The sequence below is a fragment of the Delphinus delphis genome, chromosome 12, assembly GCF_949987515.2.
Source record: "Delphinus delphis chromosome 12, mDelDel1.2, whole genome shotgun sequence".
Taxonomy (NCBI): Eukaryota; Metazoa; Chordata; class Mammalia; order Artiodactyla; family Delphinidae; genus Delphinus; species Delphinus delphis.
In genome coordinates, this window is record NC_082694.2 from 13,453,494 (window position 1) to 13,593,653 (window position 140,160).

Genomic DNA, 140,160 nt, shown 5'->3' on the forward strand with positions numbered 1-140,160 from the left:
ATGGGAATTTGACCTCACCATTCAGACCGCCAACTTTGGGTATAAGATGGTCCCAGTGATGTGGGAACCTCAGAGTCTGAAACAAAGATAACAGATTGAGACCCCCCCAAAGACTTCAGATTTATCAGATTCAGAATTTTAAATAACTACTTGTAAAATATTTAACATAAAAATTGAATCAAGGGGCTTCCCTGGTGGCACAGTGGTTAAGAATCTGCCTGCCGGGCTTCCCTGGTGGCGTAGTGGTTGAGTGTCCGCCTGCCGATGCAGGGGACACGGGTTCATGCCCCGGTCTGGGAGGATCCCACATATTGCAGAGCGGCTGGGCCCGTGGGGCCATGGCCGCTGGGCCTGCGCGTCTGGAGCCTATGCTCCGCAACGGGAGAGGCCACAGCAGTGAGAGGCCCGCGTACCGCAAAAAAAAAAAAAAAAAAATTGAATCAAAAAGTGAGCAAGAGACAAATATAACAAATGATCTGGCAGTTTGGGGAAATAAATTGAGCTTTTAGAAATAGTAAATATAGTTTTTAAAATAAAAACTCAGTGAGTGGGTTTAAACAGCAGAATGAATGACTAATTAAAGAAGAATTATTACACTGAAAAGTCCAGTCCAAAAAAATCACACAGAATGCAAAACAAGGAAACAGGGCAATTCAATGTATGACAGACATGTTAAGACACTGTAAGCAAAGCATGAGAAAGTGTAACATACATCTAATTACAGCCCCTTAAGGTGGAAATAGAGAGCAGGGAGAAAAACAATACTCAAAACGTTAATATCTTAGAATATTCCAGAACTGATAAATAAGTGAATCCACAGATCCGGGAAACAAAGCTCATAAAAAGACATGTAAATAAAGATACACACATAGATACATTGCAATGAATCTGTAAAACACCAAAATTAGAGATTATTTTTCCAGTAGACTGACAGCTGACTTCTCCATATCTATGGAAGCAGGAAGACAGTTGAATGCCATCTTCAACGTGCTGAGAGAAAATTAACTATTAATATAGAATTGTGTACCTACTGAAACTATCTCTCAAGAAAAAGGACACAATAAAGATATTTCCAGATAAATAATAAACGAGTTTACCACCAATTAGCCCTCATTAAAAGAATAGCTAGGGACTTCCCTGGTGGCACAGTGGCTAAGAATCCACCTGCCAATGCAGGGGACACAGATTTGAGCCCTGATCCGGGAAGATCCCACATGCCGCGGAGCAACTAAGCCCGTGTGCCACAAGTACTGAGCCTGTGCCCTAGAGCCTGTGAGACACAGCTACTGAGTTCACGTGTCACAACTACTAAAGCCCGTGCACCTAGAGCCCGTGCTTCGCAACAAAAGAAGCCACCGCAATGAGAAGCCCACACACCGCAACAAAGAGTAGCCCCCGTTCGTCACGACTAGAGAAAGCCCGCGCGCAGCAACGAAGATCCAACACAGACAAAAGTAAATAAATACAATAAATGTGGGTTAGAGAAAGGACAGAACTAAAATGCCACTCTGCAATAGGCTGAGGGGGAGATAGCTGAACTTAAAAGTGCTCGTAAATCCACGTATTTTGGGGGAAGGAAGCTTAGATATTTATTACCTCTGGACTCTGGAAAGTAAAATATTCATGGTTAAATTTCAATGGTAACTACTGAAAGAGCAGAAACAGAGTATGTGGCTTCTAAACCAATAGGGGAGGGGGAACTCGAATAAAAACAACAATACCTCCCTACCAAAAAACGGCAAAAGAGGAGACATAAGAAGCATTGAAAAAGGGCTAAAATAGAAATTTAAAAAATTAAGGTAGTAAAGCAAGTCCAAATATATTAAAGATGACAACTAAATGAACACGAACCAAACTTCCTAGTTGAAAGATTGTCAGATTGGATTCTAAACTGGCTTAATGCTATTTACAAGAGACATGGCAAATATTAAACAGAAAAGTTAAAAGGGAAAGGATGAAAAAACACAGCCAAGCACGGACCGGAAGAGAGCTGGGGCCACTCTGAATATCAGAGCAGAACTTCATTGAGAAAGCACGAACAGGAAGGGGAGGGCCACAACCTAGTGACCAAGTATTTAATTCACCACAAATATATGACACTTCTGAACTTGTATGACTGCAAAATAAACAAACAAACAAACAAATAAATAACCTTGCCATACATAACATTTTGAAAGAGCCACAGCTGTCAGCTGACAGGTACATACTATGTCTGCATTGCTCTACTAAAGCTTTGCTAGTATTATTAAAGTGCTATCATCGTTCCCATTTCACAGATGGGGAAACAGTCCCCATATAGGAAGAGGTTATACCTCAGCTATGCCTTGGCATCTCCTGGGCTCCGCTCCCTCCTCATTGAGCCCACACCTCACCTGGCGAACTTCTTTTCATCATCTGTTAGGATGAGTATGCCGTGCTTTACCCAAGGACCGAAGTCACTCTCAAAACAGATCTGGATGGACTCTGGTTTCAAATGAATCAAGAGGCCCCGTGGTACATCTGACCCCAGGTCAACCACTGTACACACACACACACACACACACACACACACACAGCCTTCTCTTGGACTAGCAGTGGTGCTAACACTCAGATCCCAGGTCCCACTCTGGAGCTCTTTGAGGAAACTGCTATCATTCTGGGCTACGGGAAGGCCTCTTTTCTGTGCCCCTTTTTCCTTATCCTGGGGTTTCTTTCTGTGCTGAGGGCTGGAAATCCTGCCTTCCACAGCCTGCAACTTTCTCTGATCAACCGTATCAGGTCCCCTAGCTCATGAACCCCAGAAAGGGCCTCAGACCAATCCCCAAATTAAAGAAACAGATCTTGCTGCAAGAGACAAAGGCTTTCACTCCCTTCCACCATTTGAGCTTCTGGGTAGAAACAGGTTCAGGTGCTGGCCAACCTGTGAAGCTCCCAGCATCCCCTCCACAATGACTCCCGTGGCTTTGGAGCAAGTTCCTCACCGGGCAGGAGGCTGATCCCTTAGACCCCGTATCCTGCATGTGTAGTAAGAACGCCATCTTCTATTTGTATAGGACTTAGCAGTTCCCAAAGCACACCCACAGATCCAGTCTTGTTTTTAATTGGTCTTGGCAACAATGCAATGAGGGAAGTAAAAAGTAGGTCAAGTGTTATGATCCCCATTTTAGAGCTGGGAAAATCGAATCCTAGAAAGGAATAAAGGCTTGTCTGGGAACAGTCCGTGGGTGAATGAGAAGTTAAGGTTTTTGGAACTGAGGTTTCCTGACTAGATGTTCTGGTCAAGCACATCTAGTGCTTGATTCGTGAAGGAGGTGTTCGGATTGTTAAGCAACCTCCGAGTCAAACAGCTCCATCCCTCAGTTTCCTCATCTGTAAAATAAAGAGAATAGTGATACATTCTAAAGACTGTTGAGAAAATTCAATGGCAGGGTTCATATGATAGCACGACAGCTGTCATTAGTCACTGCCACTGTAGTAGGTGCTGGGGGGCGCTACCCAGATCACCACCCTCACCAGCCCCATTGAGAATGGGCCACAGCCGTAGGGGTCACCTCTCCCTTCCAAGGGAAATGACCAGTAAATGTGGGGACATAGAGGCTTGACTCCCTTCCCAGGGCCACCCTAGCTCCAGATTTCTACGGGGTGGGCGGAGGCCTGTGCGACTGCACTGCAGTTCAGCTTTTCTTTCGGCTTAGTTCCTTCTTTCCTCACACCATACAGGTGTGGATTCTGAGTTAACTCCCCAGTAAATGCCTGCATGCTCATCTCCATTGCCTGCTAGATTCTGTACACATATATAAAGACCACCCCCTGTCAGTCAGGCAGGAACCACAAAGAGGAGTGTGCATTTGCAGTAGAACCTTTCTGGAGTAGCAGAGAGGCTCGTCTGGCTTAGGTGTGCACCCTGTGTTCCAGGCAGGCCCTCCTGACATCCAAGTCCATGACCCTGGCCCCCAGCACTGGGATCCGGTCAGCCGGCGTAGAGCCTCTAGGTCTGGGACAAGCCCAGACTCTGGGCCGTTCTGTTCTTGGGCATAGGCTTCTTTCCCCAGTGATGCAATACTTTGTAACAGACCACAGGTCAATTGCACCTTCCTGTTACCCACCAAGGAGTGGCTTGTAGCTCAGTCTCTCCAGGAATTCTGATGCACTGCAAGACTCTGTGGTTGCAGTGCTTCTACTTTCCCCGTGAAAGCCCCTGGTCTCAGAAAAGGAAGCGTGCTCAGGTGACTAACGTGTGGGTCAGGGCTTCCCAGGGTCCAGCCACCCTGAGACATGAAACAAACAACAGAGATACACTTTAGCTCGGGTTGTTTTTCTTTGGGAGGGTCAGGTGGGGTAAGATAACTACCACCAGCTCCCCAACTCTTCCCCCTGCAGATAAGCCTACAATGTAAGAGGGAAAATGCGAATTAAAGATTGCTAGCCTTGCCCCCAGTTCCAACCTGACTGCTACCCCGAGTCTCCCCTGTTGGAAGTTCTGTAGCCCCCAGTTCGACCAAAGTCCAGAGCCCTTGATGGGGTAGATGGACAAGGGGCTGGATGCCAGGTCCCCCATCACCCTCCTCCTATTGCTTTTCCCCTTGAACTCTACATTTTGGCTCTGATGACTTATAATTAATTCCCCAAAGCCCCCAGCAGTGCTTTCTCTCCCCTTGGGGCCTCTGTCCCATCCTCCCCCCTTACCTGTCCCATCTCCCTCCTGCGACCCCATCCCCAAGCCTGATTGGGGTGCCCCTGTTTGGAGGGAGCCACCAAACCCTGGGCTTCCTTTATCCATGCACACATCATCCCGTGATGTCCTTTTTCTGGAGGTGTGAACACTGAGTCCCGCGAGGATGAGGACAAGCCCACCTTACTCAACTCTGTGCCCTCAGGGTCCAACGTAGCACCTGGTGGGGGTGGGTGGGGAGTGAATCTTCTCGGAGCAAATGTGCTGTAGGTTTTGATTGTTGGTTGGTGTTGCAGGGACCAGCCCACCTTGAAGTAGCTGGCAGCTCTACCCCTTAGCTCCTGGGAAAGCACCAGGAACTACTCCTCTTCTTTCAGACACGGCTTGGACACCGCCAGGAGGATGCCGCTGGCTCTGACTCCTGTCCTGTCCCCGATGCAGTGCGGCCAAAGACGGGGTGAGACGGCTGGAGTGAGAAAAGGCGGAGCAGCTCGCCGACATGAGGCAGCGCGGCCGGCAGACAAACTGGACGCAACGTACGGTTGCAGGAAATGATTCTTCCCATCGTCAACCTGTGCCTTACAGGACTGTCCCTTCTGGAATTTCATGTTGATTGACTGCTCCGTTTCCTTATGTGCTGTTCGTTGGCTTTTATGGGATTATTTAATTGAAGGCTTCGGTTGCAGGAGACAGGACACGCTTGACCTAGCTTCGGCTGTGATGGGGAATTTGTGAGACAGCAGCAGGAAGTACAGGATCTCATGAGAGATCCTGAATGGGAACGCGAAGGTTATGAGACATGGAGGCATCATCATCTATCAGCTGAAGGCCACTGCCTCCTCACCTCTGCGTCTCTCTGTCTGTCTGCTCCGTTCTTCTCTCCCATAGAATCTGCTTCTCTCTCTGTACATCTGCCGAGAGGGGCCCCTTCTAGAGCTGATGGATTTAAGTCTTGGGTTTGAGAGCAGCTACACGTGGCCTGGCCTCTCTGCTTTTTACTTCCTTATTCCTGGCCGTGGGTTAGTTGGAAGCAGTTGGCTTCACAGGTCCAATCAGCTATGGCCTGGGGACAGAGTCGGGACGTTGAAGGCGACTGGCCCTGTGTGTTGGGATGCAGATGATGGGGGTAGTTCCCAGAAGAGGGGATCGTGGGTTAAGCAGAGGTGGCATGTCTTGACCTTGACAGATGTGTTGGGATGCAGATGACGGGGGTAGTTCCCAGAAGAGCGGATCGTGGGTTAAGCAGAGTTGGCATGTCTTGACCTTGACGGACGCGAACTTGTGTGTTTCAGGGTGTGATCACTTATGAATGTTATGCTCGGGAGGCTCGTTTATCTGCAGCGATGTGCGTGTGTGTGTGTCAGAGAGAGAGAGGCACCGTGTCCACGCGTGGTGGCTTCCTATCCATTCTTTGTTTCCTTTCTCCACGTGGCAGATCCTGTGCTATGGGTCAGGGACACAGCGGAGAACAAAGCAGACACTGTCCTTGCGGTGACCTGCCAGGGAGGCGGGTGTTGCACGGAGTATCACACAAATGAGTGTCTGAGCTGAGGTCTTCAGGGAGAGGCTGGTGGACTAGTCAGCAGAGCAGGGGAGGGGAGGCCGTTCCATGCAGGGCACAAGCAATGCCAAGGTCCTGAGGTCGGGGGAAGAGGGGAATTTGAGGAATCAAAAGCAGGCCTGTGTGGCTGCAGTTCAGAGGACAAGGGGGTTGTTTGGCAAGCTCAGCCCAGACCTGGTGGCGTAGACTCTTAGGGACGCTGTAAGGGCTTTAGGGTTTGTCTAAGACCATGGGAAACTCCTCGAGGGTTTACAGTCTTCAGAATTGTAAAACCAATGCCATCTCTTTTCACAACTCAAGTTCAGTGTCGTGGCCTCATGTCCCTAGAATGGCAGGAACCAGGTCGCCCCCTGGGTGTTGCTCTCCTGGCTGCAGTGGAGGGATCCCCCCCCCCCCCGACTTCTTAGTCTTCCCACGGCACCAGGGGCCCTGCCTTGGGCCCAGCTAGTGGCCCAGACTTCTGTTTCCACAGTATGACTTCCCTTTAGGACCTTGGGGTCTCTCCTGCCAGGAGACCTCACCTGCGACCATCTGAATCCAAGATAGGGGTTCTAATGACATCCAGCCTCAATATCTCATTCCCCCCATCCCACCCCACTGCCCTTCTTCCTTGTGCAGGGGGCTGGCCCAAGGCAGGTCAGTCACTGCCACTGGGGTTCTTCAGAAGCACCCCAACCTCCATGGCCAAGGGGCACCAGCCACCAGGAATCCCCAAATTCCCAAATGCCAGCTCTCCCCGCAGCTGCCGGTCTCCCACCTCTGGGACATTCGGCTCCAGGCTTCCAAGGGCTCTGGGTGCTCAAGGCCAGGCTCTGATCCCTCAGAGCTTTGCAGATTTGCAGGAGTGTCGGCAGAAGAGGAGACTTCTGCAGTTGGGCCGGGCCCTGGGGGGTTAGAGGTGCTCACAAGTGGTCCTCCCACCCTGGATGTGCCCCGTGTCAGGGAAGCCCCAGCCTCTGCTCTGATCCACATGCCACCCCCAGGCCCTGATCGGTAGCCCAGTTTACCATCTCCTTACTGACCCCGGGCCCCGCCAGGCCCCTGGTTCCCCAGGGGAGACATCAGACCCATAGCCTGTGAGACTATAGCTCATACTTAAATGATGCTTCCTGTGTCCTGAGCACGTTTATTAGCTCAGTCCTCCCAACCCCTCTACAAGGGGGGCCACAGTCTTACTCTCATTTTCCAGATGTTCCCAGAATCCCACAGATATAGTTCATGAGGGCAGGGATCTGAACCTCCAGGCACCAGAGCCTGTCTCCCAGAGCGGCCCTCCTGATGTAATAACAGGCACGCACCACTCCAGGCTGCCCCAAGGCCCAACTTTCCAGGTTTACAAAATTGAGTTCCTGATTCTTTAGCAAGAAAACATTTCTCTACAAAAGCTGCTTCAAAAATTCCCAGCCCCAGCTCAGAGGCCCTGGCATTCTAGGTGGTGAGGCCGGGCTGCAGAGAGCAGGAAGTGAGGCCCTTCCTGGGAAGTCCCTGCGGTTAGGGCACCAGGATGGGGCCCTGCCCCGCTCCAGCACCCTGCACCTCCCGACCTGGCTTCAGACCCCATGGGCTGAGTCAGGGAATGAGCCTGGGCTGCAGAGACTGTGTGAGGGGACAGTGAACTGCTCCTCCCAGACCCCTCTGGAGAGGGTCCTGAATGATGGACACTTCGTCAAGCGACTGGCCTGTCCTTCCCTGACAGAGGCTCGAAGGTGGCAGGATCAGGGTGGAGGCAGCCACTAGGCTGGCCTCCCCTTCACCTGCGCCCTGCGGCATTGCCTACAGCAAGGCCCTGCTTCAATGCGCACAACTTATAAAGCATTCTAGAGTCTGCCCATCATTCCTTCTTCTAGCCAGCCCCTCCGCTATGGCAGGGCAGGAAGTGATTGCTCCCTCTGCAGTTATCAGAATGAGGGCCTGGAGAACGAAAGGGACGCATCCAGAGTCATGCAGCTGCAGACCTGGGGATGAGACCCGGGACTTGGAGCCTGGCGGGAAGACCCTGCCACTGTTCCCATGCATCGACCTGGGTGGTTTTAAAGATTCCTGAGTTGTCTGTTCCCTGCTGGCAGGGTCCAGGGCATGAAGCTAACGAGCAGGTCAGTTCTGAATGGCAAAGAGGAAGAGAGGGTTGAGAACACAGAATCTTTCAGAGAAGGTGGGGAGAGAGTATCTGACCTCGAAGACAGCATCATGCCAGGGTTGGGCATGGGGCCTGAGGGTAACTGGAGGAGGGGACGCATACCCTCTGCTCCCCAAGCCAAGCCCCAACCACATGGGCCACAATCCAACCATGATGATCCCACCCAAGGGCCTTTGTGCTTGCTGTTCTTCCACCTGGAACACTCCTCCCCCTTCTTAATCATTCAGGTCTCAGCTCAAATATCACCTCAGAGAGACTTCCCCTGGCCACTTTCCCTAAAATCGCACCCACCCCACGTCCCTTGAAAACCTCACGTTTCTTCTCTCCCCTCTAGCACTTCCTGCCATGTGAAGTTAGTTCGTTTGTTTCTCGTCTGCCTTCCCCATTAGAACATCAGGGAGCTTCTGTGGCTTTCCCCCGAGGCCCAGAAAAGAACCTGGCACACAGGGTTAAGTCCACCCACGTTGTCTGGATGAAGGCGTGTATGCAGGCGCCAGCTGACGGTCGTTGGGTTTGGGTGGGCACGAAGGTCCAGTCCCACTAAGCCTGCTCAACCCCTCCCACGTGACCTCCAGTTTTATGCAGGTAAGAACCAGTTTGACTTCTGTTCGCCTGAGTCACCTTTCCGGAAGCTGGGCTTGCCCATCTCCTTGCGGTGGCCAGCCCTGCGTGGGTATATGGGAAGGCAGGCTGGGGCTTCTCCTCTCATCCTTTTCAGGGAATCAAGAAGGAGGGAGCAGCTCTGCCCTGGGAGGCGTTGGTGGCACAGGTAGTGCCTGGCTGCTCTTCCTTCCTGTGCCAGCGCTCAGTCTGGAGCCAGAGGCTGGAAAACCTTGGAACACCTCGTCTTCTACCAGGCCCTCCCCATGGAAACCCATGGTAAGCTCCTTCCACTCCTATTTTTCCATCTGAAACATGGGACTGAAAAGTATTTGCTAAATACTCTCAGACTCTGAAGAGTGAGCTTCAAGGGGAATGTCAAGGGCGTGGAGCTCCAGGCTTGTCTGGGAGACCTGGCCGCTGTACAGACAACAGCCTCCATGGAGAGACCACGCAGATACTCACTCTGAGGCAGGGGCTGAGAGCCCCGTGCGTGCTGGGTGAGCAGGTGAACTGAGGAAGCATGCCTGCTGTGCAAAAAATCTGGAAGCCCTTGGAGTCACTTGGGCATTTCCCACTGTTGATAGAGATGTGGAAATTTGCAGAACTGTTTCTGTAAAAAGAGAGAAAGGGCTTCCCTGGTGGCGCAGTGGTTGGGAGTCCGCCTGCCGATGCAGGGGACACGGGTTCGTGCCCCGGTCCGGGAAGATCCCACATGCCGTGGAGCGGCTGGTCCCGTGAGCCATGGCTGCTGAGCCTGCGCGTCCGGAGCCTGTGCTCCACAACAGGAGAGGCCACGACAGTGAGAGGCCCGTGTACCACAAAAAAAAAAAAAAAAGAGAGAGAGAAAGAACAGTGTAAGCTAAATGAGAAATACTAATAGAACCTGGTCCTCAACCATAGATCTGAGGGGTAATAGGGAAGGGTAGGGACGCTAGAGAATTAGGGGTTGTCACTAGTCAGTTCCACAGGTGGGTTTTTCCATGAGAATGCAGGCCCAAGTGACCAGAATTTCTCATTTTTCTTCTTTTTTTTTTCCCGCATTATGTGGCATGTGGGACCTTAGTTCCCCAACCAGAGATGGGACCTGCGCCCCCTGCAGTGGAAGCGCAGAGTCTTAACCACTGGACCCCAGGGAAGTCCCCAAACTTCTCATTTTTCAAAAAGAATCAGATATTCTGATTTTGTGATGTGTAGCATTCTGATTAAATAAAACAATAAAGTGAGAAAATAAAATATTTAATCTATGAGCTACTGGCTTGCAACCTCTGGTTAAGTAAGATACATGAGGGGCAGAGAAAAGATCTTAAGGTTGGTGGTCTGAAGGTCCAGTTTTTAATTCTAAGTTGGCCTCTAATGGGTAAATTATTACTCCCACCTGGGTCTCACTTTCCTCAATGCTGAGAGGAGGCTGGCAAACTCGGGGTTTCAAGGACACAGTAATAACTAATACTTCCACAGTGCTTACTACAAGCTGGGCATTCTGCTGAACTATTTACGTGGTTTACTTCATTTAATTCTCACAATAACCATATGAGGAAGGACTATTATGGTTCACATTTTCAGAAGAGGAAACTGGGGCATAGAAGGTTAAATAATTTGCCAAAGGCCAGACAGCCAGTATAAGTGGAAGAGCTGGGCTTGACAACAGACAGTCTGTCTCCAAACCACTGGATACGCTCTAGGGGTATGGAGACCAAATGAGATCAGGAAGCGAGAAGTGCATTGTAAACCACAGCAGTGATTCCAGGAGCAGCAAACCTTCACCCTTCCCCCAGTGGGTGTAACAGTCTCCAGTGGGGTGTGTTAAACTGTTAACCCACGGTCTTCTGTAGTTTTCAAATGTGTAAGGGAAGATGTAACTCTCAGAACCAGACAGTGATATGCTGTGAAGGAATCACTATACTTATAAAAGGTTCACTCCAAAATATTTTAAGCTGGCACATAGTAGGTGCTAAATAAAGTGTATAACTTGAACTGGATTGAATTCAGGAGACAATTGCATGTAAGTCCAGTGAAGACACCATGTCTCCTGGGAGGAGGAGCCACATTCTCCATTTAACATCAGGAATGTGGGTGGTACCACTGACATCAACCAGAGAACGGGGATCTGAGAAGAGAGAACTCAGTGAGATTCATGGTTTGACAGAAGAGCCGGGAAAGTGAGGACAGAGACAGGATGAAGATGGAACCACCCTGTGTGTATTCTGCATTACCCTGGACAAGCCATTTACCTCACTGGACCTCTGTTTCCTCTCTACACTGCTGACTTTATAGCTAATGTGTGTGAAGGAGGGGGAGGAGGTGAAGAAGTGACAATGAAAAGGTAAATCCTTTCTACAACCTAAGTTTTTGTGTGTGTGTGTGTGTGTGTGTGTGGTACGTGGGCCTCTCACTGTTGTGGCCTCTTCCGTTGCGGAGCACAGGCTCCGGACGCGCAGGCTCAGCAGCCATGGCTCACGGGCCCAGCCGCTCTGTGGCATGTGGGATCCTCCCGGACTGGGGCACGAACCCGTGTCCCCTGCATTGGCAGGTGGACTCTCAACCACTGTGCCACCAGGGAAGCCCACGACCTAAGTTTGAAAACAGTTTTAAGCTACTGAATGTTGACCATATCTTGATTACATAGTTGGGGGAAATTAAATATGAATGACTTAATTAAAAATTAACTTGATTAGAATGAGAGTGATTGATCAATATTATATCTGCTATAGTCTCTGTCCTTGAGTGGAAGACTTACTAAGGCTTTGGGGTCCTCTGGTGTGCTTTGCCTATATGTCTATTCATCTAATAAAATGGACAACATCTCTGCTACTGGGCTAATTGGCAAGGTACAATGATTGATAGTTAATTGTGCCTGCAATTTGCAGCACTAGCCATGAGATGGTGCCAGTACCTTCTAAGGGTTTGTATGATAAGGCAATCATCTGTTTTCCAGGGACTGAGGGGTTTCCTATGATGCAGGGCTTTCAGTATTAAAACCAAGAAAATCCTGGAAAAACTAGGGCAATTGGCCACCCTAGTCCATAACAAGGTAAAGAGGTTTCTTTTTAACCTATGTAAGGTCTTAGAATCATCTTTTCTTTACTAGCAAAATACCTCCTAAAATTTCCAAACAGTTATAGAATAAATCATTGCTCTATAAGATGTGAGTTCAAACCCAAAGGAACAGCATAAGAACAAATACAATTCTTGTTCCTGTGCTATCAAGCAGAGAAGAAAAAATGTCACCTGCCTCTCTGGCAGGACTGCAGTGTAGGAAGAACCGGCTTCAAATCCTGGCTCAGCCAGGATCTGGGGCAAGTGATTTAATCTTCCTGAGCCTCGATTTCTTATTCTACAAAGTGAGTATAAGTATATCCCCGTCTTGAGACTGGGGGTACATATACCTGCCTTGCACAGCTATATGAGGACTAAATAAGATCTGTATGAAAGCGTACGACACAGAGGCCGAAATACTGCAGGCAAGAAACAGGGTAGTCCCCTCCCCCAAGTTCCTGTCCTTCCCCTTCTTCTCCTGCCTGCGCAGAAGCTACCTTACAAAGCGAATCAGTCATCAAAGCCCAGAAGACAAGAGTAAACATGTACCTTGGAAAAGCATAAGATAAGTAGGTAAATAATGGCTTTCAGCACAGATCCCTATCAAAGCCAGAAACTGCTGGAACAAAGATCATCTTGGAAAACTCTGAACCTCAGAAAGGATTCACAGTGAGTTTACCATTTGTATCTGGGAGGAGAGCAAGCGTCTTGTAAAGCAGCAATCAATCACAGTCGGCTTTATACACAGTCTCCTGACGTTTACCAGCCGGGACAGGCAACTCGGTCATTCCGATGGCTGCAGCTTGGTGAGCAGAGACGCCGAGGAGAACACCTGTCTCCAAGCCTGACCTGCCGCTATCGGGAGCTTCTAATAAACTAACGGATTTGGTTAAAATTGACTCGGCTGCCTGGAAGGGCAGGGTAGCTGGAGACTGACAAAGGGAGGACAACAGATTATACTACGGGGGCCTGTATTGATCACCCTTTTTCCTCCTCTTTGTATTAATATATTTACTCATCTCTTGGAGAGAGTAACGGGAGCCTTTGTGCCATTATCTTAGTAAACATTTACAACGTTTGGACAACAGCACTGCCTGTATTGTGTGGTATGTGCTGTAACACTCAGGCATTCAAGAACTGGCTGAAGATTCTGAATATGGGATTTAGCCATTACAATGTAAGGTACACACCTGTCCACCCAAGCCTGTTGCTTAAGTGTTTCCCAGGGACACTTGGATGACGACAAATGCAGCTCCAGGAGGCACAGCTGGAAATGCACCAAGATGCATCGATGTTTCCCGATAAATGGGATTTATTGGTAGGGATTGTTTCCCGGGAGGGCGATGGGACCTGTGGGGTGAGCCATTTGGGCTGAGGAGGAGGAAATTTGGAGTTGGGAAAAGTGGGGACAATTTCTGTCTAGAAAGACGAAAGAGCGCTCAAATCTCCCTGTCCCCTCAGGGTGCTGGAGCCAGGAAGAGCCCGTCTCTTCCCAACTTCACACTCAGTGATGTGGGTGGCTTGAAATCATCTGTGGTGGGCGTATCTACACCAGAGAAATTGGCAAATGCTACAAGTCAGAACTCCTTTTGGAGATCCCGCTGTCAACATGCACTGCCGAGATCAGGGTTACACCACTGCCCTGCTTTCAGGTTCAATCACCCCAAAACTTCTTCCAAGTCTAATCCACCTGGCCGCTGTTCCCCAGATGGTCTTAATAAAACAAATATGACAGTGTCACCCTCTGATTCAATTTTCTTTTAGATAAATTCCCTGCTCCTTGAAGGGGAACTAAAGGCCCCTCCTTCCCTGGTTCCTGCTCAACTTGTCAATCACGTCTTTGGGCAGACTCATGGGACTCGGGGGCGGGGGAAGATGCAGTTTATATTTTATCTCCCACTGAGTAGGAAGGGCCCCCCCACCACGACAACCCAGGTTTGGGCTGGGACCCTGGAGCGTGAAAAGTGAATGGAAATGAAGAAGTGAACAGAAATGGACTCTGGAGCATGAGAAGTGAACAGAAATGGATTTCCCAAAGCCCATTTCTGACTCATCTCAAGCCCTGTTTGGGTGAAGTCACCTGGGGCTGCCGTGCTCCTGGCCTCAGTGCCCAGAGAAAGCAAAAGTGAATTTTCTCTGGGTACATACAACATCATCCAGGGCCTCAGATCATTCCTACAGTTTTTGCTACACAGTGTCCAGCAGTTAATAACAAGTAGTCAGGCATACGCAAGACAACATGTGTACCAGAGAAAACCAGACAGGAGAAGGAGACCCAGTGGGGATTCAAATAATGGAGTCAACAGGGGCAGCCTTTGTAAGAACCCTGAATGAAGAATAGGATCAAGGGTGTAAAGGACAAGATTGCAACTTCTGGCAGAGAACTAGAAATTCTACAAAAAAGGAAGCACATGGAAATCCTAGAACTGAAAGATGCCATTAACTGAAATTGAGAAAGAGCTCGCATGTATTGAACACTTCCTATGTGGGCAGACTGCACTGAACACTTTACTGGCAACAACAATGAAGATTCACCCACGTGGTCTCCATGGAGCCTGTCTCGTGTCACTCCTAGGACCCGGACTTAGCCTGGCTGTCCTGTTTCCCTTCAAGTGGGCCTTAGTCATTTCTGCTGTCACCGGTGTCTAGCAGGGCAGGGCTCGGCACGTAGCAGGTACCAGTATAGCTGTGATGCCTGGTGCCCGGGGAAAGCACAGGGTGCTCACTGGGAAGCAGAGTTCACTCCATGGCGTGGTCATTAAGCTTAATTCAGAAAGCAGAGTGACGAGTGAGCACTAGAAGGGAGAATACGTTTAGTTAGAGATGTCCCGTGGGTGGGCAGACATCACAGGGACACCAACTGATTTGATGGGACAGAGCAAAGAGTGGAATTGTGGCCAGAAGCGTGAGGAAAGGGAGGAGATTCTCCTCCCCACTTACTTCCTCCCCTGCCCACTCTCGTTTCCCCCTCACCCCGCCACAGGAGTGAATCCCTCCCCTCTGGAGTCAAGCGGGCTTGTTGGGCATGTGGACGGGGATCAGGGCATTGTGACTGTCCCCTCCCACTCTACCTGGGGTGATGAATCAGACATCATACCTCCCTATTGTTTAAGTAGTTCCTACGTGCCAAGGACGGGGCTAAATACATCGTGTGCAAAATGTCTCCATCCTCAAAGCAACCCGTGACAAGGCTTCCTTCTATTATTAGCCCCATCTAATGGATAACGAAACTGAGACTTGGAGAGTTCCGGCATGTTGTCTGGGTGGCCCAGCTCATAACTGACACAGGAGAATGCAGCCCGGAATCGGCCTGGCCCCAGGGACTCCCGCCCCCATGTCCAGAAAGACTCGTCAGGCCACAGAAGGAAAAAGATACAGATCTAGGAGATGGGGTTGGGTGGGTGGGGAACCCAGGGCCTCTGCTCTCAGGGAGAAACCTGTCTCTTTGAATTTGGGCTGGGAACGGAGGAACATTTACCCAGGCACTGCAGTGTGGGCAGGACCTTGACCCCTTGGTCTCACCGTGGCAAGTCACTGCTTTTCTTCAGTATGTAAGGATAATTTTTTTTTTTTTTTTTGCCGTGCCGCATGGCATACGGGATCTTAGTTTCCTGACCAGGGATCGGACCCGTGCCCCCTGGAGTGGAAGCACAGAGCCCTAACCACTGGACTGACAAGGAATTCCCTTTAAGGACAATTTTTGAGTGATGCTGGTTTAACAGTCAAGGAGTACTTCATAAGTAGCCTAAGAAAGACAAGTAGGAGAGAACTTATCCTGGGAGGTGGCAAGCTGCCTTGTTCCCTTACAGCAGGTGTGATGACCAAGGTATGCACCCGGTGATTCATAAGTGTTCCAGAAATTATAAACCCCAATTCAGCAAATACTGGAAGTGACGAATAACCAAGCAGGTTCATACACATCGCCTCCTTCAGCCAGCCCCCCCAAAACAAACAAAAACAATCGACCCCCCAATACAGCCCTCGAAGGTAGACATTATTTCTTACATGTGTTTCAAAGGTGAGTAGGAGCCCTCAAGGTCGCACAGCTTGTGAGAACAGAGCAGGAGATGTGCCTACGTGCCGTTTTGTCCTACTCAGGGAGGTGACAATTTTTGCAGAAATGTTTCACTTACTCTGGAAGAGGAGCTCATTAACGATCTGAGAAATTCATTCGCAAACTTCCTCTTTAAAAAATTTTTTTATCGAGGTATAATTGACATATTACATTACGTGAGTTTCAGATGTACAACATAGTTATACAATTATATTTTTTGCTTGTGATGAGAACTTTTAAGATCCACTCTCTTAGTAACTTTCAAATATGCAGTGGACCCTACCTCTCTGACAGATTTTACCCTCATTTGGACACAGCCTCTGATTGGTTGGTTGAAAATAAAGTCAGACTCCTGCTGTAATAGGAGACCCCTGGGTGGGAGTCAGGAGACCTGGATTTCTGGCTACACCTTTGCCATGGAAGAGCTGTGTGACCTTGGGCAGGTGCCCTCCCCTCTCTGGGTCTTTCTGGGTCTTCTTCAGAAACAGTGCTGGGGTGAGGTAGAATGATGCTGAGTGCCCATCCGGTCCTCAAAGGCTACAGTCTGTGCTTCTGCACTAGCGTTACATTCTCCTACCATTTAGATCATGTAGGACCCGCTTCACCTCTTTTCTGTCCATTGATAGGAATATACTTTCTTTTTTCCTAACTGTCTAGAATGTAGTAAGAAAGGAAGTGAATGTTTCTTAGTGCTCACTATGAACCAGAACTTTTGCCTTCCAACCAACCTTCCTTCCTCCCTTCCTTCCGTCCTCCCGTCCTCGTACCTATGAGAATGACATAATCAACCTCCTTCTGAGCGTGAGGAGAGAGAAGCAGAGACCCAGATAAGTGACTTGTTCCAGGTCACACAGGTGGCAAACGGCGAGTGCTAGAGGTAGATTTTTGGATTCATTTCCGTCCCACGCTGAGTTCACCCCATTTTCCCGAGACCATAACTTCAAAGACGTCGATAACAGGAATAGGGTTGGTTTCAAAGCCCCTCTCAGGAAGTTGACTCTAAAGCAGGAGGCAGCAAACTTCAGGCCAAATCCAGCCACCACCTGTTTTTTGTAAATAAAGTTGTATTGGAGCACAATTAAATTAGCTTGCTGGTGTACAGATCGTCCAAGGCTGCTTTTCAGCTACGAGAGCCGAGTTGGGTAATGATGACGTGCGGCCCTGCAAATTCTAAAATGTTTGCTATTTGGTCCTTAACAGAATGTTTGCCAGCGCCTGGTCCAGAGTCCAGCAAGGCCGTCCCGCCTTCAAAGAACACAAAGTGACCTGAGTCTGTCACGGGTCCTGGGAGCCCTGCCACCCGACTTCTTAGGAAAGGGGGATGTTTCTACTCAAACCTGTTTTTGCAACGTCTCAGGATACCTGTCGGGCAGACGAAGGGCTTTGGTTTTCAGTGTGCTCTTATTCCCAGGAACTCCGTGAAGGGGAAATAAAAATCTCAATTTTGGGGAAATTGCACAGAGGAAAAGGGGAGGGAATGGGTTACAACATCCCATTGCGACACTCAGCAGGGCTGAAAGTGACAACAGCAAGGTTTCTCGTTTTGAAAATGTGAGGGCGTTTCCGTTTCTCACAGTGGGACAGAGTGGCCGCAGCCTGGTCTTGGTGAGGGACTATTTTCTTTATAAGCAGCTCCTCTGGGTCTGAAATGGCAGTCTCCCATTGCCTTGTGGTCACAGGATGGAAGTCTGCAGGTGTCACCACGGTTACCTAATCTCTCTCCTCCTTTTCCTGTTCCATTCAGAGACAGCCTGCTATCCCCTGGGAAAGAGACCCTGCGAGATGCAAGCCTTCAGGTAAGGCCGACCCAGAGGAGGTGGGGCTGGACGGGTAGAAAATGGAGAAAGAACAGAGAGCCATCTGTGGCTGCCAGGTTGCATGAGGTTTGGGCTGGAAAGGGATGCTCGTTATTCAAGTAAGAGGTTGCCACATCCGCGGTCTTCGGGACTTGTATTTCAAAATATCCCAGATGTGTGAAGCTTGGCTGGAGGCCTGGCGGACTCTCCCAGAGACCCTGGCAACTTGGTGACAGACACGTGCCCAGGAGCCACGCTGGGGTTTGGGCCCAGCAGAACATGCTAGGCAAAGAGGCAGAGAGGGGCGCTGTGGGCAGGGCACAGCCCAGAGTTCCAGACTGACTGTTAACAGTGCCTGTCTGTGTTGATATATCAGAGGGTCCCGCTCCCCTGGGACCTCAGTTTCCCCATCTGTGACATGGGGTTAATGCTAACCCTGCCTGCATTACAGGGTCGATGTGAAGGTCAAATGCACGGATAACAGCATGACGATGTTTTGTGAGCAGTAAAGCGCCTGGCAACGATTACGCTTATTAAAAATTAGGTCAGGGACTTTGTGAGATGTCATCATTCCTGGCTGTAAAAATAGCAGGCTGTGATGCTGATAAAAACAGAACACTGTCCGAGTGCGGCCTCTGGGCCAGGATGTCCCAGGACGTGTCAGGGTGATCTCACCCTCCAGCTCTGAGTTTCTCTTGCCTGAGGCTACGGGACGCTGCGCGCCTGTGTGTGTTCCAGAGAAGTCCCTCCCCCAGGGGTCTGCCTCTGTCTCCTCCCATAGGCTGGGAGCTCTAGGAGATGCTCCAGGGATGTTTAATCCCTTCAGATGGGATTCAGCTCATCCAGGAGCTAAGCATAATCACAAAAGGTCAAATGCTCACTCGTGCCAGGAATTTTACAGTTTGCCTGACCCCCTCTCATTGGGCTCAGGGGCTCGTCACAGCCACCTGCTGAGGTGGGTGCTGCTAGCCCCCTCTCACAGGTGAGGAGATGAAGCACAGGTCCAAGGTCAGGCTGGTGGGCGGCAGGGAGTAGAGGGTCCGCGTCGCGGCTGGGGCTCTGTTTACTGCATCTCACCGCTGCAAGCCCTGCTCTCAGCCGGAGGGGTCCTTCACCAAGAAGAAAAAACTGGAAGCCAGAAACAGGCCATGGGGTGAGCTGGAGGGGAAGCTGACTTGTCCCTGGGGACAGCGGCCCCTGACAGACCCAGAACAGGCCACTGGCCAATAGAGGACAGGCTCTGGGGACAGACCTCCACGGTCTAAGGCTCGGAGGGAGTTAGCTGCAAGGGACTCTGACCCTCGAAACTTCTCACCCTGTGCCGTGTGGGCCACTAGTCTTGGATGAATCTTAAAATTTACATTTAAATTCATAAAAAGAGAAGAAAGGAAAAAATCCAGACCCTTGGTCGCATTACGTTTCAAGAGCTCAGTAGCTGCATGTGGCTGGTGGCTGCCATATTGGATGGTGCAGACAGAACATTTCTGCACCCACGAAGTTCTGTTGATGGTGTTACCCTAGAGCCTGCTTTGCTGAAGTAGAAGGTGGCTGCCCTGAGAACTTGAGCATAAGGAGCAAGGTAAAGAAAGGGGTAGGAGCTTCCCTGGTGGCGCAGTGGTTGGGAGTCCGCCTGCTGATGCAGGGGACGAGGGTTCGTGCCCCGGTCCGGGAAGATCCCACATGCCGCGGAGCGGCTGGGCCCGTGGGCCATGGCCTCTGAGCCTGCCTGTCCGGAGCCTGTGCTCCGCAACAGGAGAGGCCACAACAGTGAGAGGCCTGCATACTGCAAAAAAAAAAAAAAAAAAAAAAGAGAGGGGGTAGAATGCAGGCCCACAGCTCACCAGCTGTGGGGGTTGGGCCTCTTTTGGTTTTTTTCATATTCAAAATATATTTCTTATTTAAAATATTTTTAAGTTGTTACTTATTTTATTTTTTGTTGACTATTTTATTTTACTTTTTAAATTTTTATTGGAGTATAGTTGGTTTACAATGTTGTGTTAGTTTCAGGTGTACAGCAGAGTGAATCAGTTATACATATACACATATCCACTCTTTTTTTTTTTGCGGTACGAGGGCCTCTCACTGTTGTGGCCTCTCCCGTTGCGGAGCACAGGTTCTGGACGCGCAGGCTCAGCGGCCGTGGCTCACGGGCCCAGCCGCTCTGCGGCACGTGGGATCCTCCCGGACCGGGGCACGAACCCGTGTCCCCTGCATCGGCAGGCAGACCCTCAACAACTGCACCACCAGGGAAACCCTATATCCACTCTTTTAACCAGGGTTGAGCTCAGTCTCCACATCCATGATACGGGTGTGCTGAATTCCACACCCCAGGCAGAAGGTTGGACACAGATTCCGCCAAGTCTGGGGAACACAGGAAGGGGCTGGGCACATAGAAACTGTCCACTACAGCTAGGTTCTTCTGCTTTTCAGAATCTGGGATGTCAACCAGAAGACCTTCTACCTGAGAAATAACCAGCTAGTTGCTGGATACTTGCAAGGACCAAATACTAAATTGGAAGGTGAGTGGTTACAAAGAAGGCCAATGTGATGTGGGCACTGGTCACATTGCCTGGGGTCTGCAGCCTTGTGGCCCAACCTTGGGAACTTTAGGTGTGATGTCCTAAACGCTGCTGGCTCTTTGTGGCCGAGTCTGAAGCTGGAGAGGCCTGGCCACTGAAGGACACGTACAAGCACAGCCTCAAGAAGGCAGAGATGGGTGGAGTCTTGGTTGGGAGCTACCATCTACAGGCACCGTGGTCCCAGGGGGGGAGGTATGGCCCAGGAGGCAAGCTCAGCCCTTTCCTTCCTCTGGTGCCTAGAAAGCCCCGTGTTCCTGTGTGATCAGACTCTCACTCCCACCCAAAAGTCATACACCATCAACACGGCTGGGTTATGTCCCTTAATCACGGACACCACATTTAGTCATGTTCCAGATCCATGTCAAACTGGATGAACTTGAACAAGTTTCACCCACTCTGTTCCTCAGTTTTCCCTTTAGTGAAAGAAGAGCAGTTGGATGATGGGACGTGGGATTCTTTCAGCACCGGCCCTCTAGGCTGTTTTCACGTCCCCGATGGCTGGCTTGGCGTCGTAGGATGGCGTTATCCCCATGCCCTTGTCCTCTGTCCCCGTCTCACTCTTAAAGGGTGTGAGACCCACCTTTCCTGTCCTTTTGGTAATTCTCCTAATGAGGACACAGAGAGGCTGAGATGTTCACTCCCTCACGAGGGCATGGAGACCACTGAGGGGAAGAGGCGGGTTCAGAGTCACCCAGGCTCTTGTGGACCAAGCCCTGGCGCCCCACTCATGACCTCGTGTGCTGTTTTCCCTGCCCATGGGCAGCACACCTGTTGACCTAGAGCGCAGGGGTCCTGGGGAAGGGAGGGAAGGATAGAAATCACCCGGAGCAGATTCTAGGTGCCTTGGACCTTGAGGGGTAGCTAGCTAGTGTGCTTGGTTTGATCTTCTGTTGGGATGCAGACCAGGAAGGGGGGCCCTTGCTGTCCTTCTGACCTTGGGGTTTTACTTAAGGGGCTGGAAGAATCCCCGGGGAGAGTCCAGCCTGCCGTGTCTTCGTCATCTGTGCCTCCTCTTCTTTACAACCCAAACTTCCCCTTTGTCCTTCCCCAGAGAAGATAGACGTGGTGCCCATCGAGCCCCATGCTATGTTCCTGGGAATCCACGGGGGGAAGCTGTGCCTGGCCTGTGTCAAGTCTGGTGATGAGATCAAGCTCGGGTTGGAGGTAAGGACCGTCTCAGATTAGCGAACACCTCAAACTCGGTGGCTTAAAACAAGCACAATGGGTTCTTTCTCGTGATTCTGTGGGTTGACTAGGATCAGCTGGGCAGTTCTGTGCCACGTGGTATAGCTGGGGTCCGTGCTCCAGGCTCTCTTCCCACGGGGTCTCTCTGAGTTCAGCTGCCCTCTTGAACTTCCTTATGACACGAGTGCTGGCTTCCAAGAGGGATTACTCCAAAAAGACAAGCCTCAATGTGCAAACGCTTATTAAACTTTTGCTTGTATCATACCACTAATGTCGCATTAACCAAAGCCAGTCAGGTGGCCAAGCCTAGCCTCAACGAGGGAGGGGACTACCAGGGTGTGGACACCAGGAGGCATGGCTCCTTTAGGGACCTCAATCTCGGTATGCTGCTGTCTTGCCCAAGGGTCCCCAGCCCACTTGGACTTGCCCTCTTTCGGTACAGCCAACCTTTGGGACCATTCTCTTCCAACCCTTATCTACTCAAACCCATGAGCTGGCATCCCATCCAAGACCCTGTACTCCCGTGAAATATTTCTTATTTTTGCGGTGGGGTGGGGGGTGAAGCATGCCGTGTGGCTTGCAGGATCTCAGTTCCCGGACCTGGGATTGAACCCGAGCCATGGCAGTGAAAGCTTGGAATCCTAACCATTAGGGCACCAGGGAAATCCCCTGTGCAAATCAATGGGCTACTCAGCCCTGGGAAAAGAGGGCTTTGTATCAGGGGATTGTTGGATAAAATCTCAACTCAGATTGTGAGTGGCCGTAACTATGGCACTGTCCCTTCTGCCCGCTAGTGGACAGACACTTTATTGGAGCGGGGCTGCCTGCTCTGTGTGGCGCTGGAGTGACCACGATAATGCGGTAACGTCTCGCATGGACTGCGATACCCGGCCCACCTTGTCCACTGCTCCCTCTCTTGGAGGTGCAGACACAACAGACCGCCAGCCTCCACAGGCCTTGGCCTCTGCTGATGGTACCATGTGTTCCCCAAACATATTGGCCGAGGGCTGGAGTGACCAGATTTCCCCGAATCAAGGTGTAACCGTGGGACAGCCTCCTTGTGTCACAAGACCCAGGACGCTGGGTGTCCTGTCATGGTCTTTGGGCCAGCATTTCTCCGTGGGCAGTCACGGGGCCAGGTCCTGGGGTCTGGGGTACAAGGACCTCCCTGCTCTTTCCTTGGCCCCCAGCCGGTAAACATCACTGACCTGAACAGCAGCAAGGAGGAGGACAAGCGCTTCGCCTTCATCCGCTCCGACAGCGGGCCCACCACCAGCTTTGAGTCGGCCGCCTGCCCCGGCTGGTTCCTCTGTACCGCGCTGGAGACCGACCAGCCTGTGGGCCTCACCAATACGCCTCAAGATGCTGTCCAGGTCACCAAGTTCTACTTCCAGCAGGACCAGTAGCGGTGCTGTTCAGCATCCCTTGCCCCCCACTCCCAGCACATCTATGACTCCAGAGATGTCTCTCCCTCCCACCCGGGGGCTCGCCATGGTTGCAGTGAGCGCTCAGCGGGGCAGCCTTGGCCGGGGGCGGGGGCAGCCCTCGGAAGGAGGTACGAGAGCCCTGGGAACAGCCTCCTCTACTTACCCAGCCTCTACGAGGCCTCCGCCAGGTCTTTCTAAAGTGCACATGGGATCACGGCCCCGATCAAAGCCCTCAGGGTCGCCTGTACCTTCAGGGTAAAGTCCAGGCGCCCTGGCCAGCCCCAGCCCCTCCCTCACTTCCCTTCCAGGCCCCAGAGCCCGCAGGCCACTCGCTGACCTGCCCCCAAGGGGCTCCCATTCCGCTCTTTGCAAACTGGTACTTTTCCAGGGGCAAGAGTTTCAGGCTCTGTGGCAAAATGGAAAACAAGCGTTTCCTGTTTTTTTTTGTTTTTTTTTTTCATTAAGCCAGCTTTGAGAGAGAGTCCTTTATTTGGAGATGATGTCCTTTCTGGAAGGGGGTGGAAGATTAAAATATCCCCTTGTTTAGGAAATGATGGTGAAAGGAGGTGATAGCTTTTCCTCTTTGTCTTTCTTGTTTTTGTGATGCCCTGACCTGTAAAAATGAAAAGTTAGTGGACTAGGTTGGTCCCCTAGTGTTTTTCTTTCTGGAACATTCCTATAAGTCTAGACCGCCCCCCGGCCCAGGCCCCGAGCGCCGTGTCCACTGCAGACCTCCTGCAGCTGCCTGCAGTGCTGTCCCCTTCCCTGCCCTCCCGTCAGAATCCCCCAGCTCCCAAGACACAGCACAAATGTGGCTTCTCCGGACCTCCCGGGAGGAATGAATTGCTCCTTGACCATTTTAGCACTTCCGACACCCTGAGACTTGTTTGGAAGATGTTGTGCCTCTGTCTGTCTCCCCACCATCCTGTGAGCCCCTGAGAGCAGGGACCTTGACCCCCCCCCCCCCATGTCTTAGGTCTCTGCAGGGCCAAGCACATGGCCTGGCCCTCAGTAGGTGCCCTCAGTGAACGTGTGTTGTATGTGTTGAGTGGAAAGTTTCCTACTCCCTGTGACCTGAGCTTTGTTTTACAATAAAACCTTGAAAACTTGAAAACTCATCTACTTTGCTGGCTGTGTCCATGGCCTTGCCGGGCTTGGGGCAAAGAGAACTGGAAAACGGGGGCGGGGTGGAATGTCGAGCGACAGGCCTTTCAAACCCTGGGGCCGGGCCTGGGTGTCTCTCCTCTGAGTCCTTTCCTCCTTGGGCCTCGCTCTCCTCGAATAACAGGAGAGCAAAGCTCTCTGCCAGGAAGGTGTGCAGCACCATCGTGCACAACAGCCTCCAACTGGAAACAACCCAACCCCCCAGCCCAGAAGAATGCACACGTAAACCGTGTACGTTCGTACATACAAGGTAACGCTCGACAGCGAAGAGAATGGATAAACCACAGTTGGCTGCAGCCACAAGACGGATGAATCTTACAAACACCTTGTGGGCTTCAAGGATCCCCAAAGCATGCGTAGAGCACGATTCCAGTTACAGACAGTTTAAAACAGGCAGATGGAACCGTCGTGGGGAGGGATGCAGAGACACAGAGAACAGCAAGGACGCGCCCTGAAAGCAGGGCGGTGGCCCGAGGGGCCAGGCAGCATTCTGTTTCTTGGCACGGGCGTGGTTAGGCGATTTTCTGTATGGATGTTATATTCACAGTTTTGAAAGGTCTAAAAATAAAAAGCCTTGCCCCCTCCCCCCATCCTGGGATGTGAGGGAAGGGGGCACCTGGGAAATGGTGAAATTAACAGGTGGAATGTTGAATGTGGCCCCATGAGATGGGAATGCAGGACTGTAAGAAGGACCGTTTATCAAACACCCCTCGGCTAAATAGAGTCAGGCCAGCAAGGGGCGCTGTCCCTTCCTGGGATTCTGCCGACTTCTGGGCTGGGTCCCGGGAGTCCGAGAGTCAGGCCCCGCTGGGCCCACAGCCTGCTGTGTGATGTTGGCCAAGTCACCTCCCTTTCCTAAGCCAGGTCCCTCCTTCTCCCAGGAAGAGCGTTGACTTAGATTGGGGTTTTCCAAACAGAGCTCCCTGGATGCCTCTCTGAGGTCCCTGGAAACAAAGCCCATAAAAGGGGAATGGAGAGGCCAGGCTCCATGCCTAGAACTCAGCTCCCACCCAGCCCTCTGCTTCCCAAACTGGACTTCTCTGCAGGGCTTTATCTGAAGAGATGTCCTTGCTACAAACAAACAAAACTGAGCAGGTTAAAAGGCAACTGACTGGAATTCCCTGGCAGTCCAGTGGTTAGGACTCCGTGCTCTCACTGCCGAGGGCCCGGGTTCGATCCCTGGTCAGGGGACTAAAATCCCATAAGCCATGTGGCACGGCCAAAAAAAAAAGGGCAACCGACTGGAGAAAATCTTTAAGATCTCGCCGAGATCCCAGATCCTAAGACGACAATGAGGTCGCCCCACCGCTCAGCTTTCTCTTCCTCGTGTGTGAAACGGAAGAAGCCGCTTGCTCCACAGGGACAATACACGATGAAGTGAGACGATATGAGTGAAACGCCGTGTGTGGTAAGAGTGTGAGTGTGGCTGCTATATTTTCAATCTTGGTAAAAGGAGGACGTTCAAGGCAGAAAACCCTTCCAGGCTTCATGGTGACAATAGCAGCTAACATTTGCGAGGCTCCGTAGACATCCTCCCCTCGTGAAACAGGAGGTGAAGCCCAGGGCTCAGACACCATGCGATTTGGTTAAGCAGCCAACCGTAGGTTAGCAACAGGCGAGGCAGTCACATAGCCACGCACGCATGCGAGCCCGGGAACTCTCGAGCCACTTCCTGGCTCTCCTGTTTGCAACTGTGCTCATGGATGAGTTAGTTAAAGTGTTGGAGTCTCAGTTTTCCTACCTCTGATGCAGAAATCAGCCGATGCAAAGGGCTGAGTTATTTAATCTTTGCAACAACTTTCTGTGGTCCGTAGGAATGTTCTGATTACTAGTATTAGTCCTGCAGGAATCAGTGCTCAAAGGAATCTGTTTGAAAGCCCTGCTGCTCAAAAGGTGGTCCACGGCACAGCAGCAGCCTCACCTGGGAGTTAAAATGCAGAATCCCAGGCCTCACGCCAGACTTACTGACTTAGGGTCTTCCTCTCAACCAGATTTCCAGGTGACTGGATGCATCTTAAAGTCTGAGCAGCTCTGTTTTGAAGGGAAGCACTCATACCATGTATAAGCTCTGGCTTTTTTTTTTTTTTTTTTTTTTTTGCGGTACGCGGGGCTCTCACTGCTGTGGCCTCTCCCGTTGCGGAGCACAGGCTCCAGACGCGCAGGCTCAGCGGCCATGGCTCACGGGCCCAGCCGCTCCGCGGCATGTGGGATCTTCCCAGACCGGGGCATGAACCCGTGTCCCCTGCATCGGCAGGCGGACTCTCAACCACTGCGCCACCAGCGAAGCCTTCATGGGTTTTTTTTTTTTTTGTTATTTTGGGTTTTATTTTGGCATTTTTGTTAAACTGACTCTTGTAATTACAAACCCAAACATCCTTGCTATCCCTCCCAGTAGCTCCCTGATGGTACCGAAAACTCCCCTCTTACCATCTCCTCACTTTGGCTTGAAATGTTCTTTAAGAGAGGAAAAGCTTTAAGCCGCCCTCATGTTGCTAGAACATCAGCTCCACACACGCAGAGCTTTCATCGGTTTTGTTCCATGGTGTATGCCAAGTACCCAGCTTGGAAGATACTGGGTGCTCCATAAATATTTGGTGAATAAATAAATCGGCCACTGACCTCTCAGTAGGGATTAACCTATTTCATTGGTCAGAAAATTTAAGGAGAGAGAGGACTCGGACCGGGGAAGTTTTAAAAGAAACCTAGAGAAGGGGAAAGGCCTCCGAGTCTAGGAGGCTTGAGGTATCTGGAGGCTGATGGAGGAAGAAGATCTGACCACCAGGTGGCAGCAGCGCACAAAAACTTTACTGGATGATGTTTTTGGGGAGGTACATCACAGCAGGGGTCCGTCCAGAGGCTACACAGTAGCAGGTCCCTGCTTAGAAGGAGAGGAGGGCAAGGGGACTTGGGGGAGGGGAGCTCCTGTGTGTAGGCGATGTCACTCAGTAGCACAGCAGGAATCTCTGGGTCAGAGAGCTGCAAAGGTCAGCAGAGGACATGCGGGGGGCCAGGGTGGGTCTGTTCTGGGAAGGTCCCATAGGCTCCTGCTTGGTTACAATCCCTCTTTTCTTTGACACACCTCAATCTTGATGCGGGAGAAGTATGGGACAAGAAAGGAATAATACAGTTTTGGAGAGAGAGGTTAATCCTAAACTCGGCAGAGGAACTCCGTTTTACGGGGATTTGGTTTCAGGAGAAGAAGGTTTTCTATTTTCTTAGTCTTGTTAAGACACTTTGAGCTTAATTTTGGGGGGACATAGATTGTGCTATAACTGAAGGTGTTAAATCGGGGCAAAATCCTTGCAGATCTTGGGCAAACCAAATAATTTTGTCTTTTCTCTTCACATAACGATGAAATCCCTAAGTCATAATGGCAGATCTCAACATGCTTGGTATTAAATAGACCCAGCTCTCAGAAAAGTTTGGAGAGATAGTGAAATACCCTATTTCTGTGGGGGTTCTTAGCCAGAGAAAACTTAGAGAGATGTTCAACTTTCAAAAGAAAATTTTGCCTCTGGGTCTACTGCTGTTACCCAGACTTGGGGGGGCGGGAGCGGGGAGGGTGGGTGGGTTTGAAAACGCAGTTCAAGAAATGTCCACCAGGGGTCAGCATTTTCTTGAAGATAGTCCGATTATTCTCTTGTTTTGGGAAAAATCTTGGGAAGACGAATAACTATTTCAGTTTATGCTCTCAGGGGTGAAGATTTAGTCTTTCAAAGATTCCCTAAGAAAAACCTGGTTTTTCACTCCAGGGAAAGTTTATTCTCATTCACCTGTCAGTTGAGCTGTAGTTTAGTCCTGATATGGGCTATTTACACATAGGAGTCTGACCCCTGACAAGCACCCAGCAAATGTTGTCTTTTATCCATATCTATTCTCCAAAGTGTGTGACCTGAGAGATTCTAAGGGTCTTCTTACACCTGCTTGAAAGCCAACATACTGTAGTCCTGTTTCCAGCTAAGGACCACTTACCTGGATGATTGATTGACATGTGGAATTAACCCCACCCCCTACCCACATCCACACCTCCACCCAGGAAAGAACACACACCCACCTTGCCGGAACTCAACACAGGAACCCCTGCGGCATGTCTGCAAGGGAGATGTGCACTTTTTCATGTTGGAGGGTGGTGGCTGGAGCTCTCCATAACAGATAAACAAAAAAACCAAGACCCTCATTACCATAAGGACTAGATCCATAGAGTGAACAGCGGTGCCTGCACCCTCTCCCCAGGGAAAGTCCGCGCAGGGTCAGATGACTCGGAAAATTTGACTTGAAGTCAGAGTGGAGGAATGATCTTGGTGGCCAGTGAACTCAGACAGCTTCTCTTGTTACTCCACCTCCACTCTGCGGGTCTCCCTGCAAAGGGAGTGGAGGTCTATGTCCTCGAGTCAGGCATCCCCTTCCATGGGCCGTGATGGAGTCACTCTGCCACTTTCTTCTCTCTCCTTGGCAGCATTCCTTATGAGTCATGGATGTTTTCTTTCCTTGTGTCACAGGCCATGTGGTCGGAGCACGAGGACGGGGGAGAGGTAGGCAGGGGCTAGATCCTGCTGGGCTTGGCTAGTGATGGCTAGCATTATAGTCTGTCCTAAGGCAGGAACAGGCTTTGGAAACTCTGAATCCCTTACCCCTCCACCACCTTGTGCCCTAACTCGGAGTGTCCACTCTCTTTCTCTGCACCAACTAGTTTCTACTCAACTTTCAAATCCAGGCTCTTGGGCCACTTTTTCCATGAAGGCATTGAGGACCATCCATGCCAGCCCACATTAAGCCCACTTTCTTGAAACTTCCACTAGGACCTGTGGTTCAGAGCACTGATTTGCATAATACTGATGAGGTCTTTCCAGGTGGGCATGTTTCAGCCGTCCCCTGAATAACCTAAGGTAGGGACTAAGTGTTTTGCATTTTGCAACCCCCCAGAGCACCTAGCCACTTACCTGAAACTGATTTTAGGTTTCTCCCCTGTCCGGAAGTAGAGTGTTCCTGTGAAACCTTTCATAAACATGAATGGCATAAAGTGAAGAAGAAATTAGCTTAGGACACATCTTGCTAACAGATGCACAAAATAAATCGAGCTAAAGCACAGATGCTCACAGACACAGTTCAAAGCTATGGTGCCTTGATGCTGAGATGCTGAGTATAGCTCCCAGGGAAGGAGCTCAGGGGTGCTTAGGTGCTACTCCTGCTTCTGGAGTGTGTGCTGCCTCTGTAACGGTTGGCTGCAAAACAAACGCTGATGCTGTTTTTGCTTTTCTCCTTTTTTTGTAAAAGCGAAAATCCTCTTCGGATTCCATTGGTGAAAACGGGTACTAAGTAAGTCTTTTGTAAAAGAGAAGCGGCGTAATGCAAACTTTCGAAAAGCGGGGGATACCTGTAAAACTTGTTGCAAATACGTTCTGAAGTATATTAATTTCATGTGCATTTCCCTTTTACTCTTCCCTTTCCATTTTCTTCACTGAGACATCTGCACAAATGGCACCTTATCCGAGAGGTCTTTTTTGACTATCCTGCCTAAAATAGCATTCTTTCACCCAAAGCCACCTGTGACTCTTTCATTCGCTCTCTCTGTGGCCTGTTTATTTTTCTTCCTAGCAATGATTACTTCCTGACATGTTATATATTTGCTTGTTTGCTTATTTGTCTATTCCCCTGCTACATCTCAAGCTCCATTAGGGCAAGGACATTTCCCCACATCAGTGCCTGATTATTAATTCAACAACCTTCATGGAGCAAGGACTCCGCGTCAGTTCCAGGTGCTGGAGATGACACACAGAGCGCCCCCTAGCGAGCTTAGCCAGGAGTGGAAACCAGTTCAAATACCCACGCGTAATTGGTAGTATTTTCCCATAGTTAATTGGTATTTCCAGTTTTTGTCTTCTTTCTTGTGTGTTGTGGGGTGAATTGGGAAAATAACGGTTCCTTCTCCTGGGGTAGATATGGGGGTCTGCGGGGACAAATTGGGTGTCTCTGTGTCCCTGTTGTGAGACCCACAAAAATCTCGGTAGGGCTACTTAAGCTTCCTGAGGTTCATTTTATTCATTTGAAAAACCAAAATCATTATACTTCTCGGAGTCGTTTGGACGATTAAATAACATATGTGAAAGTACTCTGTATAAAAGCTCTCTATAAAAACCGTTTTAATAATGTTATAACCCAAGTGTCTCCAGCCTGTGGAAGCAAAGCAGATCACACCACCTGCGTGTCGTGGTCCTGATCCAGCTCCCCTTAAGCCCCTCACCATCCTCTGATAGGAAGCCTCTCTCCACCCAGTATTTCTGGATGACCCAGTGGGGGACCCTCACTCATGTCTGTCACAACCTTCATCCCCGATCTCCCTCCACTTCCCTCCTCTCCTTATCCGTCAATGTCTGTGCCAAAGGCAATCTCTCCAGGTAAGTCCAGAGTCTCCAGTTCTCCAGGTGTCCAAGAGGGTTCCAAGAAAGGAAAAGAACATCTATTTTCTCAGCTTTTGTGCCACCAGTGTAGCACTTGTGTCCCCAAATAGCACTCGATGCTGCCCTTAGGTCCCCAGGGAAAAATCTGGCCTGTCATCATGCGTTTCAATAATACACACATTCCCAAGAAGAAGCAACATTGTGTAGGCATAGTAAAGTCTGATCCCAGTTTAGAGAAGAAACACAGGAAGCTGTGTGCAGAGATGGGGCCCTTGGTCTCGCGTTCAGAGTGCTGCAATGAACATTGGGGTGCATGTATATATCTTTTCAAATTAGGGTTTTCATCTTTTCCGGACATATGCCCAGGAGTGGGATGGATGGATTATATGGTAGTTCTATTTTTAGTTTTTAATGGGAACACTCCATGCTGTTCCTTTTTTTTTTTTAATGGAGTATAATTGCTTTACAATGTTGTGTTAGTGTCTGCTGTACAACAAAGTGAATCAGCTATATGTACACATATATCCCCTCCCACCTGAGCCTCCCTCCCACGCCCACCCCCATCCCACCCCTCTCGACATCACAGAGCACCGAGCTCCCTGTGTATACAGCAGCTTCCCACTGGCTATCTACACGTGGTAATGTATATACATCCATGCTGTTCTTGATAGTGGCTGCCCCAATTTACATTCCCACCAACAGTGTAGGAGGGTTCCTTTTTCTCCACGCCCTCTCCAGCATTTGTTATTAGTAGACTTTTTGATGATGGCCATTCTGACCAGTGTGAAGAGATATCTCGTTGTAATTTTGATTTGCATTTCTCTAATAATTAGCAATGTGAGGATCTTTTCATGTTGGCCATTATTTTAATTGAGGTTTTTTTTAATTAATTGTAGAAGTTGAATATAATCTGAATATGACTCTTTTGTCAGATATATTTTTTTGTAAATATTTTCTCCCAACCTGGGGTTTGTCTATTCATTTTCCTAACAGGTTATTTTGATTAACAGAATTTAAAATTTTTTTTATAAAGTTCTGTTTATCTGGTCTTTTTATCCATTTGTAAGAAATCTTTGCCACCCACAAAGTTGCAAAGGTTTTCTCCTGTTTTCTTCCGGATATTTTGTTTTTTATATTTAGGTCTATAATCTATCTTGAGTTAATTTTTATGTGTGTTGTGAGGTAAGGGACAAGACTGTTTTGGATTTTTTTCTTTTCTAACAGTTTAATTGAGGGAATTCCCTGGTGGTCCAGTGGTTAGGACTCGGTGCTCTCACTGTCGGAGACCCGGGTTCAACCCCTGGTCGGGGAACTAAGATTCCCACAAGCCATGCGGCAAGGCCGAAAAAAAAAAAAAGTTTAATTAAGATATCATCATTCATACGTCATGCAATTTAAAGTGCACATTCCAGTGGTTATTAGTATTGTGATGGTTAATTTGATGTGTCAACTAGACTGAGCTAATGGATACTGTAAACCCAGACAGCTGTAAAACATTATTTTGGGACATGACTGTGAGGGGTTTCTGGAAGAGATTAGCATTTGAATGGGTAGACTGAGTAAAGGAGATGGCCCTCACTATTGCCAGTGGACATCATCCAATTTACTAAGGGTCTGAATAGAACAAAAAGGCAAAGGAAGGACAAATTTGCTCTCTTTTCTTGAGTTGAGAGATCCATCATCTCCTGCCCTTGGACATGGGCTCCCCTGGTTCTCAGGCCTTTGGACTCAGACTGGGACTTATACCAGTGGGTTCCTGGTCCTCCAGCTTGCAGATGCCAGATCAGGAGAGAATTCCTATAATGAATGAATGAATGAATGAATAAATAAATAAATCCTCTTTCTATTTCTCTAGAATAGAAATAGTTCTATTTCTCTGGAGAACCCTGGCTAATACAAGTGTTTTTATAGAGTTATGCAACCACCACCACAATTTCATCATTTTTATCACCCTAAAAAGAAATCTTATATTTTTTAGCAAAAACTCCCCACTTCCCCTTTCCCTCAGTCCTAGGCAACAATTAATCTACTTTCTGTCTCTATAGATTTGCCTATTCCAGACATTTTATATAAATGGAGTCATGCAATATGTGATCTTTTGTGCCTGAGTTCTTTAACTTAGCATAAAGTTTTGAAGTTAATCCATATTGTAGTATCATGGGCCAGTATGGCTGAATAATATTCCATTGTATGAATATATTACATTTTTTTTAGAAAAGGTGAGACATTTATTTTATTTTTTTAATATTTTTTTAGTTATTTATTTGGTCATGCCGGGTCATAGTTGTGGCTTGAGGGCTCCTTAGTTGTGGCATGCAAACTCTTAGTTGCTGCATGCATGTGGGATCTAGTTCCCTGACCAGGGATCGAACCCGGGCCCCCTGCACTGAGAGCGTGGAGTCTTAACCACTGCACCACCAGTGAAGTCCCACTACATTGTTTTAATTCATTCATCAGTTGATGGACATTTGGGTTGTTTCCCATTTGGGCTATCATGAATAATGCTGCTATGAACATTCAAGTACAAATTTTTATGTGGACGCGTATTTTTATTTCTCTTGGGGATATAGCAGAAAATGGGATTTAGGTCATATGGTACTTCTATGTTTAACCTTGAGGACCTGCTAAACTGTTTTCCAAAGCCGCTAGATCAGCAGCCCACCAGCAGCATATGAGGATTCCATTTTCCCTATATCCTCACAAACACTTATTATTATCTGTTATTACATCCAGCCTACTGGACGTGAAGTAGTATCTCATTGTCATTTTGATTTGTATTTCTCTGATGGCTAACGATGCCGAGCATCGTTTCATATGTTTATTGGTCATTTGTGTATCTTATTTGGAGAAATGTCTATTCAGATCCTTTGCCCATTTTTTACTGAGGTGAAAGTTTTCTTTATATATTCTAGATACAAGTCCCAAAGTCCATTTTCTTACCATACAGGTTTCTAGGTGTTCCAGAACCATTTGTAGAAAGACGTTCCTTTTTCCATTGAATTCGCTTCATACCTTTGCCAAAAGATGTCAATTGACCATACGTGTGTGAACCTATATTAGGACACTCTACTTCCATTACATTGATCTGTTTATCTATCTTTATGCCATTTCAGTTTGAAGTATTTCCTAATTTTCCCTGGGATTTCTTCTTTGACCCACGGGTTATTTAGAGGCGTATTGCTTGATTTCCAAATTTTGGGGTATTTTCTAGATAAAGTGCTGTTGTTGATTTCTAGTTTCATTTCATCGTGATCAAGAAGACATGATCTATACAATTTCAACCCACTGCAATTTAGAGATTGTTTTATAGTCTATATAGTTGGTGTTGGTTAATGTTCTATGCGCACTTGAAAAGAATATGTATCCTGCTGCTGATGTAATATTCTATAATGTCGATTTGGTCATGATGAATGATAATGTTTACATCTTCTGTACCATTATTGACTTTGTCTGTACTTGTTTTATTTATTACTGAGAGAGGTGTTAAAATATTCAACTGTGATTGTGAATTTTATATTTCTCTCTTTGGTTCTGTTAATTTCTGCTTGACATATTTGGAAGTTGTGTTGTTAGATTCATACATATTTAGGATTGTTATGTTTTCTTGATGAATTGATCCTTTTATCTTTATAAAATGACACTTTTTTTTCTGGGAATACTCTTTGTATTGAAGTCTGCTTTGTCCACACTTACTGTAACCACACCAAGCTCTCTCAGGCTTAATGTTTAAAAGTATATTTTATCCATCCACTTACTTCCAACCTGTCTATATCTTAGAGTATATCTTTTATACTTAAAGTGTGTCTTTTCTAAACATAGGGTTGGGTATTTTCTTAGACATTTTGACAAGTTCTGCCTTTTAACTGAAGTGTTTAATGTAGTTAATGATAACTTTTCAATCTTGCTATTTGTTTTATGTGTCCCCTCTTTTTTTTTGTTTATTTTTTCCTTACTTTCCTGACTTCTTTCTTTCAGTAGTTATTTTTATATCCTATACTGATATTACTCTGAATTAATATTATAAAGCTTCACATATAGGAACCTTACAACAATATGGTTTTATTTACCTTCCCCTTGTATGCTTTGTGCTTTTCTTGTCATATACCTTACTCTACGTGTGTTATAAATCCCCCAATATTATTGTTTTTTATCTAAGTTGTCAGTTGACTTTTAAATCATTTAATACAAGAAAGAAAATTGTCTTTTATATTTACCCATAAATTTATCATTTCCAGTTCTCTTTGTTCCTTTCTGTAGATTCTAATTTTTATCTTATATCATTCCTATCTTCCTGAAGAATTTCTTCACTTTTTTTTTTTTTTGTAGTGTGAATCTGCTGGAGGCAAAAACTCTCAGGTTTTATTTAGTTGACAATATCTTTATTTGGCTTTCTATTTAAAACATGTTTTTAACTACTACAAATAGAACTACCATATGACCCAGCAATCCCACTACTGGGTACATACCCTGAGAAAACCATAATTCAAAAAGAGTCATGTACCAAAATGTTCATTGCAGCTCTATTTACAATAGCCAGGAGATGGAAATAACCTAAGTGTCCATCATCGGATGAATGGATAAAGAAGATGTGGCACATATATACAATGGAATATTACTCAGCCATAAAAAGAAACGAATTGAACTATTTGTAATGAGGTGGATGGACCTAGAGTCTGTCATACAGAGTGAAGTAAGTCAGAAAGAGAAAGACAAATACCATATGCTAACACATATATATGGAATTTAAGAAAAAAAATGTCATGAAGAACCTAGGGGTAAGACAGGAAAAAAGACACAGACCTACTAGAGAATGGACTTGAGGATATGGGGAGGGGGAAAGATAAGCTGTGACAAAGTGGGAGAGTGGCATGGACATATATACACTACCAAACGTAAAATAGATAGCTAGTGGGAAGCAGCCGCATAGCACAGGGAGATCAGCTCGGTGTTTTGTGACCACCTAGAGGGGTGGGATAGGGAGGGTGAGAGGGAGGGAGACACAAGAGGGAAGAGATATGGGAACATACGTATAACTGATTCACTTTGTTATAAAGCAGAAACTAACACACCATTGTAAAGCAATTATACTCCAATAAAGTTGTAAAAAAAAAAGCAAAACATGTTTTTAACTGGATACAGAGCTATAAGTTAATAGATTTTTTTCTTTCAGCCCTTAAAATCAATGTCCCATTGTCTTTTGGCCTACATTGTTTCTGATGAGAAGTTAGCCGTTATTCCTATCATTGGGTCACTGTATGCAATGTGTATTTTCTCCCCTGGGTCCTTATAAGATTTTTCTCTTTATCTCTGTTAAGTCAGGAACTGTGAAAAAATCCAAGATTTGATTTTACTCTGCTTGTAAGCCAGCAAGTTACCATGTCACAGTTTTCGTAGACACTGGCAGAAGATAAGAGATAATTTATGACTCATAGCAATAGGAGAGGAGCATTGTTGCTTAGGTCTCCCTACCCCAATTCCCACAGGGAGATACGATGAGGTCCAGATGTTGCCTGCACAGACAGTGGGCCATGCTATAGTAGAGGAAGCCCAATGTTGGGAGGCTCTGATCTTATGCAGAAAGTGACAAACTTGCCTATCTCCCCTCTGGCAGGGAAAGATTGAGGTATCTCTTCATTCCAGGTTAATACAGATAGAGATGTTTCCCTCCCTGGAGGAGATATATTTATATTCCTTTTGGTTGTTTATTTTAAAAGTAATGGGGATCGTATTTCTGCTGAAATTCCCTCTCTCTTCACCTTTATATCTACCTTTTGCTGTAGGTTCTCTAACATTTTTATCATAATTTTTATTTTTAATTCTTTATTTTTATTATTATCTAATTTTTAATTTTTGATTCCAACATCTTATTTGTCTGTACGTGTGATATTGTGATATAATAAAAAATACATATTTGGTCTCTGACGCAGAACTCCTAAAACCTCTTGTAATTTCCTGAGTGAGAAGGTGATAGGAACATCTTTTGTTGTAATACTTGGGGTTTTTTGGTTTGTTTGTCTGTTTGTTTTGTCCCCAGTTTTTGAAATAGCTCTGCAGTGACAAAGGTGAGAGTTTTTTGTTATTCATAACAGGCAACAACACCTGAGCTTATGCTAATGAGATGACTTTTGGAAAGGTCCTACAGATGGGGGCTGGTTGCCAGGGGAACCAGTCATGTGATTAGACGTTTGGAACTTTCAGTCCTACCCCTTGACCTCCAGGGAGTGGAGAAGTGCTAGAGACTGAATTCAGTCACCAGTGGTCAATGATTTAATCAATCATATGCCTACGTAATGGAACCTCCATAAAAACCCTAAACAACTGGTTTTGAAGAGTTTCTGGGTTGGTGAATACGTCCATGTGCCAGGAGGGTGGTGTGGCTGGAGATGGTATAGAAACTCTGCACTCTCTTTTTGTCCTATGTATTCATTGCATTTGGTTGCTCCTGAGTTATATCCTTTATAATAAGCTGGTAATAGTAAGTAATGTGATTCCTGAGTTCTGTGGGCCATTCTAGCAATTAACAAACCTGAGGAGGGGATCCTGGGAGTCCTCAATTTATAGCCAGTGGGTCAGAAGTACAGGTGACAACCTGGGACTTGCAATGGGGGGCAATCTTGTGAGACTGAGGCTTTAACCTGTGGGGTCTGCACTAACTCTGGGTAGTGTCATAATTAAATTGTAGGACACTCTGTTGGTCTGAAGAGTTGGAGAACTGATTAATGTGAGGGGAAAACCCACATGTTTGATGTCAGAAGTACTGAGAGTGTAGAGGAAAACAGTTTTCCTTTAGTGGGTATATTTTAATTGACTGGGTTTTTTTCCCCCTTTTGACCACAGTTCACATTTTCTGTTCACAATGTCTGCTATTTTGTTGTTATTGTATGGTAGACATTGTGAATGATGCATTGTAGATGCCCTGGATTCTTTTATTTTCCTCTGAAGAGTGTCAACTTTTGTTCTAGCAGGAAGTTAAATTATTGGAAATGCAGTTGGTTTTGCGGGGGCTTGGTTTTAGATTTCTCTTGGCTTGCCCCTAATCCTGGGGAAGATCCCTTAATCCTGGAATGCAGTCTTTACCCCTTAAGTGTGGTCATTCTGAGGTGTCAATGGACAGTCCAAAGTGCTTGCCAACCCCCTCTAAGGTAGCAGGACTTGACTCCACATTCCCCAGCAGCAGGCAGCTAACTGCTCAAATCTCTGCTCAGCTATACTTTTCCTTTGGGTCATGTGGATTCTTGCCTCATGCGTGTTCATTCAGGAGTCAGCCACGGATTTGAGGGAAGTTTGCAGGCAGACGTTGGACCTCTCCCCTTTGTGGTTCCCTCCTCTCCAGGATTCTTCCCCTCAGGAGCGACCCCTCACCTCCCAGCCCCCATCTACATCACATCACTGCTTATCTCTCCTGCTAGGCTGCAAACTTTTGGAGTATTTGGTTCAGTTTTCTATCCCATAGTGCCTAGTCAGTGTCTGACATACATACAGTAGGTGCACAATAAATGTCTGTAGCGTTAACAAGTGAATTACTAATAAGTTGTAGGATCGCTGATCCTACAGTGATGACGGTCTGTGTGGCCTTGGTCAGGTTGTTTCCCCTCTCTGTGCCTCAGTTTCCTCATTGTATGGAAAGCTGCCTACCTTGTACGGTGGTTGTGAGGATTAAGTATTAAGACAGGTAGAGAGCTAGTGCCTGGCGCATCAATAACACTCATAAATTATTAGCTGCTGTTGTTGCTTGAGGACCTTCAGCATCCCATAGAGACGGACTTCTCCACGTTGTCAATCTCTATGGAAGCTGAAATATCACTGGCTATACTGGAAAAATGGAATCAACTTCTATTTTCACAGATGGTGTCTTATATAGTTACAGAAATGGAAACCAGAGAGTGGCATCAAGTGGAACATTAAAAAACAGGAGCTTCTTGCCAATATCACTACGTCTGAGGACATGTTTGCTAAAACAAATGGAAGTTTCAAGACACAACTATTTGCTTCCAAGCCACCGATCCCCAAACCAGCTAGCGAAAGTTCACCAGTTGTCTGTAAGTCAACAGTTACAGACAGCTGAAATTCTGAGCTGAGATAATACAGTTTTTTCTGGCGCCCACGAAAGAACTGGCACAGAATGGGCTTGGAGGGACTCGGATTTTGACCCGGCTCGGGGCGTGCACCCGTCTGGGGCTGGTCTGGGCTTCCGGCTGGTTTCCGAGCTGGAGGAAGACACCGGACAGAGGGCTCGGGGCGCCGGCGGCCCAACGGGGACAGCGCAGGTCGTGCAGGAGGCGCCCGCCCGCCGCCGTCAGACCAGTCGGACGGCTTCGCCCGCCCCGCCCCGCGCCGCCGGCCCGGCCACCGCCCTCCGTCTCCCCGCCGGAAACCCAGTGCCTCGCGCGAGCCGCGCGCCGCAGCTGGACCGGCCTGGTCCCCCGCGCAGCCGCCGCCCCGCGTTCCCCGCCGTCCCCGGCCCGCGCCTGGGCTCCGGGCCATGGGGCGCCCGGGCGGGCGGGCGGGCGGCCGGAGCAGGAGCCCAGCGGGACACTGGTAAGGGCAGGTGGGGCTCCGCGCCGGCCTGGCTGCGGAGAGTGTGCCGCGCACTGGGGGCGCCGCCGAGCGAGGGAGCATCTGCGCAGCCGGGGAGAGCGGGAAGAGGCTCCGAGGGGCGAGAGCGAGTAGGGCTGGTGGGGTCCTCAGCGTTCAACCTCATCGGGGGCAGGGCCGCCGACAGCAGGGGGACGCTCCCTGAGAGAGTCAAACTGCCCGGCCTGGGGTGCGGTGGCTCCACAGGCTCTTCCAGCCGGGCGGGGTGCACCTGGTTGCAGGAGGAGCCCTTAAAACCATCCAGCATCAGACCTGGGCGACACCGAGGGCCTAACTCCTTATCTCCCGTTGGCCTCAGTGGCCCCTAGGCCGGTGACCCGGCGGGGCCCTCCTCCCTGCTCCCTGCTTGCTGGGAGCCTGGCCAGTCTGGCAGGCTGCCCCCGCCAGGAGCGCACTGGGATGGAGGAGAGCCCAGCTCTTCCCCACTCCCTTGGATGCTGGCGGCTCTCCTTGGCCCTTCTCCTTGGCCCTTCTGGGTGTGTCTGGTCAGAAAACACCAGAGGTTCCTAAGAAGGTAAACAGTGTCTGCCCAGCAGACAAACTCACTTTCCCCTCTAGCGTTCTTTCTGGCTCTAGGATTGAGTTTAGCTTCTTTCAGTAAAACAGGGGAGCCAGGGCTGCGAGTTCCTTGCAGGTGTTTTTTTCCCACTTTGCTAAGTGTGCTGACCCAGGCCCTTGGGTCCATGGCCTGCATGTCTAGGTCAGGTGGGCAGCATCAACGTCAAGGCCAGGGCAGCTGGGGGCTCCACCTGCCCCTGACCTCATTAACCCAGTCCTTCCCCTGGCCCAGAGCTGATTGGATGTAATTAGCAACTAATTGGATGTCTCTGAGCCCCTCTACATAGGAAACGTCAAGGTCAGGTTTAGACAGCAGATAGTACCGAGTGATTCATTTCTTTCTTCCTTTATGTGAGGGTTCTGAAGAAGGGTCATTCATTCATTCGTTCATTCATCCATTCATTCAACATATATTTACTGAGTGCCAACCACTCATCAGGCATGAAGGCAGTGGGAATACAGCTGCTCTCGTTTACATGAATTGCGGGAGAGAGAAAATAAGTGAGGAGATGAATCACATTCGTTCAGAGAGTGATTAAATGCTGTAAAACAAAACAAAACAAAACAAAACAGGGTGATGATGGGCATGACCGTGAAACAGATCAGAGAACTCGGCCCTGAGCTAGAAAAGGTAGCAAGCAGGCTTTCTAAATAAGGTAGGAAAATGGTACCATCTTCAGGCCCTCAAATTCTGGGGGCACAGGATAGGATGTCCTCTGTGACCATGAGCAGGGACTTATGAGCTGCCTACAGGGGATCAGTGTATGAAGGATGAGAGGTGAGTAGCCCCCCTGTGGAGTCCTGAGAGTGTCCTTCTTGTTGGGAGGCTTAAATCTGAGGTGGAGATTTAAGCTTCCCCAGAAGACATATCCTGTTGACTCGATTATTTGTTCATTCATTCAACAAATACTGAGAACCCGTATGTTAGGCACTCTTCTGGGTGTTAAGGATACATCACTGAACAAGACAGTCTTTCCTCCCTAGAGCTTATTTTCTGGTGGAGAGAAATGGACGGTAACAATAACAGCAATTTTAATGTCATGTCAGATAAATGCTGTGAATAAAAGCAAAGCAGCTTAAGGGGTTAGAACCAGGTGAGGGGACCTCCTGGGTTCAATAGGGTGGTCAGGACAGGCTGTGCTGAGGAGTTGGATGTAGACAAGACACAGGCATGTGACTAGCTGGGAGAAGAACATTCCAGGCAGAGGGAACGGCAAGTGCAAAGGCCCTGAGACATGAAGGAGGCTGGAGCAGGCTGGGCATTGCTGAACAGGAAGGAGGCCATGGTGGCTCTGAGAGGTGAGCAGGCATCTCTGGGGCTCTCATTAGAGGAGGCAGGGGCGGGGCTCAGCCTGCTGACCGGAGGCATGCAGGAAGGCAGGTGATGCTCTCAACTGCCGCGGCAGGAAGATTTACGTGCTCCCAAGAAAACTCAGGGTCAGGCCTGGAGTTTTACACTAGCGGGGAACAGGTGATCACCAGAGACGGAGAGCGTGTCTCTTGGCAGGAGAGGCATCACTGGCTTTCCTTATATGCAGCGTCCATCCAACAACATGGGCTAAAGTGGGAGGTACACACCAAGTTTTCCAAATCAGTAAAGACTTGATATGGGGAGAAAAACTGTTGCCTTCTAGGAAAATTCCAATAATCTTCTGTTTTTCAAAAGAACGATCTCATTAGTAGACTTAAAAGGAAAACAGGAGAGGCTATCGGGCATGTACTGTATGCCAGGCTCTCTTGAGCACTTCGTGTGCAAACACAAATCATTCTCACAGCACGTCTGTGATGTATGGACCACCCCGTTTCACAGATGAGAAAACTGAGGCCCAGCGAGAATAAGAAAGTTGCCCACTTTTACACAGCTAGTAAGTGAAGAATCAGGACTTATAATCGAGTGGTGCCGTTTTAGAGCCAAGTGCTCAGAGAGAGAGAGAGGTTTTGGCTGAAGGGATGTTTGTCTGCAGTAGAAAGGGTCTCCAGGGTGCCTCACAGCAGGGGCTGGTTAGAGAGAAGACAGCAGGACTTAATGGGTGCATTCCACTTCCTTTCTGCTTTTTAAGATAATATTTGCATGGGTTAAAAGGTCTTTTAAAAATATTTTGAAAGGTACTACTTGCCTGTGTTAAAAATCTTTTTACAAGTGTTGGTTCAAACAGCCCTTAAGGAACACAGTGAGAAATCTCGTTCCTTCTCCTGTCCTGTGATTCCCTATCTTCTTTAGAGGAAATTGAGAATACTTGCAGACCTATGTTCTATTTGTAAATGAACATATACATATTATACTTTTTCTTTTCTCTCTTTTTTCTTTACACAAATAATAAGAATATGAATACTCAGGTCTGGGACTTCCCTGATGGTCCAGTGGTTAAGACTCCACGCTTCCATGGCAGGAGATGGGGGTTCGACCCCCGGTCGGGGAAGTTCCGCGTGCCGTGCAGGCGGCCAAAAAAAAAAAAAAAAGAATACTCATGTCTGTACCTTGTACCGCGCCCCCCTTCTTTTTTAACTTAATATACTTATTCAGATTCAGGACATATAGATGTGCTTCATCCTTTTAAAAGAAATGTGTAATATCTCACTGAATGGATTTAACCTATTTATGTAGCCATTCCTTTATGGTTTTCTAAATTGTTTTCCCCATTTTCGTTTGTTTGTTTGCTATGATAGACAACGCTGCATTAAGGATACTTGTACCTACATCTTTGCTCACTTCTGTGACTGTTTCAGCAGGCGACATCCATAAATGTGTAATTACTGATTGAAAGGCTCTGTGTATTTTAGATTTCCGTTGATGCCGGCTTGGTGTTATACACTGTTCTTGCCGATTTGGCAGACCAAAAAAATGGCATCACATGGTCGTTTTAATAGGTATTTATAGTCAGCGGCTTTGTGAGTCTCCTGTATGTTTTAAACCCTTTGTCTTTCTCTTTCTGTGGACTGTTCATGTCCTTGGCCTGTGACTTAACTTGGATTTTTGTCTTGTTGTTATTATTGAATTATAAGGGGTCTTTGATGATTTTCTCTTCATCCCTCAACTCCAGTCCCACTGACTGCCCTTCACCATCTTCCCTACCTTTGTGCACAGCAGCTACTCTGATATATTTAGGATACGTTTATCCTGGGATCTGGACTATTTTAGAGAAATATATGATGTTGATTTATATATGCATGTATTTTAAACTTACGTACGTTGTACTGTGCTACAAATCATGATCTTACTTTTAAAGCCGGTGCTATTTTTTAAGAAGATTTATCTAGCTGCTCCCTGGACACTCGGTTTGTTGCTTCTGACCGCTGCACTGCTTTGCGTGGTTGGAATTATGGAATTATCGTAACGGTCGATTCTTACCGGCTTGGTCTAGAAAGCTTGTTTGGAGAAATGGCATGATGGGGGTGAGCCCTGGAGGCTGAAGAGGATTGGATAGGTGGAAAGGGGGATGGGGAAGGGAACAGAGCTGACCAGGAGCACAGCATGAGGACACGACAACGTGTGAAATTTCCAGGAACTATTCCGGGGAGCCCCATAGACTGGGGGTGTGGTTCAGGGTGGGAGTGTGTGGTCCTAGGAGAGGCTGGGGGTCTCAAATGCCCTGTTGGGTTCTCCCTAAAGGCAATGAGGAGAGGTGGGGGTCAGCCAGGAAGGATTTTCAAGGGCAGGAGTGAGCTCCTGGAGAAGAATTGGGACAGACTGTGGACATGCACCTGAGAGGCAGGAGGTCCCTGGGGTTCTCCGGATAGGTGACGAGCAGAGGGGCTGCCGGGGACGGAGAACCAGCAGGACTGGACGCTGGAGGCATGAAGGGTGCCTGCTAACTTGGGAAACGGGGCACATGCGACGCTGCAGACAGGACCTGGAGCGCAGGGCTGGGCACGGGGCGGGGGGTGCGGGGAGGCAGGCCCATGGGCGCGTGGACAGGTGATCGGGCACCTGTTGATTCTGAAGTCCTGCTCACCTGGCTAAAGGATTTCCGTTGGCATTTAGGACTCCGGGCTGGGGAGGGTTCGTGAACCTTCAGCGAGTGGGTAGGAGATGAACGTGTGGGAGTGGGTGAGGTCACTGTGGGAGAGCATTAAGTGCAAACTAGGCCCCACTGGAACAAAGCCCCGGGTTGTGGGTGAACAGGCTTGAGAAGTGGATGGACAGGCTGGACCAGCAAGGAGGCACGGATGCACTTTCGAACTCTGCCCTTTGCTGGCTCCGCGATCTCAGGAAAGCATCCTCTCGGCCTGGGAACCTGGGCAGGGGTGGGGCGGGGGTCCTTGTAAACAAGGACGGCCAACCAGGGGTCCCTGCCTTCCTGGCATCTCCCAGTGTGCCCTTGGAGGATGAGTGGAAGGGCTGAGGCGTACAGGAGAGAAGAGGCCTCCGGAAGCACAGGTGTGCGGGCTGTCTCCCTGGGGAGGAGCTCGGGGCCCCAGGGCCGTTCCTGCTGGAGGCTGCCGAGCCAGACTGCCCGCTCTGTCTCTGTGGGCAACTGTTGATAGACATGATCTGTTCCAGCTGGCACAGAGAGGGCACCGGGCAGCCTAGGGCTTTGTTGCTCTGGGCAGGCTTATGTGAGAGCACCCCCAGGGTAACACCAACCTTTTGGGGGTGGGGGTGGGGCCCAGACAAAACCCCCTCTGAGTCTTGTCTCCCTGCTTCGCAATGTCAGCATATACCTGTTCTCTCTTTTTTTTTTATAAAGTTGTTTTTTTTTAATTTTTATTTATTTTATTTTTGGCTGTGTTGGATCTTCGTTGCCCCATGTGGGCTTTCTCTAGTTCCGGTGAGCGGGGGCTACTCTTCCTTGCAGTGCGCGGGCTTCTCATTGCGGTGGCTTCTCTTGTTGCGGAGCACGGGCTCTAGGCGCGCGGGCTTCAGTAGTTGTGGTGCACGGGCTTCGTTGCTCCGCGGCATGTGGGATCTTCCCGGACCAGGGCTCGAACCCGTGTCCCCTGCCTTGGCAGGCGGATTCTTAACCACTGCGCAACCAGGGGAGCCCACCTGTTGTCTTTTTTATGTAACACCAGAGCCTTGCTTTTCCTCCGGTTGTGCAACCTGAATTTCCTGTTCGTCAGTCAATGGCTGATGAAGGCTAATTAGCATTATAAGGAAGACCCTCGACAGGGCTTCCTCCAAAAGAGTAAGTGCTTGAAAGGTTGGATTCAGCCCACTCATTTACATAGCTTGTCATGATTTTTGACAGAAGAGTTTTCCACCTATACTATTTTATTTCATATTTTTCCTTGAATACACACAATTTGAAAAACACAACATGAAGTAGGCATTATTTACTTTAGCGAGATCCTTAGCAACACTATCTGTGAAATCGTGGGGTTTTTTAATGCATATTCAAATACATGCTTAACTATTAAAGATGTTTATTATGTGTACCATATGCCTACTTAGGCAAACATAGATTTAGATTAGTGGATTCGTGGAGGAGATCATCTTCGCTATGTGGGAGACGGGGAAAAAACCCTTTTCCCCTACCCTCTAAGATTTTGTCCCTGGGACCTGCGAATTAAACTGGCAAAAGATTAACAGTAGAAAAAGGTTCATTGGCCTGCACGTGGGAGCCAGTCAGAGAAGTAGCTGGCTTGTTAAAGTGTTAAAGGCTTATATACCTAAATTAGTAGGGAAGAGGGGCGCGGAGAAAAAGCCTTCTCTGGGAAGAACAAATAGGTTTCTTTTCCAAAGACAAATGGGTTTTTAGAACAAATGAGAAATGACAAAGTAGTGATAATGTTGGTCTCCACAGGTGTGAGTGTTTTTGCAGTCTCCTTGTGGGCCATAAATCTCTCCTAGAGAAGGGGTTCGGGGTAGATTTTATTGAGTTCTCCCTTCTGGGAATAGATCTGCCCTGCAGAAGGAATTTATGGCTGCCTTATTTCTCAGAATTTGCTGCGTTTAGTCAGATAAGGAAAGCTCTGAGAAGGCTTCTTACTGTAACCGTCAAATCTCAAATGTCTTCATCTCAAACTTCATCCCAGTTCTGGGGCTCCGAGTAGGTCCCTACACCAACGTCAGAGAGGTCACCCTGCAGCCAGTTGAGCGGTGGTAGCAGTGAGGGGTCAGAAGCAACAAGTACCCATGCAGACCCTCTTAGGCCCGCCCCCGTCTCACTCTGGTCGTCCACCGGCAACCTGGTGGGTAGGGGGGTTGGCAAAGAACCTCCCAGTCTTTAAAGTGAGCAGGGAAATTCAATCATTATTTAATTCAACAAATTTAATTTATTTTTGCTGATGACAAACATCGTACATATTTGTTTATTTGTTTTTTGTACATACGTGTTTATTTTTAAACAGCAGGTACACACCAAAAACACATAAAGAACTTAACATCATGTCTACTGTTACCACACCCAGATAGCCGCTATCAACCAGTGTTTTGGTATTTCATTGCCTAAATACACACATTTTTTTTTTTTGGCGGTACGCGGGCCTCTCACTGTTGTGGCCTCTCCCGCTGCGGAGCACAGGCTCTGGACGCGCAGGCTCAGCGGCCATGGCTCACGGGCCCAGCTGCTCCGCGGCATGTGGGATCTTCCCGGACCGGGGCACGAACCCGCGTCGCCTGCATCGGCAGGCGGACTCTCACCCACTGCGCCACCAGGGAAGCCCAATATGCACATTTAAAAAAAAATCGAGACCATACTGAATATACAATCAAGTTTCTTACTTAATAATATGCAGTGATAATCTTTCCACTTCATGAAATACTCTTCAAAAACAAGATAGTTAAAGGTTGCTGAGTTTCGCTCGATGGTTCTATCATAATTTATTTATCTGGTTCCTGGTGGATGTTGAGGTTGTGAGCATTTTTGCTTTTATAAGTATCTTAGCGCACATGTATTGCAACAGATGTTTGTAAGCATCTTCTGGGTGTCCAGGGGGCTCAAGGACAGATGTGAATAACTGTAGAGCCCTACTCTCTGCTTACCTAAGAAGGACAGACCTGTGACAAGTGGCTGCAGGGAAAATGCTAATCTGAAAATACAGGGTGGCTTTGGGAGAGACCAGCTGGGGCCGGACTTTGGTGCCAAGGAATAAGAAGGCCAGGGAGTGGTGGCCTGGGCACCTGTCCACAGTAACCACAGCAAGGTTACTGTACCCACTGCGGGACTGGGCAGCCGAGTCCAAGAGATAGAAGCTGTCACTCACTTTCGTAATAATCACTTCTGGCCCTTGCCCAGGAAAACAAGGGCAGCCTTGGTGCCCATGTGTGTAGGGCGGTTGGTGATGGTGCTGCCGCTGTCCCGTGATCCCTTTCCTCACTGCCCTGCCTCTGGGACACCTCTCCCTCCCAGTCTAAGACCACAGGTGTTAGGGAGGGGCACCACCCCTGCCGTGGGCTCCGTCCCTAGAAGCCCTCACCCTGGCCCTCCCTCCCAGCTGCTGGCCAGTGGGACTGTCACCATCTACTCTGGCAGAGAAATATTTAGGAAGGCAAGTGTCCTCCTGTCTGTCCTCCCTGAGGGCCCGGGCTTGTGGAGGCCTGAGAGCTAAGAGGGAAAAGGGCATTTTCTGGAGGAAGGAGCAGGTGGCTGCCTTACTCCCAGGCCTCCCTAAAGGACAGAACCTCTACAGTGACAAATTCAGGGACATGGGGGCCCGTCGAGGTGCTTCTGGCCCCGGCTCTCCCCCGGCCTGGTAGCCGGTACCCCCGGAACGATGGTAGTGAGTTCCATCACCGTTGGAGTTTTCATAAGCTCTGCGTTGTAGAAATGAGCTCAGGCTGGGCCATGAGGAGCCCTGCTCCCTTGGAGAGCAATCCCAACTCCTTCGTATCAGCAGTGTGTAAATGGCGACAGGGTATAGCAGACGGTGCATTTGGTTTGGCAGTCCTGGGTTCAAGTCCAGCCTGAGAGGCTGCTCTGACCCTCGGTCTCCTTATCTGTTCTGTGGCGTGGGGATCGTAACACCCCACCCCCACCCCGGACTCTAGGGTTTGGAGATGCTGCTTGTAAAGGGCCTTGTGAGTGTCAGCCCCTAGGGGCCCTCTGTGTAAGGTAGTGAGAAGCCAGGTGCCCATTCCCTTCCTCTGCTGCCTCCCGCCTCTCACCCCTCTGCTGTGTGCTGAAAGCCCCAGAGCTCCTCTCCTGGAAGGCGGGCTCCACTCCGCCATCCGCGCGCAGCGTGTGAGATGCCACCTCCCCACCTGTGCTGAGCAGCTTCCGCTGCGGGCAAACAGGAAGTCACTCACCTCAAGGGAGGCAGGAAGGCTGCCTGCCCCTGGGCTGTGGTTGGGTCCGGAGGCTGCGTGTCTGCTGGGCCCTGGGGAGGGGGACAGTGGGCGGGGACCCCCAGAAGTGGGAGGGGGCACCAAAGATCAAAGCTCCCCACCAGCAGGGGCTCTGGGCACCAGAGCTAGTTGCCCTGCGCCTGCCCACACTGAACCACATGCCCTGTGAGCTGGAGGCCCTCCTAGCCTGTGGCCCGCCCCTCCGCCCGCCCCTCCCCCACCCATCCAGTTTTGCTCCTTGCATCTTGGGAAGGAGGTGAAAGTGCTAGGAGATGGAACAGAGCTGGCGGCTGCAGGAGTCTGGGAGTCTCTTCGAGGAGTTTGCTGTAAGCAGGAACCCCCCCCCCGGCCACACCCCAAATCCCCCCAGATGCACACACCAGTCACGTATAAGACCTGCTGCCTGGGAGGAGAGCGGAGAGGCCGACTCCGTTTCCCACGGTGCTGCTCGATGCGACTGAGGGTCAGAAGACAAGCAGCTTTGACTCATGCATTCATCAGAAGGTTTGGGAGCAGTTATGAGCCAGGCCCTCTGCTGCACAACCTGGGTAGCGATAGAGGCGAGTGGACCAGTCCTCGCCCTTGAGAAGTTTACAGTCAGGGGAAGGAAGGAGACTCATAAGTACACGGAGGAAGCCGATCGCTGGTGCCCGGGCTGACCGGCAGCGTCTCAGCCCCAGGGACCCCAGCCTGGGATGGGTTCAGGGCTGGGAGTGGAGGGGGAAGACCCTTGTCCTCGGCTCCTAATCAGTCCTCACCTCATGGTCGCCTGGCTTCTGCCCGCATCGTGCCTCCAGCCCCCACCCCCAGCTTGTCTGTAACCTCCGTGCGCCCTCGTTCGATGGTCACTTTATTCCTCATCTTGCACTACTTTCCAGTAGCGTTCGACACAGCCGACCACTTCCTCCTTCTGAAGTTATCTTTCTCCTCTCTTGTCTTTCTTTGGTGATGACACACCCTCACGCTGTTTCTCTTACCTCCTGGACAGCCCCTGCTGTTCTCCTCTGCGGGCTTTTCCTGGGGAGGCTCCGCCAGCCCGCAGCGTGGACCACCTTCCTGCTGGTCACATAGGAGCTCCTTTCTTCAGCCCAGCCCCTCCAGTCAACTCCAGGTACCAGCCACTCCTGATTGAGTATCTCACAGATCTCTCAAGCCTAATATTTATTTATTTTTGAAATTATATCTTTCTATTTTAACCTTCCAATATATTATTGTTACTGCTTTATACAGTTTTAATGTTTACTGCATCTTTACCACTCTTTGCTCATAATTTCTTCTTCCATCTCAGACCCTCCATCTGGGAGAATTTTCTTTCCTCCTAAAGTGTATACTGTAGAGCTTTCTTTAGTCTGAGATCGCACTTTCTTAGATTTCGTGTATCAGAAAATGTCTTTATCTCGTCCTTGTTCTTAAAAGATATTTTCATTATATATGAAATTCTGGGGTGGCAGTTATGTTTCTATCACCGCATTGAATATTTTATCCCACTGTCTTGTGGCTTCTGTCACTTAAGTTGAGAAATCTGCTATCAGCAGAATTTCAAACCTAATATTTAAAGATGAAACTCTTGGTTTGCTCCCTGAAGCCTCATCTCCCCACATCTTTCCCATTTGAGCAAATACCATTACTACCCATCCAAGTTGCTCAAGCCAGAAATCTAGAAGCTGACCTGGACTTCTCTAGCATCACTTACGTGGCAGATTCTCCCAAGCGTCCCCGATATAGATCCCACATCCTCTGTCTCACCTTCTCTGCCGTTTCTGCTGCCCTCCAAACCACTGTCCCACCTCCCCTGGACTGTCACAGAGCCCCTGCCTGGTCTCCCTGCTCTCACTGCGCCCTCCACTGTCTGTTCTCCATGCAGCAGCAGGTGATCTTAAAAATAAATACGCCTGTCACTCCCCTGCTTAGCCCTGGGGACCCCACGGGATCTGGCCCCATCCTCTTCGGCCACCCTCCCCTAGGCCAGCCGCACTGGCCACGCTGGCTGGCTTTCTGTTCCCTTCACTCCTGGAGACCTTTCCGGTCTCGGGTAAGAAATGAGACATGCAGTTTCATCTGCCGAAAATGCCCACCCTGCACTCTTTACGTGCTGCCTCCTCTTTATGGGAATAAGGTGCCCCCGGTCTCCCTTCGCAGTGAGCTTCCCCACTGCTCACTTTCCTTTCTCCCCGTCCCATCCCCCCGCCAGCATTTATCACAGTTTATAATCACACACCGATTACTTCGTCGCTTGTTTATTTTCTGTCTGTCACTTGACTGGAAGCTCCTGAGGATAGGGGTCCTGTGCTTTATTCCTGACGGTCAGCAGCTTCTCGCATTGGGATGGCGTGGGGCCGGCGCTGACTGACCCGTGGCCACGTGCCGGACACCCTGTGAGGCTGGAGGCCTGAGGGAGGGTTTGCGTTTGGGCCGAGGCGACTTTAGGTTTCTGGTTTACCTGGCTGGGCAAAGTGTTGTAAAATCCTCCACACAGAAGGACGAACAGCTTGGGGAAGGTTACGAACCCGGTTGTGTTGCGCTGACCCGGAGATAAACCTGCCGCTAACATTTACGAGCTCCAGAAAAGGGAACAGTGGAGGCCCCCCACCCCAAGACGTGTTCGGATGTGTCAGTGTTAAAACACCACACCTGATGAACTGTTATACAAAGTGTGTCCTCTTTTCCTGCCTGTCACTTTGATGATGACCTGGGGGTCCAGCTCTGAATGAGGATTCGCAGCCCCTGCTGAATGTGGCAGCAGAGGCCACCCCAAGCCTTTAGCTCCTTCCCTTTCTTTCCCCTGCCCTGGCTTGGTGCCGCACGTGCACGGAGGGCATCGACCCGCCCCCAGGTCCAGGCCCTCTCCACCCCCTCGCTGCCTCTCCCCCTCGCCCCAGGTCTAGGGCCGCACAGAGCAGTGATGTCCCCGGGGAGGAGCAGGAGTAGAGGTTCCACGGGTCCAGGAAGCAGAGAATCTCAGACTTCTGGGTGCCCAGAGAAAGGCCTGGTAGGCACGTCCCTGTGGACTCCTCGCCGTGCGCGTGCGTGTGCGTGTGTGTGTTGGGGGGCGCAGCTGGAGCCACGCCCTGTGCACTGTGGGCCAGGCCGGCCTGGGTCTGAGGGCCTTGGATTCTGGGCCTTGCAAGTCGAGGAGTCTTCTGGGAGGTTGGATTTATGAGGACTAGAGTTCAGGGAGGGGGCCGGGGTCTTTGGACCCTCAGCAGGGAAGCTGGTGGTCACTGAGACCGGAGAATAGATGGTACGGAGGGAGGAGAGCACGGTCCGGTGAGCGTGGTTCCCCCAGCCTCGGACTCAGACTCCTGGACCCCTGTGGCCTGTGGCCTGCAGACATACGTGGGGAATTCAGCCGTGGGAGATGGATGACAGTCGGTCCATGCGGTCAGATGCTCTGAGTTCCAACCACAGCTTCGTGATTTCCCGGCTGTGCCACCGTGGGCAGTGGCTTAACCTCTCTGAGCCTGCCTCTGGATCCATGCAATGGATAGAGTAACAGTTCATAATGTAAGTGAGAGGGGGGACTCAGGGGCTATTGGGGAACCCTTTGTCACTGTAGGACAGTTACACCAGGTGCCATTATTACCTACCCAAGACAGCCATACACAGATTGAGGGAAAAAGAAAAGTTACCAGCCCCAGGGCCCTCCCGAGTCCCACCGAGTGCCCTGCCAGGACCCGAGAGCTGGGCAGAGATGAGAACCTGGTGACAGAACGTCGGGGGGGAGGGACGGGGTGTGTTCACAGTCCGGGGCGCTGCGCCTTCCTCTTTCTTTCTCCCGGGCCCCTGATGCGGGGCTGCGTGGAGGGTGGGGGACCCCTGGGAGCCGGGGCAGGGGGCTGGGGCCAGAGGCGCCAGGCCTGGGAGCGGGTGCTCTTGTCTCGGGGCAGGAAGTGTGAGGTGCAGCGCAGCTGGGGAGCCCCGGAGGCCTTGGGGCAGCAGGGGGGTGAGTGTGGTGAGGGGAACGGAAGTCGGAAGCTGCAGCTGCCACGTTCCCCATTCACAGGCCAGACGGACGGGGCAGCAGGGCCGCTCCCGGGGAGCCGGGCCCACGCACCCCTTCCCGGGTCCTCTGGAGGTGAGCAGGGTGTGCCTGCTTCGGGTGGGGGGCTCGGAGGGCGCCGGGGGGCGGGGACGTGGAGAGTCCCGTGTGGGCCCTGGCGGTGACCGCCGGGGCAGGTGGGCAGGAAGAAGGGCTCCATAGGCCCCTGCGTGTGCACCTGCTGTGCGGCCGACCTTGGGCTGCAGCCCCATCCTTCCCCTTCCTCCTCTCCGTCCACCGGCCCCTCCCAATCTGGCCCTTTCTGGGATTCCTGCTCTGGCTCCCACGTACCCCAGCCTTCCCGGAGCCCCTGGGGGTCTGCAGTCGTGAAGTGGCCAAGGCCCCTCCCTCCTAAAGCTCCCGTGAGCCTCCCCAGGTCCCTGGTGGCTGCTGGGACTGGTACCCAGCAGGGGCTTCTGTGGCCAGAGGCCCCAAGTGAGCCTTGACCCCTCGACCCTGGAGAGGAGGAAGCCATTCGGGCTGGGGCTTTGGAGGGGGGGCAGCTTTGGGTGCGGTCACCGTAGGAGCTCAGACTCGGGGCTCCCGCAGGGAGGACGGGTGGAGGGGAGGGGCCCAGCTGGCTGGTTTGCCCGGGCAGTGCTGGTTTAGGCCCGTCGACCTGTTGGGTAACAGGGACCAGCTCCCTCTCAAAGGCTTCCCTGTTTGGGACACCGTCGGGCCTTCTAGTTGTAATTGTTCATCTCAGCCACTGCCCCCTTATTCTAGGGCCTGAGATCCTGTGGGTGGAGTCAGTCCTGCGCTAAAAGGCTGGCAAGGGTGACCTGTCATCAGCTGATAATAAGTACCCCAGAGGACCGAGGGGCCTTAGCCAGGAGGCCTGTCTCCCGGGGCTCTAGGGCATCACAGGCTCCCTCCTCTACAGATAAGGAACCAGCCTAGGGATTAGAATCCAGGCTCTAGGCTCTCTGTAGTGGGAGGGGGAGATCCAAGAAGGGGTGAGGGAGGCCCAGCCTGGCCCTGAGCCTTTGCTGTCCTTCACAGGCAGTAGCTTCTCTGGAGACCCTTTGGCCCTCTCCGCCCACCCTTCCCCCCATCCTCTCTGCCCCTACCCCGTCCTCTCTGCCCTCTCCATCCTCTGTCTCTGCCTGAGTCTCAGCTGACCCCACCTCAGGGTTCTCAGCACCAACTCGTGTGCGCGCGCGCGCGCGCGCGCGCGCGCGCGTGTGTGTGTGTGTGTGTGTGTGTGTTTCTCTCTGCACATTTGCATGAAGCCTCCTTCCTTGTGGGCAGGATGTGGGGTGGCCCCTAGTCAAGTACCTTGGGTGCTCTGGCCCCGGGTTCAGGCAGGGGCGTCTGTCCTGCACCTTGAAACTGGAGACGCTCGGGGAGCTGTCCTCAGGGACAGCACCCTTAACCTGGCTTCCGCCCAGGGCTGCTGAGGGACAGGACAGGTCACCTCCTAAATCCCTGGATGGGCCAGGAGCCTTTGCTTTTTGCGTAGGAAGGAAACATTTCCAGGGCAAAAGGAAGCAGTTTTCTGAGTTGGAAGCTTAAAGGGAGAGAGAGAGATGCACACTCCGGATAGGACATCCCGGGCCGACTCCTGGGGGACTGAGGGAGCCCACTGGGCTGAGTCCGTGCTGTCAGGGAGGACAGGGAGTCCGCATTTGTTTGGCTGCAAGCCAAGTTAGTCTGAGCACGACGTAGTGTTTCTGAGCACCTCCCAAGGGGTGGGCCCAGCCTTAGCACTCAGACCCCCTCCCACTGTATAGCAAAGCTCTCAAGGAGCTTTATCCATCTTATTTCCTTCTTTCACAGGCAAGGAACCAGGTGAAGCTTTGGACCAGAGTCACGTGGCTCGTCCATTGTAGCTAGGATTTGAGTCTAGTCTGTGAGCCTCCAGGTGTAGGGTGAGTGGGGGCCGAATGCAGGACATTCACGCTGTCATCTTTCGCACTCAGGCAGGCTCTCCCCCGGCCTCCCATGGCCTTCAGCACCTCAGGGCACAGGCTTTGTGCCCAAGTGGGGGGTGGAAAGCAAACCCACTCTCAAAACGATGATGCAGGTGCCATCTGGGCTCCTTCCTGCCCTAAGATCAAAAAGACATTGGTCTTGGGCCTCCCTGGTGGCGCAGTGGTTGGGAGTCCGCCTGCCGATGCGGGGGACACAGGTTCGTGCCCCGGTCCGGGAAGATCCCACATGCCGCGGAGCGGCTCGACCCGTGAGCCATGGCCACTGAGCCTGTGTGTCCGGAGCCTGTGCTCCGCAACGGGAGAGGCCACAACAGTGAGAGGCCCTCACAACAAACAAACAAACAAAAAGACCTTGCCTTGAAGCCCAGGGTGGGTGTCGGGTGGTGGTGGGAGGGACTTATGTCCCCCTGGTCCCCGAGCCGTGGATTTCTGTGTCCTTTACCTCCCATCAGCTAATGCAGGCTCAGCCCCTGCAGAGGTTACTCCGCTCAAGACAGGAGCCCTGGGGGCTGCCTAGTGCAGCATTGGCTCTCTCCGCCCCACCCCATCCTCAGCTTCCTCCCTAATACTTCCTCTCACTGGCTTCTGGACTCAGAGCATGTTTTTGCATTCCAAAGAGCCATCACACTTCTTCCAGAGCTTTTCCTTAAAAGTTTTCTCTTCCTGAGCCACCACGATGCTTAGAAAAATGAAGGGCTGCTTATTTCAGAGATAACAAGGCCTACCTAAGAAGCCTGTGGCAGATGCTTTCTCCCTCCTTTGTTCTGGTTAAGATGGCTGAGCGATTTCAAAAGCCGTATCGCTAAGCCTGAAGGGTGAAAAAAAGGTAAACCAAGAAAATGCTAGACACATGAGAACTAGGCTCTGCTCCCCAGTTCCTCTGTGTGTGTGTGTGTGTGTGTGTGTGTGTGTGTGTGTGTGTGAGAGAGAGAGAGAGAGAGGGGGGGGGGGGGAGAGAGAGAGAGAGAGAGAGAGAGGGGGAGAGAGAGAGAGAAACTTCTTAAACTCGCATTTCTAGTGGAGAGCACAGGACAAGGTGGTTGAACCGGTCCTGATGTCTCCTTCTCTCTGTCCAGCTACTGCCTCAGAGCCAGAACCCAGATGAGCATTTTGGCTGCTGGGTTGGCCTGGCAGGAGCCACCTCTGGAAAAGCTCTGCCCTAAGGGTTCTGGGCTTCCTGGAAGGAAGGTGTGATTGGCTCATGGCCAGACTGGCCCTCAGGGGGGAGTCTTCATGTTGTAATGAGGCTAAATCTCTTTCTCCAAGCCTCAGTCTCCCCAGTCCTGTAGGAAGGTTGTTGAGGAGGGGGCTTTCTGAGGATCCATCCACCCATCCACCTACCCATCTGTTCATCCACCCCCTCCATCCATCTATCCATCCAACTGTCCCTCCATCCCTCCTTCCACGCTTCCATCCGTCCCTCCTTCCATGCTTCCATCCATCCATCCACCCACCCACCCATCCACCCATCCCTCCCTCCATCCCTCCATCCCTCCTTCCACGCTTCCATCCATCCCTCCTTCCACCCTTCCATCCATCCATCCATCCACCCATCCATCCATCCATCCACCCATCCATCCCTCCATCTCTCCATCTTTCCTCTTATTTTCACAAACATTTCTGGAGTGCCACCTCTGAGTCAGGCAGGCCCTGCCCTGAACAGTGGGGGAAACAGGTGAATTAAAGTGACTCCACATCAGAAGAAATTCATGCTCCATTCAATCCATGAATTCCCAAAAGAATTGATTTATGGGTGGGAAGAGAGAGTGCTGCTTAAGGGAGCTACAGACCTGGGTTCAGATCCCAGCGTCTCCACCCACCAGCTGAGCTACCTGGGCACATTTCTGAAGCTCTCTGAACCTTGTTTCCTTAGTAGTAGGAAGGCGATGTCACCACGTGTCTCACTCGTGGAACTGAGCCCACAAGACTGAGTCTGGGGCTGCAAAGCGTGAGCTGGGTGAGTGGCACACCGCAGGGGTGGGGCGCTCTTGACGTAGGTTGGGCACTCTTGACATAGGGTTGGGTTGTCAGGTACAAGACAGAGCGCAGAGCTGAATTTGAATTTCAGATAAATAATGAGTCCGTTTTCAGTATAAATGCGTCCCCAGGATTGAGCATCCTCTATTGTTTACTTGCTAAATGTGACAACTCTACTGAGAGGCCATGTGCACCTGTCTGCCTGCCTGGACCCAGGACACCCGCCACCAGCCTCTGTAACCCCAGGTGTCTCATGGGTGGTCCTGAGCTTCTCAAGTCAACACTAACCCTCAACTTTCTAACGACTGGAACTAGAGGCTAACGATATACCACCAGAACTTTGACGTTGGAGTGGGTATAACACAATTGGTCACTAAAACGATTGTCGGTCACCATTTCCACAGCGAGACAGCAGTAGCGGGAAGCACAAAGAACCTCCTTCTTGGCGATTACATTTTGGGAATGGAAGGCACGTGGGTTAACACACTAGGGATTACCCTGTGGAGTAAATGCTCTGAAATAAGAGAGAGAGGGATGGCGTGCAGACATACCTCTTTCCCCACCACGTGCTGGATCTGTCTGTCCCTGCTTCCCCCCCAGGTCCCCACCTCACCTCCCTTGGGTCCTTCAGTTCCCCTCAGGCCCCAGACATCTGTTGTCTTCTCCTTTGGTCTCTGGAAAGCTGCCTCAGCTTCTCTGATTTTTCTTTCCCTTGGAATCCATGGAGGAAGACCCCATTTCTTCTGGGAAGGCCAGTCCAATCCTCGTTTGTGTCTAGCCTGGTCATTAACATTTACCTGTGTGGCTGCTTCGTTTCATATACATACTTATTTATAAGGACCTATTGGCAAAGAGGGACGTGTGGGACTCCTATCTTGTTAAAAATTGCAGGGCATCCTTTCCACCAGCCACTGCCCAGCATTTCCCATTCCCATGATTGGCATTTGAACTTTCCTGTCAAGTGATTCACTAATGAGAGGAGGGGAGTTGATGTCATTTGGGTGGAATGCTGCGATGCTCCTGAGGCGGGCGCACATCGGATAGAATGTGTGGAGGAGGGAGGGCAGGGTGGGGTGTTTCCAGAGGGGAGCCAGCTAGGCACAAATAGACCAGGTCTTGGCAGGGACGGAGGGTCAAGGGGTCTGGGAAGAGAGGTGGAGATGCCTCGTGTTCAGGTGCCTGTAAAGTTGGTGCTTCCCGGCACCTCTGCCTACCATCTCCTACATGCAGCCGCCTTCCCAGAGTTTCCTGTACCCTAAGGGCTGGTTGCTTGAGAAGCCTGTGGTGGGGCGGGGGGTGGGGGGGTGTCTCACCTCCTTTCTCACACTTCATCATTCTCCAGACAGGCCTGGGGAGGGAGGTTGGATCCAGAGGGTTTGCCCGAGTATAGACAATGGGTTCTGGGTGCACTCCCTCCCTCTCTCTGGGTGATAGGACTATAGCAGGGCTCTCCCCTGGGGTGGAGAGAAAGAGCCTCGAATGATGACTGAGGCTGAGCTAAAGGAGTTGGAGACCCATAGGAGGAGCAGAGTTCAAATCTATTGGCTTCAGAGCATCAAATACAAGATGAAAAGTAAGAAACGGCCCCACCTCTTGGGAAGTCCCAGTCTATTGGGGAGGCCAGCTGAGAACTCAGTGGTAGATGGGCCCTTCCTGGGGTCTAAAAGTTCCGAATCCTGAAGCCCCAATTCAGCAATTACAGTTTCTTGCTGTGCTCACAGTGAAGAACACGAGGATTGGAACAGAGGGAGCAGTAAAAGCCCAGAAAGGGATTCTGGTTTTGAGAGACTTTTTTTTTTAACATCTTTATTGGAGTGTAATTGCTTTACAATGATGTGTTAGTTTCTGCTTTATAACAAAGCGAATCAGTTATACATATACATGTGTTCCCATATCTCTTCCCTCTTGCGTCTCCCTCCCTCCCACCCTCCCTATCCCACCCCTCTAGGTGGTCACAAAGCCCCGAGCTGATCTCCCTGTGCTATGCGGCTGCTTCCCACTAGCTATCGATTTTATATTTGGTAGTGTATATATGTCCATGCCACTCTCTCACTTCGTCCCAGCTTACCCTTTGAGAGACTTTTGGGACGATGCTTTCAAGGGGAGTTAGAAACTTAAATTCGTGCGGGTCCTTTCTCATTTCTCCCGGGCGCCTCCTGAAAGAAGGAACAGTGCCCGGCCGAGGTTTCTTGGTGACCTTAAACAGAAGGACCCCACCCAGCCTTTGTTTCCCAGCTCTGAGTGTTCCCGTTGATTGAGTGTCTCGTGGTGGGCCATGAAGTAGGTGGGAGTGAGTATCAGGAAGTTACGCATGGTTACAAGTCAGGAGCAGGGGTGTGTGTGTGTGTGTGTGTGTGTGTGCACGCGTGTGTGTGCTTTTGTTCCCCCAAATATTTCAGAATGGCTTACACGTACACACAGTCCTCAAAATAGAGATATGTGAGTGAGGAAAGTGAGGCAAAGGGAAAATAAAAGCTGTGACGTGGTCTGGGGTGCACTTAGTACAGGAAATGCGTGCACAGGGCCTGCGGACTTAACCTGCACTTCCTGAGGGCCAGTACCGAGGGAAAACAGGTCGAGTTACGAGTTTCACAGTGTCCACAAGCCAGTTGTTCTGAAGAAGCAGGGCCACCCCGAAAGCCCTGTAACCTGGGCACCACATGCAGGGGATGGAGATGCACGCTTCTAGGAAACGCCCCATGGGAATCCTTGGCCACATCCGATTAGGCCCGGTGCAGAGTGCCAGTGTGGCCGGCGCACCGGGCAGCTCTGAGCAGGCGTGGGGCAGCCCCAGCCTCCCGCTCCCCAGAAGGCAGCAGTCTCCTCCCTGTGCGGCAGGTCTGCCCCGTGGGCTGAAACCTCCTCATGCAGCAGCCCAGGCTGGGCTTCCTCCTGAGCCAGGCTGCATGGCTGTAACTGAGAACCGGCCAGTGAGCGTGGCAAGGATGCAGGCCCCCAAAGACAGGAGCCGTGGGAGGTGGAAACAAGACCAGCTGTGGCCTTTCATTCCTGGCTCCCTGCTTCTCCCTCGAGTCTGTCCCGTTCCCCTCACCTCCAGTCCAGGTCTGTTTGGCTCCCACGTACATTGGTTTCCCCATCCTTTTTTTGGTTTGCTGCTACTTTCCAGCTATTTTTTTTCTTTTTTTTTTTTGCTCCCCCTCCCCCCTCGCCCTCCCCCCTTTCCTGCTATTTTGAGACATTTCCACCTTCTGCTCCTGCTACCAACCATCTTAGCCTTGACATTCTCCAATCCAGGTTCCCCAAAGAAGGGTCTGGCTTGCCCAGTTCATCTCTTTCAGCTCAGCCACTCGGGCCACCCTCAGCCACCAGACGAGTGTCTTTGGGGCAGGTGCGAGCAGTTGCAGTTGTGGGTCAGACGGCGTGTGTGGCGCACTTCTCACCCCCTCAGGGCTGCGGAGGGCAGCGGCCCTTGGCCTGGGTTATGGATGTGGCAGGCGCTCGAAACCACGTGTAACTCACTGGATGTGTGCTTCCAGGGGCTGAGAGCCCAGCGCTAACCTGCCTTTGCTTTGGGTACTTCCAGGTTAGATGTGGGGTCCCAGTCACCCCCCTGACCGGTGACCCCTCTGATCAACACAATGGGCTTGTGAAGGCGGACGCTTCTGGGGACTCCTGTGCAGCTTTACTCTGTGGAGGATGGGTGACGACGGACTCTGTGAACACCCCAAACCCATGGAATTGCTTGACATCTGTTTGGGAGACCACATGCAGCTCCACCCAGGAGCACACCTGAGGCAGACACGCGGCCGCCCTGGCCCTCTCGGACCTTGCGGGGAGCAGACCTGGGCCTCTGACCCTCCTGATTCCACGAGGCGAGATGTTCATCCCGGGGGCTCCAGCCCAGAGCCCGCGCACCCGGGGAGCGACTCTTCCCAGGAGGGGGCAGGGCAGAAAGCGGCATTCCCCCGGTCACCCCGGGACAGCCATCCTCTGGGGAGCCCGAGGCAGAGCCAGAGCACGTCCACCCAGGTGGTGTTCTGGGCGGGCATCCTGCAAGCCCAGATGTGCGTCCTGGACCTTCAGGAGGAGCTAGAGAAGACGGAAGGGATCAGAGCTGAGCTGAGATGCTGCCTCCCCACGGCGTCTCCTGACCTCCCCACTTTCCCCTCCAGCCCGATGGGACCCCGGGACTCAGGCCTCCACCGCAGCACCCCCGTGGACGTGCACGGGGCCTCGGGGGAAGAGAGCAACGGGCCTGAAGGGGAGAACCGGAAGCCGGCATGGCCTAGGGAGGGCGCGCCAGAGTCGTCCCCGGAGTGGGGTCCCGAGGAGGAGAGCATATTCTTTGACAACCCCCTCTTCCTGGAGAGCCCTTCCTCGGCCCCCAGTGTGTCTGAAGCGCGCTTTTCCTGGGGGTTCTCAGATCCCTGCGCAGATGTGAGGACCGGGCCCCAGAGCCCGCAGACCCTGGAGCCCTCACCCCCAGGAGGCAGTGTGCCGTGGGAGCTGGGCAGGGAGCCGGATCTGGGGGACAGCGCAGTGGATCCCAGCGGGCACACCACACCGCCATGCCCTGTGCCCACCTGCAGGCTGCACTCCTCCTCCTGGGCTGTGTTGGGCACCACCGAGGGGGCTCCCGCAGCACCTCCCGGCCAGGAGGAGAGCGAGGTAAGCAGAGCCCTGGGAGCCATCCCCAGGCTGTGCATGGGGACACGGAAGGAAGGGCCTTCCTCTGTGGTCACCAGGCCCAGAACTCTCTTCCCAGGTGCTGGGGCCTTTGGGGATCCTGGAGCAATAGCGCAGAAAGGCAGGCCCAGCGTGGCCTTCAGAATTCGAGGGAATTTTACGGGCGCCATCCTGTCAACTGAACATGACGGCAACACCTTGAAGACATTCCCAACTGTAACAGGGCAGCGGTCAGCCTGCTGGGGTGACCTCTGCCCCTAGTGGGGAGATGTCTGCTTTAAGAGTCCTCTCTTTTGGGGAGAGATTGCAGCATTTTGTTACTTTTAGCTCACGTGAGTCAGTGCATCCAGTGTCACCCGATCAGGCCCACGTGACGATGGCAGAGGTCTTGATATCAACTGGCACAAGTCGTAGGGACAAGTTATGTGAGCGCATTTTTCCCAGGGAGGCCTCTGCTTAAGAGATAAGGAAACTCAACATGGCAGAGTAGGGCTGTAACTTTCTAATCTCTGTGGTCCCAGAGAGCAACGGGGAAGAGCTCATAACCAGAGCAGCTCTCAGCTGACCCCGAGATCAGAGGAGCTGCTGACACCGCCCAGGCCCCTCCACCCACAGGCTGGGGTCCCTGTGCAGGGCAGCTGTGCCTGTGTCCTGTGATGTGCATTCTGGGGCCTGGTTGCTCTAGGGCCCCTGGAGTCCTCAGAGGGAGGCCTGGGAGCCCTGTCCTGGGAGCCGGCCGTTTGCGCTCATCTGGGATGGCAGGGCCCAGCCCAGTGCCTGGGGGCTGTCCCCCTCTCTACAGCACAGCCCCTCCTTGGGCAGATGCTACATGAGACAGGACCATCTGAGCAGACAGAGCAGGGAAGACTAGAAGTCTGTGAGCATGGATGAGGCCCCAAGGCTGGAAGGGAAGGCCCTGGGAGCAGTTTCCCTTGGGCAAACCTCTCTCTTCTCCTTTGCTTCCCTAGACCCCTCTGGGAGCCAGTCTTGCCCCTGCCCCGTCTGCAGCATCCTGTGTGGACAAAGCATTGACCTGGGAAACAGAACGTGTGGGATCTGATGCCAGCCCTGCCACGTATCCTGTGCAACCTTGGGCAAGTCACTTCCCCTCTCTGGGCCTCAACTTTTCCATCTGTAAAGAAGGAACATGAAGCCAGTGATTTCCAGGGCCCAGCACCAGCACCCCTAGGATGTGGGTCCCATCTGGGGTGCCACTTCTGAACTGAGGCCCAGACCAGGGTGTGAGGTCTGGGTGGGAGGACAGCAGGGAGGGGGGAGGGCCCTGTATACTCATGGTCCCTCTTCCCTCCCTCTCCTCCCCCATGCCTTCACTGCCCCCTTCACCTCTCAGTGCCTCCGGGGCTCACAGATGCGTCTGTGTCTCTCTCAACAGGCCCTGCCCAGTCACGAGGGCTGGCAGACCAAGGAGGTTCCTTCCTGGCCCCAGGGGCCTCTTCGCCCCCAGGACAGAGGTGAGATCCAATATGGGGTCTGGGAAATTGGGTGGTTGGAGGCTTTGGAATCTGGAGTGGGGACAGAGGGCCTTCCCCAGGGGTGTCATTAAGGAGTCCCCTTGTTTTGTGTTGGAGCCAGACAGACTTGGGCTTAAATCCTGCTTCTGCCTCTGTGGCTTCATCAGTACGATGGGTTTTAAAATACTCATCTCATAGAGTAAATGAAGAAGTGTACAAAAGTCCCAGCCGTTTGGATGCCTGGGTCTCAGTGGTTTAGCAAGCCCTGAAACTCCGGTTACCTTGGGACTGAAGTTCTGGGAGTCGTCTGCCCGCTGTCCCTATGTGTGTGGTGTGTCACTGCCCGACAGGGGACAGAATGTGCCGCTCCAGGGAGGAGCCCTGGGACGGGGGAGCTGCTGGGGGTGGCAGCCCAGGCTGTTCCCTGGCTCTGCCCCTTGGCCCTCAGCCTACTCCTCGTCCCATGCCAGCTTCACTCTACACTCTTCCTCAGGTGACAGGCGTGCAGAGTGTGCCCAGGAGTCTGCTCCCTGCACCGTGTCCCCTGGCCCCCGGGGGAGCCCAGCCTCTTCGTCGGAGCCGAGCAGCCCTGAGTCTGAGGCCAGAGGCCCCAGCCCCCGGCCCAGCCCCCTGTCCTCCCAGGAAGGCAGCCCGCAGCTCTGGGGCCGCCACCGGGGCAGCGTTCTTTCCACATGGATGCTAGGTACTTCAAGCCCTTCATTCCTGGAGACAGATGGGGCAGCGCCAACTTCCCTGGAGAGAGAGAAGGCAGGAGAGGCCCCAAGCCCAGGGAAGGAAGTAAAGAGTGATGGCCCAGCCGGGACTGCCGAGGCTGGTGCCAGGCAGCCCGACGTTCTCTTGACCTCTACAGAAGGGTGAGTGTCGTTCTAACCACCCTCTGCCTCCTAACAATGCAGGCATTTAAGAGTACCCGGTATGATTCTTTTCCCATATAGGTCCTTACAAAATAGTATAGTTCCCTGTGCTATACAGTAGGTCCTTGTTGTTTATCTATTTTATATACAGTAGTGTGTATCTGTTCATCCCAAACTCCTAATTTATCTCTCCCTGCCCCCCCAACCCTTTCCCCTTTGGTAACCATACGTTTGTTTTCTATGTCTGTGGGTTTATTTCTGTTTCGTAAATAAATTCAGTTGTATCCTTTTTTTTTTTTAAGATTCCACATATAAGTGATAGCATATGATATTCGTCTTTCTGTCTGGCTTACTTCACTTAGTATGATAATCTCTAGGTCCATCCGTATTGCTGTAAATGGCATTATTTCATTCTTTTTTATGGCTGAGTAATATTCCTGTGTGTGTGTGTGTGTGTGTGTGTGTGTGTGTGTGTGTGTGTACGCATACATACCACATCTTCTTTATCTACTCATCTGTTGATGGACATTTACGTTGTTTTCACGTCTTGGCTATTGTAAATAGTGCTGCCGTGAACATTGGGGTGCATGTGTCTTTTCAAATTATAGTTTTCTCTGGGTCTATGCCCAGGAGTGGTATTGCTGGATCATATGGTAACTCTAGTTTTTTAAGGACCCTCCATACTGTTCTCCATTGGCTGCACCAATTCACATTCCCACTCCAGTGTGCAGGAGGGCTCCTTTTTCTCCACACACTCTCCAGCATTTACTATATGTACACTTTTGGTTGATGGTCATTCTGACTGGAGTCAGGTGATGTGAGAAAAGCACATTGGGACTTAACATACTAATATCTGTTAAGCCAGGATTATATGACTGGAGGGTCTGGTAGCACAAGAAACCAAAGAGCAGACAGTCATCCACGTGGGGCAGGACTTGAATGTGTCGAGGCAGAGCCAGGGAGACGTGTCCACGGCTGGACACCAGGAGAGGACCAGGGGTGTGTGCAGCGAACCTGACCTGTGCCCAGAAAAATGGGGGCCATGCTAGGCAGGTCTGGGGAGAGGGAAGGTCAGAGCTTGTGATGTGGGGATTACGTGCCGCTTTGAATTTGAGGATGTGTCTGGGAGGCCCAGGGCGCTGACTCGGATCTCAGGGGAAGCCGGAGCAGCAAGGAGAGTTTGATTGGGACCAAAGGAATGGTGGATCTTGGGGTCCATAGCAGGACTAAGTAACCCTAGAACTGTGACCAGGGGTAGGAATAGTCCAACTGGAAACCATCCTAGATGTCCACCTGCCCCAAGGATGCTGCGTGAAGGCTGTCAGCCCCTAGGATCTCTACATGGGGAAGGGGTTTTGTTGGCCAAACAGGGGTCATATGAAAGAGACCAGGGGAAACTAGTGATGGTTCAGGTCGTGGACCTAGTGTTGGACTAACTGGAAGATTAACTCCACTCCCATCTCGAAGTCATTGGGTGATGGTGAACCCCAGGCAGTGCCAGAAACCAGAGAAACCAAAGAAACCTCTTCTGCAGCTGGAAAGCTACACTGTCCCTGAAGAAGTTCAGACTAATCAGAAGAGTCTCTAGGTGTCTAAAAAGAGAGGGTTCATGATACCCAAAATTAAAGTGAATTCAACCCCAAATAAAAGTAAATCCACCTAAAATGAGAACCATACTTTCATAGTAAATAATGAAAAAAGGTTTAATTGATGCTTTTCTTGGTAAATGGCACTAAATATTACATAAGTAAATTTATTTAATCTTATATTTAATACACTATAGGAGATTAATTTTCCTGGCCTAATTGGGTGGCCCAATGAGATGTCTTTCATTCATCCTTAACTTTCACAGTGAGGTCATAAGGGTCTATTTAATTTATCATTTTATTTTATTGTTTTATTGTCGGCCGCACTGAGGTGGCATGTGGAACTTCCCCAACTAGGGATCGAACCTATGCTGCCTGCAGTGGAAGTGTGGAGCCTTAACCACTGGACCACCAGGGAAGTCCTATTTTATTTTATTTTTTTATATCAGCTTTATTAAGATATAATTCATATAGTATACAATCCATCCATTTAAAGTATACAATTCCATACCAATTTATATTTGCCCTGTGGGTTTTTTTTCCTCAAAGTGCCTTCCCATCTAGGTATTATTTTAGTAACAACACTCACTGACTAGGTCATTTTTTTTTTTTTTTAGATGTTGGGGGTAGGAGTTTATTAATTAATTAATTTATTTTGGCTGTGTTGGGTCTTCGTTTCTGTGCGAGGGCTTTCTCCAGCTGTGGCAAGCGGGGGCCACTCTTCATCGCGGTGCGCAGGCCTCTCGCTATCGCGGCCTCTCTTGTTGCGGAGCACAGGCTCCAGACGCGCAGGCTCAGTAGTTGTGGCTCACGGGCCTAGTAGCTCCACGGCATGTGGGATCTTCCCAGACCAGGGCTCGAACCCGTGTCCCCTGCATTAGCAGGCAGATTCTCAACCACTGCGCCACCAGGGAAGCCCTGACTAGGTCATTTTTGTAAAAGTATTTGAGGGCTTTGTCAGCTGATAATCTAAGTAGCTCTCTTTAGATGTGACAAGCGTGTCATTATTGTCATTTTCTCCTCTTCGGTCGTTCACGGGACTAACTCTTCCCGTTCCTCACTTGTCAGTGGCTTCCCAGGTGATCCCTGGAATCTTCCAGCATCACTTTCACAGCCTTCACAAAATCCTTTCCAGCAAGATTTGTAACTTCACTTTCCAGTTGGTTTCCATTATGTTTGCCCTGCCTTGTTGGATGTGGACGAGCCTTAGGAAGCAGTGAGAAGTCACCAGCACAGACGCTGACCCCGCTGGGGGCAGAGACGTACATTTGTGTTAAGTGGAAAGGGCTGTCAGGTGCAGCTGCATTTTATAAGTGGGCAGTCTGTCGGTGAACATTTTCATACCGTGATAAGTTTTCTTATCTGTACGACTCCCTAACGGCAGTAACCTGGATGGTGACTATTCCACTAATGAGGAAACCCCAATACCTGGTTGCCATGTTGCAGGGAAAACGCAAGAGTCAGGTAGAGATGGGGCTGGGTGACTTCTGGGATTCTGAGTGTTCTCCGAGTCTACCGTGAGGCTTACTGGGGCCTGTGCAACCTCTGCAGGGCACCATCCAAAGTCCCTGCTGGAAGGCCCCCTCCTGTACCACAGGGCTGCCGATACAGGAAGGCAGGGGATGGAAACCACCTGTGGCAACCCCAGCATCACCGTCCCTAAAGCCGGTCTCGCCTTCCGTTCTCGCTTCATCCTTACACCTTCCTTGGCTCCAGATCTAGGGGTGAAGGCTGGAGGCTGGAGCTGGGGGAGGGGAAGGGCGGCAAGGAGGCATGATGGGGCGGGCGGGACAGGTGAGGGACACGAGTGGCTGCTGACCTTTGGGGAGGTATTCCCACCCCTCCTTGGGATGGACTAAACACCACTGGGGTCTTCAAAGGGCTGCAGCTGCCACCTGGGGTGAACTCGGCTCAGGACATCCCTGTGGTTTACCTTAGGAAGTGCTGGTACCGAGCTCCGCTCCAGCCCTTGCTAGCTTCGTGTGAATACTGCCCTCTCTGGGCCCTCCTGGCGCCCAGGTCAGGCCAGGCAGGCTGTGACCCTGCCTCTTCCCTGGGGGAGGCCCTGGTCCGGCTCTTCCCCAGCCACACGAGGCCCTGGAGCTCCAGCTCCTGCCCTGAGCTCTGGGCGTGGACTTCTGAGCACACCCGCCCCTACGACTGACCTCAAGGATGCTTGACCCCGAGCCCCTCTGTGTCCATCCCAAGTGGGAGTCTGAGGTCACTGATGGACTTTCGCAGGCTTCCTGAGAGCCCCGTGCCCCACGCGCAGCCCCCAGAGGAAGGCCAAAGGCCGCCAGCTGGAGGCAAGGTGGAGAATGGCGTCAGGACCGACAAGGTGGCCTGGAACTTGGCCTCCCGCCTCTATCGCCTGGAGGGCTTCCGGAAGTCCGAAGTGGCCGCTTACCTGCAGAAGAAGTAAGGGGCTTTGAACCTGAGCAAGGCCGAGGTCGAGTCAGGAAGGGAAGCAGCCAGTGGGCTCCCTGCCCGCCCGTGTCCCCCCAGCCCGACCGCTGACCTCTCGAGCCTTCATTCCTGTCCCGTCCACTGCACCCCTCACCCCTTTGCCCCCCAGACCCTTGCCATGCCTGCCTCTTCCTCTTAGTCACATTCGTGTCACCCTCGACCCCTGCTTAGAGCCGCCGGACCCGGCGACCTGCCTCCCCCACCCCAAACCCATGTCCCTCCCACTCAGCGTCGGATGGGTGCCAGTGCCCTCTTGGAAACTAGGGTCCAGCCTGGCTGTGCCTTTCCCTTGATCTCACCCCCCCCAGCCCCTGTCAGGCCCCAGGATATGTGCAGGCCCCCAGTCCAGAACCCCAAAGCACGCTTCATCCCCACTTTCCCTCCACAGCAACGACTTCAGCAGGACGGTGGCTGAGAAGTACCTGTCCTTCTTCCAGTTTGGAGGCCAGAGCCTGGACCGTGCGCTCCGGTAACAGCTGGGGGCCTTCTCTGGGGAGGAGGGAGGGATGGTGGGGGGCAGTGGTACCACCGGCAGGGCTGGAATCTGATCGGCCCTGAGCTCTGGGGCTGCTGGGCTCTGCCTGGACTCTGGCCCTCCTTCCAGGGGCTTCCTCCACGCCCTGGTGCTCAGTGGGGAGACCCAGGAACGTGAGCGGATCCTCTACCAGTTCTCCAAGCGCTTCTATCACTGCAACCCTGGGCTCTTCTCCTCAGTAGGTAGGGAGATGCCGGCCCTTTGGGGGAACCGGGCAGAAGGATGGCAGGGAAGTGTCCCCAGTCTGCTTGGGGGTTCACTGGGTAGTGGCTGGTGGGAGTGTGTTTGGGGGGCTCTGGGGGCCCAGAAGCATTTGGGGGTCACCCTGCCCAGGGTGGGCAGAGGAAATGCAGGAGTCCCGGTTCCAACGAGCTTTCTCTTTGGGGGGCAGACTGCGTGCACACCTTGACCTGTGCCGTCATGCTGCTTAACACGGACCTGCACGGACAGGTGAGAGCCTGGGGCTCCTGGAAAAGGGGAACCGAGGCCTGGGATGGGGTCAGGGAGGGCCCTGGGGACCTGGGGAGGGTTCGGAGTAGCTGGCCGGGGGTCTTTCTGTTGGGGTCGGGCATGTGTGCCAGTGACGCCCCTGTCCACATGGCCACAGAACCTCGGGAAGAGCATGAGCTGCCAGGAGTTCATCACCAACCTGAGCGGCCTGCGGGACGGCGGGAACTTCCCCAAGGAGCTGCTCAAGGTACGCACGGGGGCTGCTCCGGGGCCCGGAGCCTTGGCTCTCTGTCCCGAGGGCCACGTGAGCTCACGCCCGGCTTTGCCGAAACACCCTGGAGAGGACAGGCCTTCCTTACTGAAGGGAACGAGAAGTGTGGGTCCCGGGCCAGCCGTATCGGCGTCACCTTGGAATTTATTAGCTTGTGTGAATTCACAGCCCCCCCCCCCAGCCCTGGACCTACTGAATCAGAATCTCAGGCTGGGCCCCTACGATGTTCTGTCATGCTTCTGGGTGATCCTTAGGCCTGGGAAGGCCTGGGGTTTTGGTTCTCAGGGCAGAGCTTCAAGTAGTAAAAGTCTAGAGCTAGGATTCGGGGGCCAGAGGTTCCAGGGTTTGGATTCAGTTCACTCCTTAGCCAAGGCAGCTTCCTCCAGGGCGAGTGACCATGTTACAGGGTTGTTATCACAACCTGCCTAGGCCAGGGCCTGGCCCACAGTCTGCCTTCCTAAGCAGTTAGAGCATTTATTCTCTTGTCTAGTCAGTGAACATTAATTGAACACTTACTAGGTACCTGGTGCCCCACTGGGCGTGGCCAGGGCTACAGAAGCCAGCCAGCCACATTGATATGAGGACCCTTGGTCATATCATTTCAAAGTCACAGCACCTCGTTTATTCATTCACTCGCCGTACACTGACTGCCCCGGTAGTCAGCTGCTCCTGTCAGATCCCTCTGGGCAGGATGGTATGTGGGTGATGCGTTTCCCCTTCAAGGGAACTGGTTCAGGCCTCGCTGAGCTCAAGTAAGGACGAGGATCGCTTTGATCATCCTTGTGTCTCTAGCTCCCAGCACAGTGCTCGGCACATGCCCCGTACATTGCTGCATGTGTGCACGGATGCGCGGACGCATGGGCTGCTTCCTGCTCGGGGCAGAAGGGCAGCTACGTCGGGGTGGAGGCGGCAGGCTGCAGCACGCCCGTCCTACCTCTGCCAGACGGAATGTGCACCCCACGGCCCGAGGCTCCCGGGCCCACCTGTATGTTTCTGTTCCAGGCCCTCTACTGGTCTATCCGAAGTGAGAAGCTCGAGTGGGCTGTGTAAGTGAGACCCATCTTGCTTCCCCTCCCTCTCCCCTGCCCTCCCTCCACCCACCCACCTGAGTTGGAGAACTGAGTTGGAGCCCCTGGACAGGGCTCCCCTCTATGTGGCTGGAGCCAGAGGTGGGGCAGTGGGCCGGGGAACACCTGAGGAACCAGAGGTGGCGAGGGTATGGGGATGGTAGGCAGTGATGGGTTGCCTTTGGAGGAGGACTTCTCCGGGGGGGGGGAGTGTCCTGAGGTGTGGCTTCCCAGCAGGAGAGAGAGGATGGGGGTCCTGAGGTGGTGGTGGGCACCTCCCGATGGCCTCTGGCCGGTCAGCACCCCCAGCCTGATTCTCTGATGTCCAGGGATGAAGAAGACGCAGCCAGGCCCGAGAAGGCCCAGCCGTCTTCCCTGGCTGGCAAGACGAGCAACCCCTTCCTCCAGCTGGTCCAGGACCCCACGGCGCCCACCTACAAGCAGGGCATCCTGGCTCGGAAGATGCATCAGGATGCGGACGGCAAGAAGAGTGAGTGTCTGCCTGCTGCCACGCGGGGGCATCTGTCTGCCCATGAACGGGGTGTGTGTGCAAATGCCGTGCTCAGGGACACCGTGCAGAGAGACGGCACGGGCGGAGGACAGGCAGCCCATGTTCCTTCCTCAGTGCTGACCGTGAACCGGGGTCTGTGTCATGTGCTGGGGGTGGGGGAGGGGTGCAGAGACAAGATAGACCTAGGGACCCCCCACCCCCGAACCCCTGTGCTATGGTGGGAATTAGACAAGCACACCAGTGTCTGGTATAAAAGGAAGAAAGAGCTGCGTGGTGTAGGGAGGCCTCCATCGAGTGTGGCGTGTGCAGGAGGGCAAGGTTTCTGGTTTTGTTTTGGGGTGGAAGGTGGGGGACAGGATAGTTAAGGCTTCTGGGACGCAATGGTCTCTGAGCTGAACCTTGGGGGAAAAGAGGGTCTGATTCTTTGTAGTTGGGCAGAGGGATCCCCACCGAGAAAAGAGCACGGGGCGTGTGAAAGAGGATGGCGTGAGGTGCATTGGGCCTCATCCTGCAGACTGTTGAAGGCTCTGGAGCCGGGCAGCCACGTGACCAGAGCAGGAATGGGATCCCAGATGGGCTGGGGTACGGTGACCCGCCAGGGAACTGGCGTTTGGCCGTGAGAAGCCACATGAGCAAGGGCAGGAAGTGACCGTGGGGAAGCCGGCCTTCCGCCCTAGCATCTGAGCCCCTGGGCCTCTCTGATGGGACCAGAATGATGTCCGAGAAGAGCTGTGCTTGTGGGCGGGGCGGGGGCGTGTTTGGAGTCAGTGGGCGGGGCGGGGGCGTGTTTGGAGTCAGGACGGTCTGTATGAGCCTCGGCTTCTGTGGTTGTTTGTAAATAGTTGTGTTGGTGACTGCGAGTGGTCGCCCATGTGTGAGACACGGTACTGCCCGTCTGTGTGATCGGTTGTGTTTTGTTGTGCTCGGGCATGTCGCTCTACACCCCGGGGAGGGACTGGAGTTGGTGGAGGGGAAGCGGGGGGGCAGTGTGTGTCTGAGGGTCCAGAGGGGCGGCCACCACACCCACCTTTGTATTCTGCTCCTGGGGCAGCGCCGTGGGGCAAGCGCGGCTGGAAGATGCTCCACACGGTCTTGCGAGGGATGGTCCTCTACTTCCTGAAGGTAGGAAGGGAGTCTGCACCCGCGATGGGCAGCACGGGAGGACGAGCAACTGATGCAGACCTCTTTTCTGAGCCCGTGTGCCCTGTGGCAGGGAGAGGACCACGGCCTCGAGGGGGAGAGCTTGCTGGGGCAGATGGTGGACGAACCGGTAGGGGTGCACCACTCGCTGGCCACTCCCGCCACCCACTACACCAAGAAGCCGCACGTCTTCCAGCTGCGCACGGCCGACTGGCGCCTCTACCTCTTCCAGGCACCGTGAGTTTCGGGGGGGAAACAGGCAAGCGGCAAGGCCCCAGCTTTCCTCCCTGACCCCCTCTCATCCTCTGACGGCTACCGGCCCCGCCCTGGGGGGGAGGTGCCGTCCTGACCAGACCACCTGAGATGGGCTGCTGGCCGGGGTCCGGCTACAGCTGGAAGCCGGGGCTTCCTGCTTCCGTCCCCTGCCCTTGGCCCACTTCGCCACTGCACCACCTCTTCCCCGAAAGTCCGACTGAGCCTCTCAGTTCCAAACAGAGGATTCCAGGAAGTCACGAACCCTCGATCATTTTTTGGCATTTGATATAAACTCTATTGCCTTCCCAGATTTGCCTCTTTGTCTGCTGAGAAAAACCACAAGCGGGGGTCAACCACCTCGGCCAGTGGCAGGACTTCTCTGGCTTTTGTCGGCTCTGAGTCCTGAGCTGCCGGGCTGCTGTGCAGACCACGGGAGGCTGAGGGCGGGGATAGGTGATAGCACCGGCCTCTGTGGTCCTGGGGACAGACGGCCGCCTCTCCCTGCAGCACTGCCCAGGAGATGACTTCCTGGATGGCGCGCATCAACCTGGCCGCCGCCACGCACTCGGCGCCGCCCTTCCCCGCCGCGGTGGGCTCCCAGCGCAAATTCGTCCGGCCCATCCTGCCCGTAGGCCCCGCCCAGAGCTCCCTGGTACGGCCCGGGGGAGGGGCGGGGTGCCGCGCGGGAAGGGGGTGCACCCCGGAGGACTAAGAAGGAGATGAGAGGCTGTGCAGCTGGCCTAGGAAAAGTTGGGGGGGGGAGGGGGAGGGATGGGCTGAACACCTAGGCCCGGGATCGGGGATCGAGGTGTACACCTGAGCCCAGGAACGGAGGCGGGGGGCGGGGGTGTGGGGGGATTCTTGGGCTGCCCACCTGGGCCCGGAAGGAGTGGGAGGGCTCGGAGCAGCTTCCCCCACTGTCTCCCGCTCCCAGGAGGAGCAGCATCGATCCCACGAGAGCTGCCTGGATGCTGCCTCCGACGACCTGCTGGATCTGCAGAGAAACTTACCGGAGCGGCGGGGCCGCAGCCGAGAGCTGGAGGACTACCGCTTGCGGAAGGAGTACCTGGAGTACGAGGTGAGGTGCCCGCGCCTCACCTTCCGCCTGGACCCTCTGCCGCCCTCTCGTGGCCGTGGCTGTCCCTGCAGCCTTGGCTCAGGGCAGGGGGAGGTGCTCCTGTGAGAACACGGGGTGCTGTGTGCGCTGTCTGCACACGAGTGTGTGCACACGCGTGCGCAAATTGTGTGTGTCCGTGTGCACTCGGGCCGCTTCCCCTCTTGTCCTGGGGGCACATAGCAGCTGCTTGTCTGGAAACACTCTTAGGGAATGTTACTTTCATACATGTCTTTGCTCCCAAGAGTGTATTTGGCTTTTCCTACACTGAAGGGAAATCTATATTTTAACAGAATTATTTCTCCTAATACCTACCTAATAATAATAATAGGCAGTATTTCTGAAGCGGGCATTGCATGGATTATCTTATTATCTAACTACTCTGGGGGTAGGGGCGGTAATCCTCATTTTACAGATGAGGAAACTGAGGCACAGAGAGATTAAGCGACTTGTCCAAACCTGATACATTTTCAAGAGACTCCAGTTACATCCGTGCCTCGTGTATGGTCGTAACTAAGGAATGACCTTTATTAGCTCTGTGATCGATGCTGAACTATTTTTTCCCACCCAGCACGCACCCTGCACCCAAATTCAGGAGGAGGGTAGGCGAGGGCCATTGTGGGAACAGAGGGGTCAGAGGCCACCCAGGGGCAGAGAGGGGAGAAGGGAGCGTCAGTGTCACCTCCTGGCTGTGCCCACCAGCCCTCGCGCGGCCCTCTCCCTTTCTTTCTGGTTTATCCATTTGGCGTAGTGGCTGCATCCATCGCTGTGAGCACGCCACTTCCCAGAGGCCCCGGCGTGTGGCCGATAGGACCCAGCTCTGCACGCGGCATTCCAGCCTCTCCCTACCACTTTCTGACCAGCTGGGACCTTTAGCAAGGCCCACCCCTCCCTAGGCCTCACTTCCCTCTTTACAGAGCAGAGCAGTGACTCCCACCCGACCTCCCAGGGCTGGGATGGGGATCCAGCGGGCTGGAGGGTGGGAAAGCACTAGGTAAACTGGGAACTGTATCCGAAGGATGCTAGTTACAGGGGCCCAAGGAGTGTTAAACAGATGAGGGTAGTTAGCGTCATACCCTCCAGATGCCAATTGTTAAAACGCCGCGCAGACTCACTTAGGGCTGAGTGCAGATGTGCACTGTGTGTGTGCAGCGCTGCACAGACCTCGGGCCTAGTGGGTTATGGGTCTTCTAGTGTCTCAGCGATGTAACGTGCTCCAGAGATGTCAGTCACGGCACTACACGGTGTTGGCTGTTAGACCAGGGCTGCACTTACAGGTGTAACTGTAAAACACCCAGGGAACGGCAGGGTCTGCAGATAACGGTTGCTCAAGCAGATGCTAGCCTTTGGCCCGGCGCTCTTTCTGCAGGAGTCCTTATCGCCATAGCGTCCTTCACATGTGAGCTGTCTGTCCCTCACGATCCCAGCCCCCTCCCGACCTGGAGCCAGGGTGGTGCTAAGGCGGCGGGGCCCGTGTGTTGCAGAAAACCCGTTACGAGACCTACCTGCAGCTGCTGGTGGCCCGTCTGCACTGCCCGTCGGATGACCTGGACCTGTGGGAGGAACAGCTGGGGAAGGAGGCTGCAGGCCCGCAGGAGTCCAAGCCCAGCCTGAAGAAGTCCCACTCCAGCCCGTCCCTGCACCTGGATGAGGCCCCCACCACGGCCAAGGTCAAGCGCAACATCTCAGAGCGCAGAACCTACCGGAAGATCATCCCCAAGCGGAACCGCAATCCGCTGTGAAGCGGATGCCCCTCACCGACTCTGCCCCCACGGCCTGGGGTGGGTGTGGGATGAAGCCCCGAGGAAGAGCCTCGTCTCAGCGGGCGCATGGTGGCGATGAGGCCCCGCCCCTCCCCCGCTGAAGGATAGCCTTGCTTCCCTGTGGTCCCTCGTACACAGGAGTTTTCCCAATACTGCTGCCCCCTGCCCCTGGCTGCTCCCGAGGGCGATGGGAGGTCAGGAATTTGGCTCCGCTCCCACAGCTCATCCCGTGTCACCCTCCATCTCTTCAGAAGCCACAGCGGACACCTTTCCCAGGCCTGCGGGCAGCTCAGTGCTTATGTGAGAGTCAGAGTACTCGGGAAACCCCGGCCTCCGGGACAGAGGCTGGGGCAGCAGAGCCCTCTGGGCAGACAAGCTAGGGGAGCCGCAGCCCTGAGGGTGGTCTTGTTCTGGGAATCAGGTGGCCTGCTGGGAGAGGTCCTGGGAGACCCCAACCAGGCCCCGCCCACTGGGGGGACAGCCTTCTGGGTAGGGGCAGGGATGCGGCGAGTTCAGGGGCTCAGTGAGGCTGACCCTGGGGCCCCTGCCTTTGTCTCCTCTCCCACACATCACCCACTCGCAGTGGGCAAACGAGAGGGGCCCTGCCTTGCACGGTCAATTGCTGATCATCAGAGCAGAGCCGATGGCGGTCAGTGAAGGCCGGAAGGGGTGGCGGCCTCCAGAGCTTGGTGGAGAGAGCCCTGGAACGAGGGGCCTTTGCCTCCCCAGAGCAGGGAAGGAGTTCTCTCCGGGTTCAGACCCTAGGGAGGCTGAGGGTAAGAGGTGGTGACGCGTCCGCATCCGCTGGGGGCTCTGGAGAGTTGGGGGGGTGGGGTGGGCGGAGGCCTGGCTCCCTTCCCTGAAAGCTCCATGCCCGAGGGGCTCCAGGACCCTCCCGGACCCCTCCCCTGGCCCAGCCTGCTCCCAGGGGCCTCTGCCACCCTGCCTGGTAAGTCCCCTTGTGCTCCATCGGGCTGTTCTCTGGGGGCGGTTCCGGGCACTCGCGGACCCGAGGCTCTGCCTGTGGGAAGGAGGCTGGACTGCAGGGGCAGCCACCATTGTCTCTGCTCAGCCGAGTGTGCGAGCAGGCGGCCCGCCAAGAGGGGCCTCTCCACTGCCCGCCTGCTGGCTGACGCACGGCCCCTCCGGCCTTCCTGCCGGCCCCGTCCTCCCCTTCGTGCTTGCAAGCAGCCTGGAACTCCACCAGGGGGGGCTGGCACTCGGGGGCCACGACGGGCGTCTGGCCAGGGCCCAGGGCCGGGCCGCACACCCAAAGCGTGCACAATAAATGCCAACAAAGAAGGAGGTGTGTACGGGTGTAGGGGGAGGGGAGGGTCAGCCAGTTCCGGGCAGCTGGGGCCACCCGCAGGGTGGCAGGCCGCATCCCCCTTGCCATGTGTGCGTGCATGTCTGTGTGCGTGTGCATGTCTGTGGGCGTGTATGCAGCACACGGTGCAGGAGTCACGTATGTAGGCTGTCACAGCTGGAGGGGACCTCAGAATCATTTAGTTATCCACTCATGTGTTCATTCTTTCATTTCACAAGTAATATTAACTACCTTTTATGGGCCAGTACTATGGGATGCAAACACGGATTAAGCGCATCCCTGGCCTCCAGGAGATGACTGTCCTGCTCTCTGGTTTCCAGTTGGCAGTGTAGAGACACGCTGGAGACATTCCCATCCTACACCCAGGGATTCATATACAGTAGTAGATCTGGGTCAGGGACACCAATAGGTATTTTTAAGACCCCCTGGGCAACTCTGACGTGCAGTGGCAGTTGACAGCCACGGCGCAGTCCGCTCGTCTCATTTGATTGAGGTGGGAGCCTAGCGCCAGGTGGACGTGACTTGGCCCAGGAGTGATGCTTACAGGCTGAATGGCCGTGAGTGGGTTATTTGACCTCACTGACCTGTGTGCTTATTTCTAAAACCCGAATAAAAGGCAGAGGTTGGTTTGCAGGTGTGCATGTGTGTCACATTTCCATGCTTCTTTGCTCTTGTAGAACTGGCATCTCCCTTTCCCCCCGGGCATGTGAGGCCTTCAGAGCCAGGTGACCGTGGCTGCCGGGTCCCCCTCTAGCCAGTGCTGTCCTGGCCCCGGTTGGCCTGGAGGCCTGGGGAGGTGGAGGTGGGTTGTTGGGCTGTGGTTATGACATGTGACCACCAGGGGGCGGGCTTGCATCTTCCAAGCCTGGGCGGCCCAGTTGTCCAGCCACAGCTGCGCTCCTGGAAGAACAGGAAGCTAGGCCGCCCCCAGGCCTTCCCCCCTGCCCCGCCCTCTCACCAGAACCAGGCCCTTCCACTTCCCCAAACCCACAGTGGCCCAGCCAGGCCTCCCACCATCTGGGGAGGTCTGATCCAAGCAAAGGGTTGGGACTTTGACATCTTCCTGCAGATGGAGAGGAAGAAGTTTCTGGAACCTTATGGGGACAGACTAGAACTCCCTACAGAACTGTCCCAAGGAACCTACAAAAATGGAAACCAAATGAGCACCCAGTCCCGGTCCTGGGTTTGGAACGGATCAAACCCCACGGGCCTAGACTCACCTAGTGTCCACCCTACTCTTCTTTCCTACTCAGCACTGGGTTGGTCCATATCTTTGCAGGAGAAGGGGATGGGCACAGGTTCTTGGTGAACAGCTCAGACTCCATAAGGCTGGTTGAAGTTTGCCCTCGGTTCCTCCTTTCCCACCTAGGGAGCTCAGCTAACCAGGAGATACCCCAGATGTAACCTCTTCCTGGTCTCTCAGCATCTCTGCTCCATCTGGCTTTCTGCTGAAGACATTCATTTGTTTGTTGTTTGCCAGGCACCAGGGAGGAGTTAAGATCACTAGGGCCCGAGGTCTGGGTCCTTTCCTCTGGGGGCTCCGAGTCAGATGGAAACAAGTGGGGCGTGTCCTGCTCGGCAGGAGCTGGGCTGGAGGGTTGAGGTGGGATAGAGTGAGAGACACACGGTGGTCAGGGTGGGCTGAAGCTGGATCTTAAAGGACCTGGTGTGCAGCCCAGGAGGGTGGGTTTCGAGCAGAAGAGTGACGGGTTCATGGCTTGGGAGATAGTCTGGGAGTTTGGCTTTAAGAAGATTGAATGACTTGAGTAAGTGAGCCTAGAATAGGGTAGATTATGGCCTGGAGGTGTTTTATACTATGCATGCAAATTTTCTGTAAGTCTAAAATAAAAAGGGGGTGGGGGGAAGAGAATGCCCTGGAACCTTGGGACAACCTGGCCATCCACATCTGGCCACATCCCTCTCCCTTCCCCCGACCCCCCAACTTGCTTGCTGCCCATACTTAGGGGGTGTCCTGAATGCCACACTCTGCGTAAGGGCCCCTTCCTACTGCCCCCTCTGCCAACACCTTTGCCTCCAGCTATCCTGCATCTAACTGGCCCCCATCTCCACCTGTTCCCTGCCTTCTGAGGAAGCGATGCTCCGTGCATTCCTGGAACTGACCCTCCCCCTCCCTCGTGCCCACACCCCTCCCCCTCCCCATGTCCTGCCTACCCTGACCTCGCCCTCGGGGGTCCCATCTGGGTTTTCGGCCTATGCTCTACCCCTTCATTATCTTGCCTCGCAAACAACTTGAAGTATCACCATCGTGAGGAAAAAGAAGAGCCTGCACTTGACCGTCTGCTGCCTGTAGCCGAGATCCACGGATGTGTGGTCTTTGCCAGCCCTTTCCCTCCCTCCCCTGGTCCCGTTCACACCTGGCATGTTGGCCTCCAGCCACTGCTCCCCACTTACGACCCTCAGTCATCAAGCTTCCTCACCTCTCAGCGACCTTTGGCCCCATGTGCCCCCTGATCTGTGGAACCCGCACAAGGCCCAGTGTGATCTGGCCAGTTTGTTAACTTCTTGTGCTTCCGTTTGCTTCTCTATAAAATGGGGATAATAGCACTACTTACCTCACAGAGTCCTTGTGAAGATTAAGTGAAATTATGCACGTAAACAGCTCGGAACAATGCCTGGCACAGAAGGAAAGCCTGTTAGCTATTAGTACCGGCCTCGCTGGCCTTCCTCAGGCACCCTCCCGCCTCTGGACTCCGGTTCACATTCTGCCCTCAAACATGGGGTCCTGCTCCGAGGCTGGGCCTCTGCACTCAGCTCTCCCTCTGCCTGGACTTTGCAAGTGACAGATGTAAACTCACATGGGCTTTAGCAGAATAGGACATTGTTCAGCTCCAGTAACTGGACAGTCTGTGTCCAGGTCGGGCTCCACCCTGAGCCAGGAACCTGTTTCTCTCTTGTTCTTCTCCCAGGCCTAGGAGGACAGGGGCAACCCTCACGGTACCGAGGTGCCCCAAGAGCTCAAGACTCCCTCTTCTTGGTACAAATCTAGCGCGCAGAGAATATCTGCTCGTTGGAAATTTCAATCTCAAGTCCAGGGTAGGGTCTCGTCTTTTTTTTTTTTTTTTTTTTTTTTTGCGGTACACGGGCCTCTCACCGTCGTGGCCTCTCCCGTTGCGGAGCACAGGTTCCGGACGCGCAGGCTCAGCGCCATGGCTCACGGGCCCAGCCGCTCCACGGCACATGGGATCCCCCCGGACCGGGTCACGAACCCGTGTCCCCTGCATCGACAGGCAGACTCTCAACCACGGTGCCACCAGGGAAGCCCCAGGGTAGGGTCTCTTTGAGCAACATACCTTGGGCCATGTGCCCACCTCTGAGCCAATCACTAGGGGCCTAAGGTAATCAGAGGCCTCCTTCCGAGATGGGGGTGGGGTGTGGAGGCAATGCCACCCAAAGGATGGAGGGGGGAACATCTGCTGAGAAATTCGGAGTGCTAGGACTGGGAAGAGGCAAAATCCCTTGCCGTCCACATGCCACCTCCCCCGTGAAGCCTTCCTTGACTCTTTCTCCCCCCGTTATTCCCTATCACATCAAAACCTAACTTTCTACACCCCTCCCCTGCCCTCCCCTCCTGTCTTTCCTGTCTCTTTGCTCCCAGTAGAACATAAACCTCCCAAGGGCGGGAACAGGGCTGGTTGTTTTCCATCGTATCCCAGGGCCTGACTCCTGGTGTTGAAAAAGGTAAATCTCAAAACTTCATCCTCCCTGGGCTTCCGGAACTCCACGTTCTCCTGGTTCGTCTTCTACTTTCTTGCATGTTCTTTTCTGTCTTTTCTCCGCTTGTAACCTCCCCGCGGCCCAGCCTGAACTCAGCCTTTTCGCAAGGGGGATTCTCAGAGATCTCACCTGGGTGACTACAGGGCTGTCGCTTTCGCTTCTGGGAAAAACCTCCAAATCTAAGGTTTCAGTCCTGATCTTTGCTCTGAGTTTCAGACCTGGAGTTCTGTCTGCAGGACGTGGTCCCTCAACCAATCCTCCTGGAAATGGTAACTTTCTGTACAGATGTTACTCATTACACGGGAGAGTGAACTTAGGATCATCTCCCCTAAACCTGTCCCCGGCTGACTCCCCTTTTCTATGAATGATTCTGTGACAGGTCGTCCATTGCTTTGAAAGCCAACATGCCAGGATGATGAAGAGATTTGAGCCAGATGGGCCTTTGCCTTCACCTTGGGTGTCAGGTAGAAGCTTCTGGTTTTCTGGATCTCTTTGTCCCCATCTGGTGTGACACAGACAGGGTGGGGAGGAAGTACATGCACAGAGAGGCGCTGACTCCCTCACTGAGCGAATGAGGCCTGGCAAGTGACCGTGACAACCCTTTCACCTGGCCGCCAAGAGGCTCCAGGCCGATTTGCAGCTCAGGTGCAGCCGCTCAGGACCCACTCTTCCACCCGTTCTATATTTTCTGTGCTCCTGATGCTTTATTTCGTATTTGTATTTCACTAATTTATTGCATGCATTTCCTGTGAGCTGTCTCAAATCCTCTCTGGAACAAGGTGGGAATACATTAATATTTAAAATAAAATAAACAAAATGTCAGCTTGTGTGTGTGTCTTAGGCTGGAAATTCCTTAAGGGCAGGGACCATGTCTGTTAATATAGCACCTGGCACGGTGTCAAATTGAAGCTTAACAAATGAATTTTGATGAAGACGAGAAAGAAGCTGCTGGCACGAAGATACAGAAGTTTGGATCTCACCCTCGGGCCAAACCTCATCCAAACCCCCTTTTCGCAAGGGGTGACCTTCCTCAGGCCCCAGCCAAATCCTCCCCCTGTTCCCGCCCATCCAGGCTCCTTTCCGTCACCGCTGCCCGTCCAGACTCCCCACAACCAACCCCATCCTCACCCACACTCTGCTCTCACAAATGCTCCCCTTTTTCCCCAGTCAGCCCTCACTCGGGTCTTCACCCCAAAACGCCCGGCCCACCCTTCTACCCATTCACCCCGTGCCCCAGCCCTGCAGGCTCAGGCTGGGCAGCAGCGTGTGGTGCTAGGAGATGCCACCGGCTGAGTGTTTCAGGTGCCAAGGCACGCGGAGGGACCTCCAGCCAGGCGGGGACCTGGCAGAGGGAGGGGAGGGGATAAGGTGCTTCGAACCTCCAGATGCAGCAGTTAGAAAGAGGACAGAGGCAATGATCCTTCAAATTGCCACATCTGTATAATCTGCTTTTTATTTTCTGCTTCATGAAGTTTTATTTCCCATTATTTATTCACTCCCCTTCCTCCCCTCCCCCACCCCCGCTCCTCCTTTAGCAGGCGACATGCTCAGATGGGCCCCGAGCCTTGGCCTGGGTCTCCGCCCACCCCCGCCCGGCTGGCTGCGGGGAGAAGGCACCTGGTCCCTTTCCGATGACGCCCTCTCCTCTCGCCATCGTCGTGTTTCAGCCCCCAAATGCCCCTCCCTCCATCCTCCAAGGAGAGCTTGGTGCAAATGTGCATGGGGGAAGGGGTCACAGAGGTGAGGCGTGTCCCCAAGGCCCCGGTCCCCGTAACCACCCCGAGCCGGAGCTTATAGCCGGGAAGGACCCAGGAGATGGAGATGTCGACCTCACAGCCAGGGGGTGTCTCCCCGCCACGTGCCATCCGCCCGCCTCCTCTCCCGGACCTCTTCCCGACCCTCTCTACCCAGGACCTTCTTCATCCTCCCTTCCCTCCAGTTCTTGGACCTGTGGTCAGGGTGCAGGGGGTTACTGAGATGGGAAGGAGGGGGACCGGCCAGGACTGCAGGGAAGTGAGCTTCTAGAGGCCCTGAGCATCCCCTCACGCCCCACCCCCACCCCGACCCCCACTGCAGCAACAAAGATGCAGCTCAGAGAAAGACCGGGGCCATCAGGTTCTAGTTAGTCACGGGGGGGGGGGCAGGCCCCCAGTGGCCGCCGTGGGGTGAGAGGGTGTTTGGGAAAGGACGCTTATGTTGTGAGTCTCCTCGACGTTGAGTCTTCTTGCCTAGCGCCCTCCTTAGCCCTCGGTGGGACCCAGAAGCTCAGGACGATAGCCCTTTTCAGGCCCGAGGTTGAGGGCTTGCAGTCAGTGTTCTTAGAGCTGCGTCTTGAAGACGCTACGGATGCTCAAGAAAGGCCTGGGAGGGCCGTGAGGGATTTTGCAAATCTTACCTGAAACCGGACAGCACTTTATGTCCCCTCTCTTTTGGCTTTTGTCCCTTTCCCGTCTTGCCCTATACTGACTTTTATAAGTCTCATTTTTTAAATAAAAGCTCTGAAGTTTCTTGTTTTTATTTTAGGTGATGGTGGGGGTGGTATGATCCCGTCCAGTCCATCTTGTTTCCTTCTAGGTGCCTATCACGGGGTCTGGCACAGAACGGGGGGTTTAGGAACTATTTCTGAATGAACAGGTGAATCAGTGAATGTGAGAACTAGGCCTTCTCAGGCCCCAGACTGTATGAACTGTGGCTAATTCACTTCGCTCAGGTTTCTGATTTCTGTCCCAGCCTGGAATCCTCTGGAAGCCTGGCTTTAGCCCAGCCAGCTGAGGCAGGACCCCAGGGCCCTGGGTGGGTGGGCCACCAGAAGCCAACCACCCCCCACCCCACCCCGAACAGAGACCGGATTCCGCATATGGAAATACGGTGTTTGCCTGATGGAAAATTACCAGGGGAATTTGGTCGAAAGAGGGCTTCATACCTGAACCAGTCAGATGAGTCCCGTAATGCCTTTCACTGCCCAGGTGGCCACTGAATCACGGTGTGACGGCTGGACATCGTTCTGGCCCGAGCCATGCATTTTACGCAGCTGAGGATTTCCCTGGGGTTGCCAACCGGGGAGGCAACCAGGGCGGGGACACAGCCCCACACCCAGGCCTGAGCTCTGGAGCAGCGCTGTCCCCCAGGGGGGTAAGCAGAGGTATTACGATTGCCGTAACTAACAGCTCCAGCGACACCACAACCTCAGCCCCTAGAATGTGTGGCCAGCAGGCCCTTTCCCTGATCGCCATCATCAGCATAGAGGGGGAGGGCGTGGCTGTACTTCCTACAAGTAAAGCCTCAGTCCTCACCGCGGCCAAGGGGCCTTGCCCCCGCTTCCTTCTTTCTTACCCTCTTCTCTTTCTCTCACTTCTTCCCTTTGGTGGAGAAGTAAGTTTCCATTCGGACCGAGCTCACCCGTACTGATGAACAATGTCTTTGCCGCAGCAAGGTCCCCTGGGGAGGCGTGTGGGTGGGCTGGGGGATGCTCTCCTGGCCGGGCCCACGGGGGTGCACTCCTCTCCCCAGGGGGTGTATGGGGGGAACCAACGTTGCCCACAGCTGGGGGCCTCCACTCAGGACCCCCGGGAGGCACGAGCAGGACGTGAAAACCGGGGCCTGATGGCAGTGGAAGGGTGGGCTGGAGGGGAATGTGAGTTCCCAGGCCTGGGCTGTTAGTGAAGCTAACTAACGCCCGCCTCCCTGTAAAAAGCAAACACATCTAAAACAAACAAAAAGATTTATTTGTAAATGAAAGCGGTTCTCATTCAAGGCAGGGCTGCGTGTGTGATGGTGCGCACGCACGTGTGGGCTTGGGCTCCCGTTACACGGGGGAGGATGCCTTGGCTGGAGAGGAGGGGGAGGGGAAGTGGGGCGTCTCAGAGGAGGGGGGCGCCGGGAGGCGCGGTGGGGGGAAGGGAGTTGGCGTCATGCTGGTACTAGTTTGATTTATCCCTAATGAGTTCTCAGCACATGGCTGCTCCGGGCTCACTCCGGGGGCCAGCGCGGCCTCCCGTGGGCCCCAGCCCGCCCCCGACTCCAGAACAGACGCCACTCACTCAGAAAAGAGCCAATTTCCACACTGCACAGTCTGCTTCACTCAAGGGGAAATCACATTTCCCTGGGAGAGCCGGAGGCAGCGCTTCCCTCCCCAGCCTGGCCGGCTGCCACCGGGTACAGATGCAGAGGAGCTGGGCCCTGACCTCCCTTCTCCCCCAAAACAAAGCCCCACTTCCCCCAGCCCTCGCCCCAAATCTCAGGGCAGCCTCTCAGCAGCTGGGGCTTAGCCTTTGCCGCTCAGCTCAGCGAGAGAAGGAGATAGGGGGACGTCCGGGGAGGATGCTGCCGGGGCGGGGACCGGCCTTCCTTGCTCCCTCCAGCTTTGTCCAGGAAGCCAGGCACCGGGTTTGGTTTGAGGGGCTTAGAGATGTGGCGATGGGGTTGCTGGTGGTGTGTGTGGGTGCATGCGCTCGAGCAGGGAGCAGTAGGGAATCGGGATCTGCCATCAGGAGATAGGGACCTCCAGCATCCGTGTCCCGAGAGCCCCCAAGAGCCAGAGGAAGAGAATAAAGTAATGAGAAGAGTAAGAAAGCAAGCGGAAGGGATGGAAGGAGGGAGAAATGCTTCCAGCCTCTCCTCAGCAGACACGGGGAAAGTCTAAGCCCTCCCCACCATTCACTGCAGACACAAAGGTCTCTCAAAGGAATAATTGCTTCGGACTCAGCAGAAGAGGGACTGCTGAGATTAAAAGAGGTGGGAAAAGGAAAGAGAAAGGTGCGAGGGAAAGAGAGGAGGCGGCCTTTGTGGGCCGGGATGCTTTCATCACAATCACAGCGGCAGCTGCAGGTAGCAGGCTGGGTCACTCCCTGTCTGCGGGTGTCTCACAAACTGAGGCAGAGGAACAATCAGACCCCTGCCTGCGGTGGAAATGCTTTATGACCCTAAAAGTTGGAGAAGGGGCGGCCTGGGGGGACATTAAGGGTCAAGGAGGCGGCCCCATAACTCTGTCCCTCCCTACAAAGTGATGGGAGCCTGAGGTCTCTGCAGAAGCCTGGCCACATCCAGCTACTCAAGGACTTAGATTGGGATGCAGAGTTGGCCTTAGATTAGGGGTCGGGCTGTGGCCCCAGCTCCTCTGAACGACCTTGAAAGATCCAGTCATCTCTTGCTCTCAGTTTCCCCAAGGGCAAAACGGGGCCGATGTTCAGAATCGGAGACACAGATGGATGGGAATGAGTTTTGTAAACAGACAGAGACTAAGCCTATGGGAGAAGGGTGATTCTATCTTCTGAGGATGGGGGAGTTCAGGGAGGGCCAGGGAGGGAGCGCCAATCCCCGCTGAAGCTCAGGGCACTGACTCGGGACCCCGAGGTCTCCAGCCCCCTTGTCCTGTGCCCACCCCCAAAGGACGAGCCTTAGGAAGACGCTGGTGGGAAAAGTTGTGAGTATTTGGGGAGGGGGCCAGGAGGATGGTGAGGACAGCGGGAGGGGGGAAACCTTCGCAAGCCCCTCACCTTCTCTGGCCTCCTACTTCCCCATCTGTAGACTGTGGCCACACTCTCCTCTCACCTGAGGTGGTTGTGAGGGTTGAGTGTGTCTCTGGCACACGACGGGCAGAAGGTACGTGTTTTTTAGTAACAACCAAAGCCAAGAATATTGGCGAAGAGGCAGGAGGGGCTGACCTTGGGGCAGGACTCCTAGCCGCCCCTGCCTCCCCCTGCCGCAGGCCATGGGGTAGGGGCCAGAGGGTCACAGCAGCTCCAGTCCACCTTAGAAAGGTGTGTTCTGCCCCACTGGTGGGCCCAGGTAGGGTTCTAGCTGCTCTGTCTCCCAGCAGGAAACGCACCACCATGCAAGGGCTGCCTGGCCCACACAGACCGCTGAGCTCCAGGTACCCTGGGCTCTCCTGGCCAATGTCAGGAGGGCAGGGGCCACTGGAGGAGGAAGGGTAGGGATGACAGACCGGGGAGTAGGGCCTGGAAAGCTGAGGAAGACTCTCCACACAGGCAGTGAGAGGGATGGTTCCAGGGTGCAATGGGGATGGGGTGTGGGGCGGGGGGGCGGTGAGGCAGGGCCCTCGCTGCCCTGGGAACGCCTCGGGCCCAGGCTTCGTCCCCAGTTCTCCCACTGACACACGCACTGCTCCCATATGCCTTCAGAAAACCCAGGGCCTCGACCCTGCTACAGAGTAAACTACCTCTCTGCCACTTCCCACGCAGCTACCCACGGATACTTCCCACACTCCCCAGCAGGAAAGCCGCTTCCTGTTCATCTGTGCCTCCCAACACCTGTCCTCTCCTCCCCGCCCTTCCCCTCATACTCTTTCTTCACCACGACCCCGTCATGTACCTCGCCAACTTGTCCCAACACCACCCCTGATGTCAGGGCACCTGAGATCATCTCTCCCCCCAAGCACACAGACGGCTGTATTTTCCAAGCCCCGAAGGGGGACCCGTGGTTTGACTGTGGACGGAGTGTCTGGAGCGCTACTGGCCAGGACCTGCCGCACACTCGCCGACACCTGCTCTGAGCAGAGTGTCCCCGGGGGGCTCAGCTCACCTCCGAGAAGGAAGGGGGGCGCTGAACCACGGTCAGCCCGCAAAAGCGCAGCCCAGGTCCCTTTGTCATTCAGGGCTTGGAGAGGCTGCCAGCGCACCAGGGTCCCCAGAAAGGGTTTGGCTGGGAATAGGAAGGATCGCTCTGCAGGCTCTGGGGGGGCACCATCCACCTCAAGGTGATTCCTGGGTGGGGACTGTCTTAGGGCTCTCAGGAACCCAGATATAATGGGATGCAGTCCTGCCACCATTGCTCGTGGCTGGAGGAATATCCTGTTATTGAAAACTGAGCCTCATCTCAGATCCGCTCAGAAGTCATGGGGACTGGTCTTTGTGGGGGGCCCACTCTATGCCATCCGCAGCGAGCATTCCTTGCCTCTCCTTTGGGAGGACCAGGGAGGTCAGAGGCCTGTCTCTCAGCCGCTGCCCTCCCAGCCTGGGAGCCCCTGGTTGTGGTGCTAGTGGGGGAGGAGGAAGCCCCTCCTCCACCTGACTCAACCTCAGCTGTTACTGCCCAGCTGTCGGCATTAATCTGGGCATCCTGCCCCCGGCTCCAGCTGGGTCCCTCACGGAGAGGGTCCACGCAGACACCAGGCAGCCGCTGGTGGGCCAGGCACCCTCTTGGGGGCAGAGACCTGGCAGTCACCATTGTGACTTGTCCTCTAAAATTTCACAGAAGGGGGTTGTCCTAAGTCCTTAGAGTAGCTCCCTCACCCCTTCCTGGCCTCAGCTTCCTGACTGCACAGTCTTGCCAAATACTTAGGAACCAAACCCCCCAAAATTAAACTCTCGGTGGCAGCCTCAGAACCTCCCTTGGGTCTAGAAGCCCCCTGGCATCCCTGATGAGAGCCCTGTGCTGTTGGGTGCAAGTGCTGGACTTAAGGTAAGAGGACTTGATTGAATCTACTACTTCCTGCCTTGGGCAAGTTATTTCATTTTTTTCTGAGCCTCAGTTTCCCCATATGTAAAATAGGGCAAATGGCGGCTTAATTTACGTGAGGCCCCATCCGGCAGAGCCCAGGAACTGTCTTCTCCCTTCCCTCCTCTCACACCTCAGGGATCCTAAGAGCTGTTTATGTGGGCTCCAGCGCAGAGCTGTTCCCGGATCTGCCTCCAACCTTCCCGGCGGATTCTCTGGCTTCCTGTTAATAACAACAGCAGCTACCTGTGGGGAGTCTGTGATTGGCCAGGCACTGGGCCACGTGCCTATTTTATGCTCGCATTTACTCAGAGTTGGCACAATCAAAGCTTGGGATACGTGATTTGCCCGGGGCTGAACATGTCTCTGGGGCAGAGGGCGAATGCTAAGTCAGGGGCTCTCTCCCTTGGGCATTCGTGGTCCTCTCAACACCCGGCCCCCAAAGTGAGTTCGCTGGCCACTGGGCTCTGAGGTTCTCTGGAGAAAAAACCCAGTCCTGGGGTGCCTCCTTCCCCAGCCAACCCCAAAGCTGGAGACCAAGAGTAATGGTTTATTGAGTCTTGTGGCAGTGGTGGTTGTCTTTAAAAAAAAAAAGAAGCGTCAGGGGGAGAAGCCCGACATGGCAGGGAGACAGTTCACTGAGAGGAAGAGGGCAGCTGGGCTCAAGCAGAACCTCATTTACAGAATTTACAGTCGGGCCTGGGGAGCGGAGGGCAGGCACGGTGAGAGCCAGAGAGGAAACCGCCACGGCTGGCTTTGGGGGCTAGCTGTGGGCTCGGCAGGGCTGTTGGGAGGGGAGGCGGGTCCCCAGCCATGGTGCCTGGCTCCGCCCTGGGCAGGGCTGCACCCCACCCCCAGGAGCCCGGGGGCTTCGGAATGTCTGTCTCAAGCTGCAATAGGCTTGGCCAGGCTGAGGTCTGGCCGCCAAGGGGTGGTTCCGTGGTGGGGAGCATCTGGGGTGGAGCTCCTACATTCACCGCAGCAGGTAAAAGGAAGGCGGATGACCACCTTGACCACCGGGCAGAGCTCCTGGTTGGCTGGACCCAGTGTTCAGCCTGTGGGCCAAGAGGGAGAGGAGTGGAAAGCGCCAAGCAAGCTGCCCAGAGAAGGTGGTGCGTCTCCGGGCGGCGGTGCGGGAGAGCCTTCGCACCCGCTGTGGCTCGTGGGCTGGACCGAAGCGCTTACAGCCCGCGGCCGCTAGAGCGTGTCGGTGATGGGGCCACAGAGGTGCCTCTGTGTGCCCCTGACCCCGTCGTGGGCCCCATGTGCCGTCCCTCTCAAGCCTCTGGCTGTCCCCTCTTATCTCCCCACTTCTCCTCCAATTTTGTCTCTTTGGAACGGGACAGTTCTGTCCCCCTGGGACTCCTGCCCCTCATTAAGGAGTCCTGGAGGACAGCGTGGCCTTCTCCAACGTCGTCCGGTCTCTCATGGTTCATTAAATCAACCACACGGGGAGGGAGCCGTGATGCTGGATTTGTGGTTATTTTTCATGTAATAAATAAAGATTCCTTTGTGTGACTCTCTGGGGCCCGTCCCAGGCCGAGTCCTTCTGTTGCTCAGTCGCTCCCACTGTCCCCATGGCAACTACAGATGGTCAAAGGCCGCGGCAGTGGTAGGTGGCGCGCTTGGCCTTGTTGTGGAACTGTAATAATACGGGGAACCTGGACACGTTCGAAAAAAGAACAACACTGCTGGTCAGAAGGGGAAACTGCACCACAGACTCTCCCTGCCTCTGCCAACCTTTAAGACAGCACAAGTTAATCATTGATCCCTCGGGCCTATCTGATCATCAAAGATTAACTCCTCTCTGGCCCTATTTCCTCCTTCTCTGGCCTCACCTTTGAGTTTCTGGCCAGAAGGAGAACAGTGGCTTCTTGCCCCTCCCGCCATGATTCCTTTGACCTTCAACACCCTTGTATCAGGGAGAGGGCAAGAGAGAGCAGTTACATTTGGAACCCTGAAGAAGCAAGTTCACGCGGGGAGATCACTGGGGCTTTCCCCAGCCTTGCCCAAAACGTGCGAGGTCAGAGGATCTTCTTCTTGGGAAGCAGGGGGATTGGATCCTGACTGGTCGAGGGGGATGCACATTTGAGGGCCTGCACCGGGCAGCTCTGCACACCTGCAGGATGGGCAGCCCGGGAAAGTTCCATGGGAAGGGCATGTCTCAATGCCGTCAGCCTTTCCGGCTACATTGAACAGAAGGGTGGCTTGAACTTATCTGGCAAACAGAATCCAGCTCAGCCAGCCTCCTAGTCATTTCTGGAACATCAGGAGGTAACAGGAGGAGAGGGGGCGTCTTGGGAATGGATGGTCCTGCCAGGCCTGCGACGGCGCCCTTGCGGTTGGCCGTACTGCACTGCGGCTTCTGTCCGGTTCAGGTTTGCTCTGAGACCCTTAAGGCCATCCCTCACGGAGACTCCAGTGGGATCTCTCACGTTCCCCATTAAGGGGCCTGGTTTCCTGAAAAGCTTCTCTACCCAGCCCAGGCCCGGGGGGAGACAGGGGCTGACGAGCAGCTCCACAGCTCATTCTCTGTTCCTCCTGAAGGCTGTCCGTATCTCAAGCCAAACAACAGGAACGTGGTGGAACAGAGGATTTCTGCGTAAGGGCTCTGGTGCTGAATCGTGAGTATCTTTGAGTTGCTTAGATGGTTAATGCGGGCAACAGGATGGCACTGTTTGCAATCAGGGTGCTCCGCGGCAGAGGGGCAGCTGGCACTCCCGCAGGGCGCCCCTGCGACAGCGTCTGCAGCTGTGGGACTCTAAGTCCCTGAAGGAAGGCAGTTCCCCTCCAAGATTTTTCTGGAGTCCACTCACCACTGCCCTCCCAAAGCCTGAGCCCTGAATCTTACACAAAACAAAAGATTTAATAGAAGATGGAGAAGAGAGACAGTGGTGCACGCAAGTCTCTCTTCCTTCTGCCTCTTCTCCCAGGCAACCCGGTACCCTGCCTTCCCTCTATCTGCTCGGATGACGGAAAACACCTGTCTTCCTGGGCCCTCCATCTAACTGGGGCCTCCCAGGTCTCAGGCAACTTTTGGCTCAGCCTTGCACCCCTCCTCCCCGCAGAGCAGAGGGCCTGGGAGGCCCCAGAGGCAACTTACTCAGCAAGCTGGAGTTGGGGAAGCGCCAGGCCTCGCTGTAGGAGGAGTAGGGGGTGTGGCCATAGGCGTTGCCGGAGTATTCGCTTCCTGTGGGAAGAGAATGTGAGACCCATGAGGTAGAGGCACCAATGGAAGGCTGGGGATGGGGGACAAGGGTCTGCAGGGCAGGCATCGAGCAAGTCCTCCCCCATCAGTCCTTCGGGGGCCCCTCAGTCTGCATCACGTGGGGCAGTGCCTTTTCCATCAGGGACTGGAGGTACTGCCCCATCAAGATCAGCCCTCCCAGGAACCCCAGGACGTCGATTTTAGTATTGTGCCCATTTTCCAGATGAGGAAACAGAGGCTTGGGGATCTGCAGAAGCTCACACACATGGAGGGTCTGGTGGAATTTGGAAGCTGTGCTGTGACCAGGGCCCAGGTTCTAACCACTTCTGCTGCTGCCTGGACCTTCTGTAGAAAGGTCTTTCCAGGAAGGGCCAATGGGAGTGAGAGGGGTTAGGGGTCATGGAAGGACTCAGTAAGGATAAGCTTTGTAGCCTCCCTAAGTATGGTTTGTGAGGGAGGGGCGTGTGTTTGGTGGTGGTGGGGTTGCTGAGGGTGAAGGGAAGGAGAGGGGAGGGCATCTGTGTCCTGGGACTGGCTCCATAGAGATGTTTGTCTCACTTCAGACCTGCCACTGCAAGCAAATTCAGTGCACGATTTACACAAAGCAAATCATATCACCTCTTTCTGTGACTGGATTCTTGGCTTCACCAAAGGAATTACTTCCCAAAAAAATTACTTAAGAATTCCTCTAAATAACAGAGCAGACCACCGCAATTACTGCTGGGGCTTGGGACGGAGCGTAAAGTTGGCAAAACACTTTCCCACACGGTAAGCCCCTTTATGCTCATAAGCTTCCGACAAAGTGCTCGTCAGTAGCGCCAATTTATAGAAGAGGCAATCGGAGTACAGCACGAGTGAGTAGGGGGCCTCAAATCACGCAGTTGGGAAATGGCAGAGCAGAAGTTGACCTGAGGGCTCTTAACTTGAAATCCCAGATCATCCATTTATGTACTTAGGAGACAATTTCATCCACAAAGCCAGGTTCCCGCCAACCCTGAGCTCCGGTGAATCCACACTGCCTTCCAGAATCTGATCTGCTGTTGTGAGCCTCGTGCTTTCTGTAGTTCCTTCCTGATCTCCTTCCCAGAGCCTAGAAGAGAGGCTCGAAGCTGCCTGGCTCTGGAGCTGGCCTTCCTGGAGCCAAATCTCCATGCTCCACTTCCTAGCTGTGCAACCTTGGACAACTCACTGAGCCCCTCTGAGCCTTGGTTTCCTCATCTGTAAAATGGGGCAGATTATTGTCCCTATCTCATGGGGTTTTGCTGAGGATTCAATCTGATAACACACGTCAAATGCTCATGAGCACCATGCTTGGAATATAAGAAGCAGTGAAGAAATGCTAGCTTTTCTGATTTTCCCATTAGGTAGGCGCTGAAATAAAGCTCAGTAGAGCCTCACACCAGTCATCCAACCAGTGTTAAAGCCTGAGCAACAGGAAGTTCCTTAGGGGCGGGGACTAAGTCTAACACAGGTCAGGAGCCCAAGAAATACATGTATAAGAAGGGAGGGAGAAGAAAAGCAAAGGGATAAAAATAGAAAGCCAGAAACTAAGAAATCATCTCATCCAGGGATTTCCCTGGCGGTCCAGTGGTTAAGTCTTCGCCTTCCAATGCAGGGAGTATGGGTTCGATCCCTGGTCGGGGAGCTAGCATCCCACATGCCTCGTGGCAAAAAACCCAAAACATAAAACAGAAGCAATAGTGTAACAAATTCAATAAAGACTTTAAAAATGGTCACATCAAAGAGAATTGTTTTAAATTAAATATAGTAAAAAGGAAAAGAAATGATCTCATCCAACCATTCATTTCACAAGTGAAGAAGCTGCTGCGCAGAGAGGGACATTTGCCCGAGGCCACATGCTCCCTTAGGGCCTGCTAGGACCCTAGCCCCCAGCACTTCTTCTTGCGTTCACAATGCAGCCTGTCCTGCTTACTGCTGGGTTCAGCGCACCCTGGAAGAAGCCGATTCTACGTTGGTTGCCCAGCAACGCCCTCAGGCTTTGACTCCACCTCACCCAATGCCAACCTCAGTGGCTCCGAAGGACAGGAAGAGAGGTGGAAAGTCCAATGTGTTTGCCCTCTCCCTGTGTTACTTCTTCGTGCATTCACTCACCCACTCGCTCACTTATTCACTTATCCAACACACACTTACAGAGTACCTATCTGCTTCGGTCACTTAGAAGTTGGAGTAGGGTACGAGACTCAGGAGGTGGTACACCCCCTGGCTGCAGCATCCTCCCACCATCAGATCTGTCAAGCCCCCTGCAGCCAAAGCAGATGAAATGTCCCTGCACCCATGAAAGGTCAACCCATCCTGTTTGCTCTGCATCCTGCCTCACTCCCCTTTCTGAGGATTTGGTCCCTACAGTTTATCCCTTCTCTTTACTCTTCATCAACGTCTCCCTTTCCAATTCATCACTGCCTTAGCCAGCATACATGCTCCGCCATCTTCTCTTTTAAAAATCCTCTTCTTACCCCACATTCCTCTCCAGCTACCAGCCCTTCTCTGCTCCATGGTCTCTGCCCTCACCTCCTCATTCCCCTCCAATCAGGCCAACGCTGATCTCTTCAAATCTCTGCAACCTCTGCCCCGATCACTCCAGTGGTCACTTCCGTGTCCATCACTCCCCTCAACCTCTTAGCCGACTTTGATTCAGTTCATCACTCCCTCCATGCCTTTGGGTTTCATGATGCCAGTTCTCCTGGTTGGCCTCCCAACCCAAGGGCCTTTCTGACTCCCTGGCCTTGCCCGTTCCTTCTCTGCTATGTCTCTGAATGCCGAAGAATCCCAGGGCTGGGTTTGTGAGCCTCGTGTGATTTTCCATTCACATTCTCTTTCTAGTGATCTTGTGTAATCCCTTGGCATTAAATAACAGCTTTGTACAATGGCTGAAATTTATGCCCTAGTCAGGATTCTTTCCTGACTTCAGACACACATCATATGCCTACTGATGTATTAAACCGGTTATCTAGGTGGTGTCTCAATCCTAATATGGCCCAATAGAACTCTTGACTTCCACATGCCAAATACTCTACCTCTTCCTCTTCTAACCTCCCACATATATACTTGTCACCACCATCCATGCTGTTTCCCAAGCCCCAAACCAGGGACTCATCCTTGTTTCCCCTGTCATTGAACCCCTACAGCCAGTTCACTAGTAAGTGCTGTTGGCTCTACCACCAAAATCCATCCTCAGTGTCTCTGTTCTCCTCCTCCCCTGCTACCTCCATGGCCCCCACCACTGTTATGTCCTGTATGAACTACTGCAATTGTCCTTCAATTGGTCAGTTGGTCTCTGTGCTTCCTCTTTTGACTGTCTGCAATTTGTTTTCCCAGTGGCCTGAGTAGTTTACAAATTCGACCCATCCGCATACAACGTCTCCTCATTCTGCAGTGCTTTCGCCATTCACTCACTGTTCTTGGATATTTTGCCCTCTTTCTCTGTGTGGTCATGCTAACCTAGTTCCCGCCTTGGGGCCTTTGCACTCGCTGTTCTTTTGGGCTGGGGTCGGTCTGCCCCGGTTTATCACTTGGCTGACCGCTTTGAACACCTTCTCAGAGAGGTCTCTCTGGATCACCCAATCTAAAGTAATCTTCTCTCCCTGTGGCCCTGTATTACATCATCCCATTTTATTGTCTTCCAAGTGCTTATCACTATCTGAAATTATCTTGTTTATTCATTCACTGACTTTTTTACTACACTTTTTTTCTCCACTCTTAGGCTGTAAGCTCCTGTCTTGTTCACTGCTATATCCCCAGCATCCCATACCATAGATCCTCAACCACTATCTGTTAAGTGAAAAGTGGTGAATGGATGGTAGGATGCAAGGATGGTTGAGAGGGTGGATAATGGATAGATGAAAGAATGGATACGCGAAAAGATGTATGGAAGGATGGATAGAAGGACGGATGGATGAATGGAAAGGTGGATGGATAGATGGATGGATGATGGAAGGATAGAAGGGATGGATGGATAGAAGGATGGGTAGATGGATAGGTGGATGGATGGATGGGTGGAAGGAAGGATGAATAGAAGGATGAATGATAGAAGGATGGAAGAATAGATGACAAGATACACGGATGTATGTAAAACTGTGTGTAAAGATGGATGGATGGAAAGACGGAGAGATGAATGGATGGATCCATCTATCGGAGCTCTCGGTACAGCTCCAGAACTGGTTAGAGGGTCATTAACTGTATCAATGAGACAGGAACAACAGCAACAACAATTAGAAGGCACAGGAGAAGATGAATGGATAAGAGAAATCTGTGCCCTGGTCTGGTTCCTACGTCGCTCTCCTATAACACATGTCATTATTTCCGGTATGGTGGGAAGCAGCGTGGTGTAGTACGCTAGGTTTGAAAGAATGCTAGATTTGAAATCAAAAAAACTGTGTTTGAACAACCCAGCCCCTTAGTATGGTTACGAGCCCGAGCACACTACTTCGCTTTTCTACGCTTGTTTCCTTATCTACATAAAACTAAGATCATACCAGCTTCCCAGTCTTATGGTGAGGATTAAATGAGAAATAAATGTATACCTATGAATGGCCAGGCACACAGAAAGTGCCTGACAAATGATCTCTTCCTTCCTTCCACAATTGATTGAAGAATGTCATTGGTATGCCTTGCTTTGAGCACTTTGTCTGTACCTAGCACACAGTAGGTGCTCAATGAAGGTTTGATTTTAATGGAAGGAATCTCGCTTCAGTCAACTTGGAGATTGTAACCACTGGTAAGAGATGGACACGAATACTTTTTCTATAAAGAAATTCCTTAAGAATTCATTTGCACCATGGAGTTACTGGGAACCAGGGATGCATTTAAATAACATTGTACTTTCTGAAAACTGATTTGCATGTAACTTACTGGGAGCCATCCACCTTGCCAAGCAAGCCCCCTCTTGGAATTCACTTTGCAGTCCGTGCCGTACTTGTGTTATTTATTTTTTTTCCACAACACCCACTCAGGGTGAGGTCTTTATGGAAACAACCTGGGGGCCTTTGATGAGAGGCCCAAGCCTTCCAGCTACCTCACAGGTCAGACTCTGGGCCCCAGGAACCACCCCTTGCCCTGGGCCTGCCCCCGGGAATGATCCATAATTAAGAGAAAAGCCCTGTGCTTTACACCTCCTCCTCCCCTTCTAAGCAGGCGGCAGGGAAAGGTGGAGAGGTTGGAAGGGGAAAGGGGGGAGCCGACTGGAGCCTGGGATTTTGATTGAGGGCCCCATTATCCACACTCTTAAAAAAATAACCAAATCTTTTCCTTTTTTATCTGGACCAATCTCATTTCACGCTCCAGAAGAGGAAGGGAGGGAGGGAGGGAGTCTGGGGCCAGGAGGGAGAGAGGAGTCAGTATTCTGTATTTTCAATGCTGCATTAAGCACATCGCCACGGTAACCAGGCAGCGACAAGTGCCCGCTCAGCGGGTTCCCAGGGAGCGCAGAGCCTCCTTCCCTCCCGCCCTCCTCCTCCCCTCCCTCTGCCCGGGAGAGCCCAGCCCACCTGCCTCGCACAGGGCACCCGAGTGGGTGGCTGGTGAAGAATAACCCCTGCCAGTGGGGGAGGGAAACAGGCCTGGGTGAACGCCTTGAGTCTCTGGAGTCAAAGCCAGAGAGGCTGCTCCAGGGCTGGCAGGAAGGTCACAGATGCCCTGACTGATTCAGAGCCCCTTCCAGAAGCTCCAGGTCCTCAGGCCTCTCTGGGCGCTGCGCATGGCTCTATTCGACCCTATCCATCCTGGGGTCCTTCCTGTATGTTTCCTAAAAGAGTGAGACTCGCCCGAAGAAACTCTCATTGTCTTTACTTGCCCAGACCTTGATACCCTGGGTCACTGCTGGGTGATGACCACACTGGTGGATAAAGAGACCCCAGTGACTGGCAGGGAGGATCCCAGGACAGTCCAAGTGATGATGGAGACGTACTCCCAGCTCGTCTCACACTTTATAGTACCTTTGGAGCTCTCCGGCCACGGGTCCTGCCCGTGCAGGGTTGAGCGAGTGTGAGGTGTGAAGAAGGTTGTATTTCAACCGTCTTCATCGCCATCATCACCAACACCACGCAAACTCAGATTTTATAGGAAGGGTAAATGGGATTCACCAGAGTGGAATAACTGGGAGACCACGGGCTGCTTGTAGGCTGGGTTTAGGTTCAGCTCACAGTGTTCCGATGGCCCCCAGCGGCCTCCGCATCAAGGCTCACTGAATCACTGGAAGAAACGGCAGAGCTCCGATCTGAACACCAGGCTGTCCCAGCCCCTCCCTTTTCATCATGGTGGGTAATACAGGAGCATCTGGGAAGAAGGGGGCTGAGCTGGAGAGAGTTACGGAGCCAGGACTGCACTGAAGTCTCTTCTCCAGGCATTTATAAGAAGATACACCTCTCGGTCCACGCTTCCTTGCCCTTCGGGAAGCCTATGCGAGGGGCACAGCTCACCTCTCGTCCTCTCTTGCTCGGCCTGGGGCCGCCACTTCCTCTTTGCAATGCTTCCCCTCCTGCCCAGCCCCTCCCCTTACCTGCCACCATGCCTGCGATGGCAGAAGAGGCATAGCTGCCCTGTACACTGGTGGGGATGTGGGGTGGGTATCCAGGCAGCGTGGGCCCCACCATCTCTCGCCCTGCAAAAATACAGCAAAGTGTCATCAGGTGGGCCACTGTGGGCTCCTGTACTTACTGTCTCACTCCCCTGGGGCTCAGCAAGCCTTCCCTCTGCCATTCCCACTCTCTCCCGAGTCCTTCTCCAGACCCACTTCCTCCCCCACCCTCCTCCTCTGAGCCCAGGCTCCTCTCTCCTTGGTTGGCCTTGACCAGGCCACAGGCTCCACCATGCAGGGTGTCCTGGTTACTGCAGTCCTCTATTGTTCCCTGTTCTCCAATGATTTTATTGACACAAATCTTATTCATCCATAAAAATGTCATGGTATCGGAGGGAGGCTGAGGGCTACGTCTTCTGGGTCTTTGTGGTCCCCCATGGCACCCACATAGCAGCCGGCACAGCCTGACCTAAATAAATATGTTAGAGGCCACTGGACTCAAAGCTCACATCTCCCGCTCCAAGGAGAGCCGGGAACAAGGCCCTAGGAAGGGACAGCAAAAGTGTGTCCTGTGGGCCCATCACTCTCCTTTTTCAAACGTGTGGCAGACATCGCTAATCAATCACTGCACTCTTTGCTGAGCCAGAGGGAGGTTCCTGCCCCTGGACCTGGCCTTTCGGGTGGATACAACCTATCAGAACTGCAAGAGACGTGAAACATATTGCCTTTTCCTGACCTGGAAAGGAGATGTGGGCTGACAGACAGTGTTTACACATGCCCATGAACCACTGACATCTGTCCATGCCATTCCTGAAAAGAACCATCTCTCTCTTTGTTTATCTATAATTTGTGGGTAATACTCTGGCCTTGGTGACACAGAGGCTGCTCTGTGAAGCCCTGATTTCCCTGGCTTTGCCTCTCCTCGACATCAGGTAGTCAAACCTTCCCATTCTGGAGACCCCACCTGACCTGCTGAGTTTCTCTCCATCTACACCACGTGCCAACAACCACAGTGCTTCACCCGTGTCCCTTCTTCCATTGCCCCATGTCCTGCAGGCCCATGAGATTCTGCCCCATCCAAGGACTCTTGGCCAGGTGACAAGGCATCCTGTTCTGCCCAGGTCATGAACACCGTCCTAGCATATTTAGGAATAAGTCCATTCCACTCTCAAAATGCCCCCGTTTGAATGATGACATTATTGGGTCGTCCTAGCTCTCGGTGACGTTTACAAGGTTTCTAAACCTCAGACCTATCGACACTTGGGAAGAGATAATTCTCTGTGAGGGACTGTCTTGCACATTGTAGGATGCTGGGTCTGCCCACTAGATGCCAGTAGCAGTTCCCACTCAGTGTGACAACCCAAAATGTCTCCAGATATTGTCATATGTCCCCGGGGGGCAAAATCACCTCGGAATGAGAACCTGTGAGTTAGATTATCACCATTACCAGAATGTTTTTGCCTTTTCCACACTGGGGGCTACCTTCTCTCCTAGGACTTACATAGGCTCGCTGTGAGCCTCTGTCAACCGACTTACCAAGTCCACCCCTTCCATGGCACTGTTTGTCCAACTTTCCTCCCATCCATCCCCCAGAGGTCCTTCATATGTCGGGCCCTTCAGGGGGTGCCTAGTAACAATGGGAGGGAAGGTACCTCGCATGGAACCCTGTAAGTTGTCAATACAGCAGTAACTCCCTCCTTACCTCTATTTCTAGAGGTTCCCTGAAGACAGTTCATTCATTGGACAAATACTGATTGAGTAACTCTGATACCCTAGGCACTTTTCACAGCACTTGGGGATACAGCAGTAAGCAAGAATGCTAAATTAGCAAGGCTAGGCGCTAAGTCATGATGGGGATAGACTGGGATGGGCACTGGAGCCAAGTCCAAGTCTGGGGGGGTCAACAAACAAGACCAGGCCTACTGGACTTCTGCCCTTCCTCTGAAGGGAAGGGTCTAGGAACCAGAGGACTTTGGTCCTCATTCTGCTTCTACAACTAATTTTCCAAGTGCCCCAGACCAGCCACCGACGTACCCCAAGCCTCAGTTTTTTCACATGCAAAATGGGATAAAAAATAAGAGTAGCCTTACACATCTTATTACTATTACCAGAATGTTATCAACATAATTCAGAGCTAAGGTGTCATGCCACAGGTGAACACTGATTCATGCAATGGACACATTCTATAAATTGTTACATGTCAAGGGAAACCTTATAGAATAAATCCTATTGGAAAGGAGCCATCGATTCATTATTTAAAACTCTGTGAATGTTTTGGTAAAAATGAACAACACCCCCTAATTTCCTAATTTGTTTGAGTATAATGTCCAGCAGTGGTCAGTGCTGGACCAAACAGAAAGGAACCCACTGGAATTCGACAGATGGGTTCAGTTCACTTGACACAGGCCTGAACAAATGAGGGCTTGGCCAAACAGGTGAGGAAAGGGAAATTTCAGTATATTTAGAAGGAGAGGGAGAAGTAGGCAGAAGAGACACTAAGGGAAAATCTGATCTTTCTTCGAAAAAGACCGCAATACGATCAGCTCTCAGAGTCAGCCCCTTGGACCCTGGGATGAAGCCCCTGGTCAGGTACCAGAGCCCATGAGAGGCGAGGAGGGACATGAAGCCTGTGCGGGCAGGATGAGGACACATGGTGTACGTGACATGAGTAGGACAGTGATGGAATAGGGTGGTGGCTGATTCGGGCCTGATGCCTTTTCCCTTTCCTCTTCCCTCCCTACTTCCGAGAGACAGAGAGACAGACAGACAGACAGACATCTAGGTCCAGATTGTGGCTGAGGAACAAAGTACTTAATTTTCCTGACCTGCATCTTCCCGTCTGTCTCATGAGGAGCTAGGCTAGATGACAGATTATAAATTGGGCTCACCTTAATTAATATTTGACTGATTGGTAGGGGGCTTCCTGGTGCATTGTGTTGAGAAGGATTCTGAGGCTGCATCTGTGTCTGCCGTGACTGGGGTTGGTGGTATATCTTGGCTCTCAGGCCACCTATTGGCTAGGGCTGGCCTAGGTGCTCTACAGAGCTCTTTCCGGCCCTGGAGCCCTGTGGTCCCACATTCCCCTTCATTCTCCTCTTATCCTGTCCCTTTCCATCACCTGGTCCTGCTGCTTCTTGAGCTCTGCAGCTCAGTGGGCAGAGCACCAGGGTGCAAGCTCCCCTTAGCCACAATTTAATTTAGTCACAGCTGCCCCCATGAGTCCCGTCCCACGAGAACTAGCTCCCAAACTGCTCTTTGGGAAACGGAATTCACCAGCCTCACTCCCCTGTATTCTGAGATTTTTAATCTTCGTCTCCCCTTAGTCACCTAACTTTCTCCCAGTGGGACGGAGGTTTCTGAATCAGATGTTGGAGCAAACTCCTGAAGGCTTCCTCCCCTGAAGCTTGGCCCCCTTGAAAAGCCTGCTGAGACCGTCTTCAGGACAGCCTTCACCCGGACTCCGTACCATCAACTTTCCCACCAGTCTCGCAAGACTCCGCTTCAATTCCTTAAACATGTTTTCTCCCAAAGCCAAGAACTTTGCAACCTTCTTAGAAATGAAACCACAGAAGCCATAGGGTGGAGGCATCCTTCCACGGCCTATTTTATGGACTTAATTGATTTTTTAAGGCTCTTCACCACAAGTTTATCTTTGGTTTGTAATTCCATCTCCTCTGTACTCAAATATACTTCCAATACAGTCCTATGTTTAAGAAGCTGACACAGACACGGGTCGACGTTGACTGGCTGGGAAATGGGGTTTTAGAAGAGAATGCTAGCACCTCAGAAATACTGGTAAATGTTCTAAATATCGGTAGAGGCCAGGATCAGAGCCAGGACTCGCAGGAATTCTGCGGGTAGAGGTGATTTCAGACCATTTCATCCGCTCCCTTTGATGTCTGCCCTCTCTGTGACCTCTTTTCAACTCCTTATCTTGCCCTGATAGCAAGGAGAATTTATGGCAATCCAGAACTCTCTTTGGCAGGATTAAATATAATTTTGCACAAAAGGATGGAGGCGGGTAACGGGCTCTTTGATGATAAAACCGAAGTCAGGGCTTTCTCGTCAGCTGAGCGGGACTCAGCCCCGGTACAGCCAGGACAAGGACAGCCTCAATACTGCTCTCGGCCAGTGTGCTGGGACCCCATACTGGGGCATCTGACGGGAACTGCGAGTAGAGTTAGGAGAAATCTTCCTGTTCTCCAAACCCTGAGGTTTCTTCTTTCTGGGCTGATTAGGGAGAAGTTGAGACCCAGAAAATACCACCCCAGACATCGCACTAGCAGAGCCGCTGGACTGGGAGGGGACTTGACCCCGGGGATGCAGGCAAAGACTTGGCGGGAGGTGGCAGGCAGGGTTCATAGGAAGCTACTCAGAGGAGAGAGCTGGGAGGGTTCATGGAGGTGACATTTCATTATGGAATGAAAATGTACCTGGTCCTCCTTCGTCTCCTCTGTCTGCAGCATCATTACCTCGGATTAATTTGGGCTTGACTTCCTTCCGTTTTTTTCAAGCTCATTTCTTCCTCCTTTGAATAGGTTTCCAGCCCCCAGACTCTTGAGATCATTCCTCTCCTTTTTTTTTTTTTTTTTTTTTTCTGACTGCCCTTCATGGCTTGCGGGATCTTAGTTCCCCAACCAGGGATTGAACCCGGGCCCACGGCAGTGAAAGAGCTAAGTCTTAACCACTGGACTTCCAGGGAACTCCCAGATCATTCCCCTCGCAAGCTGCTTTCTCTCTGCCGTCTCCCCCCAGTCCGCTCACGGTGGCTCAGCCACGTGGGAAGTATTTAGGTCCAATCTTGAGCAGAGGTGGCGGGGGGGGGATGCTTTTTCAGGAGCTCCAGGCCCACACGTGGGCTCAGCATGGATACTGCCATCATAGGCCTTGTGCCTGACCCACAGGGCTGGCCTAGCTCTGTGAACTGCGGCCTTAACTTGCCTCCTGCTCTCGGCAACCTCCTGGACGCAGCCCCTCCAAGCCTGGCCACTGCTTGCTCTTCTCAGAGCCCCTGCCTGTGATTGCATGGTGGCTGGGGGTGCTTGAAGCCCTAAAAGGGTGGCAGGGAGGGGAGAAAGCGTGGGAGCTTTGGGGCAGGGACTTTGCACTGAGCTGTTGCAACCACACTTCATACCACCACCCGGGTCTGTGCTCTGATATATCTGCTTCCCACTGCCCTCTGTCCTTCCCGCTCCTCTCTGGCTGGTCCTGCCGAGCCTCTCCACAGCTCCCACAGTAAGTGAAGAACTGCTCCCCGTGACCACATGCTTCACCCACACCCTCATCCCTTACCTGCCTCATCCCAGCCCTCCTGGCCCCGGCCCACCATGCACACAAGGCAGGCAGTCTTGCCCGGTGACTGCGCCAGTCCACCCCACAGTGGATGTGAGTCTCTTCTATTCCCCCCTCCCTCCCTCCCCATCCCATTTTCTCTGGCTGACATCACTTCACTCAGCTCACAGAGTTTGCTTCTTTAATCACTTTGGTCAAAACAAATGACCCATCTCCGCTGACTTCACCCTCTTTTGAAATTCTGCACTGAGTCAACACTTTCCTCCTTGCTTCAGACCCTTAAACATTGCCTCTCTGCCCACACACTGGGCTTCCTTTATGAATCCTTTGCCTCTGTGTCCACCTCTTCCAAGAGGACCTCCCTCATTAGACGCAGGGATGCACAGAGGAAAAAAAAAAAAATCCTAGGTGCCAGACAGACATAAAACATACAGACAGTTACAAGAAAGGGTCAATGAACTTGAATAAGAGGACCGTGCGGTCCCTCTGGGCGGGCAGAGGTCTGGTTCTTTTGCTGCAGTGATTTTCAAGACCAATGGCTTTCTGCGGGCAGAGCCCCTACTTCAGACAGAGCAGCTCTTCGTTTGTCTGGTTTGGATACCTGGTTTCTGTCAAAGGTTTCATTTCAAGAGAGTGCTGCGAGGTCCAGCAAGTTTGAAAACCACTGGCCCAGAAGGGGCTGGCCCACTCCTGGCTTCCCCCATGGGTCCTGGTTCAATGCCTTGGACCCACATCTGAAACTGTCTCATCTCTGTGGCAGCCCTTCAGGTATCCGAAGACTGTTATGGGTCTCTGCCCCCCATCCCTACCCCTCACTCCACCTCAGGCCTTCTCCCTGCCCAAGCCAAACACCTCTGACTTTTTCAGCCACTGCTCAGACCCTGGCTAGACGGGCTGATGTCCTTCTGCCAGGGAGACCCAGCTCTGCTGGGGTCTGACCCACACGCTGCATGCAGGCGGAGCCCTCACCATGGTCCTGATCAGGGGCCTCGGCCAGGCCCTTCTCTCTGGGCCTGTCGCCCATCAGTGTAAGGAGAGATTTGCTCTAAATGCCCCTAAGATGCTTCCAGCTTTAAATGTTTTGAGTTGGATGAGGTTCCTGATGGGAGGTCCCTGCTCCCCACCTCTCCTGGGTTGGTGAGTCACTCCGCTTGAGTGTCCTCCAAGGGTGACACTCTTAAGCAGGGCACAAGGAGAGTTCCACTATGGAGACCCAACTGGGGCTTACCCTCTGTCTTTAGAAATTTGATCCAGAATTTGGCTCCCAAAGCCAATGCCTTTCTCCCTCCAAAGTTTTCTTTCTTCCTTCTTTTGTATTTTTTATCCAGACCAAGTGTTCAGGGCTTTACGGAGCCAGGCTCCTGGCCTTAGGGTCCCTGCTCTTCCATGGGGCCTTGGGTGGAGGTTCTGGAACTCTGCCGGGCGCCCCCAGAGTGCCTGCCACCCCGACGGCCTGACTCTGCAGGTTCAGGGGGGCACATCTTGGCACCTCCAAAAGTTGCCGGAGGAATCAGGAAGTGGGGCGATGGTGGAGAGGACTGGGGACCAGAGAGGGGGCTGGACCCACAGCAGGGGACCGGCGTCCGGCCCTGAGGACCCCCCTCCCTCCCCCCACGATGGCTGCACAGCCCGGGACCTCCCTGTCGTACCTGAGAGGAGGGCCTGGCCCGTGAACTGCCCGTACACGGAGGCAGCATGGGGAAAGGCATTGAAGGGCGGGACCGAGGCACCTGCTGGGACCCCGGAGCCGACTTGCTGCAGATCCAAAAAGGCGGAGCTAGATAAAGAGGAAGGGGTGGAGCTAGAACTGGACACCTCGGGGGTTTCCTGCTTTATGGCGAAGGGTGAATGAGGATCTGCCGGAGGGAGGGAGACAACAAGGAGAGAGGGGTGTGAGATGATGGGGTGGGAACATGCGCAAACCAAGCCATGAGGTGCGGGATGGGTGCGGCGGCGCGGGGCCGGTGGGCGGGCTCCTCCCTGAGGCTGGGCGTGGAGGGGTGAGGTGGGCGGGGCTACGCGGTGCCCCTCAGGCCGCGAGAGGAGGGGAGGGGCAGCTCTACCTCCCTGCTGTGCCTCTGTGAATGTAGACGCGGCTGCGTGTGCCCCGCGCTGGGGGGCAGGCGGAGGACCGGGGCCGAGGATAGAAGGCGAGACCCTCTGGACCCACCTGGGGGCCCAGCCAGCATAGCCCCCCTCTCCTCTCCAGGCCCGGGGCCGTAACACCTTCCTTCTCTCCATCCGCCAGCTCTGCCCTCCAGCCCATCCTGGCAGCTGGGGCCACATGGCCCAGGAGATTCCGGGCATCGTACCTGCCACCACGGGGTAGGTCTGATGAGTCGAGAGGTTGCGCCCCAAGGGTGTATTGGAAGGGGTCAGGGTGGCCTTCCCGTCGTCCAGGGCGCTGTTGAGCAACGGCAGCGGGTAGAGGCCCTGGCGAGCAAAAAGCAGTCAGTGCACAGAGGCCGTGGGTCGCAGGCCCACCTAGAAACCCCGCAGCCCAGTCTCCCCGGGAAACACTCCCTTCCTCTGTCCCCTCTTCCCGCTCAATCTCGACTCCACCTAGCCGGCTTAATTGGCCCTTATTCTCTGACTCACAAGCCCTTCTGTTTTTCTCCCAGTCCCAGGCTCAGGACCTTCCCTTCTGCAGCCCCGGAATTCAATGCCGGCTGGCGGTGCACAGGCCAGGCACAGAACAGAGCAGCTCCTTCCAAGGACCACGCCCTGCCTGGACGCTGGGCTCCTTCCTGGTCTCCTCACCCTGTCTGGGCCCGCAGAGAACAGGATGCAGGGCTGGGGCAGTTGGCCCATGAGACCGTTCAGGTTGCTTCGCTCCTTTCATTGTTATTCTTCTCCAGATCAAAAATGCAGGCACAGAGAGGTCAAGAAACTTGCCACACTCTCACAGGGGGCAGAGCCAGGATTTAAACCCCAGGGGTCTGGCTCCAGGGCCCATGCTCTCAACCGCTGCTCTGCAGTGGATAACATCATGACCACTTCTTACACTTGCAAAGAGCGGACAATAGATTTTGCCTGTGTTATCCTGATCCGTTGCCCCCAGCAGCCCTGTGACATGGGTGAGCAATATTCTGTCTGTTTTATATGCCGAGAGCCTGAAGCCCAGAGAGGTAAACGTCCCAGGTGCGTATGAGACAGAGACTGAATCGAGGACAGCAGTTCCTGACCCGGGCATCTTCTCCTTCAATAAAATGACACACCTGATACCCCAGCAGAACAGGTGGATTTCTCTCCCCCCGCCCCATATCCAAGCGAATATAAATGTGCACGTTCAGCTTGAAGATTAGAGGGTTAATTTGTTTAAAAAATTCTTTATCAGGTACCTGGGGATTTTCTTAGTTCTGACCTCATTTTAGATTTCACTCGGCCTCCCCTAACGTGAGCAGGCCATCTCCTAAGACGGCCTCCAAGAAGAACCTGTTCAATGAAAGGCAAGGGTACATCACCCCTCACCATGACTGCCTCCCACCGGGGCACGAGACAGCACACACCTGCTCCCCGTACGTGGATCACGCACGTCACAAGTGCACTGTGTGAACGAGTGTGCAAAACTGAAATCAAGGCTTGCTCCGTGGTTACATAACGGCTCCTCTAAAGGCAATCGCTTTCCATGATTCCCATCGAGCTGGGCTCTCCAAGGGGCCGCAGCAGTTTCTGGTTGTGTGCCAGGCACTTCTGGAAGCTGCAGTAAGTTCTGGAGGCCACAAGGGCGCCATTACCATGTAGCAGCAATTACTGACTAGATGGCGCTCTGGTTCCATGCCTTGCGAGGGGGCTTCCTGCTTCCTAGGCAGGATGGAGTTGCTTAGAGCCCGGCTTAATGAAATTGAACAAGATGCCTAATTTCTAGAGAGTGTAAGAAAAGTTTAAAATGCTTTATGGATATGTTGATTTGATACCAGATGCTTTCTCAGAATCCTATAATTTTCTAAAATTTAGGCAATTCCGTGAAAGACAAACCAACCTATGTAGTCAGACATTTCGGTGATGTTGCACTGAATGGCTCAAACATCCCCATGATGACTGGGTTTCTTACTGGGATTGAATTTGAATTGGGGAGCAGAGGGCACAATGCTTTAGGACTTGGACGAGTCTGAGCCCTGGATCTGCAAGTAGCTTTAGTCTCCTTGACCTTTCAGAGCCTGTACACCTTTCTCACCTGTATAACAGGGCTAATGGAATCTGCTTCACAAGGCTGATGTAAGGATTAAGTGAGGTTTCATAGAGCTACATTAAATGCTTAGCCCAGAATGCTTGGTAACACAAATGCTCAATAAATAGCTATTTCAGAGTTATGTGAAGAGTCATAAGCTCCCCAATTCTTGAGTCTCTGTCTTCATAATATTCACATTCTGGTGATAAATCTGCTTCTTGCACTTGTAAAATAGAGGAACAAGGGCTGTGCAGACGCCTAACTACGCCTGGTGGTAAATAGCAACCAGAAATGAGGCCGCACGACGTTTCTGTTGAATGCTTTGCCCCTTGTTGACTTTACAGAAGAGATGGCCATGTCTTCGCCCCATCCTGAGGTCAGGTGTGAGGACCTGTGCTTCTCTCCTCGCTCCCTAGGCCGGAGGGCCTTCCTGTGCCCAGTGAGGATACACGGAGTCTTCCTTCAGCAGTGCTGACGGCACCAAGGGCGGGAGAGGTAAGGAGCCCCGGGCACAGGCTGGGTTCTCCCTGCCGCTCACCACCGAGCAGGGGAATGAATGAGGGAGTAGATGATTGGCTGAGGGAGGGAATGAATCAATTATGGACACGGCTAAGCCTCTGTCTCCTTATCTGTAAGGTGAGGGGCTGGAGTAGTGCCGTGGTTTTCAGGCTCTCTTTTTCCAGTCTTCAAATAAGAACTCACATGGGAGCATCGTATTGAAAGCAGGTGAAGTGAACGGATCTGAATGAAACCAGCGCCGGCAGGTCTGAGCTCCACAACCATTCGCTTCCCCAAGCCCTCTCTACTTTCTCTGGCCCTGGGTCACCTCCACACAAATGGAGAGACTGGACTGGGTGGGCCCTGCGGTCCCTCTGGCTCAAGACTTTCCACTGCATGACTCCCCACGTACATATGCCAGCTTGGTGCTGGGTCTCGGGGCTCCTTGTAATCAAGCAGGGCCCCCTGTGGGGCTCAGGAACAGAGCCAGGAAATGGCTCTGCGGCCCAGCGGGTCTCAGCAGCAGAGCTTCTCTCCTCTACCAGGACGCGGGTTCGTGCAGGCTCCGCCTCACACAGCGGGTGCCCGCAGGCCCACTGCTGTGGCCCCATTCGGCTCCCCCACCCCCACCCCGCCCTGCCCCGGGAGCCACGTGCTGCCTTGAGGCTGAGCGCCCGGGCCCTCTCCCCGGGTCTGCTGACGGCCAGCCTTCCCTGCAGCCCTCCTGGTTGCTACAGCCCGGGCTGATAACATCGCTGACGCAGAATGCCTGCCCAGCTGCGTTGCTGGCACCGGCCCAGCAGCCCAGACGGGCACTGGCAATGGCTCAGCTGATGATTGGCATCGTCACCATTGGCCTACTCAGATCTTAAAGATGTACGGGCACGCCTCGCTCCTAGATCCGATGACAGCAGAGAGGGGTGAGCAGACACCGGCCCAGGGAATCCTCAGCTGGTTGACCAGGTGGGGTGAGGTAGGGAGACACTGCAACTGCAGCATTGATAAAAGACCATGAACCGAGAGGCCGGCGGGCCTGGAAGTTCGGACAGAGGTGTGGAGTCCTTGTTGGGCTCTGTGGGAGACCTCGGACATCTCTGCCAGCTTTTCACAGAAGCCAACCCACGATAAGCCATTTCACCTGCCCTGAGCACCGGAAATAAAACTTCCCTTGTAGCTTGTAGTTTATTGCGCTGGATTTCTCAAGGCATTCGCTCAATCTGCCTTTATTGAGCATCTGTTATAAGAGGGGCGCAATGTTAGGTGCTGGAGACAAAAAAAGATGTTTTGAGATGCTGCCCTGTCCTTAAGAGATCTGCTGTGTCTTTACGTCTCTGTCCGCTAGGCAATTACACTACCCCATGAGTCCTGGGGAGCCGCCACCCGGACGTGCAGAAGCAGGGGTGCGGGCGAGATGAAGCGTGTCTGAGGAGCGAGGAAGGATTCGTGGACCAGGTGGTGCTTGAGCTGAGTCATAATGGCCGAGTGGTATTTTTCCAGGCAGAGAAGTGGGAGGAAAGGCATTCTGCGAGGAGGGCACACCGTGTGCTGGGGCAGAGGGGTGTGAACAGGCTCACGGGGTGGGCAGGCGTGAGTGGCCCGAGGCGGGGCTGGAGCTGCTGGTAGAGGTCACGCTGTAGAGGCCGGAGCCGCGGCTTCATTGCGTGGGACCTGACCCCGCCATCTAGGGAAGTCACCGCGGCAGGGGCATGGCGTGGTTGGCTGCATTGCCCTAAGCTCGGAGGCTGTGGGTGAGGGAAGGCCACAGAGCCGGGAGGATGAAGAGGAAGAAGCTAGCGTCTGGTGAAACAAAGCCCGGGACGGCCTTGGAGCTGCAGGAAGCAGGCCCCTGAGCCCATCAAGCAGCTCCTAGCTGCTTCCAGAGCCGCAGGCTGATTAGGGAGCTTTCAGAGCCCTGCCTTCCCCCCCCCACCCCCGTCGGCTAACCTCCCACGCCCGGCTGGCCCCTCACCTGCTCGCCTTTGGTGTGGCTCGGGGAGACGTAGGCCTCTGGGTACGGCTGCCGATCAAAGGGGCACTCGAGCGGCTCAAGGTGGTGCTGGCTGAAGGCGTCCGTGCGAAGGTGCTTGCGGGGCCCGCTGCCGCTGCTCTGGGAGTCAAGGCTCAGCCGGCAGCTGTCCTGGTCACCTGGCGGGTGTCCCCAGGCAGGGAGAAAGCTTTCAGGGGCCCGTCCACCCACCCCCCGGGCCCGAGCTGGGGAGCAGACTGGCTTCAGGGGAGGGAAAGGACCAGGCTCCCGGGCCTCAGGGTGGCTTAGAGACAGGCCCGAAAGCCCTGGGCCGCAGGGGGCTTGTGTCCCATCAGAGCCTCAGCAAACTGCCCTCCTGCACCCCCAGCCTGCCCTCTGGTTCCCACAACACTCACTGTCGTCCAGTTTCCTCTTGCTGTCGCTGCCAGGCTGCGCGACCCCCAGGAGCCCGGTGATAGAGTAGGTCGAACCCAGAGAATCGGACTGGGGAGACTCTGGGGGCGTCACGGCCGAGCTGGGGACTGCAGTGGGGCGAGACGGAGGGTCAGGACGTGAAACTGACCCTCAGAGCCCCTGCTGCCACCGTGGAGGGGTCAGGGGCACCGCTGGTGCCAGGGTTCTTGCCTGAGGTGGTTCCACCCCTGAATATTTCAGAGCAAGGCTGTGTCCCCACGGAAGGGCTCAGTCTACACCCCTGGTGTGTCTGTGTGGACGTGTTTGTGTGTGACTCTGGGTGTGTATGCAGATGGGTGTGTGTGTGCGAGGGGTTGGGTGTGCCTGCGGGACCCTCGGTACTCACTCAGCGTGTGTCCTGGGCTCAGGGACTTGGTGGCCACGCAGCCGTCCATGGGAAGGTTGAACGGTTGCTGCACCTTGGTCCGGATGATTCTGTAAGGAAGACAAGAAAGGCCCTTAGAGAGAAGGAAACAGGGCTCCTGGATGCCCCAGATCCAGTTGCCTTTTTGAGATCCCACTTGGGTATCTAAAGGCACCTCAGGGCTTCCCTGGTGGCACAATGGTTGAGAGTCCACCTGCCAATGCAGGGGACGCGGGTCTGCGCCCCGGTCCGGGAAGATCCCACGTGCCACGGAGCGGCTGGGCCCGTGGGCCGTGGCCGCTGAGCCTGTGCGTCCGGAGCCTGTGCTCTGCAGCGGGAGAGGCCACAACAGTGAGAGGCCTGCGTGCCGCAAAAAAAAAAAAAAAAAAAAGGCACCTGAAACTCAGCCTGTCCACACTCAAACCCAAGACCTTACTCCTCATGCCTGGTCCTTCGCACTGTTCCCATTTCACGATTAGTCCCCCTGGTCGCTCAAGGCATAAATGCACGTGGGGCTCAGCATCTGCCTCCCTCCCTCCTCCATCGAGCCCGTCATCAGGTTCTGTGGGTTTGACCTTGTAAATCTCTCCAGCATCCATCCCTCTCTGCGTCCCTCACTGCCAGCACCAAACTCTCCCTCCAGGGTCACTCACTGGCCCACCCCTCTCTGCTCTTGACCCTTTCTAATCTTTTCTTTCTATTGCAGCCAGAGTGGACTTTCTGAAATGCAAGTCAGCCTCGGGCTTAACATCTGCCAAGATTCTTCCCATTGCTTCTGGGTCAGAGGCAAGAATACGCAGCATGGTCACCAGCCTCTGAACTGCAGCCTTTTCTTCACATCTGCACCTCAGCCGACTTCATGCTCCCCTTCCCTCCACCTACTGGCTTTCTTTCAGCTTCTTGTATGAGATCCTATTCGCCACAGGGCCTTTGCACGTGCTGTCTCAGAGCTCCTTTCACCATCGCCCCCCAGCCTTTCACCTAGTTAACTCTTATTAGTTATTTCTTACTCCAGGCATCTTTTCAGAACCTCCATAAACAAAGTCACCCTCTGCCAGCTCAACACCCTCACATGTCTCTCCTTAGCCAAACTTAGAGCTGCTTTTCTTACAGTTGTTTGCATGGGCACTTGATTAGGACTCGATTAGTGTGTTTTCCCACTGGACTGTAAGCACCACATGGGCAAGGACTGTGCATCCCCAGGGCCTACACCTGAGTGACTTATGTGTGAATGAATGAGTGAGTGAGCAAGTGAATGATTGATTGAGGTGGTGAGTGAATGATTGAATGACTAAACACATGAGTGGGTGTTTGGATGAGGGCCCAGTTAGGGGGTCCTGTGCCTCACTCAAGAAAGGATCAATGCAAGAGGAAGTTTCTTTTATTGAATGAAAGCGCATGTGGTGTGTGGGGAAGGAGACTGCAGTGGGTACAGTCTGGGTTGGGGACGGGGTGAGAGGGCGGTGCGGTGAGGAGAGGGGTGAGGGTGGGGATGCCCATGGCAGTGAGGAGGCTGGAGGGGCTGGTGCCTGGCCTGGGCCCGGGGCACTTCCGGCCTGACTCTTCAGCATGCGGCCCCTTCCCAGGCTCCGTTCCACTCAAGCCAGGTCTCCGTCATGATTCCCCCAAAGCCCGGGTTCCCGGCCCCTGGCTGCGGTGTCCCTCTCACCTGTTGATGGAGCTGACACTGGGCACAGTGTCGTTGTCACAGACGCCCTCAGCCAGGAGCCGGTCTCGGATCTCCCAGGCAAACATGGTCGGGTTCTGCCGTTTGTAGTCCCCGATCTTCTCCACCACCTTGGGGGTGGCCACCTTGGGCTTCGAGCCCCCTATCACTCCAGGTCGGATGCTGCCAGTCTCGTAGTACCTACTCCAATAGAGAACCCCAAAGAAGTACCCAGTAAGCAGGTGGGGTCTTTGGGCAGGAACTTAGCCAGAGACTCTCGTTCCCCTCCGAGGCTTCTGGGGAGGGGCCGGGGGGTTGAATCGTGCCCCCAGGGCCGGCCTCCAACACGCTGTTCCCGGCACTGCCTGTTTCCCTTGCATGGGTAGGTTTCTGCCCTGCCAAACCAGAACTCTCTTCAGTAGACCTCGCCCAGGGATACCTGGCTTCTGTCTTTCCCGTCGTCCCCCTGGCCAGTCTCCTGCGTCTGAGCACCTGCGAGAGCCGCCTTATGGGGCACAAAACACCTCCCTTCTTAGAAAGGGCACTTTGACGAATGTGCTCTGCGGGTACATACAGGTTCACAGTGGCCGTTTGCTCCGTCCAGCTGTTCTCGGCTGAAGCAGGACTTACTGTTCTCCTTGGCCATCCTGGTTGTACCCCTCCCTCCCCAGGAAGGCAGCGGGGGTCATTGGGCCCTCTGCCCTGTCTTGCTGGTTTCACCTTTGTTCTCCATAAAACCCCTCCACCCCTCCACCCCACCCCATACCCCCAGCCACTGGTTTCCCACCAGGTTACACAGTTCAAGTTGAAGCTGCTCCTCATGGACTCTGGAACCCCAGTCTGGCCTGGAGCCCTGGCCACGTCCAGCTCCCTTAAGCTGAGCCTATTCTCCCAGGGTCTCCACTCCCCTTCCCAGCATCCCTCAGCAGGATAGCCTGCCTCCCCTCCTTGGGGAAACTCTGGTCTCTTCTGCCATGAGATAAAATCTGTCTCTTTAACACTCCCTTTATGGGCTTCCCTGGTGGCACAGTGGTTGAGAATCTGCCTGCTAACGCAGGGGACGCGGGTTTGAGCCCTGGTCTGGGAGGATCCCACATGCTGCGGAGCAACTAGGCCCGTGAGCCACAACTACTGAGCCTACGTGTCTGGAGCCTGTGCTCCGCAACAAGAGAGGCCGCGATAGTGAGACACCTGCGCACCGCGATGAAGAGTGGCCCCCGCTCGCCCCCACTAGAGAAAGCCCTTGCACAGAAACGAAGACCCAACACAGCCAAAAAATAAATTAATTAATTAATAAACTCCTACTCCCAACATCTTCTTTAAAAACAAAACAAAACAAAAAACTCCCTTTATGTGTCACCACCATCTGGCGCTCATCCCCTTCGTGGGATACTGCAGCCCATCCTGGGAACGCATCTCCTGACCCCAGCCTGGGACCACGCTTTTTCCTGACAACTTCGGCCAGGAAAGCAGGGCTTTCCACGTTCAATTACAGATCAGGCTTTGGTCTTTTTGAACCAGAACTCCTCCTGAATCCACTTACAGGTTGGGTAAGGGAGACGGGTACACCGAGCTGACGCGAAGCCCCGACTCCCCCATGTGTGGGTACTTCCCACCTGAAGTGGCCTCCAGACTGGACTACACGGCTGCGTCGGTCCAGAGCTCCACTGCTTCGGGTCCCTCCTGAACCTTTGGGTTGGCAGTTCTTTTATTTTTTTTGCGGTACGCGGGCCTCTCACTGTTGTGGCCTCTCCCGTTGTGGAGCACAGGCTCCGGACACGCAGGCTCAGCGGCCATGGCTCACGGGCCCAGCCGCTCCGCGGCATGTGGCATCCTCCCGGACCGGGGCACGAACCTGTGTCCCCTGCATCAGCAGGCGGACTCTCAACCGCTGAGCCACCAGGGAAGCCCAAGGTTAGCAGTTCTTAACTCTGGTTGCAGGAAATTAGAATCACTTGAGGAGGGCTTAACACTATGCTCATTCCCTGAAGTTCTGCCTTAAGTGGGGTGGGCCGGGGCCTAGACATCAATTTCTTTTTCAGATTAAGATTCCCCAGGTGACTCTACCGTGCGGCCAGGGCTGTGAACTGCTGCTCTAGAGTTAGTGTCCGTAAGTGTCACCTGGTCATCTCGTAAAAATCACAGCGTCCGGGCCTGGCTCCCAGAGAGGCTGCTGTAGGCCTGGCCTGGGGTTTAGGGACCTGCATTTCCTCAAGCAACCCCAGTGCTTCTGTGGCAGGTACTCTGGGAGTTAGGGTTTGAGAAACACACAAACTCAGACGTCCCTCAAGCTGGGGTTAGACCTCTGATCGTGTGTCCCCTCCCCAGTGGCTCCCTTCCCGTGGTCTCAGCAGCGGGAGGGCCTTTGGAGAAGATTCTGTTTTAGGAACAAAGAAGTCTATAGAAAATGGGACATGGGGCAAAGGAGACCACGGGGGAGGGAGAAATGAAAGGAAGGAGAAATGGACAAATGAGGAAGGAAGGGCGGGAAACCGCAGAAGGCAGCAGATGGGGGAAGCCCAGAAGCACCACCACATCCTGTTCAGGTCCTGTTGAGGGGCCCAAGCAGGACGCCCCACGAGTCCCTGAAAGGGAGGGCGGTGAGGGGTGAATTTCGTGCTTACCTGCCAAGGATCTTGCTGACACAGCCATGGCTGACCCGGAGCTGGCGGGAGATGTCGCAGGGCCTCACGCCCTGGTGGGCCAGGTCCACAATGCGCTGGCGCACCACTTCGGGCAGGGGTCTGCCATTCACAAAGGCCCCTCCCAGCTGGTTCAGCCCTCCGTGGCCTGAAACACAATAGTCCGGGGGACGGTTGTCAGGGCCACCGGGCAGAGAATCAGCCTGCGTGTGGACATTGGATGTTGAGAGCCCCTGAACTTGAACTCCCACCGTTGGGCACCCCCTCTGGTGTTCCCGCTGCACCCCGTCCTGCTTCCCACCTCTGAGGAGGGCTAGCTCGGGTTGGCGGGGTGAGGGGCATGTATGATGCCACAGAGTGGGGACATCCCACTTTGGGGACCTTTTGGGGGGTCTCCTCTCAGACCCTCAGCACCTCACTGCAAATAACCCCAACACCTCCCTCCCTCCCTCTAGAAAGTATCTGAAGAGTTGAGGATTCAGGGTCTTCCTACTCTGATATTGAGCTGTGTGACCTTGGGGAGAATCCCCCTGTTCTCTCTGCGTCTCTGTTCCTCATCTATAAAATGAGGGCGTAGGATGAAATCAGTGGTATTTAAGTTTCTCATTCTCGTTCTTCTTTTGAACCATAGGGCCGGGTTTTTAAGCACAGTCATGTTGAGAAACACAGACACAAAACAATAAAAGGAGAGCTTCTCTGATTGAGCTTGGACAGAGTGGGCCCTGTCCGTGGGTTCCCAGCCTGAATGGCCCGAGCTCTGCTAGGGGCACTGAAAGGGCAAAGGCAGAGACCTCACTGGCCCACGTTCCAGGGCTTCCAGGACTGACATGTCGGACTGTGGGCAGTGGTGCAGAACGTGGACACGCTGTGATGTGCGCCTGTCTCGTTAGCCGCCTTCCTGACTTGGCCTCTACCCTCTGGCCCCAGCCTGTGTTTCATTCTGAGCCCATCCACTTATTCAACACATATTTATTGAGTGCGTACTACGTGCCAAACGCTGCACCAGGCCCTGCAGATGTCGAGGTGAATAATGCAGATGTGATCCCTGCTCTGGGCTCATAGGGTTCAAGTGAGGATCTAGACCGGCCAATGACCATACCACATGGTCACTGCTGGGACCGGGGACATGCAGGGGGTTATGGGAACCCCTGGAGGGGACCAAGCCCAGGCTCAGGGGACCATAGATGGGTTTCTGAAGAAGTCTAAGTGGAGACTGAAGATAAAGAGACGTCAGACTAGAGAAGGACATGAGGAGGAAAACTGTTCCAGGCAGTGGGAAGAGCATGTGCAAAGGCTTAGAGGCAAGAAGGTGTCTGTTCAATTTATCAACATACTTAACTCTCTAAAATCCCTAGATACAGGTTGGGCTAACTTCAGGCCTGAGATCTTCCTTTTGCCAATGAGGAGACTGGGGCTTAGAGATTTTCAGTGACAATTGATGTGACTCAGCTTATATGAGGGAGAGCCAGGATCTAACCAGGGATTAAGGCTCCCATCAGAGCTGCTGGGTGAGCCCCACTCTATGGCCAGACCTGACCCCGGAAGCTTGGTACCAGCCATGCAGTTCCACACTGGAGGTGCCACTGCCCGGGAGCCGAGGGTGTCTTTTCACACCAGGGTCATGATTTGGTAATCTGGGATGGCAGAGCCCCGGGGATGGGAGTCAGAGGGAGCGGGCAGGGCAGGAGGAAGAGCCAATGCCAGGCTTTCTGCGTCAGCCCGTTAAGGGCTATTTATGGCCGAGGGTGGGATGTACCTCTGCTAGGCACACCGTGCCCATTACGGCCCACTGGCGTAGCACGTTCAAAACTGCCCCTGCAATGTCTCCTCAGGGGCCCAAGCTGTTTTCAGCAGAGCAGTGAATATCTGTTTTTTTGTTGCTTTTTTTAAAAAGAGTCCATAAGCGCCTCTGGCCTGGGCACTAAGTCCAGAGGAAAAGCCCGCTGGCCAAACACCCAGCAGGAGGGACACAATGATCCAACTCCCTGGTGGAGACAATTGGGTGACCTTGGGCACTGCTTCCACCTGTCCCGTTCTAGGCAGCTTGTCCTAGCAAGTGTGCTTCCACCAGGGCTGGGAACACATCCCAGATGGTCAGCGGAGGGGCCTGCATCCACTCCTGAGCCCGCTCCTCTGGCTTCTCACTGGCCACAGGCTGTCGGTGGAAAACAGCTCAGCCATTTGACCCTCACTCCATCCGTGCTGCTTTTCGGCTCTTTTGGGTCCAGGCACTGAACACAAGGGGGCGCTAGACAGCCACCCAAACAGACAAGGCCTCCCAGCTTTGTCCCCATTTTCCAGAATTTAGGCTCCCACGTGATCCACGGAGCTTAGATGTTGTGCTAGGTTCTCTACATCTAGAAACGAGGGTTCCTACAGGTGGAGTTCTTCACCCTTCTGGTTTAAAAAAACCAAACGCCATTTCTTGGTGGCATGAACTGGGAATTATGCCTAAAAACAAATCTACCCTGTTTCTCCATTGAAGCGTGCGGGCCATCATCCTAAATCTTCCTGAAGGGCTGATCAGGACCCTTAGAAACCCAAACTCTCAGGAACCCTCCTGAAAGGTTGTTTACTAGATCAACCAGGGAAAGATGTATTCATAGCTCTGGCTCCTAAACTGTGAAGTCTCTGGTGTTTTATTTTATTTTATTGGCTTCAAAGTTCTTCGTGTTACTGTGCAAAGGGCGTTGGGTCAGACTCCTGTGTTGACTCTGCCTGTTCTAATTTTTTTTTTTCCACTAGTTTCTTTTATTCTGTAAAGTTGCTTAAATTCTTCTAAAAAATTCTTTAAATCCCCTTTTGAGGAGTAATTTCTTTTTTTCGCCAAGGCTGCTGCTGCTTCTTAATTTGTTTATCCCTCCACATATATTTTTTTTTATCATGTAGCCTTTTTTTTTTTTTTTTTTACAGTAGGTCCTTGTTAGTTATCTATTTTAAATATAGCAATGTGAACATGTCCATCCCAAACTCCCAATCTATCCCTCCCCCCACCCTTCCATCCCGGTAACTATAAGTTCGTTCTCTAAGTCTGTGAGTCTGTTTCTGTTTTGTAAATAAGTTTATTTGTATCATTTTTTTAAGATTCCACATATAAGTGATATCATATGATATATGTCTTTCTCTCCATATATTTTTAATACAATTTTTTAAGGGTTACACTCCATTTACTTCCTGTTTTAATTTTATCATTTGAGAGATTTTTTTCAACCGTAGTGTTTTCATCCACTGAATGGGAGCTAAATAACACTATTTGCAGTGTCTGCTGCTGACCTAGGCCAACGGCTGGTAAAGAAAATTTCAGAGAATAACTAACTACATGTATACCTCCACCTTAGCCCCATCTTCTTAGAATAATAATTCTTATTGTTTGTATATTACAGTTTTCATCTCTTTTGATCTCAACACAGATATACCAAGTATCTACCATGAATCAAAGCACTGAGGATATCACCTTGAACAAGACGAGAAACGTGGCCCTCGAGGAACTTACAATCTTTGGAAGGATGCAGTCAGATAAACTGGAAATCACCATGTTAAGGGAGAAGTTTCTTGAAAAAGATACGTCAGATGCTAGGGGAGCCCGTAAGCGGTCAGAGGGAAGCTGAAGGGTGGAATGGCCAGGAGGTAACCAGGGGAAGAAGCTTCCACAGGAGGAAAATCCACACACAAGACTTTGGTGCTCTCAAGAAATGGAAAGACATTTACTGTGGCTGTCGGAGAATCAGGGTGGGGGATTTGGAAAGAGCCTGCTGGCTGCAGAGGGAGATGGGACCTCTGGTTTGAGGTTTGGAGCTCAGTCCCCATCACGGAAGGGCTTTTGTCCCTCCTGTGTCCGGTGCGGGGGAGTAGACACCTTTGGGCAAGTCACCATCAAACGCCCAGAGGTGGGTGCATCCTTCCTTCCTGACCCAGGGAGGGCCCGGCCGCCCACAATGCTGACCACCTTTCCGTGTGGACAGGGTGGGCTCTGAGGCCGGAAGCCAGGAACGAGTGGGAAGCGGGGAAAGGTGTGACCCAGGAAGAGGTTTGACACTTTCTGAACAAAGGCCCTTTGTTCAGGCCCTTTGTATGCTCTGGAGGGTGGAGGAGAAAGACGAGCCGGCCTGGCCGGACCCAAGTGGGTTCTGAGTGTGAAGTCCGCACACAAGGGGATGCCAACTTGCCTGGGGACAGAGAACGCTGAGCCTACAGCGAGGGAGTCTGCAAAGCTCTGGCTGAAGCGTGCTGTCCAGAAATGTATACTTTGGAAAAGTGACCATCTGGGGAGGTCTTAGGCCTTTCTTTGGTCATTCTTCACTCCTTACAGGGTTCTGAGGAGTAGGCAGAGTAGAACAAGAGAGAGGTCATTGCCCCAAACTCTTGTTATATGTATGGATACCCAGACCCTTGAGATGTAGGATAATTTCCCTGTGCCCCATAATCCTTTTTTTAATTCTAATTTTATTTTTATTTTTCTAAAAATTTTAGAAAATTTTCTAATTTAATTTTTATTTTTCTTGGCCATGTGCACGGCATGCGGGATCTTAGTTCTCCGACCAGGGATTGAACCCGTAACCCCTGCAGTAAATACACGTGGCAGAAAAATGCTTTACAAATGTGAGGGGCTATTGTGATGGTTGGTGAGTGGATTCCCCACCGCGGGACCCTCGAGTCCCATCGTTGGATACTTTCCCCTTTCACCTTCTGTCTGATTCCTCACATCACTGCCCAGTCCTAAAGTGACAATGGTTCAATGTGTTGTGCTGTGAAAATTTCCACTTAACTACCTGGGGATTTTTGTTTCAGCCCCAAAGAGTGTCAAGGTGAGCGTCCGAGCCTTGGCGGGACTATAGTGGGGGATTCAGCAGCTGCTTTGGGATGTCCTGTAAATCTCGCCACCACGCCTACCCTCGCTCCCCAAGGAATAGCAGTGCCAGCACTACCCAGTCTCTGACAATCTCAGTTCAGGGATGTTGTCTCCCCAGCATGCTTACCTGCAGGCCTGTGATCTCCCGCTGTAACCTCACAGCAGCCCCCGTTGCCTTGGAATAGAGACCAGGGCCTCTGCCTCAAAACACTCCTAGAGAAAATGCTCCAGGACCATGGAAACCCAGTGTTCCAACCTCTTGTCCCACCTTCCGCCCCAAGTCTACACTCCGGGTCCCTCCAGCATCTATGAGGTGATAGGTTACCTGGGCACATTAGGCCCTTGGATTAGGACGGAGGGGCCAGCGCACTGAGAAGCAGCATCGTGCATCTGGCTTTACGCTCAACTTGCTGCATGACCTTGGTCTCTGCGCCTTGCACGTCTCCCAAGGGTAACCGGAGAAGAGAGACAGTCGGTTGGTAAAGCTTCTGCTTGTGAATCTCGTCCCTTTCTCACTGATTCCTCATCCTTCCACCTGTTCTGGCACCCTACTCCATACACCATCCTCCCACGTCTTTTATATGAGTTACGTCTCCCTTTTGACCAGGTCCATCCCCTGGACCTACAAACACAATTAAATCCACTTATGCTGCCTCCCCAGCCCCTGCTTACAAAACAAAACAAAACAAAACCTCCCCTTGACTATGAACCTTTTCCTTCCTATTGTTTTCAACCAAATTTCTCAATAAGTAGTCATACTTGACTGTTCCCATTTCCTTCCTTTCCTCCCTTCTGTTCAGGGGTCACCTCACGCCATGCCTCATGCTTAGCAGGTGCTCAGATGCTAGGAACTAGGTGGACGGCAGGTGGTAAGGGCGCTAAGTTCTCCCTCTTAAAGAGGCTTCCATACAAGGCTCGGTCCTTGGTCCCGGCTCCTCGTGTTTCTCTTTAATGCAGTTCTCTTCCCTCATTTGTTCTGTGATATCTATTTTTTCCCCAGGCTTCTCTCAGATCCCAGTGCTGTGCTCGCTCTACACCGTCACCCATGGTGATCCCACCTACTCTCATTGTTTCACTTCCCACCCCTGTACTGATGGCATCGTGGGCATCTAGGTATCTCCAGCCCAGATCTTTCCTCCTTTTTCTTTCTTTTTTGCAGTACACGGGCCTCTCCTGCTGCGGAGCACAGGCTCTGGACGTGCAGGCTCAGCGGCCATGGCTTACGGACCCAGCCGCTCCATGGCATGTGGGATCCTCCCGGGCCAGGGCACGAACCCGTGTCCCCTGCATCGGCAGGCGGACTCTCAGCCACTGCGCCACCAGGGAAGCCCTTTCCTCCGTTTTTATATTCAACTTCCTATCGGAAACCTCCAGGTGATAGAGGCACCTCCTCTAGGGTTGTCTTGGTGGGTCATGACACCAGCTGCCACGCAAACATAAAACCTGCCCTTCAGCTCCATCGCATGCCACCTTCCACCACACTCCCTGCTCCACTCCCTCACGGGCCTTGCGCATGACCTTGGAGCAATTGGTGCACCTCCTGCTCTGGGGCCTTTGCACATACTGTTCCCTCTGCCTGGCTTCTTTATCTCTGAAACCCTAGTATCTGGTATAATGCCTGACGCACAGTAGGTACCCACTAAATGCTGGTTAAGTTAATTACTGGAAAGAAGGAAGGAAGGGAGGAGGAAAGGGAGGGAAGAGAGGGAGGGAGGGAGGAAAGAAAGCAAGTCCAAAGCGAGCTGAGTGAAGCCCACACATTCTTTGCCTTCAGCAGAATTCTGTCTCTTTCAAAGACATATACTCTTAGACATGAGTTGTTTTTTTTTAAAAAGGAGTCCAGACATCATGGCACAGGAAAAGAGAGGTTTGCCTTCCTTCTGCAGGAGCCGTGGGATGAATGCAGGGGCCTTCCTGTTGGCTTTTACATCCAACCTTCAAGGTCAACATTAAACGTGTGACACTTGTCGGGCTCACACCTTTGCAGGGAGCGTTACAGCCCACACACTGCCTCGTTGATCAGGCAGGAGAACTCTGTGAGATAGGTGCTACTGTCATCAGTTTACACTGATGAGAAAACTGTCACCAACTTGAGTCTTCGGGTTCTAAGTTGGGAAGCTTTTTCCTTCTAACCCTGGCTGTAGAGGGTTATGGAGAATGATAAGGAATTTTTAGCCCCGGTGGCGAGATTTCAGCATGCCCCTAGGGAAAGAATCACGAGAGACAGCTCCAGCTAGGGAGGACCTAAGTTTAGTAGCAAAAGCTATATCCCACTGGGGAACTCGGACATCCCAGACTCAGAGGCCCACTTGACAAATTTCTGACTCAGGGCTGCAGGGTGATGTTACCCCTTGATGTCTGTCAGGGTCCTATCCGTAAAAAGATTTGCTCCCCCAGATCTCACTGCCAGGGAGCTCAGCCCTGTGTTCTGGGTTCAAGGCCAAGTACACGACCAAGCCAGTCTTGGAATCCTGTTTCTTCAGACCTTTAAGTACAGCATCAGTCAGGGGCTAGTCAGAAAACACAAACCTGTTTCTAGGTTATTTCAACAGAGAGGCTTTAATGGAAGGACTTGCTTTTCTAGGCGTTGGAGGCTGTAAGAAAGAGTGCAGAGGAGCACTGCGGTAACCCTGAGACAGTAACTGTGGAAGAAGCCGCCATTCGTAGGACTGGGGAAGAAAAGGAAGAGGCTGGAGTCATCAGAACTTTGACATTGGAGGAGGGGCCCAGGGAGCTGGGGCTTGGACCTCCGAGGTGATGGTGCCTCCTGGCTGCTGCTGGTATATCTGAGGGGCACGGGAGGCTGGTTCCGGGACTGCTGGTCTCTGGATCACCTGCTGCTGAGGCAACATTGACAAGAACCACATGCAACAAGAGGAAGGCCCTGTACCATCCTCCAGCCTTCTACCCCCTGTCACATGGCCCACTCAACAGTCCCTCATAGAAGCCCAAACCGTTAAGCAGCTTGAAAACCTGTCCTCTCACCCTGATGAGTGACTGAGGTTCATCTATTCATTTATTTTCATGCACTGAATCTGTGTAGGTAAAGGTTAGCAGAGTAGGCTCAGGAGACAGACTGCTGACATTCAAAGCCCTGTTCCACCTCTGAATTTGGCGTGGACTTCACCTCTCTCCGCCTCTCCTCCTAGGTGTGTTGTGTGATCTACGTAACACAATGCCCATATAGCACTCAGACAAACATTCTCCATTACCACCTGACCATCACTGCTCCCCTGCCAGGCATGGCTCCAGGCTCCGAGAACACCTAGGGATCAAGACAGGTGAGTCTCTGCCCTCTTGGATGTTATAGTTTTCTGGGAATGGTTTCAATGTAATGAGCTTACTTTCTCAGCAAGTGACAAAGCTCTCCCACCCCATCTACCCTATCTTCCTGCCTGGATCATTTTCTGCTCTTCCTCTTCCAAAATCCTTAGTGATGAGCAAAGGGCAAGGTTCTGGAATGCCCTGAGGGGCAGGAAGTAATCCCAGTTCCTCTCTCCTCTCCTGGGTTCCCTGCTAGGCGCTTATTCACTGATTCCTGGGCTTGTTCTTATAGATTTGTTCTCCCGGCCTGTTGGCCACTGTCCCTCTTGTGGGGCCTCCATGCACTTTAATTCAGCCCAAGAGGCCCCCAGGTTGTGAGACCATGAGGACCAGCTTCCAGCCTCCTACACTCTGAAGTTCTGGCAGGTCTGAGGGTCCCCCAGAGCCCCTGGGATAATAGGTAAGAAGTCTGGCTTCTTTGCATGCTCTTGCCTTAGATCAGCCCAGAGGGTAGGAGGGTTCAGCCCTATTTTTTCATGTCCAACAGGTAGAGAGGGCTGGCAGGGACAGAGGGAAGGAGACAGAGGGGGGATAAGGAGGGGTCCCCTGGATTAGTCTCTAGGTGGGAAAGAACCAAACTTGGCTGGTATTTTTCCAAGATTGGACTTAAAAAAAAGAGGAAAGAGGGGAAGGAGGAAGGGAGGAAGGGCTACTTTCAGTATTCACCCCCCTTCTCCCAGGAGTCAACGCTTCCGAACAAGACTGACAGCCAGCATGGTGGGAGGGGCTCACTCTGGAGCCAGGCTGAGCTCTCTAAGTGCGTCTTCTCATTCAGTTCTCCTAATAGCACATTATCCCCATTTTACAGATGGAGAGATGAGAGTAGAGACTGTCTGTAACTTTGCCCAAGGCTGCACTGGGGCAGAATTGAGACTCAAGGTGAGGGCTCCCGGATATCCCGGCACTGCCCCTGGCAACGTGTGCTTATTCCGGATGGACAGTCAGACCCTTCTCTGAGGGCGGATGTGTCTTCACATCACCTACCAAGCATGCGTGCGTTGCGAAGCCCACTTCAGAAGCCCCTCTGGGTTTTCATTTGGTTGGGGCTGAATTTTTCCTTTTTTATGATTTTCTTTAGCCAGAGAATGAACGGAATTACATTGTATTTCTCCCCCCTTCCACGTTGGTTTATCCCCCTCCACTCTCTCAATTTCCACCCGTCCGCACTCCCTTTCTGCTCAGTCTTTGCTGCTCGGGTGTCTCCTCCTCTGTCCTCGGTCTCCTCCCATTGCCTTGCTGGTTTTTATTTCCACCCCTTGCTGATGCCCCTGCTCTTCTCAGCCCCTTCCCCAGTCCCCTCCACTCCTGTCCAAGACAGCAGAGCCCTCCCCTGCACCTCTCTCCCACCCACTCACCCTGAGTTTTCCCTCCTCTCTACCTCCGCCCCCCTCCCGCCCCCCCTCACTCCTTTGGCTGGTCGCCCCTCCCTGCATCCCTGCATCACCCTTAGCATCGCCTGCATGACTGCTCTGGTCCTTTATCCCATCTTCCCCTCAAAGGCATTCGCAGCTTGGCTGTTATTCTTGTATTAGCACTGAACCCATTAAAGCTAATTTGTTTGCCCTAATCTCCATTTATTTTTCCCTAGTTGATATTAGATTTCCCTCTCTATTGCTCCGGCATGATTTTCTCTTTGTCTTCCTAACAGGCCCCCCCGACCTCCTCTCTTCTTCTATTAATCTGGTTAGCTTTACTGGTTTCAAGACCTTTCTCCACCTCCCTCAGCCCTTAGATTAACTCTGTCACTTCCCTCCCAGGAAGGGACCCAGGGAGTGGATTTCCAGGGCTGGAGCTGCTGTAAATGTCCGTGGATCTCTAAGCTGCCTCAGAAAAGTACTTGATGAGAGGCCCTGACTTGTCCCGAAAGTCTGGAAGGTTCGGAAATGAGGGGGCTGAAGAGCTGGCGGCAAGTGGGACGAAATGTGCTGTGTTCTGAGCCCTGAGGGGTCACCCAGCCCAAGGCTTCCCAGGCTGGGCTACCCTTTGGGGCTGTCGCAAAGATTTCTGGAGAGCTCTGCAAGCTTCTCAGATCCCATAGATTGTACCAGGACGCCAAACTGCATCGGGCCACTTTCTCCCTGTGACTAATATTGGGCACCATCTCTCCTCCATCCCTGTTTCCCAGACTGGAGACATACTCCCTCCTCTTCCTGAAGAGGGGAAGGCTTCTCTCTGCGGATGTGGCTTTGGGGCGGCTAAAACGCATCCCGCATCCCGGCCACCATGTTTCCCAGGACAGAAGCCTCTCAGGACCACCTCTCAGGAAGCTGCACTATCCCCTACCTGCTTCTCCACTGACCCCCCTGGTTCACAGCACTCCATCTGAGTGTCGTTATTGGCCTTTCTTGGGGCCAGTGCTCTGCCTGTCCCCTGGACGCCTAGCTCCTCGAGGGCAGGTGCAGTGTCCTATCTGACTGTATAAGCTTGCATCGAGGACAGGAGAGCGGTGCTTCCCGGGGCATTCAGAAACTTTCCACCTCTGGCCACTTCAACCGTAATCTCTTGCCATGGTGTCTGTGTTTTTAAAAAATTTCCTCTGGTGATTGCCCAGAGTCTATGTCCTCTCATTAGATGGTCAACAAATACTTATTGAAAGCATGAATTAACTGATTAAATGCGAACTTCCAGTCAAAGGCTGCAAATGGAACTTGCCAGTGCTTTCTGGAGGTTTCCTAGAGGTCATTCTTGACTCCTTCCCTCCCACTGAGCCTCTTAGATGCCTCCAGACTCCTGGCATCACGCACCCGGGGCTGCAGTGGGAAGGGCCAGGGCCTCTGCATCTGGGGGAGAGTGGGCATGAGGCAGGTGTGTCAGCACCCACTGAACCTGCCCTTGGAATCCCAGCATCTTCACAAATCACTGTGCTGTACCTTCAACTCCCCCTGGGGTCAGAGGCCTGTGGATATTAATGCTGGGTTTTTTTTAAATGATTCTATATTAAAGCAATTTTCAGTTCATTAGATTTCAATTCAACGAGCTCCCACTCTACGTCTAATAATATTCCAGGCTACATGTATGTGGGGAGATGGTTTCTGACTAGAAGACGGCGTGCTTGCCCTTGAGGAACTTACAGGTTAATCACCCCTGACACCTTATAGAACCTCAAAGCATTAAAATCCATTCAGAAGCACTATCTCCTTCAATTCTTTTCACAACCCCATGGAATACCCATGGGGTGTGTGCGCACATTTCTGTGTGTATGAGTGTGTGTGTGTGTGTGTGTGTGTGTGTCCCTGTCCCTGTGTGTGTGTGTGTGTCTGTTCCTGTCCGTGTGTGTGTGTATGTGTGTGTTCCTGTCCCTGTGTGTGTGTCTGTTCCTGTCCCTGTGTGTGTGTGTGTGTCTGTTCCTGTCCCTGCGTGTGTGTGTGTCTGTTCCTGTCCCTGTGTGTGTGTGTGTGTCTGTTCCTGTCCCTGCGTGTGTGTGTGTCTGTTCCTGTCCCTGTGTGTGTGTCTGTTCCTGTCCCTGTGTGTGTGTGTGTGTCTGTTCCTGTCCGTGTGTGTGTGTATGTGTGTGTTCCTGTCCCTGTGTGTGTGTGTGTGTCTGTTCCTGTCCGTGTGTGTGTGTATGTGTGTGTTCCTGTCCCTGTGTGTGTGTGTGTGTCTGTTCCTGTCCGTGTGTGTGTGTATGTGTGTGTTCCTGTCCCTGTGTGTGTGTCTGTTCCTGTCCCTGTGTGTGTGTGTGTGTCTGTTCCTGTCCCTGCGTGTGTGTGTGTCTGTTCCTGTCCCTGTGTGTGTGTGTGTGTCTGTTCCTGTCCGTGTGTGTGTATGTGTGTGTTCCTGTCCCTGTGTGTGTGTGTGTGTCTGTTCCTGTCCGTGTGTGTGTGTATGTGTGTGTTCCTGTCCCTGTGTGTGTGTGTGTGTCTGTTCCTGTCCGTGTGTGTGTGTATGTGTGTGTTCCTGTCCCTGTGTGTGTGTCTGTTCCTGTCCCTGTGTGTGTGTGTGTGTCTGTTCCTGTCCCTGTGTGTGTGTGTGTGTCTGTCCCTGTGTGTGTGTGTATGTGTCCGTGTCTGTTCCTGTCCCTGTGTGTGTGTGTGTCTGTTCCTGTCCCTGTGTGTGTGTGTGTGTCTGTTCCTGTCCGTGTGTGTGTATGTGTGTGTTCCTGTCCCTGTGTGTGTGTGCCTGTCCCTGTGTGTGTGTGTGTCTGTTCCTGTCCCTGTGTGTGTGTGTGTCTGTTCCTGTCCGTGTGTGTCTGTTCCTGTCCCTGTGTGTGTGTGTGTGTGTCTGTCTGTTCCTGTCCCTGTGTGTGTGTGTCTGTTCCTGTCCCTGTGTGTGTGTGTGTGTGCCTGTCCCTGTGTGTGTGTGTGTGTGTCTGTTCCTGTCCCTGCGTGTGTGTGTGTCTGTTCCTGTCCCTGTGTGTGTGTGTGTGTCTGTTCCTGTCCGTGTGTGTGTGTATGTGTGTGTTCCTGTCCCTGTGTGTGTGTGTGTGTCTGTTCCTGTCCGTGTGTGTGTGTATGTGTGTGTTCCTGTCCCTGTGTGTGTGTGTGTGTCTGTTCCTGTCCGTGTGTGTGTGTATGTGTGTGTTCCTGTCCCTGTGTGTGTGTCTGTTCCTGTCCCTGTGTGTGTGTGTGTGTCTGTTCCTGTCCCTGCGTGTGTGTGTGTCTGTTCCTGTCCCTGTGTGTGTGTGTGTGTCTGTTCCTGTCCGTGTGTGTGTATGTGTGTGTTCCTGTCCCTGTGTGTGTGTGTGTGTCTGTTCCTGTCCGTGTGTGTGTGTATGTGTGTGTTCCTGTCCCTGTGTGTGTGTGTGTGTCTGTTCCTGTCCGTGTGTGTGTGTATGTGTGTGTTCCTGTCCCTGTGTGTGTGTCTGTTCCTGTCCCTGTGTGTGTGTGTGTGTCTGTTCCTGTCCCTGTGTGTGTGTGTGTGTCTGTCCCTGTGTGTGTGTGTATGTGTCCGTGTCTGTTCCTGTCCCTGTGTGTGTGTGTGTCTGTTCCTGTCCCTGTGTGTGTGTGTGTGTCTGTTCCTGTCCGTGTGTGTGTATGTGTGTGTTCCTGTCCCTGTGTGTGTGTGCCTGTCCCTGTGTGTGTGTGTGTCTGTTCCTGTCCCTGTGTGTGTGTGTGTCTGTTCCTGTCCGTGTGTGTCTGTTCCTGTCCCTGTGTGTGTGTGTGTGTGTCTGTCTGTTCCTGTCCCTGTGTGTGTGTGTCTGTTCCTGTCCCTGTGTGTGTGTGTGTGTGCCTGTCCCTGTGTGTGTGTGTGTGTGTCTGTTCCTGTCCCTGCGTGTGTGTGTGTCTGTTCCTGTCCCTGTGTGTGTGTGTGTGTCTGTTCCTGTCCGTGTGTGTGTGTATGTGTGTGTTCCTGTCCCTGTGTGTGTGTGTGTGTCTGTTCCTGTCCGTGTGTGTGTGTATGTGTGTGTTCCTGTCCCTGTGTGTGTGTGTGTGTCTGTTCCTGTCCGTGTGTGTGTGTATGTGTGTGTTCCTGTCCCTGTGTGTGTGTCTGTTCCTGTCCCTGTGTGTGTGTGTGTGTCTGTTCCTGTCCCTGCGTGTGTGTGTGTCTGTTCCTGTCCCTGTGTGTGTGTGTGTGTCTGTTCCTGTCCGTGTGTGTGTATGTGTCTGTTCCTGTCCCTGCGTGTGTGTGTGTCTGTTCCTGTCCGTGTGTGTGTGTATGTGTGTGTTCCTGTCCCTGTGTGTGTGTGTGTGTCTGTTCCTGTCCGTGTGTGTGTGTATGTGTGTGTTCCTGTCCCTGTGTGTGTGTCTGTTCCTGTCCCTGTGTGTGTGTGTGTGTCTGTTCCTGTCCCTGCGTGTGTGTGTGTCTGTTCCTGTCCCTGTGTGTGTGTGTGTGTCTGTTCCTGTCCGTGTGTGTGTATGTGTGTGTTCCTGTCCCTGTGTGTGTGTGTGTGTCTGTTCCTGTCCGTGTGTGTGTGTATGTGTGTGTTCCTGTCCCTGTGTGTGTGTCTGTTCCTGTCCCTGTGTGTGTGTGTGTGTCTGTTCCTGTCCCTGTGTGTGTGTATGTGTCTGTTCCTGTCCCTGTGTGTGTGTGTCTGTCCCTGTGTGTGTGTGTATGTGTCCGTGTCTGTTCCTGTCCCTGTGTGTGTGTGTGTCTGTTCCTGTCCCTGTGTGTGTGTGTGTGTCTGTTCCTGTCCGTGTGTGTGTATGTGTGTGTTCCTGTCCCTGTGTGTGTGTGCCTGTCCCTGTGTGTGTGTGTGTCTGTTCCTGTCCCTGTGTGTGTGTGTGTCTGTTCCTGTCCGTGTGTGTCTGTTCCTGTCCCTGTGTGTGTGTGTGTGTCTGTCTGTCTGTTCCTGTCCCTGTGTGTGTGTGTCTGTTCCTGTCCCTGTGTGTGTGTCTGTCTGTCTGTTCCTGTCCATGTGCGTGTGTGTGTGTGTGTGTGTGTGGTGGGTATGGAGCCCTCAGGCCTGGTGCGGGGGCAGGAGGGGGGCCTGGCCACCCTGTGGAGCCAAACAGGTAGGAACAAATGAAGAACAACTGTCCTTGTGAGCCTGACACACTGAGCAAAATCTGTGACAAAACTGCACGTCTGTGGCTTCCACACCTGTCGACAGCTGGTTCCCCAGAACCGGGCACTGTAGCAAAGCGGATTATACGCTGTAAAAGCCACTCAGGGCTGCCTGAGAAACAGGAAGGCCCAGAGGAGCAGGATCAGCCTGCAGGCTGTGGTTTCAGGGAGGAAACGGGGCGCGGGAGGCTGAGAGCTGGGAGACCTGGGTCCTGGCCGCTCTGGGACCCTCCTGTCTGTGCCTCAGTTTCCTCATCCGGCTTGAAGGGCACAGATCATCTCTACTGTCCCTTTAGTCCTAATATCCACACCTGCGGGACTGCCCTCAGGTCTGGGAATAGAGGCCAGGAACTACCAGAAGGGGTGCAGATAGAGCTCTGTGGGGGGACTTTGGGCAACTTTTCCATGGAGGAAACTCCCAGGGGGTGGCCCTGAGGCCACCTGTAGAAAGACGAGGGACGTGGCACACAATGGGCCCTCGGACTGTGTGTGACCTGCATGACAGTGGAGAGAGATGCTCTGATGACGGACGATTGAGGGGACGTGTATGTGTGCAAGGCTGCGGGGCATGTCTGAGAGTGTCCCTGGCCAGGAAGGGGAGGCCACCTGCCTGATGCCACAGACTCAGTCCATGGCAGAGCCAGGGCAGAGCTCACATTTTCTGACCCAAGTTCCCATTCATTCCTCATCCCAGGGGGGCCCGTTGGGACCTCAGTGCCATCTCAACTGGGGCCATCTTGGCCACAGTGAAGGAAAACGGTGGTGGGGTTGGATAGAATGTGTTCCGTGCCCAGGCGCACCCTGGAAGAGCCCTGATCCTCTTATCAGTTTGCTTGTCATTTGATTTTCTTCTGTGGTGAACCCAGTCTTGAAGCTCTTTTCTGGGGGTTCTGGGTCTGGGAGTCCCTTCCTCTGTGGAAGCATGGGGCTGTGAGAAACAAGAAGGGCTCTCGAGAACACGTGTCACTTCTCCTCTCTCTGTCGGTCCCAAACCAGGGCTTCTACAGCTGAGCTAGACCCATCACTTGCAACACTCAGATTGTTATACATTGAATTGAGTCCCCCCAAAACTCACACGTGGAAGTCCTAAGCCCCGTGCTTCGGAATGTGACCTTATATGGAAATAGGGTCTTTGCAGATGATTGAGTTAGGATGGGGTCATTAGCGTGGGCCCTAATTCAACGTGGCTGTGAACTTTTAAAAAGGGGAATTTGGACACAGAGAGAGATACACAGGGAGGGAGAATGCTACGTGAAGACTGGAGTTATGCTGTCACAAGCCAGGGAACACCAGCGACGGCCAGCATATCACCAGATGCTAGGGGAGCACAGAACAGATTCCCCCTCTCAGCCCTCAGGAGGAACCGACCCTGCCAACACCTTGTTCTCAGACCTCCAGCCTCCAGAACCCTGTGACAATACATGCCTGTTGTGTGGCCCCCTAGTTTGTGGTACTTCGTTACGGCAGCCCCAGCAAACGCATGCACAGATTAACGAAGTTCTAGCTCAGAGCTGGGCACAAGAGGTTTGGGGAAGCCCCCTTGGGCTCCTCTCCTGGAGCCTCTCCTTGGAGTCACTCCGCCCCTCCAAGTGACTGTCCAGTATAAGGCAACCTCTGTCACAGGCAAAGAGCCATCGCTTTCTAACATCTGACCCTCTCTAGGTGCACCTGCTTCCCTTGACACCGCCATCCTCCCACAGAGCCGCCATCCTGCTCCATTTCCGATCTTTCCGTCAAGCAACAAATTCTTCTTTAATGCAAGAGCATCAACGCATCACACGGCAAAGCTTCCTGTAGGCGTCCATCACTCTTGCCCAGCCAGGCTGTGTTTCCCCCAAGTCCACCAGGACTTCCAGGCTTCTCCTCCTTTCACGAACTTTCTGGATCCAGTCTAAAGGTTGGTTATGAACTCACCCAACATTTGCAGCGCCCTTTCAAAGTGCTGTCAAGTAAGTGATTCTGAAATTCAATTCAGCAAATATCAATTGGGCCTTGGCTGTACTGGGGACGGATCTTCACAATCATTCTATGGCAGGGGGAGGGCCTGGCACTTTGAACCCATCTTGTAGATGAAGACACCATCTTGGAAGGTTAATGGCTGTGCGCAGCCAGTTATGAGCAGACCCGAGACTGCACCTGAGTCCAACCCACTCCTGTCTACTGCCAGATGGGAAATCTCTGGGTGGAGGGGGTGCTGGGCAGGGAGAAGGGCTGTCCCTTCAGAAGGCTGGCATGAGAGGCTCCACGTGGGATTGACCTGTGGTTGGGACTCAAGGTGGGCTGACTCCAGATCCGTGGTTCCCCGATGCTGATCTACAGCAGAATCACAGGGAGCCTGTGAAGGACGCAGATTCCAGGACCCCACATTGGTTAACAGAGCTCCAGGAGCTTCTGATGCTAGAGACCACACTTGAGAACTATCTGTATAAAGCTAATTTTCAAAAAGGTTCTTTCATTTAGCAAATATTTATTAAGCATCTAGCATGTATCTGCTGTGTGCCAGATATCGTTTGGGGAATTTTATCCCCAATCTACAGAAATTTGTAACTCTTGGTCCTCACAGATGGATCCTGAATCTGGTCAACCGCCAAGCTGATACCCAGTGTCCACCGGGAAGGCCCACTACCAGGTGAGTTTTGCCCAGGCCTGCCAGTGTTTGCCACCCCCAGTGGTCACGTCTGCCCAGCCTTGCTACCCTGTATTGGAGCCCAGGCCGGCAAGATGCCCCAGGACCAGGGAGGCGTCCTGGTGGGGCAGCCTGGGCCTCAATGGCTGCCTCGGTTTCCCTAAATGGCTTCTATCCTTCTTTCCTCAGTCCCATAATGACCACTTATTATAAAGAAAATAAGAGTAGTTACGGAAATATCATGGGAAAAGATCAAGTGTACTTCCTGTTGGGAAAACTTCATTTACAAAATTCAAGTGTACACGTTAGGTTAACTAGTAACTAGTAACTAGTGAAACATGTTATTGGAGAATTATGTGAAAACTACCATCATGGAGATTTATGGAGCCCTCACTAGGTCATTCAAAGTGAGGGTATCAGAGAGGGTCTGGTTAAGGAAGTAGAACCTGAACAGGGCTTTGTCAAGGGGGTGGGGATGGAGACGAGGTTCCAGGCAGCTGCCACGGAAGGGACAAAGGCACAGAGGTGGCGATGTACATGCTGTGTTTTGGAAACAAGACTACTTAGCTGGAACATGGGTTTGCATATGGAAATAGTGGGAAATAGGGTCAGGTGGGTGGGATCGAAACTCCTCGGGTCGTACACCAGCGGTTTGCCCACAAATGCCTGTTAATGATTGGATTAAGAGGAAGGGCAAGCAGGACTCTAAGATTATTTCGGAAAATCACCAGGCTCAGATTCTCTGGAACAGGGTGGGGAAAGGTGGGAAATCAGAACGTTTTGATAATGTAAATCATCTAGCAATCACAGATTATTGCCAAGTTGTTCCACTCAATAAAAGTACCACAGAGCCCAAAGAGGACAGTCAGTGGGTACACAGCTCTAGCAAGAGAACGAAAAGGAATACGGAAGTCAGCGACAAGGGAAGTGTGAAGGCGAGCTGGCTGGGAGTGGCAGTTTCCACGCACAGTGAGCAAACGGCCCCGCCACATGCACGCTGAGTGCACTTGACCCAGGCTTCCTGATGGCAGGGTTAGGGGGGACCTCTTCATCTGGCCTCTCTGGTCTAAGTCCCCCACAGTGTGTCTGAGCCCCAACTGTCTTCCCATTGCTGTCCCCTCGGCCCATTGCTGTCTCCCGTGTTTCCAGGACCCTGGGCCCTGGAACCTGCCCACACTCCTAGGATGTCACATCTCTGCCCCTACTGGTTCCTCCTGAGTCCCCTGCTGGATTCCTGCCCCTGTCTCAGGTCAGCTCCCCCTACCCCACCCCATTCACAGCCCAGCTCGTCTCCCTGTCCCACTAGCTCAGCATTTTGTGTCTCTCTGGACTGAAGTCTTTCCTTTCTCTCCCCACTTGTGGCTAAAAGTCCAATCTGCTTTCCTCTCTCTCTAGAATGTCAGCATGAAAGCAGAAGCATGGTCTCTTGAGCCCTGTAACTCCATGCCTGCCATACCGAAGGGCTCGGTGGATGTTTACTTACTGAACTGAATATTAGGGGAATGATGCCCTTTGAGACAACTTGGAGTTAGAAACTCCAGGCTTCTGTGGCCAGGGGATGCATGACTGGGGACAGCACGTCATAAGAACTGGAAGTAACCGAGCATGGTTGAGGGGGTGCGTTGAGAGACGTGCACTGGGCACTGCCAGGCTGGTGCAGGTGTGCCAGGGAGTTAAAGCCAGAGACCAAAGGGACACCCGGTGCTTCCTTAGGAGCTGGAGTAAAACCTGAGGTGATGCAGGCACAGCGTCCAGATGGAGCACCCATTTGGGAGAGAAAGAGGCCAGGAGGAGAGGAGACAGGTTCATCACAGGACAGTAGAGGTCAGGGAATAGTAGCATCTCTGGATAGTGGACCAAGTGGTTTGCGCATCTGAGTTGGAGAAAGATAAATCATGATTTCTATGGCTGGTGTTATGGGCTGAATGTTTGTATCCCCCAAATTCATACGTTGAAGTCTTAACCCTTACTGCGATAGTATTTGGAGGTAGGACCTTTGAGAGTTGATTAAGGTTAGAGGAGGTCATGAGGGTGGGACGCTCATGATGGGATTAGTGCCCTTATAAGAAGAGGAAGAGACAACACAGCTCTCTTTCTCTCCAGGCTCATGCACTGAGGAAAGCCCATATGAGGACACAGTGAGAAGGCAGCTGTCTGCAAGCCAGGGAGAGAGCCCTCATCAGAACCTGACCATGCTGGCACCCTCACTTTGGACTTCTAGCCTCCAGAGCTAGAGAAATAAATGCCTGTATTTTAAGCCAACCAGTCTGTGGCATTTTGTCATAACAGCCTGAGCTGAATAAGACATGTGACTGGGATGGAAATTTCAGAGGTGACAGGATCTTCAGAGAAAATCTCAGGCAGAGATGTTATGGCTCTAGGTATGCATGAAGGAAGCTGAGAATGAGACAAAGGGGCAACTGCTCAGAGTGTGATGGGCGAGTGGATGCAGACCCAGTGAAGCTGAGTGTCAGGAGACCCGGATCCAGTAGCCCACCTTTTCTGTGTATGTCTTTACGACCCACAAAGCAACTGGGTTCCTTAAATGATTGACGCTCACGTGCTATATTGGACCATGTGCCTGGGAAGAAGGGGGTTTTTCGGGAACGTAAAGATGAGAGGAGGGGGCACAGGGATGTGGCTCCTTTCTTTGGATGGTGGCAACATAAATTCTCCATGATGGAAATGCTCCGGATGCCTTCTGACGCAGGCATGGGGACCTCATCATTTCACAGAATTGGGGCATCACAGCCACTGTGTGGACATCAGGCAATTCCAGCCTCACATGCAGTCCAGCTATTCCCAGGGCACAGGGCATCTAGAGGGTCCCACAAAGTCTTCTGCCGAGAACACCACAAAAGAGTAAGCTCAATATAGCGAAAACCAGAATGTGCTGCTAAATCCAATCTTAGGTCCTAAGGAAAACACGCGGTAGTGGCCATCATATAAGGAAAAAAAATACACCTTTAGCTCAAAGGTATTTTATCCACAAATGTACATTTTCCTGCCACCATTACTCTGTTTCACTATATCAATGAGTGGGCACCTCTGCCCGCTAGACAGGAAAACATTGTTTGAGAATCACTGATTTATGCAAGTTATACAAGTATTTGTTGATCAAACGCACAAAGTATTCCTGATGCACCACGTTGTGCGTGACGATCCGTTCCCGCAGTGCTGCAACAAGCATGGCATCGTGTGTCCACAAGACTGCGGTTCCCGCTCACGTTTCCCCCGTGGGTTTAGTGCACGGGCGTGCACGTTCCTAAAGACGCTGGGCAGAGCTTCCAGGGATTTGGAGCGAGGACATTCCCGTGGTCTGAGCAGAGGACCCCACTGGTGACAGCCCTCAGTCACCTGCCTTCCGTGTTGCAATCCTCGGTGGACCAACAGGCCAGATTCTAGAACAGGCAGGTCCTGCTGCTGTTGTCTGCCCTCTTGGTAACTCTGTCCCCATCTGGGAAGAGTCACCATAAAGCCCAGAGCCCAAGCGTTGCCAGTGGCTCCCACGCTGGCCAGACAGCTAACCTGTCCCTGGGTCTCATTTGAAAACAAGGTCTCTGCCGGGCCCCATGGCTACCGACATCCCATAACTTAAGTGGGGGGCCTGCAGGGGTCATGGCTGGACAGGGAGTTTCTCTGCCCAGACCTCAAACAATAGGTTTCAAGAACAGGGAGGGCACAAGTCAGTGACCCCATGCCAGACCGACTACAGTTGATTCCCAAGACAGAGCAGGTGCCCCGGACCTCTGGGACCTTGCTTTCCCTACTATGTCCAGTGTCGTGGACTCAGTCCGGGATCATCAGCTGCTCCTATAGTTTCATGGCTGTGTCTCTCGGGGTGTCTGAGAGTATGGACTTCTTTGGCCGCCTTTTTTATCGCCCCCAGACCAAGGACAGTGTTCCGTGCACACGCGTGTGTTTATGTGTGTGAGAGGGTGAGTCTTATATGCACATGGGCATGTGTGTGTGTGTGTCACCCACGTGTGTATGAATGTGTGTGTAACTGGGTAGGTGGGTGTGTGTATCACAGAACGCAGACCAGGGTGAGGACAGCCAGGCATCCAGGGTACAAAATTTAAGGAGGCGCCTACTTTCAGGGCCTATCCTGCCCCTTAATGAGCCCGAGAGTGGGGGGCTCCTTAAATTTTGCACCCTGGGTGGCTTTGTGCCACACCCTTGACCCAGCCTTGGTTGTGTGTATGTGTGAACGTGTGAGAGTGTATCTCTGTATGTTGGTGTGTATGGAAGCGTGTGCTATGTATGTATGTGCATACGTTTGAGTGTGTGTATGAGTGTATATGTGTGTGCACTTGTGTCTGTGTGTCTGGGCAGTTCTTACTGGGCTTTTCCATTTCCGTCAGCAGCTGTAGGGGCCCCTTCTCATCCGCCTGGGTCAGCCTTCCCTCTACCCCGTGCCACCCACTGAAAGGCAGCACCCTGTCTCAGAGAGCCCTGGTTATACTCATGGGGTCTGGGGCAAGGCACAGCTCTCCCGGTCTCAGTTTCCTTGTTGGTAAAATGGGGTGTCAGGGCCTCACCTTTTCTGGCCTTGAACGACGCCGGGTCTAGGTAGACTACTTGGTGTAATGAAACCTATAAGGCTCCTGTGACACGTGAGACTCAAGTCTAGAAGGCGAGAGGCACAGAGATGAACATTCCTACACAAAGTAGGCTGCAAAACATGCCATAAAAATAAAGTGCTAGGGCTTCCGTGGTGGCGCAGTGGTTGAGAGTCCGCCTGCCGATGCAGGGGACGCGGGTTCGTGCCCCAGTCCGGGAAGATCCCACATGCCGCGGAGCGGCTAGGCCCGTGAGCCATGGCCGCTGAGCCTGCGTGTCCGGAGCCTGTGCTCCCCAACGGGAGAGGCCATGACAGTGAGAGGCCTGCGTACCACCAAAATAAATAAATAAATAAATAAATAAAGTGCTAGGGACCTTGGGGAGGAGGAAAGGAATCCAGGAAGGCTTTAGGGGGAGGTGGCATTGAGCAGGGCGGGCTGAGGATAGCTGGGCTGTCTGCATCACAGGCATGAGGTCCGTTGGGCCTCCCAGCAGCCCGCTGAGCCAGGGACCACGGGTCCACTTCACCGGCAAGGGAAACGGCTCCTGAGGTCACACGGGTGCATGTGGTTGAATGGGAATTCAAAGCCACATGTGTTGGACTCTCAAGGCCCCACCTCTTCAGCCACCTCCATCCAGGGGGGAAAGAGGCTCCCGGGCCTCAAGATGGGCAACATCTACACGGGGTAGACCGATGAACACACACAAAACAGTCTGCAAACCATAGAAGGCTGTGTGCAATGCTGTGTGCAATCGCCTGTACACGGCGGGACAGCGAGTGACTTCCAGGGAGGCGGGGACAGAGAGCCGTGTGGGCGGGGGCATGACGCGCTCCTGCCCGGGCTCTCCCGGAGAGGTGGACGCCTTCCAGCCAACCCGACCCAGCCAGGCTCCGAGGAAAGCAACTGTGACAAAGCAGTCAGGGCAGCGACTGTGTGGCTGCAGGCAGGACCGTGAAGAGGGGGACACTCACGAGAGGGTGAATCCCGAGGCCCCAGGGCAGGCCTGTCTCGGCTGGGGGTACCTGTCCAACCGGCTCTGAGGCCAGCAGGAGACAAGGGGCTTGTAGGGCTCTGGATCTCTGGGGCACTGTCATATCACCAGAGAGCACGGGGACTGGAAGGACACAGGCCTTGTCACACTGGCTAAAGGGAGACGCCTTATACAAAGTCTGCAAATCTCTGGAGACACGGGGATTAAGCAGTGACTGGGTCCAGCAAGGGTTCTGACCTGGCCCAAGTGGGCACATCTCCACGGCACTTACACCTACAATTCTGCAACGTCCTGCCAGCCATTTGGAGCCCCGGTGTAGACCATCATGGAGTTGGCTGATCCAACACGGCCTCACCTGCTGCCCTTCTGGAACAGTGAGTGACACACAGTGATAAATGACCTTTGGTGCTCCCACCACCTGGGTTGTTAGCTTGCAGTCCTCGTCCTGCCACTGAATTGTTTTGTCTGATCATCTCCCCTCTCGGCGCTGTGGGTCTGCTGCCTTTGAAAGAGAATCACAAGACTTCAGCTCCCTGCCCTGAGAAGGTGCCTCTCACCCCTGTCATTTACCTGGAATAGCCTGGCAGTGGACGCCACCATCACTGGTGTGATGCCCTGCACACCGCAGGTGGCATCCGTGAGGGTCTGTGAAATTGAATGAAACCGCTCACCCTCAGATTCCAGCTTGACTTCACCTCCTCTCCTGCCCCAGCCTCCTCCCTCCCAGCCTCTTCCTCCAATTGGAAGTCACAGCCAGGCGCCCGAGGACGTGTCAGGAGATCACCCCATTCCTGCCACCTCCATTTGGACAGTCATCAAGAACAGTCTCAGGTTCGAGGGAAAGAGCAAAACAGAGCTGGAGTCAGGGATTTGATTCTCAGCTAATGCCAGGCTTTTAAATGTCAACCAGGGTTTGCTATCGCGCCAAACCTGGATTATTATTACACAGAGTTGGAAAATAAATATAGGACAGGAGGTAGGGGTGGGGCTGGAAGGAAGGAGAGAGAAGAAGACAGAAGATTTGTGGATTTTTATTTTTTTAAATAGACATACGGTTCTGTGTCAATTAAGAACCAGTACACAAGGCACATCTCCCCGTGGTCCTGTCTCAGCTACACACATAACATAGATGCATGCCCACTCTAGCCCATCTTTCCTAAGACCAATTCTACCAAAACCCTAGAATGTACTGGATTGCAACCTAAAGTCCACGGGCAGCCCATTCTATCATGAGCCTACTGTTTCCCCTGTGATTGGGTTTTCTGGTAAAATGAAATAAGGAATCCTTTCCCAGACTGGGCTGGCCTAGCAGGTGATCATAGCCCCAGGGCTCTGAGTCAGCACTTCCCATGAATTCTTTCACTGAATCCCCTAGGTTGTAGGTCTATTATTTTATCCAGGTGGAATATTAAAAGGTCTGTCCTAAATCTTAACTGGAGCAAAATTTTGACACTGGTTTTCAAGTTCCTAATGGAGAGTTTCAGAGGAAATACTGAGACCATGGAATGTTTGGACATCTGTGCTGGAGAATTTTGGGAGACCCTCCTCCCTGGGGACCCCTGTACTGGAGCAGGGAAAAATTCTTGAGTAGCTGCTATGTGCCAGGGGAGGATGCTGGTTTCACTTTCAGTGTTGCCTAGAAACCCTGCAATATCCCCGTGTTTTATACAGAGGAAACTCAAGCCCAGAGAGACGACTGACTCGCCTAACGTCACACAGGGAGAAAGCAGCGAGGTGTGGTTCACAGGTAAACCCTCTGAGGCGGAGCCCCTCCTGCCGCCTGCAGAGATGGAGAGGCGGCCGCAGGGCCTGGATTCACAGTGACCTCAAAGTCTCTCGCCCTCTTGATGCCTCACAGGCCGCCCTGAGTTGATCAGAGGAATAATAGTTCTCCCAGAGAAGCTGAGGAATCCAACGCAACACATGCGGTGGGCAAACACGCAGTTCACACGATGACGGTAGATTAAGCTGTTTCTCTTAAGTGCGTCACCCAACCAGCTCCCGACTCCTCTGCTGTGCTGGTCTGACAGCAACAATACGTGGCAGTGGACTAATTAGCACTAATGACTCAGGTCACTCCAAGGCCACTTAGGGAAACAAGTGCAGAAGAGAACACGGATGAGCACTGGGGCTGAGGACGGCAGAAGAAAGAACAGTTTAAAAAGAAGGAAGGGAAAGAGTGGTCTTTCTCTCTCCACCTCTTTCTCTGCTTAAATCAAAGATGGGTTTGCATCCAAGAAATGCAACCAGCCAGGAGCTGGGGGGCTACTGTCCACAGCCTAAAGGGGCAACAGGAAAATTTACCCCCTTTCCAGGTACTGGTACAAGTGGCACCTCTGTCAAGGCGCCAAAGGAGCAGACGACTTGATTTTGAACCCCTGAGTGAGAGGGACCCCCCAGGAAGCAGCAGAGGGAATGAACCTAAACTTGGGGAAATGAGATCCAGCACCTCAAGTGCTCCCCACTTGCTGCCTGTGGGTGGGGCACCTGGCGACAGCCCCTGACTTCACGGGCGGGTCTTCCCAGTAACGCTGGAGCTGTTTCCATCACACCCACTAACTCCAAAGTCTCTGAAATGCATCTAGTCAGGGAGGCCCAGTGTGGTTTGGAGATACAAAGGGAGTATAGTATACCTGCTGGCCTACAATTTATTGAGGTGCCTGTGGGTAACTGCTTTTTTTTTTGGTGCAGGTGGAAACACAGCAGCCTGGGGGGATGTATTGAAAGAAAGCTCCCTCTCTCTGCATTTTCTAGTGGCTGACCATCTCCTTCCACCTCACAGGACCTCCAGGAGGGACACCAGATAGGAACCACTGCTCCCATTTTGCAGATGGGAAGACTGAGACAGCCTGTTTTCATTGAGCTGGAGCCTTAGGGACACTGATGAAGAAACCAAGCTGACAGACTGAAGGTCCTGCCTGTTGCTATCGGCAGGAGTCCTTGAACCTCCTCACCAAGGATGCTGGCCCGAGTTCCCAATGGAGCTGCAAGCGTGAACCCATCTAGTGCTACAGGGAGTTTTGATGAGCTGGCCTTTGGGAAGGGGGGCAGTGGAAAGGCAGCTGGAGTCAGATCAGCCTCACTGAGCATCAGTTCTCTTCTCTGCTGTAAAAACGTCCATAACAAACCTGCCTGGTAGACTCCTGAGAATTAAATGAGACAATGGATGTGCCCTCTCCCAGCAGAATCCCACACCTGTAATAGCCCTTGGAGATAACAATCAGAGCTTCCATTGACGGAGGGCTCACTAAGTGCCAGGGTGTGCCCAGCACTTTGTGTATTGTGTCTCTGTCTGTGGATATGAACGTGGCATGGACAGAGCTGGAGCGGCTGTGGGCTGCCTGTGCTGAGTCTTGGCAATCCTTGCCATTTTATATGGCATTCAGAACTATGGGAGGGTCCTCAGGAATTAACACAGAAACAGGACCCATATATCCCTGGGGGACTCCTGAACCTCCCTCCCCTTCAGCTTGGACATGCCTCAGCAAGGAGACACCGGGTTCTACCCAGGTCCTTTGTTCTTCCTGGGGAAGGAGCCCCAGTCAAGGTAAAGCCCAGACTCGGTGACATGAATTGTGGGTTTAAAATAGAAACGTTCCCATGAAGATTTTTCTGATCCAGGTAAGAGACATTTGCTCATCTGGGCCACCTGGCCAAGGGAGAGGTCAGGAGGGGTTTTCAGAAACCCGAACAGGCTTGTCAGCCCTAACTCTGGACCTCAGGACATAATTACAAATGGTCAAAGATCTACTTAAAAGTGCCACGACCGCAGATACATAAGGAAGGGTGGATACCCCTGCCCACTCTACCCTGACCCAGAAACTCTATCCCAGGGTCACTGACTGTGGACTGGAGAAACTGGAATTGGCCTGGGAGGGTGAAGTTTTCAGGAACCAGGAGACCCTTGGACTGTATTTCTCTGTCCTCCTTCCCCCAAAGAGAAACACCTAGCACCTCT

The 140,160-nt window shown here is 52.8% G+C and overlaps 3 protein-coding genes across 7 annotated transcripts; 2 read left to right on the forward strand and 1 right to left on the reverse strand.

Moving 5' to 3' along the window:
* The first annotated feature begins 9,067 nt into the window (after nucleotides 1–9,067).
* LOC132435248 (interleukin-1 receptor antagonist protein) lies at nucleotides 9,068–24,141 on the forward strand. Of its 3 annotated transcripts, none has more exons than XM_060027375.1 (5): nucleotides 9,068–9,228; nucleotides 17,787–17,838; nucleotides 20,269–20,357; nucleotides 21,469–21,581; nucleotides 22,793–24,141. In XM_060027375.1, the coding sequence occupies exons 1-5, from the start codon at nucleotides 9,216–9,218 to the stop codon at nucleotides 23,006–23,008; spliced, it is 483 nt and encodes a 160-aa protein (XP_059883358.1). In that variant the 5' UTR covers nucleotides 9,068–9,215; the 3' UTR covers nucleotides 23,009–24,141. The 3 variants fall into 3 exon arrangements, with proteins under 3 accessions (XP_059883358.1, XP_059883360.1, XP_059883357.1); XM_060027377.1 differs by lacking the exon at nucleotides 9,068–9,228 and adding an exon at nucleotides 17,529–17,647; XM_060027374.1 differs by lacking the exon at nucleotides 9,068–9,228 and having other exon boundaries at nucleotides 17,683–17,838.
* A 14,651-nt stretch (nucleotides 24,142–38,792) lies between these two features.
* On the forward strand, nucleotides 38,793–76,033 carry PSD4 (pleckstrin and Sec7 domain containing 4). 3 transcript variants are annotated; one of them, XM_060027379.1, is made up of 17 exons: nucleotides 38,793–39,129; nucleotides 59,466–60,550; nucleotides 61,537–61,662; nucleotides 61,962–62,040; nucleotides 62,534–62,915; nucleotides 66,743–66,919; nucleotides 67,356–67,436; nucleotides 67,572–67,684; nucleotides 67,894–67,952; nucleotides 68,110–68,199; nucleotides 69,226–69,269; nucleotides 69,620–69,780; nucleotides 70,853–70,923; nucleotides 71,015–71,178; nucleotides 71,704–71,848; nucleotides 72,131–72,274; nucleotides 73,795–76,033. In XM_060027379.1, exons 2-17 carry the CDS (start codon nucleotides 59,579–59,581, stop codon nucleotides 74,050–74,052), a joined length of 3,066 nt encoding a protein of 1,021 aa, XP_059883362.1. In that variant the 5' UTR covers nucleotides 38,793–39,129; nucleotides 59,466–59,578; the 3' UTR covers nucleotides 74,053–76,033. The 3 variants fall into 3 exon arrangements, with proteins under 3 accessions (XP_059883362.1, XP_059883364.1, XP_059883363.1); XM_060027381.1 differs by lacking the exon at nucleotides 38,793–39,129 and adding an exon at nucleotides 49,063–49,082; XM_060027380.1 differs by lacking the exon at nucleotides 38,793–39,129 and adding an exon at nucleotides 51,904–52,046.
* Nucleotides 76,034–87,167: 11,134 nt separating this feature from the next.
* Nucleotides 87,168–114,232, reverse strand: PAX8 (paired box 8). The gene is made up of 11 exons (XM_060026359.1): nucleotides 114,208–114,232; nucleotides 113,386–113,551; nucleotides 110,765–110,962; nucleotides 109,078–109,166; nucleotides 108,674–108,799; nucleotides 108,261–108,436; nucleotides 103,935–104,055; nucleotides 103,272–103,478; nucleotides 96,313–96,414; nucleotides 89,694–89,780; nucleotides 87,168–88,251 (listed from the first exon to the last, which is right to left on the reverse strand). The coding sequence occupies exons 1-11, from the start codon at nucleotides 114,230–114,232 to the stop codon at nucleotides 88,175–88,177; spliced, it is 1,374 nt and encodes a 457-aa protein (XP_059882342.1). The 3' UTR covers nucleotides 87,168–88,174.
* Between the last annotated feature and the right edge of the window lie 25,928 nt (nucleotides 114,233–140,160).

Coding starts and splice junctions, on each gene's coding strand:
- LOC132435248 (XM_060027374.1), top strand. CDS start 17,723: ATGGAAGTCTGCAGGTGTCACCACGGTTACCTAATCTCTCTCCTCCTT. Junction 20,358..21,468: donor ACCAAATACTAAATTGGAAG/GTGAGTGGTTAC, acceptor GTCCTTCCCCAG/AGAAGATAGACGTGGTGCCC. Junction 21,582..22,792: donor AGATCAAGCTCGGGTTGGAG/GTAAGGACCGTC, acceptor CTTGGCCCCCAG/CCGGTAAACATCACTGACCT.
- PSD4 (XM_060027379.1), top strand. CDS start 59,579: ATGGGTGACGACGGACTCTGTGAACACCCCAAACCCATGGAATTGCTT. Junction 69,781..70,852: donor GGATGCGGACGGCAAGAAGA/GTGAGTGTCTGC, acceptor CTCCTGGGGCAG/CGCCGTGGGGCAAGCGCGGC. Junction 72,275..73,794: donor AGGAGTACCTGGAGTACGAG/GTGAGGTGCCCG, acceptor CGTGTGTTGCAG/AAAACCCGTTACGAGACCTA.
- PAX8 (XM_060026359.1), bottom strand. CDS start 114,232: ATGTCAGTCCTGGAAGCCCTGGAAC. Junction 108,800..109,077: donor GAGCCCAGGACACACGCTGA/GTGAGTACCGAG, acceptor GCCCCACTGCAG/TCCCCAGCTCGGCCGTGACG. Junction 89,781..96,312: donor CATCGCAGGCATGGTGGCAG/GTAAGGGGAGGG, acceptor CTCTTCCCACAG/GAAGCGAATACTCCGGCAAC.